Source organism: Pelobates fuscus, chromosome 1 (genome assembly GCF_036172605.1).
Source record: "Pelobates fuscus isolate aPelFus1 chromosome 1, aPelFus1.pri, whole genome shotgun sequence".
Taxonomy (NCBI): domain Eukaryota; kingdom Metazoa; phylum Chordata; class Amphibia; order Anura; family Pelobatidae; genus Pelobates; species Pelobates fuscus.
This window is the reverse complement of record NC_086317.1, coordinates 217732439-217876617: the sequence shown is the minus strand read 5'-3', so window position 1 is coordinate 217876617 and position 144179 is coordinate 217732439. Positions and strand designations below refer to the sequence as shown.

Here is a 144179-nt window from a genome sequence, read left to right as displayed (position 1 = left end):
ATAGCAGAATTGAGCAGTGAGACTCCATGAACATGATCTGCACACAAAAACTGCTTCATTAAGCTAAAGCAGTATTGGTGACTATAGTTTCCCTTTAAGTACAAATCCCTTGCTTGTGTATGTGATGTGTGTAATTTTATGGAAAGACAGGAGGCTTCATATTTGCTTATCTTTCTTTACTGAAACTCCTTCCCAGCAGCAAAGAAATAGTTAACAGTGTAAAAAAGTTTAACCAATCAGGCTCCTCCCAACTCCTCTTTCTTTGCTGCTTAGCCTCCCAGGAGAGTCTATTCCAATTACTCTTTATTGTTGTTCTTTTGTCATAATCAATATCCTATAATACAGAGTTTCTTGATATTTGTCATTATCTGGTCCACTTTTACCTAAAAAAAACTTAATGCTATTTGGTCTTATTTATTTATCTCTGTTTCATAAAACTGTGTAGATGGGCCAAATACTTTGTGCCTTTAACTAACACTACCAGCTTTTTCTCTCTTTTTTTTTTTCCTCGTGGCTCCCAGCTTCTTGCCGGACCGTTCACCCGCTCTGTTTTCCTGCGAACTGTTCGTACTACCTTATCACGTCTCCATAGAGACGCTTGCCGCCTTCTCTGTTCCCGGCCTTTTTCGTAACCCCTTTTCCGCGCTTTCGCCCCCTGTCATCTTGTCCTGCATACCTGGCGTGTAATGTCCACGGATCGTTTCGGCTCTTGACCGCGTTCATGACCCAGCTACTAGGTTTATTACGTCCAACGACGTAATAAAGGTTTTCTTTCTTTTTTATTTTTTTCTTTTTTTTTTTATAGCTCTTTTGCCTAACTTTTGAGCTGCTTATTCTGTATAGGTAAAACCTGCGACTGTGCGTTGAAATTTGGGAGCTGAGGTTTACTTTGGGCCCTTCTTCAGCTCACACAGATACGCAGGAATTTTCTCCTCTTCCTTGTTACAATAGTACATGGGGTTATGTCCCTTTCTTTTACCCATCTAGTCAATTTTTTGACTATCGGATCAATAGTTTTTTGACCCCTTAGTCATTTTTTCCTTTAACCCCCTACATTGATTACATAGGTCATACCTGTCATTGATTCTGGACATTCTGCTGTCCTTCTACATTGGGTAAACTCCAATGATAACAATTGTGGATGAACCCCACTTCTTAATTTTAGCATAATCCATTTATTCATTATTCTTTGAACTATATCCTATATAAGTCTACTGCCTCTTCTTTTGTACATAGTTAGTCTGCGTAATTATAAAAATATTTTTAAAAGTGTTTCTTTATAGTTATCCGTATGTTATCCGTTACTACCAATATGTCTGAAAAAACTTTGCCTGGGGGCGGAGCCTAGCATCCAGGCTGAGCAGCCGTGCAGAAACCAAGCTCTTGACCAAAACTGCTATCTGGAGGATAATAAGCGAGGAGGGGACACCCTGGGGAACCCTTTGACACCCGAATCCTGACTAACACAAACCGGGAACACTAAAAACCTGTTGAGGCCTACCAAGAATCGAAACGGGGAGAGGCGGCCGCTCTCCTCGCTAGAGAACAGGCACACAGACCCCTCACATCTCCTGACTCCTGACTCCTAGTCCCCCCCCCCCTTGGACCGGTGGGGTATATCACGGTCCGCACCGGGCGCCTGGAACTTAACCACAAAGCCACGAGGTCAGACCAAGAAAGCTAGGTGAGCCACCCTCAAGATGGCCGCCGCAGCGCAATCCCAGTAAGCCAGTCAGACCAGAGCTGGAGGGAATCATTTGAGGTTATTTGCCAAGCCTTCTGGGACCGAATTGCCAAGCGTGGACCCCTGCGGATACCTGTCCCTTTTCTGGGCCGGAAGCCCAACTGGAGAAACCTCCAGCCTCACGTCGGAGGGGGATCCACGGACAGAGGGCGCTAGCTCCCTTTACAGCCTGGAGCCGAAGAGACAGGGACTTGTCAAGCTGCATACAGCGCCTGCACCACAAGCAGTACAACCCACAGGCCCGCACATCGGAGAGGGGTACAGTTTAAACCGACCTGGAACCGGTCTCTCCACTGTGGTATGCACAAGGTATTGGCTGAGGACGGCTAATCACACAACCACCAGCCCATCTCCTGAAGTCTAACAACGGCCTGGACTATGACAACCATAATGTGGACACTGCTAACCTTAAGTAAATTATGGCATATACACACGCACCCACACTATGGATGGCGATAATAATCTCTCATTGGGGCTTTGGCTTTAGACCTACTCCTACTGTTTATGCTGACGCCCTAACCCGCTTGTTCTTAGAGTTTAAATATCATTACTTTACTATACACATAACTACTCGGCATACAGCGTGAATAATCTTACATAATTACCACAAATTTGTGCATGCATCATCACACCCCTCACTGTTATAAATGTCTTTACCATAGCATGAGGATTGCTGTTGGGGCACCCCATGCATGTTGTATTGTCAAGTGCACAGCAAAAAAAAAAAAAACTTTGCCTGACCATGACGAAACCCCTCTCAAATGCCCTTGGGAATGTGATAGCGCTACCGCCGGTAAAGGCAAAGGACCTGCCAAAACCCTGAGAGCTTCCCATTCTAAATCTAGGAAAGCTGTCTTCCAACATGATTTTGATCCACTTGAGGGTTCAAACTCTAACTATCATCTTCAAGTTGTAGATGAATACTGTGCAGGGTACTCGGATGAGGATCTCCCACCTCATAAAGCATCTTGAGATCTCTCTCCGTCTAAGTTTGCTAAAGAGTCCTTCCTCATGCCACAAGAGGAATTCCATTTTATTATTTTTATTATATACCACTAGCCGCCCTTTATTTTACCCTCGATGTATCAGGCACCCTAGATCTGCCGAATGAACACCTCCGGACCACATTGCCAAGTACTGCAGAATGTGGCTCCACTGACCTTTAGAGAAGGAGGTGAGCGCCAAATTAAGGGCAGAATGCCTCGTAAAGGTTTAAAACAAGGCCTGAAGGCCACTCAAGATAAACTTATGGATGTTGCAGGCCCGCTCATCCAGATTTTCATTATTGTAGACAAGGCTTTGACAGGTGGCACTTTTGACGCACATATTGTGTGAGAATGGGCACAAAGGGCTTTATGCCAATGTTGCCATCTCGACAGAATGGCAGAAGGCTGTCCTTTACAAAATGGATGCCAAGCTTGCCGAATTAGGCATTAAAGAACTTGGTACTGAGGCTCAAGGGATGTTATTTCGAGACAAGTTCATAAAAGAACTAAGTAAACATGTTTTCATATTTACTATGCTAATAAAGCGTTGTCCTCTCTTCGCAAGGTATTTTGCACACAACGTTTTTTTGGGGAGAGCTGGTCGCTACAGAGGCCAAACGACTGGTAGAGCCGCCTCCACAGGCTACAGGCCTTGACCATTGGACACTTGGAACTCGGGCAAAACCCGTTTCCACCACAGGCAGTTTTTCCCCTCTTGTGGAGCTATCCGAGGATGTGGATCTGCTTCCCTCCGTGGTCGCATTACTACAGGTAATGGACCCTCCTTATTCCCAACAGTGGTCTCAACTCACCCAGGATCCCTGGGTCCTTCAGAGGACCCTGAATGTCTCCGTAAAGCTAAATCACAGCCTCTCCAAGGACAGACCAGAAACAGGGGCTGTAGGTGCAAGTGCCACATGGGAACCTGTCAAGTGGTTAAACTGTTCTAAAACAGTATGACAAATGTAAGTAAGAGGACACCAGGTCAGTCCTGGTACCATGACTATTATAGTTGGCTGTAGTGGTCATGATGTTTGGAATGTTACTTTAACCCCTTAAGACCGCAAGGCGTTCTATGCCGTCCTTAATTGGCTGGCTCTAAACGCCGCAGGGCGGCATAGAACGCCCTGGGTGGTCTTGCCGCCGACATGGCCGGCGGCATTACACATTAAAATTCGCCAGATTCGTTATGTTTCCTTTGAAACCGTATGGTAGCCCAGGAATAAGAATTACCCCCATGATGGCATACCATTTGCAAAAGTAGACAACCCAAGGTATTGCAAATGGGGTATGTTCAGTCTTTAGTAGCTACTTAGTCACAAACACTGGCCAAAATTGGCCTTCAAATGAGTTTTTTGCATTTTTCACACACAAACAAATATTAACATTAGCTTTGGCTAGTGTTTGTGACCAAGTGGCTACTAAAAAAGACTGGACATAACCCATTTGCAATACCTTGGGTTGTCTACTTTTGCAAATGGTATGCCATCATGGGGGTAATTCTCATTCCTGGGCTACCATACAGTTTCAAAGGCAACGTAACCAATCTGGCGATTTTCAATGTGTAAAAACTGAAAAGTGTAACATGCTATATTTGACCCTGTAACTTCCCAAACCACAATAAAATCTGTACATAGGGGGTACTGTTTTACATGTGAGACATCGCTGAATACAAATATGTGTATTTTATTGCAGTAAAAGCAAACAGTATTATGACATTCACAGTAAAAATGTCACGTAGAACTAAGAAAATTAAAAAAAAAAATATTTTCTCCCATTTGTTTTTACATTTTAATCATATTAAATTATGTTCCATACCTAAATATTTGATGTTAAATGCAAGCCCTGTTTCCCCTGAATAAAATGATATATAATAAGTGTGGGTGCATTTAATATGAAAGAGGTGAATTACGTTGTTGTTTTGTTTTGATCACAATTTGTACATTTGGCTGCGGTCTTAAGGGGTTAATAAATAATCAATTTATATATAAAAAAAAAAAAATACAGAGAAAGAACTCCTGGGTGCACACCATAATGAAATACGCTGTGCACACCTGTCGATGTTACATAATTTGGTTTTCTGTGATAGGTGAACATAGCACTGGAGAAGCTACATTTCACATGAAGCTCAGCCAGTCTAAATACTTTTCGCTAGACTATGCAAGCAAAAATATTTGTTGACAAATTAACTGGTCTATCAGAAAATTTGCACAAAAAAAAAGAAAATGTTCTGTAATATCCCCTAATAAAGCATAGTATTTGCAGGATGCCAACAGACATGTCAACCATCAAAGTAACTTCTGACAAACCTACTATTCAATCATTTCCGTGGTACACATGTCCTTTGATGTATCGGCTGCTGTGGCTCTCTTCTGCTATACCACTGATACCACATAAAATACTGTGGACAGTATGTATTTGGACTAAGCTATTTGCTGTGAATGAATTCCAAAGCACAAATCATTCTTTGTTTGTTTTGTTTATTATTTTATATTTTTATTTAAACATTGTCATTTAGACAGAATAAAAAAATATAGCTTTTTTTTTTAGCCTTCATTTGTAAAATATTTTTTTAATTTTGTAGCATATCCATTGTAATCAATTGTATAATTTAGTACTAGTACATTAGTTTTAACTACACATACATGTGCTTTGCAGAAATCAAGCTGATTAATAGTAATGAACAACCCTGTCACTAATGATGCATACATTTTCTCTTTCCACCGATCTATGTAATTCAAGAAAAACATCATCGCCAAGCCTTTAAGTACAGCTACCCAGACTTTGGTAGCTTCCCTAGATATGTGCCGCAAACCACAAGCAGCTCCAAATTTTAAAAGGGAACACTATGTCCCACAATGTAAATAGGCAGACAGACTTCCTTGTAAATTTCTAGGATTCGGTGGAGCTCTGTGAGGTCTGTGGGTGAGAGGTAGAGATTTAGATGTTGGCAGGGCCGCCACCAGAAATTTTGAGGCCCCTAACTCAGCTCGGGGTCTGGGCCCCGCCTCCAAATACCGCCCACAGGAATACACACACAGACACAAACACACACACTGATACAAAAGGACACAGATACATACCAACAGACACACATACTGAATCAGACACACATGCATACAGGCATACATACTGACACACACATACTGAGACATACACACAGGCATACATAGTGACAGACAGACACATACTAACATACATACAGACACACATGCATGAGGACATAAAAAAAACATACATACATACAGACACCGACATACATAAACACACACACATACATTCATACATACATACTGATAGACATACAGACACTGACATCCATACACACATACATTCATAATGGCATACAGACATACATTCATAATGGCATACAGACATACATACAGACTGACATACATGCATATATACAGACATACTGACAGACATACATGCATACAGACATCCATACACACATACACACATTCATAATGATATGCAGACATACATTCATACTGACATACAGACATACATATATACATAGACATACATACAGACAGACATACATGCATGCAGACATACACAGACATACATACAGACAGACATACATCCATATACATGCATACAGACAGACATACATACATATACATGCATGCAGTCAGACAGACATACATACATAGACATACACACACATATATACACACATACATACAGACATGCATGCATCCAGACAGACATACATAGACATACATACACACATACATACATAGACATACATGCATACAGACATTCATACATACAGACATGCATACAGACATATACACACAGACAGACATACATGCATGCATACAGACAGACATACATAGACATACAGACAGACACACATAGACACACAGACATACATACACATACATACATAGACATACACAGACAGACATACATGAAAGGATTACTTATATCTCAGACCTGTATCTTCACCCACCCTTTCCTCTTTTCTATTACCCACTTTACATCTACCTCTATCACTGCCCCTTTATTCCTTACAGCAATATTTTAGTACTTATAGGTACAGCACTTATTTTTTTACTTATTTCACATTTTGTTTACTAATTTTCTTCTTATTTTTATCTTCATTCCTATTTTATTCCTATCCTTATTTTTATTTATTTATTATTCTCGACATTTTTAGGCATAGGCATAGTAATCACTCACATACATAGACAGACATACATACAGACAGACAGACAGACATACATACACATACATGCATACAGACACACACACACAGCTCATTTCCCAGCCACCCTCCTGTCTCTTACCTTTTCTTTGCAGGAGGGTGGCTGGGGTTGATGGGAGTCAGCGTGGCTCCCTCTTCACTGCCTGGCTCTCCCTCTTCATGGCTGGGCGCGCGCTCCTCCCGCGCGGAGTGAGCTGGGAGGAAGTGACCACTTCCTCCCAGCAGCACTTGCTGCGGCTGCTTTTTTTTTTTTTTTAAAGGGGCCCGGTCGCGCTATACCACGGCCACAGCGCTGACCGGGCCCCTGAAGGAGGGGGCCCATCGGGTGGCCCTAAGTGTGTGGGCCACCCGATGGGCCCCACACGTGGGGCCCGGGCGGCCGGGCCCCCCAGGGCCGCCGGGCCCGTGACAACCGTTATGGTTGTCACCCCCTGATGGCGGCCCTGGATGTTGGTGTCCTATCGTGTCATATCTATATTAGAGGGAAGTGATATAAAATAATGCACTTGGCAATGACAACAGTTTACATACTTTTGTCAATGTTATTAATTTTACTAAATGATTACTCCTGCTCGGGGTCAAGACACTCAAAAATTGTCTTTATTTTCAAAAAGTGATATATGAATTTCCTCTGGCCTAGACAATTTACCATCTGTTACTCCCTGATAACCTCCATGCCTGACTCACACTGGCCCATGCAGACACACAAGGGTACTCCCTGTCAGACATGAACTCTCAGGCACATATACAGGTAGATAATGCCAGACATACTCAGAAATACACACAGCCAGATACACACTGTGACTGTATGTCTGTGTTTACCAATGTCTGTGTCTCTGTGCACCAGTGTGTGACAGCATGTGCGTATATCAGAGTGTATAACAAAGAAAGAAAGAGGGCACCTATTGATTTAAATATGCAAAAGATACATACATTTGTCCTTTGATATTCTAATTAATCGTAACCTCAAAAAGAAATTAAGATAAAAAATAATAGTGCAATACAGTAAATTTTATCTTAAAAGTAAGTAGTTAGTAACTATGTACAGTCCACTCACATGGAGATGAGCTAAAACAGAGCTCTGCTCCTGATTACTATAGCGAGCGCCTATTACTTTTCTTTTTCCAACTAGTATATCAGAGTGTGTATATGTGTGCATGTATTAGTGTGTGTCTATGACTCCAATAGGGTGATTTGGTACGTGCAACGCAAAGGTAAAGTGGCAACATGTATAATATGTATATACATACATATAGAATACATTGGGAAACACATATAAAGAATACATATGATAATATATATGTAAAACAATTATAGAAAATTTGGGGGGGCTGAAATGTCTGACACTGTTTTCTTATCTGTAACTCTATTATTTGGTAAATTATGTTTTAAAAGCTTTTTTTGCCCAACCAGAATTTTTATTTTTGTTTGCAATAACCCCTTCACAGCAGCACCCTTTTATACATGTACAAAAAGAGAAGTCCTGCGCTCACTCCCATCACTCCTGGGCGGCAGCAATAACCACAGTACACATCAGCCCCAATATATAGTTAAAAACCAAAGAAAAAAAAAAAGTTACCACCTGCACTCTCTCCTTAATCCCTATGTATATTTAGACAAATGGAGGTCATTTAGTTACTCCAATGGCCATTGGAGGGAATGCCCGCCTGCCAACGTCAAGGCAGACACCCCTAAGCGGGTCCTACACTGACCCTTCACCTTGCTTCCTTGAGCTTCTGGCAAAGATATCTCCACTGAGACAGATAGGATTAAGGGATTAAGGAGAGAGCGCAGGTAATTTCTTTTCTTTGGTTTTAACTATATATTGGGGCTGATGTGTACTGTGGTCATTGCTGCTGCCCAGGAGTGATGGGAGTGAGCGCAGGACTTCTCTTTTTGTATCTGTATTCACTTTTTGTATCACACAGCTTTGATACAATGCAGCCGCCCATCCCATGTGTTCCCTATTAAGGGTTAATAAGTATATAGGGGTGTATATAAAAAATACCCCTCTCTGTCTCATTAGAGATATCTTTGCCAGAAGCTCAAGGAAGCAAGGTGAAGGGTCAGTGTAGGACCCGCTTAGGGGGGGTCTGCCTTGACCTTGGCAGGCGGGCATTTCCTCCAATGGCCATTGGAGTAACTAAATGACCTCCATTTGTCTAAATATACATAGGGATTAAGGAGAGAGCATAGGTAACTTTTTTTTCTTTGACTTATTTATACATGACTGTCAGGCTATACAAGTACACCCCGCAATCGTGTATAAACGATTAGCATACTTGCTAATTAAATTTGGTTATTGTAAATTAATTTAAATAGCAAATTATGCCATAACTACAGAGAGCTCACAACGCAGCAGCACAGGGAGACACAACACTGCAAGCCTCTGAACGATGAATACAGAGACTAGCTCTCTGAATCCAGCTCTACAAGCCCGCCATTTAGTATAACTATAGCTACTTATACATAGTGGCGTCGCTAGGGGGGCGGGGGGCAGGGGGGCCATGGCCCCCTACATCATGTAGTGCCCCCCCAATTGAAATTGAAGTCAGGAGCAGTGTCTCCCTTCACAAGATGCAGCTGCACTGTCAGATTTCTGTTCCACCCCTTTCCCACGTGTGGCCAGAGGGGGCACTGTGCTGGGAGGACTTCATCCAGAATCATAGAACACAGCGCAGCGGAGAGACCGGGAGAGGAAGCTCAGCTCTGGCATCCAGGCAGCTACTGGTAAGTGTGAGACAGTGTGTGTGTGGTTTAGTCTCTGTGTTGGGGGAAGGGGGTCAGTCTGTGTATGTGTCAGGCTGTGTGTGGGGGTGGGGGTTCAGTCTCTGGGGGAGGGGGGTCAGGGTGTGTGTGTGGGGGTCAGTCTGTGTGTATGGGTGTGGGGGGTCAGTATGTATGTGTGGGTCAGTCTGTGTGTGGAGGTGGGGTATTCAGTCTGTGTGTGTATGGCAGGGCTCGACAAATGCTGGGAGCTGGATTATGACGTCATTCCGGCCCCAGCATCACTGCAGACAGTGCGAGGGAGCAGAGAGGAGCTGCAGGGGTGGGTCAGTCTGCAGTGTGTGTGTGTGTGGGGGGGGGGGTCAGTCTATGTGTGGTTGTGTATGGGTCAGTCTGTGGGTTTGTATGGGTAGTCTGTGTTGGCGGGCAGTCTGTGTTTGTATGGGTCAGTCTGTGTGGGTGGGCAGTCTGTGGGTTTGGATGGGTTGGTCTGTGTTGGTGCCAGTCTGTGTTTGTATGGGTCAGGCAGGCAGGCAGTCTGTGGGTTTGTATGGGTCAGTCTGTGTAAGTGCTAGAGCTCCAAGAGACAGAACAACACAGAGTACACCTTTGCATACACACACAGTGCACCCCTCACACACATAATCTCTTCACCTACGTACACACTTCTTCCCTACACACACATGCATACATACATGCTTCACCCCATTACATACAGAACCTCATATATATATATATATATATGTATATATATATGTATATATATGTATATATATCTACAGCTCCTTGATAACCCCAATACACATACAACCCCAATACCCATACACTCACAATGCAGCCCCTAAATGCATATGCACACACATTACAGGCCCTCTCAGCACACACACAATCTCAAAAGTTCCTATACATGAGCATGTGCTCAAACTACAGCCCATAGTTACACATAATACACCATAAATAGACACACTTCACCACACTCCTAAATACCATGAAAAATGATCTTGCATCTCCTGAAAAGGTTTTCCAGTTTCCATGAAAAAGGTGTCTTGCCTGTAGTAAGGAAGGTGCAGCAGTGGAACTACAGGGAGTGCTGGTGCTGCAGTTACACCAGGGCCCATCAAGTGGGCCGTGCAATTAGGGCCACCCGATGGGCATGTGTCTTCAGAAGCCCAAAACAGTTTTTGCACCAGGGCCCACTCTACGTTAATTCCACCCAGTGGCGTACACATGACCCATGGGGCCCCGGTGCGAAAATTGATCCGTGGGCCCCCCCCCCTCGCGCTTACTCTGCGCGGGCCGGGGCAGCAACACATGGCGGCGGGCACCTGGTCGCAGGGGTTGTGACCGCGGTATGTACGCCACTGCATGCAGATGCACACACACTTAAAGGACCACTACAGACACCCAGATCACATCAGCTCAATGAAGTGGTCTGGGTGTCAGGTCCCTCTAGTTTTAACCCTGCAGCTGAAAGCATAGCAGTTTCAGAGAAACTGTTATGTTTCACTGAGGGTTAATCCAGCCTCTAGTGGCTGTCTCACTGACAGCCGCTAGAAGCGCTTCCGCCATTTTAAGACACTGAACGTCCATAGGAAAGCATTGAGTAATGCTTTCCTATGGGCGGTTTGAATGCGTGCGCGGCTCTTGCCGTGCATGCGCATTCGGAGCTGAGAGGCGGAGGGATCCCCAGCGCCATGGGAGTCCAGCGCTGGAGAAAGGTAAGTGCTGAAGACACACACACACACACTCTCACGAACAAATGCATACACACTAGCTAACAGACACACACATTTACTGACAAAGACACACTCAGCGGCAGACATACATACACTCTCACTGACAAACACACACTCACTAACAGACATCAAACAGACTCACTAACACACACACACACACACACAAACACACTCAGTAACAGACACACACAGTAACACACTCACTGACACTCACTAGCAGACACACACTCTAACACAAACACCAACACTCACACTAACACACACACTCACACTAACACACACACACACACTAACACACACACACACTAACGCTCACACACACACTAACGCTCACACACACACTAACGCTCACACACACTAACACTCACACACACACACACACACTAACACTCACTCACACACACACACACACACACTAACACTCACTCACACACTAACACACACACACACTAACACTCACACACACTCACACTCACACTCACACTCACACACACTAACACTCACACTCACACTCACACACACTAACACACTAACACACACACACACACTAACACTCACACACACTTACACATGTGTTTTTTTTTTTTATTTAATCCCCCCAGCCTCCTTACCTTTTGGAGTGCTGAGGGGATTCCCTGGGGTCCAGTGGTGCTGCTGGGCTCCTGGGGGGGCCGGTCACCCGGCGGGCTGGCTGGTCCTGCGGGCGCGCGAGGGAGCACTCTCCCCTGAGTGCTTCCTCTTCAGCTCCCTCGCGCGCCGCGTACTGATACCGGCGCCGGAAGATGACATCATCTTCCGGCTCCGGTATCAGTGCGGTGCGCGAGGGAGCTGAAGAGGAAGCACTCAGGGGAGAGTGCTCCCTCGCGCACCAGCCGGCCGCCGGGTGTAAGCAGGGCCAGCCTCGGGGGGCCCGGAGGTGGCCGGCTCCTGGGCCCCCCAGGAGAAGAGGCTGGCCCAGAGCGTACATACCGGGTCGCAGGGGCGGCCGGGCCCGGTCGCAGCTGCGACCCCTGCGACCCTGGTATGTACGCCACTGATTCCACCACTGTGCAGCAGCTTCCCCGGCACACAAGCTCTGCCCCTGCATGGAAGATCGCCTCCCCATACGCAAGCTCCGTCCTTAATCTCTGACTGAGACACACACTGACAGACATACACACATTCTGACAGACATACAGTGACAAGCACATACACTCTGACTGACATACAGTGACAAGCACACACACTCTGACTGAGACACACACTGAGACACATTCACACACACACACACACACACACACACATTTTCTAACAAATTGCTATTTTTATTTAAATCCACCCAGCCTCCCTACCTCTGGGAGAGCGGAGTGGATCTTTCCATGGTGTCCAGTGTGTCTCCTCTCAATCTTCCTGCAGTTTCTCTCTGCTCCCCTGCACTCTCTCTGTAGTGATGCCGAAGCCGGAGTAACGTCATGCCACTAAACAGCACACGAGGGAGCAGAAAGGAACCGCAGGAAGGTTACTGCTCCCTCGCGCGCCGCTTCCATGCTCCCTGTGGCAGCCGGCTTTAATGTGTATATATGTGTGTATGTGTGTGTATATATGTGTATATATATATATGTGTGTATATATATGTGTGTGTATATATATATATATATATATATGCGCACACACACACTATAACTGCCCCCCTACTTTTGTCCCTGGCCCCCCATGTGCCCCCCCTAAAGTATGAATCCTGGTCCTGGAGACGCCACTGCTTATACACATGCAATGCAATCCCAATTTTTTTCACTTTGGGTGTTGGTGGGAGCCTCATGATTTTGCTTAAGGCATTACAAAGTCTAGAGTCGACACTGGATTTGGGATAGTGTGCAAGGTACTTTTTTCTTTGGTTTTTATTGTATGTATTGAGGCTGATATAATAATTGCTGCTGCCCAGGAGTAGTGTGAGTATGAGGGAGTGGCTTAGTTTTGCTCCTGATAAAAGTTCTGATTTATATTTAACGTTGCTGATTTTATAACCCTGTTTACCCTTTATAACACTTTTACTCCCTTTGTTCGGCTGTCTATATACCCCCATTTGTTTACCGAACAAATTCTGTGTGGTCCCCTTGTTTGCACCTTTAAGTACTGACCACCCCTGGCTGTTAACCACAAATTGGTTATTAGTTCAAGTGCTTTCCCTGTGTGGCCGCTGTTCGTATAACCGAACACACATGTTCAAACAATTAGGGGGCATTTTGTCTCCCAAACGTGGGCTGTGGTACATGGTCGTCAACGGCGTGGAACTGTTCTCGGCTATGCAACCCGGCGAACACCCGGTAAACTGGTACCACTGTCCATTCAACTTCCCGAACAGTTATGAGAATGGCATTCGGGAGGCATAAACTACAGAACAGGGGAAGCATTCGTATCCTAACAGCAGGGCTGCCATCAGAAATTTTAGGGCCCCTGACACAGTTCAAAGTCTGGCCCCTGGACCCGCCCCCGAGTCTGCATCCTGGTGGTCTGGTAGAGGGAGCCAGGCGCTGTACAATGTAGATGGGGCCACTGGGCCAGCCAGCACCATCTTAACTTTCCAGCAGCTCCTGTGCCTGTAACTCTCGCGAGCTGGGTCTGCGTGCTGTACGAAGCATTGCCATGGTAACCCGTGACAACGCTCTAACGGCTGCAGAGCTCGCGAGAGTTACAGACACAGGAGCTGCTGGAGAGTTAAGATGGTGCTGGCTGGCCCCCGTCTACACTGTACAGGCAGCCAGGGCCCGCAGGTGCACATATAGATAGCAATAATCGCTATCTATATGTGCACATATGGAATGTGGGGCCCGGGACTCCCTGAGCAACCATTATGGTTGTCATGCCCTGATGGCGGCCCTGCCTAACAGCCAGGAGGAGCATTCGTCGGTGTTCGTGCGAGAACCCCCGAAAGATGACTGGTTGTTGCCTTGTTTTCTCTGGAACTGTTTTGGGGCCTCACCTCGTGGCCGACCGGTCAAAACTTCATTTGAATGGCGTTCCCGAACCACCAAAGGGATCTGAGAGATATTTTGGCAAAGTGTGCGCTCAGATCCAAGCTATTCGGTGATGGGACTTTGGTGGGGTTCTGAAGTTATTAAAATTTATTTTTGAGGTGTTTTAAAATATTGTAGATTTTTCTGTACCCGAGAGATAATTAATTTTTTTTCACGCAATTATCTCTCAGGCACAGAGAATCTGTATTTTTGTATAGGAGACCCTATGTAGGGGTCTGTGCATAAAAGCTGTGCGTGGCCAAAAAAAAGTCAATTGACTCCCAGAACTGTGTCTCGTCCAGTTACTGGGGGAATGGGGTATATCTACTAACCAGCTCTTCCCTTCCAGCTCCAGAGGATTACAGCGGAGATATTCAGTCTCCGCTTTGCAGCTCTGCTACAGCTGGAAATCCCCAAAGCTCCTCTAGAAGAAGCACTGGATTTAACAAAAGTTATCAGAATTTTTGTCATCATTGGAAAAGAGAGGGAGTTTTGCCAGCACTGGATAACAGGTATGTATGTTTAATGGCATATGTAACTTTGTTTTCACTATGCAATCAAGAAAAGTTGAAGGGATACTGTAGTGCCAGGAATACAAAGCTGTATTCCTGGCACTACCAATCCCTCTGCCTTCCCCATCCCTTGGCCCCCCCGGTAAATAAAAATCTGCACTGGGTCAAACCTGCGCCCTCTCCTCCGTCCCGCGACCAGCGGGGTCTAATGCACATGCGCGGCAAATGCTAATGCATTTAATGCTTTCCTATGGGGAGAAATCTGACACTAGAGGTCCTCATGCAGAGCGTGAGGATGTCCAGCGTCAGATAACGGACCAAAAGTTTGTTTGGATTCCGGAAGCGCCCCCAGTGGCTGTCTGGTAGACAGCCACAGAGGGCAGACTTAGTGCTGCAATGTAAACATTGCAGTTCTCTGGAACTGCAATGTTTAACATTGCAGCACTAGGTGCAAAAGGGACACAGCACCCAGACCACTTCAATGAGCTGAAGTGGTCTGGGTGCCTACAGTGTCCCTTTAGCAATAAATGTAAAATTGCATAAAGAATTAAACTAAAAAGAAAACTGATAACAAAAATTTAACAAGTAATAGGTGAAGAGGTCAAGGTAAATATTTTCAAAAAGAGAAGCAAATTGTATAAACACAAGTGAGAAGAAAAAGAAGAGAACAAAGGGGATCAAATAAGAAAAAAAAATGAGGTAGGGGAACAAAATATCACCATATCGCAGACCATACCAGTCCACCCATCCAAAGCCTATTACACAAGCATTAAAGGATTCATTCTAGATGGGAGAAATAAATCCATCCAGTGGGAGCAAACTGTTAGGAAATTATGAGAAGTGTCCTGGAAAGCTGATGTAAGTTTCCCCGTCCTAAGTAAATACCAAATATTTAGCATGATTTGGAGATATTTAACTTAAAGGACAATATAGTCATCCAAACCACTCCATCTTAATGAAATAGCTTGAGTACAGTGAGTTTTCCTGTAATTTTAGCCATGCAATGTTGGATTGGGCCATTGCCAGACCAGGCCATGCCTTCTTGATTATGTTAAGGGAGGTGAGCAAGTCTCAGCATTGGAATAATGTGAGTAAAAGTTTTCTTTTTTTTACATTTTATTTTATAATATTTTTGCTGAAAATGGAGGAGAGGGTTTGTATTCATATTACAATAGTTTAATTTGTTGTTGTTACATTAAAAGGTTTATTTTAAGATGCTTGTAGTTCATATTACCTATTAGTATATATTACTTCCCTATGGTTGTCAAACATATAAGGAAACCAAAAACAATGGCAGAGAACACCCCAGTCAGCTGACATTTAGAATTTGGATTCTTGGCTTGGAAAACATGAAGCATTATAGATAAAATAGTCTACCACAAGAACTATAAGGTTGCCCTGTGTGGTTTGGTATAATGCAAATCTATTTAACTCAATGTTTTTCTTTATAGCACCAAGGAAAGGAGCTAATCAGAGATTATGTATGTGTTGGTATAATATTGTAACTGTGGTAATCTGTTCAAAATTAACTTATTGTTCAGAAAATCAACAATCATTGTTTCAGAAGTATAGATTCCCTTACAGCAATGCTATCAAAGGGTTGTAGTCATTGTAGTATATTCGAAGCATGGTCTTGTTACCATCAGGGTACCTTGGGGATTCCCTTTAATATTTTTATTAGCGATATTGCAGAAGGTCTTGATGCTAAGGTATGTCTTTTTGATGATGATACTAAGATATGTAACAGGGTTGATGTTCCAGGAGGGATAAGCCAAATGGCAAATGATTTAGGCAAACTAGAAAAGTGGTCAGAACTATGGCAGCTGACATTTAATGTGGATAAGTGCAAGATAATGCACCTTGGATGTAAAGACCCAAGGGCAGAGTACAGAATATTTGATAGAGTCCTAACCTCAACATCTGAGGAAAGGGATTTAGGGGTGATTATTTCAGATGACTTAAAGGCAGGAAGACAATGAAATAGAGCTGCAGGAAATGCTAGCAGAATGCTTAGGTATTAGCAGTAGAAAGAGGGAAGTACCTTAATGCATAAACTGAGTTAATGCCTGGTAAAGCTTAGAATCAATCTCATGTCACTGCATGTTGTATTGTTTATTAGCCTGTATTCCACAAAGCCTGTTTAAAATATAAAAATGTGCCTGTTAAACATATGTCCCGCATGTTACGCGAGGAAAAGCCTGAGGACTGCTTTTGGGGCACCTCAGACATGCTTGTATCATCCGCTATGCACTGCAAAAATAAAAAAATGTAAAAAAATTAAAAGAGAGGGAAGTATGCACTTGAGGAAGACCAGCCACGGTCGAAACGCGTTGTGCTAATAGCTTTTACCCCTAAGTTTGTGTTTTTTTTTTACTTATTGTAATAAAGTATATTACTTATAAAATTAATGGTTCCTGAACTTCATCTGAGGAAAAATATCGCTGGGACCATCTACACAGCAATACTTAGAGTGGTTTTATCATACCAACTGCTGACCTGAAGGGCTCTTAAATATGTGAGTGTCCTTTATACTTGTTACATGGATACCACTTCTTACAGTCTGTGCTATGTTGCTTTTTTTGTTTTTATTAATAGGTTTTATCGTGCCTACTTCTGCCAGTGTGTAATACACTTACCATTAGTGCGCTATCACCTTATTTCTCATCAAGATTATATAAGTGTTTTTATGGCATAACACTTGGATGAATTTGTGCTCCACTGGTTATTGGGTATAATTGTGGCACCATTTATCTTTAAACTTTTTTGAGAAAGAGGGAAGTGCTCGTGCCATTGTACAGAACACTTGTGAGACCTCATTGTACAAAACACGAGTGTGTACTGGAGACCATATCTCCAGAAGGATATTGATACTTTGGAGAAAGTTCAGAGAAGGGCTACTAAACTGGTTAATGGATAACAGGATAAAACTTACAAGGAAAGGTTAAAGGATCTTAACATGTATAGCTTGGGGGAAAGACGAAACAGGGAGGAAATGATAAAACCATTTAAATACATAAAGGCAATCAACACAGTAAAGGAGGAGACTATACTTAAAAGAAGAAAAACTACCACAAAAGAGGACATTGTCTTAAATTAGAGGGGCAAAGGTTTAAAAATAATATCAGGAACTGAGAGGGTAGCGGATGCCTGGAATAGCCTTCCACCTCAAGTGGTAGAGGTTAACACAGTGAAGGAGTTTAAGCATGCGTGGGATAGGCATAAAGCTATCCTAGACTTAAGATAAGGCAAGGGACTAATGAAAGTATTTAGAAAATTGAGCAGACTAGATGGGCTGAATGGTTCTTATCTGCCATCACATTCTATGTTTCTATGTTACCCACTTTTGTGGTGTAAAATTACGTTAAATAAAGTTTCCTAAACTCCAGCGCCTGGGTTCCTCCACTGCATCCTCCAGTTCCTACTCTGGTGGCGTCAGCATCCAAGCGGACAAGACAATTGATCTCTACTAATTAATTGATTCTTATAGAAAAACAATGTTTTGGGACTAGGCATGCATTGCTAAATACTTAAAATAATAAGGTGCGCTGTGTCTTTAAGACCCAATTATACAAAGTGCAACAAGTGCAAACTATATAATAAAGTGCAAAGTGATACAAAGTGCACTTAAAGTGTGTAATATTAATATAAAATATTACACATACATATGTCCTCTCAAATGGAAATATACATAGAAAGAAAAAGACACAGAAAAAACCAATAGTGTAAAACCGCATTAAAAGATAAAATTAAGGGGGCGGAGCCAAGCAGCCGAGCAGCCTAGACGTGTCCAGCGCGAGCTCCCACATCTGGGCACTAAAAACGGGGTATCTCACCCAGCCATAGACACCCACAAGCCGCAGACCACGGTACCGGTACCCGGGAGAAGCTGCTGCTTCGTCCGGTGCCTCTCTCGAGCCTCTACGCAACTGCCCGGACCCACCGAGGCTTGCGGCCTACCTTAGATTCAGCCACGGAGAGACGGCCGCTCTCCAGGCACATCAGCAAAAACTAGGACCCCGGTGACACCTCCCCCCCCCCCCCCCCAGGACCGGCGGGGGTCATCCCGGCCCACTTATAGCTGCCTGACTCACCCTGCTGACAACGGGCTGCTGATACCGCACACGGCAGAGGAGCAACTACATCCCTCAAAATGGCGGACGCATTCTCCCCATGCGGCGAACGAGACGGGTGCGCAACGGTAGACCTCATGCTACAGCACCTGGACGAGTTCTTTGCCAAGCTATGGCAGAAGCTGGAGGTACGTGCTACTGGAAAGGAAGGGAGTCAGAGGGGCAAACGGAGGCACACACGAGAGGGGGTGCAAGAGGCCCAGCTGGACGTGATCACTCACCGAGCACTTAAGCCATACAAACTTAGCCTACCCAAGCAGCGTGCCGGCGGGGTCTTTCCCCCCAGGAAGTTCTGGTTGAAACTGCAGCACAGACTCTCCACCACCACCGTTACCAACAAGCAAGGGGAGAGGGAAGTCTGGCAACGAAGAGTGAAGGTGCCTGATGCCAGAATCACACAGAGGAGTACACCCACTCGCCCCCCGACACATACAACTATGAGACCTAGTGCACGACGCCTGCCCAAGCCGAGAGCGGCGGAAGATAAATATCGAAGGCTCCCCGACACGAAAGGTCGGATTGAGAGAGGAACACAATCACCTGCCCAGACCCCAGACAGCCACAGCTCGCCTCACCATCAGGAGATATTACCTCGGACCAAGCCTGCACCTTGCGAGGACCGGAACCTGCCGCAGCCCAGCAAGAGGGTACAAAGGGACACCGTACCTGGCCAAAGAATGGACTATCCGTTCCAGCAAGTCAGTGGCATTGGTTGAGGGTTTGCAGCAGCGAGGACTAAGATAACTGCAGCTGAGCTCAGTTTATATTCATTACAATCGTTTTCATTTATTGATCAGTTTATCCCTATCGATATGCTTTTCCCCATTTCTGTCCCAATACTGCAGTTTTCCAGTATACGCCTTACCAGTCTGTAGTCGGTGCACTGATTATTCGTTTTGTTGTTGCATCACTCATTATTTGATATTGGTATTTATCTAATTTCATCCTGCAGTGAACTCAAAAGCATACTGTATCACACTATAATGTCCTACTCATACTTTTGTATTAGATCAGCCTGTCAAAGCACTAAAAGCTCATTTACTCTAATGTACATCAACAAGTAACCCACATACATTATTATAAGCTTATGCATACCCAACTATGTTATTCAATTGCCTAACCAAGCATGTTCAATATAACTTCACGAGTTTGTTTCTTTCATGTCATTTAAAAAAAAAAAGTGCCGTTTACACTGCCACGGATTTGTACAACTATGGAAATGCCTGTAGTAACTGTCGTGGCTCTGCATGATTATTGTTATTTGACGCACAAATAAAATAAAGAATTTAAAAAAAAAAAAAAAAAAGATAAAATTAAATTATAAATGCCAAATATTGCACTCACAAAAGTAGAGCAGAATAAGCCTGCTCTTACTTAAACAGCTTCTTCAAATATAGGACTGCACAGACGAAGATAATCCAAAATATTTATTGCACAGCACAGATATGTCACCTTCCTCCACATTCAGTATTAGGTTTCAGAGTGTTCGGTTACATGCAGCATAAGGGTGTCGACTATTCCCTCTGTTTGTTCGCCGCCGTTATTACCGTCTGTATCCCAAAACTTCCGGGGGGAGGGACTGCCTCAGGTGCGTGACGTAACGTGCGTAACTTGCGTGATGACGCGTTTCGCCGTATTCACGGCTTCATCAGATCTGCCCATCCATGTCCTATACCTTCTTATATACCCATCCTAATGGGTGTGTTCAAATAGCTGTCATTCAAAGTCTATTATCCTATCGCTGGTATCAATCTAATCAATAAAATTTATAAATCACCTAAAATAATACTTTATTCAGAAATATCATAATTAAAAATATTACATTATTTTAAAACATATATGTATATATAAAAAAATATATTCAAACACATCGTTTCCCAAGGAAACTTATTTAAAGAGACATACTAAAAATAAAAAATATATTTAAAAAACATATGCAGACAACATATTAATTTAACAACTCCTTCTAGCAAAAATATAAAAAAATATAAAAATATATAAAAAATATATAAAAAGGGGAAACACTATATTATATAAAAGAATTGTATACCATATATCAGTATTAACTTAAGAAATTAAATAAATCAAATTCTATATTGAGACCCCTAGGTTCTAACGTTTTTAACCTATGGACCCATTGCATTTCTTTTTTGCCTATGTCAATAATATGATTTCCCCCTCTCCATGATTTCTTCACTATCTCTATTCCCAAGAATGCCAGGCCCCAAGGGTCTTTATTATGGTGTTTTTTAAAATGTGCCGAAACACTGTGATTATCATAGCCCTTAATAATATTATTTACATGCTCATATATTCTTTTATGTAGTGGGCGAATTGTCCGCCCCACATACTGTAATCCGCATGGGCATATTAATAAATAAATTACATTTTTACTAAAACACGTAATAAAATCTTTAATAAAAAACTCAGCATCTTTCATGTTATTTTTAAATTTACTAACGCCCTTCAGAGTAGCATTTTTACTGCACCTACATCCAGGGGTCAAGTCCTGGGGAAAAAAGTGTGGGAACTCACCCAAGATTCCCGCCCCTCCCCCTTAAAAAAATGTTTTTACACTCCTATGCATATAGTGCAGTGCAGGGTGTGTATAATGAATGTAGTGTGTTTGTAGTGAATGCAGAGTATGAATAATAAATGTAGTGTGTTTGTAGTGAGTGCTGTGTGTAATAAATGTAGTGTGTTTGTAGTGAGTGCAGAGTGTGTATAATGAATGCAGTGTGTTTGTAACGAGTGCAGAGTGTGGATAATGAATGCAGTGTGTGTATAATGAGTGCAGTGTGTGTGTATAATGAATGCAGTGTGTTTGTAGCGAGTGTAGAGTGTGGATAATGAATGCAGTGTGTTTGTAGTGAGTGCAGTGTGGATAGTGAATGCAGTGTGTTTGTAGTGAGTGCAGATTGTGTAACATAGAAACATAGAAACATAGAAACATAGAATGTGACGGCAGATAAGAACCATTCGGCCCATCTAGTCTGCCCAGTTTTCTAAATACTTTCATTAGTCCCTGGCCTTATCTTATAGTTAGGATAGCCTTATGCCTATCCCACGCATGCTTAAACTCCTTTACTGTGTTAACCTCTACCACTTCAGCTGGAAGGCTATTCCATGCATCCACTACCCTCTCAGTAAAGTAATACTTCCTGATATTATTTTTAAACCTTTGTCCCTCTAATTTAAGACTATGTCCTCTTGTTGTGGTAGTTTTTCTTCTTTTAAATATAGTCTCCTCCTTTACTGTGTTGATTCCCTTTATGTATTTAAATGTTTCTATCATATCCCCCCTGTCTCGTCTTTCCTCCATGCTATACATGTTAAGATCCTTTAACCTTTCCTGGTAAGTTTTATCCTGCAATCCATGAACCAGTTTAGTAGCCCTTCTTTGAACTCTCTCTAAGGTATCAATATCCTTCTGAAGATAGGGTCTCCAGTACTGTGTACAGTACTCCAAGTGAGGTCTCACCAGTGTTCTGTACAATGGCATGAGCACTTCCCTCTTTAATGAATGCAGTGTGTTTGTAGTGAGTGCAGATTGTGTATAATAAATGTAGTGTGTTTGTAGTGAGTGCAGAATGTGTATAATGAACGTAGTGTATTTGAAGTGAGTGCAGTGTTTTTGTAGTGAGTGCAGAATGTGTATAATGAATGTAGTGTGTGAGGTAAGTGCAGTGTGTATAATGAATGTAGTGTTTGTAGTGAGTGCAGAGTGTGTATAATGAATGTAGTGTGTTTGTAGTGAGTGCAGAGTGGGTATAATGAATGTAGTGTGTTTGTAGTGAGTGCAGAGTGTGTATAATGAATGCAGAGTGTGTATAGTGAATTCAGTGTGTGTAGTGAGTGCAGTGTGTATAGTGAATGTAGTGTGTTTGTAGTGAGTGCAGAGTGTGTATAATGAATGTAGTGTGTTTGTAGTGAGTGCAGAGTGTGTATAATGAATGTAGTGTGTTTGTTGTGAGTGCAGTGTGTTTGTAGTGAGTGCAGAGTGTGGATAATGAATGCAGTGTGTTTGTAGTGAGTGCATTGTGTATAATGAATGCAGTGTGTTTGTAGTGAGTGCAAAGTGTGTATAGTGAATTCAGTGTGTGTAGCGAGTGCAGTGTGTATAGTGAATGTAGTGTGTTTGTAGTGAGTGCAGAGTTTGTATAATGAATGCAATGTGTTTGTAGTGAGTGCAGAGTGTGTATAATGAATGCAGAGTGTGTATAGTGAATGTAGTGTGTTTGTAATGAGTGCAGATTGTGTATAATGAATGCAGTGTGTGAGTGCTGGATGAAGTGTGTGTGCTGGAGGAAGTGTGTGTGCTGGATGAAGTGTGTGTGCTGGATGAAGTGTGTGTGCTGGATGATGTGTGTGCTGGATGATGTGTGTGTGTGCTGGATGATGTGTGTGTGTGCTGGATGATGTGTGTGTGTGCTGGATGATGTGTGTGTGTGCTGGATGATGTGTGTGTGTGTGCTGGATGATGTGTGTGTGTGTGCTGGATGATGTGTGTGTGTGTGTGTGTGCTGGATGGTGTGTGTGTGTGTTGGATGATGTGTGTATGTGTGTGTGTTGGATGATGTGTGTATGTGTGTGTGTTGGATGATGTGTGTGCTGGATGATTTGTGTGTGTGTGCTGGATGATTTGTGTGTGTGTGTGCTGGATGATGTGTGTGTGTGTGCTGGATGATGTGTGTGCTGGATGATGTGTGTGTGTTGGATTATGTGTGTGGGCTGGATGGTGTGTGTGTGTGTGCTGGATGGTGTGTGCTGGATGGTGTGTGTGTGTGTTGGATGATGTGTGTGTGTTGGATGATGTGTGTGTGTTGGATGATTTGTGTGTGTGTGTGTTGGATGATGTGTGTGTGTGTGTGTGCTGGATGATTTGTGTGTGTGTGTGCTGGATGATTTGTGTGTGTGTGTGCTGGATGATTTGTGTGTGTGCTGGATGATTTGTGTGTGTGTGTGCTGGATGATTTGTGTGTGTGTGTGCTGGATGATTTGTGTGTGTGTGTGCTGGATGATTTGTGTGTGTGTGTGCTGGATGATTTGTGTGTGTGTGTGCTGGATGATTTGTGTGTGTGTGTGCTGGATGATTTGTGTGTGTGTGTGCTGGATGATTTGTGTGTGTGTGTGCTGGATGATTTGTGTGTGCTGGATGATGTGTGTGTGTGCTGGATGATGTGTGTGTGTGTGTGCTGGAGGATGTGTGTGCTGGATGGTGTGTGTGTGTGCTGGATGGATGTGTGTGTGTGTGTGCTGGATGGATGTGTGTGTGTGTGTGTGCTGGATGATTGTGTGTGTGTGTGTGTGTGTGTGTGTGCTGGATGATGTGTGTGCTGGATGGTGTGTGTGTGTGTGTGCTGGATGATTTGTGTGTGTGTGCTGGATGATTTGTGTGTGTGTGTGTGTGTGTGCTGGATGATAGGGAAGAAGCATTTTTTTTTAAAAACTTTGTGTCTACATTTTTTTTTTTTATTATTCCCCCCTCCCAGCTTCTTACCTTGTCAGGGAGGGGGGAGATCGCCTGGTGGTCCGGTGGGGGCAGCCAGCCGCTGCACACAGGGCCCATCACACACTGTGTTTCCTCTCCAGCTCTAACTCTCGTGAGACTCGCCTGTGCTCTGACAGCCGCGGGTCTCGCGAGAGTTAGAGCTGGAGAGGAAACACAGCGTGTGATGGGCCCTGTGTGCAGGTAGCAGGGCAGGTCCTGCAAGACTGGTAATGGGAACGGCGTTCCTGCTTTTGAAAAAGTGCAGGAACGCCGTTCCCATACGTTCCTGCAGGACTCGAGCCCTGCCTACATCCTGCACATTTATTACAAGAATAAAACCCTTTTTTATTATCTAAAAAAGTTTTGGGAATTTCCTTTTTAGGATGATTAAAAGTTGGAATACGTTTAAAATTTGGTGCTCCTCTAAACGTAATAAAAGGTTTCTCTGGAATAATTTTACTGAGTTCATTATCTTTCTTTAAAATGTGCCAATATTTATTTACTATTGATTTTATTTTGTTGCACTCTTGATTAAAATCAAAAACCAGGGGTAATATTATTTCACTTTCTTTATTTAAATTCCCTACACCCTTATAGTTACTCAATAACTGATTAGGTTCTAAGTTTATTGTTTCATTATATGCTTTTTCTAAAATTTGTTTTGGATACTTTTTTTGCTTAAATCTATCTATAATTGTCTTGGCTTGTTCTTCAAATTTATCCTTATCAGTGCAATTCCTCCTAATTCTTTGTAATTGGCCCTTAGGAATATTGTTAAGCCAATGAGTATAATGGGCACTATTATACAAAACATAATTATTAGCATCCACTTTTTAAAAAAATTCTTTGTTTTAATTTCGTCCCTTTCTATATATATTTCTAAATCTAAATAGTTAATATTTGACTTACTAAAAACACTAGTTAGAGCAATGCCCCAGTTATTACTATTTAATCTTTCTAAAAATACCTTAAGATCTTCTTCATATCCATCCCATATAAAAATCAAATCATCTATGTATCTGTAATATGAGACCAGGTTTGTCCCCCATTCTGGGCTATCATATATATACTTATCTTCCCAGCCTGACATATATAAATTTGCATAGCTGGGGTCAAACCTGGTCCCCATAGCAGTTCCCTGGCATTGTAGGTAAAAATGAGAATTAAATAAAAAATAATTATTATTTTAAATCCAATTAATACTTCTAATTAAAAACTCTACATGTTCGTTTGAAAATGTCTTAGATTTATTTAAGCAATCTTCTATTACTTGACAACCCTGTACATGGGGAATAGAGGTGTATAACGAGGATACATCACATGTTACCAATATATATGAACTTTTCCATTTGATGTTTTAAAAAAAATTGATAACATCTAATGTATCTTTTAGGTAAGAAGGTATAACTTTAACTAAATCTTGCAACCATGTATCTACATATTTAGAAAGATTAGCTGAAATCGAATGTATCCCTGAGACTATGGGTCTCCCGGGAGGGTTCATTTTATCCTTATGAACCTTGGGCAGGGTATAGAAGACTGGCATTCTCGGAAAGTCATTATGTAGAAATTTATATTCATCCTCGTTCAGAATACCATCCTCTTTTCCCTTGTCCAATAGTTCATACAGAGATTTTTTTATTTCCTCTATAGGATCTTTTTCTAAAATTTTATAAACATTTTTATCTTGGAGCTGTCTATAACATTCCTTTATATACATCTCAGAATCTTGCACCACTATACTTCCCCCCTTTATCCGCTGGTTTTATAATAATAGTTTTATTGCTTCTTAATTGTTGTAAAGCTTCTCTTTCTTATTTATTTAAATTATTCCTTCTCTTTTTAATATTATGAAATATAAACACACAAGAAAATATCCAAAGAAAAAGGCTAAATAGCTATGGGACATACAAAAAGACTACATGGAGAACCCCGGAATTTAAGACACAAGGGGAATGGACTAGGGTAAAAGCAAAAAATTGTTCAAATTATAGAGAACATAGGAACTATAGCCTGGAGAAGAGACATAATGTAAGAGACATTAAGACAAAGAATCGTTTTGAAGTTTTATCAGAAAAAACACTTCAAAATCCACGTAATGATTTTTTAGAGAAAAGAAAAGAGAGGGTTGTTTTTTCACCGTTAAAAAGAAGGAGGAGTAAAGACAGAGAGGATGTAGAGGAGGAGTCAAATTACAGATTCGGAAAGAAAGGAAAAATAGGAAATCGGATGGAATAATAAATTTGTCCAAACATCAACTCTCTCAATATGAATATAGAGTATTAGACAAAGGGCTTAAATTTGCCCCCAGTCGTAAGTTTGACTCTTTCTCTGCATATGTAGACATGTTGAAATTTTCGAGAGGATTAACATTAAAGAGGTTTTTCTATCTAAACAAATGTAAAGAAAAGGTTACAGATAATATTCATACCACTCTGAAAAATAAATCTAGTTTCTATCCTAGGAACTATAGAACTAGTGCTATTGATATCTTTGAAAAATCAGTAACAGAGGATTTTGAGAAACTAGAGAATAATATTAAAAAGAGAAGGAATAATTTAAATAAAGAAGAAAGAGAAGCTTTACAACAATTAAGAAGCAATAAAACTATTATTATAAAATCAGCGGATAAAGGGGGAAGTATAGTGGTGCAAGATTCTGAGATGTATATAAAGGAATGTTATAGACAGCTCCAAGATAAAAAATTTATAAAATTTTAGAAAATGATCCTATGGAGGAAATAAAAAAAGTCTCTGTATGAACTATTGGACAAGGGAAAAGAGGATGGTATTCTGAACGAGGATGAATATAAATTTCTACATAATGACTTTCCGAGAATGCCAGTCTTCTATACCCTGCCCAAGGTTCATAAGGATAAAATGAACCCTCCCGGGAGACCCATAGTCTCAGGGATACATTCGATTTCAGCTAATCTTTCTAAATATGTAGATACATGGTTGCAAGATTTAGTTAAAGTTATACCTTCTTACCTAAAAGATACATTAGATGTTATCAATTTTTTTTAAAACATCAAATGGAAAAGTTCATATATATTGGTAACATGTGATGTATCCTCGTTATACACCTCTATTCCCCATGTACAGGGTTGTCAAGTAATAGAAGATTGCTTAAATAAATCTAAGACATTTTCAAACGAACATGTAGAGTTTTTAATTAGAAGTATTAATTGGATTTAAAATAATAATTATTTTTTATTTAATTCTCATTTTTACCTACAATGCCAGGGAACTGCTATGGGGACCAGGTTTGACCCCAGCTATGCAAATTTATATATGTCAGGCTGGGAAGATAAGTATATATATGATAGCCCAGAATGGGGGACAAACCTGGTCTCATATTACAGATACATAGATGATTTGATTTTTATATGGGATGGATATGAAGAAGATCTTAAGGTATTTTTAGAAAGATTAAATAGTAATAACTGGGGCATTGCTCTAACTAGTGGTTTTTAGTAAGTCAAATATTAACTATTTAGATTTAGAAATATATATAGAAAGGGACGAAATTAAAACAAAGAATTTCTTTTAAAAAGTGGATGCTAATAATTATGTTTTGTATAATAGTGGCCATTATACTCCTTGGCTTAACAATATTCCTAAGGGCCAATTACAACGAATTAGGAGGAATTGCACTGATGAGGGTAAATTTGAAGAACAAGCCAAGACAATTATAGATAGATTTAAGCAAAAAAAGTATCCAAAACAAATTTTAGAAAAAGCATATAATGAAACAATAAACTTAGAACCTAATCAGTTATTGAGTAACTATAAGGGTGTAGGGAATTTAAATAAAGAAAGTGAAATAATATTACCCCTGGTTTTTAATCAAGAGTGCAACAAAATAAAATCAATAGTAAATAAACATTGGCACATTTTAAAGAAAGATAATGAACTCAGTAAAATTATTCCAGAGAAACCTTTTATTACGTTTAGAGGAGCACCAAATTTTAAACGTATTCTAATTTTTTTTTTTTTTTTTTTTTAATTCTTTATTTTTTGTTGTGCCTTGATACATTTCAGATATTGCACATTTACAAGCTATGTAATAGAGAGTCCATAATATCCGTGGAACAATACAGTAATCTGCACAAATTTAAAATATAAGAAAACATGAGTAACTCAACACAATAAGATTGTAGCAACATGTAAAATAAGAAGAGCAGAACATTTGCATTGAGAGTATATTCTACAGGAGTTAGGTATGTAACAAGCTTTGATAGTAAGTGCTTCATAGTATGGTACCACTGGGTATCGGAATCATGAAAGATATGCAATACAGTAAAGCCATGTGTACCCAACGGCTAGAGTAGCACACATGAACATATGCTCAGAGAGTTAGCAAAGATGCGAACTTAAGGCTTCACTCAGGGGCACTTAATAATGAGGTATCTGCTCATCTCCCTTCTAGGTAAAGTAAAAATCTAGGCAACGGTTTAAAGGCAACATGGGGACAATACGGTTAGACTATGCATTTAAGGGGGCACACATGTGTGTGATATTCATAGTTACGATTACGGATTGTAATCCCCCCCACTTAGGAAGGATCACTGAGCTCCTGTCCCATTGCTGTGAAATTAAAGAAAATAATGTCACCTGTACCAAATTTAAATGAAAATAAAATGGAGGTAGGAAAAAGCATAGTTATAAATGTGAGATGAGGAACCACATGCTTATTATTAGAGAAGGGGCTTAGCCTATGCCCACCAAGCAAAACAGTATACCCGGCACGGTGTTATTGTTCAAGTCCCAGATAGCCGTGCTCCACCAGCCCCCGGCTCTTGTACAGTCCGGCGCAGCCTCCCAACCGCATCCTGCATGCCGGTCGCGTTCTTGGGATCGTCCATCAGCTGGCTTCATTCTGCACCGAACATCCTCCTGTCTAGGGGTGACCTGTGCGTGTGAAGTTGACCCTGGTCGTTCTGAAGTCTAGGTAAGTTGCGACTGCCAGCAGTACGGAGCCTCCGGGATTGAGGTGCCCGACGCTTATTCTTTCTCCTCCTTCTTGTTTTCGGTGCCAAAGTACGGCCATGGAAAGCAGGCTGTGAGTGGAGGACACTACCAGGGATTGTCAGTGTGGAGCTTGCCATAACTTCCCTCCCTGCTCTTTGGCTTATTGTAGCCCAGAATTGTGTCCAAAGTTGCTCGAAGGCTTGCTCTATCCGTGCCTCGTGGAAGGCCCAGTTTGTTGCGGTGGCCATCTTGAAAGGCTTTTCACAGCTATTAGGCCTCACTGATTATTTGCTCTCTGAAGCTGTTTTCCACTGTCGCAGATCGTTCCACCAGTGGGGACCGGGATATCCCCCACCGGTCCAAAGGGGGGGGGAACAGGGCACTGAAACAAGCTGGAACTGTGCGAGGTGGAGGAGCGGCCGTCTCCACCACCCCAGTTCTGCAGGCCTCTTACGCTGGCAGTTCTGATATTTCACAGCCCGTTTTCTCAAACACATTAACCCTGCTCACCTTGCGTGGGTAAGCGGATATAGCAGGAGTGCTGTTGAAAATTGGGTTTAATATCCTTTAATTGCGGTCAGTTTCAAGTTTGTCATTCAGGAGCTCTAGCTACACACGTCTGCCTCGGTCGGCTGTCAGGCCCCGCCCCCCCGTATTCTAACTTTTAATCATCCTAAAAAGGAAATTCCCAAAACTTTTTTAGATAATAAAAAAGGGTTTTATTCTTGTAATAAATGTGCAGGATGTAGGTGCAGTAAAAATGCTACTCTGAAGGGCATAGTAAATTAAAAAATAACATGAAAGATGCTGAGTTTTTTATTAAAGATTTTATTACGTGTTTTAGTAAAAATTTAATTTATTTATTAATATGCCCAGGCGGATTACAGTATGTGGGGCGGACAATTCGCCCACTACATAAAAGAATATATGAGCATGTAAATAATATTATTAAGGGCTATGATAATCACAGTGTTTCGGCACATTTAAAAAAAACACCATAATAAAGACCCTAGGGGCCTGGCATTCTTGGGAATAGAGATAGTGAAGAAATCATGGAGAGGGGGAAATCATATTATTGACATAGGCAAAAAAGAAATGCAATGGGTCCATAGGTTAAAAACGTTAGAACCTAGGGGGCTCAATATAGAATTTGATTTATTTAATTTCTTAAGTTAATACTGATATATGGTATATACAAGATAGGGAATTTTTGGGATCTTGCTGATGTGCCTAAAAATAAAGGACAAAAAACATAGTGCAATATAGTTTGGAACCAATTATTAAACAAAGAATTCCATTACACTCACAGATTCCAAAGAATAAAAGCGTGTTAGATGTGCCTCCCCACGATGTGAAAGGGGGGTTAGATGAGAATCCACCTTCAATAATGACCGCAGGGTGCCCCAGTTGCTAGGATTATTCAATGATCCAGCCACACCAAAAACAGCTCCCATAAATCGGTTTAATTGATAAATCAAAAAATGAAGGGTTATATAAAAACATTAAATTATAAAAGTCCACAGGTCCTACGCGTTTCGTTCTGAATGAACTTCCTCAGGGACCAAATTGATAAAAAACAATAATCAGAAAAAACAATCTAACATTTCGCTTCAAATAAAACACTTAAATAGGGCTAATCCCTTACAATCCATTGGTGGTAAACTGTGGGCGTCTCTCCTTCGGAACTTTCCCATTCGTTCTCAAGTTTTCTCCCATCTGTTAAACGTTACCGGCTTGATGAACGTTCCGGTCTTCTCCTTTAGCCGCACTTCCGTGTTGATACACGTGTTCCGCTTGCGTTTCAGCTAAAATGGCCGTGTGTTCCAAATGAAAAAACTGTGTAAGGGCTTATCCGCTCCCCCTCTGGTCGCCAGAGGAATTCCTCACCAAATTTATCTAAACGAGAAGCCTATTAATATCCAATATCCAATTGCTTACATTAAACGTCCTTTTAAATTTATATACATAAAAAGTTCAATCATTTTAAAAAACAAGGTGGGGCTCCCTATCTGAGTATCCCACCTGTTGATACAAAAAAATAATAGTAAACAAAATAATATATATTTTACTTAATCTATTTTCTTGTGAAAAAGTGATGAAGTGCCAATAAATGTGAACCAATTACAGTGTGTATATTAACCTTATTATTTCTGTTAACTCTCTAATTGTCAAAATTATTATTTAACAGATTAGTGCTCACTAATTTATTAATACAATAAATAAATAAAAATTAATATATTCATAAAACAATGTACAGTAAATACCATACTACATATCCATATTGTGCTGAGGCGTTAACTATATTTTCAATATATATAATCTTCATCTATCAAAAATAATACTCAAGTGCTTTGTTAACCATTTAATGAATATCGATCATATCGAACCCCATATTTGATCCTAAAGTGCTTTATTGTCATTTGATGTTTATTAATCATGTAAAGCCTAATATTGGTGAATCTAGATAACTAATCTTCCTAAAGCATATGGAAAAGAATGAATAAGATAAGTACAGGAAAAAAGAGGAACTAGTATGATAAAACCATTATTAAGTGGAGGATTATTCTAAATAACACACTAGATCCACGTCTACATTTAAACCTCTTGGGGATAATGTTCCCAATTCGTGGATCCAGTATGTTTCCCTCTGCGCCAGTCTTTTTTCCCGATTTTCCCCCCCCTCCAATGGGGTAAAACGCGTTCTATACCTATACATCGTAGTTGTTTTAAAGAAAAAAGAGGACAACTATTGCAATGAAGAGGAACCGAATGGGTTTCCAATTTCTTTTTAATATTATTTATATGTTCCAATAATCTTACTTTTAAACATCTCTTTGTGCGGCCCACATATTGGCTGCCACATGGACATCGGAGTAAATATACCACAAAATCTGACCGGCAGCCAATACTTGTCCGCACAGGGTATGAATGATCATGACAAGAGCCAAAAAAAAGTAGTGGTTCGGCTAGTATCAACTTGAGAGCATGCTTTACATGATTGACATCCCTTAAAACCCTTTATCTGCGTTTCTGAGTTTATGCTAGTACTTCTTTTTAAAGCATAGCTGGGGGCTAGAAAGTTTTTTAGATTTTTCCTCCTTTTGTATACAATTTTTGGCTTGGCAGGTAAAAAGCTGCCTAACAAGGGGTCCTCCAAAAGTATGGACCAGAACTTTTGTAGACTTCTTCTAATTTTTGGGTGATCATTATTAAATTGGGTAAGAAAGGCCTGTTGGAAAAACCCTCTTTCATTACCCCTTTTCTTAGGGTTCTCTATTAAGAGTTCATTTCTATCTGTTTTAGATACATTATATATCTCCCTTTTTTAATTTTTTTATGGTTATAGCCCTTTTGAACAAGTTTCCCAGCTATATGTTCCGGCTGTGTGTGAAAATCATTTTTATGGGAACAGTTACATCGAACTCTCATCAGCTGTCCTCTGGCTATACCCTTCAGCCAGGGTTGGTAGTGGCAACTTTGTTGGTGGACGTAACTGTTCCCATCAGTGGGTTTGAAAAAACATTTGGTCTTTATTTCACTTCCTTCCCCCAAAAGGGTTAAATCCAAAAAGTTTATCTCTTTACGATCCCATATTGGGGAGAGTTTCAAATTATAATCATTCTGATTGAGATAATGAACAAAAGACCTAAATTCAATCTCCGACCCCCTCCAAACAATTATTACATCGTCGATGTAACGCCGCCATAGGACCAGGTTCTCCACCCAGTCATGCCTCGACCATACGCATAGATCTTCCCACCTGCGCATGTAAATATTGGCATAACTGGGGGCGAACCTGGTACCCATGGCATTGCCCACCAACTGCAAATAAAAAGAATCATCAAAAAAGAAATAATTATGCTCCAAAATTAATTTTACTCCTGAGATAATAAAAGACCCAAAGTCTTGAGTGATAGTTCTATCCTGGTTCAAAAAGAAAGTTATTGCTTCTAGACCCAAATCATGACTAATTACTGTTTAAAGCGAGGCCACATCTAGTGTGGCCCAACTGTAATTGTCACACCATTCTAAATTCTCAATCTCTTGTAAAAAAGATTTTGTATCTTTTGTATATGATAACGCCTGTTGTGCATATTTCTGCAAATGAAAATCCAAAAAAGCCGACAAATTTGCAGTAATTGAATCTATACCGCTAATTATAGGTCGACCTGGTGGGGCCTTCATATTTTTATGTATCTTTGGGATAAAATAAAATATCGGAATTACAGGATGCTGGTTGAACAAAAATTCGAAATTCTTATTTGTAATTATATTTTTAATTTTTGCCTCATTCAATAGATCTTTAAGATCTTCATTAAACAGCAAGGTCGGGTCTTTTTTTATTTTTTATACGTTGTTCCATCAGATAAAATATTAGAGGCTTCTTGTCGGTAATATTGTGAGGACATAATGACAATAGCCCCCCCTTATCTGCCTCTTTGATAACTATGTCCTCCCTTGCAGTAAGATCTTTTAAGGCCAGTTTCTCACCTTTTGTTAAATTTGATGTTTTACCTCTATTTTTGGTGTTCTATTTGTTTGGTTTAATCCATCTCTCAAAATCCTTTTCCACCAAACTTTCAAAGGTCTCCAAATAAGACCCTTTACTCTGAACCGGAAAAAATTTAAATTTTGGTTTAAAATGATCTTTTATAAAATTTTGCTTTTCTGGATCATCTCCTTCCACTGGATTGGGGAATCTTAAAAAATGCCTTTTAACTGTCATAGATCTCACAAATTTCTTAAGATCAACATATAACTGGAAATCATCTGCCCCTTCACTTGGAGCAAACTTCATACCTTTTTCCAATAGATTTAATTCTTGTATATTTAATCCTATTCCTGATATATTAAAAATACCCCTTATGATTTCCTCTTCATATAGTATTAAACCCTTCTCGGGTTCCTGTCTTGTTCCTCGGTTCTCATTCTCTTCTGAGGGGATTCTGTGTATAGGGGAGAGAAGCGATTTGGATGTTCCCATCGCTCATCTCGGGGTCTGAAATAACTGGTAATATTTTTCTCTTTGGGGACTCTTGATCTCCCTTGAAAATTTTCCTCTTCCTCCCTGTTTGAGGTGTGACTCTTCCTCATATCTGCCTTAATTTAAGTGCATGTGCATACGAGTCAAAAGGATCCGTTCTCCTATGTGAAATCATTTCCTTAGGACTAGAACTCCTACTACGTTTACTCGCCTCTTGAGTTTTTTTAAGAGGTTGTATATTATCCCTTTCTGAGAATTTTCTACCAAAATTTCTATTTTCCCTTTCGGGAGATTTTCTTCTAGAGTCATTAAAGGGGGTTCTTCCTACTCGTCTTTTGTTATAGTTATTTTTAGGTAAAACCACTTTTCTACGTGTAATTTTATTTTTAGTAGAAAAGTTGTTATGAGTTTTATCATCCTTATCTCTCCGATATTTAGAATTTTTTGTATCTGAGATTTTCTCATCTAGATTTTTTAACCTTTTATGCATCATTTCCTCCTTCTCCTTAAATTCTAGATCATCCCTATTTCTTATTGTTATCTCCTCCAGGGTTTTTAGATCTTCCTCTGCTTGGACCTTACTTGCCCTGGAGAAGTCTAACAGTAATTCCATCAATTGTCTTGAACATTTGAACAAAATTTCATCCCATTTATCCAAAAAATCATTATCTAAACCAAATGCTGGCATTTTATCTATCCGAAGTCCTCTTGGTATGAGGCCCTCTTTTAAATAATTCTCTAAAAATGCTATTTCCCACCATTTTTTGGTTTCCAAATTTAGCAGTTTTTCTTTTTGTCTAAAGAACTCATCTAGTCCTTCCACATGATTAGGTTTTTCTATATTTTTAAACATAGACTCAAATTTCTGTTGTCTAGCTCTTTGAATTCTCTGTAAATAGCTGTTACTATCAGCCATACTATCTATTTCCAGCACAATATAGAGATGTGTACAAAACTGGGATAACACAAAATAGCTTTAAATAGCAAAAATGCAAACCACCAGTGTTAAAGTGATCAGTGCAAAAACAAATATTTTCAACAACTTAACTTATAGGTACATAGCATCCCACGGTTGCTTCCCAGTTAGCAGCCACATAAAACAGATATATACAAGATAGGGAATTTTTGGGATCTTGCTGATGTGCCTAAAAATAAAGGCCAAAAAACATAGTGCAATATAGTTTGGAACCAATTATTAAACAAAGAATTCCATTACACTCACAGATTCCAAAGAATAAAAGCGTGTTAGATGTGCCTCCCCACGATGTGAAAGGGGGGTTAGATGAGAATCCACCTTCAATAATGACCGCAGGGTGCCCCGGTTGCTAGGATTATTCAATGATCCAGCCACACCAAAAACAGCTCCCATGAATCGGTTTAATTGATAAATCAAAAAATGAAGGGTTATATAAAAACATTAAATTATAAAAGTCCACAGGTCCTACGCGTTTCGTTCTGAATGAACTTCCTCAGGGACCAAATTGATAAAAAACAATAATCAGAAAAAACAATCTAACATTTCGCTTCAAATAAAACACTTCAATAGGGCTAATCCCTTACAATCCATTGGTGGTAAACTGTGGGCGTCTCTCCTTCGGAACTTTCCCATTCGTTCTCAAGTTTTCTCCCATCTGTTAAACGTTACCGGCTTGATGAACGTTCCGGTCTTCTCCTTTAGCCGCACTTCCGTGTTGATACACGTGTTCCGCTTGCGTTTCAGCTAAAATGGCCGTGTGTTCCAAATGAAAAAACTGTGTAAGGGCTTATCCGCTCCCCCTCTGGTCGCCAGAGGAATTCCTCACCAAATTTATCTAAACGAGAAGCCTATTAATATCCCATATCCAATTGCTTACATTAAGCGTCCTTTTAAATTTATATACATAAAAAGTTCAATCATTTTAAAAAACAAGGTGGGGCTCCCTATCTGAGTATCCCACCTGTTGATACAAAAAAAATAATAGTAAACAAAATAATATATATTTTACTTAATCTATTTTCTTGTGAAAAAGTGATGAAGTGCCAATAAATGTGAACCAATTACAGTGTGTATATTAACCTTATTATTTATCTGTTAACTCTCTTATTGTCAAAATTATTATTTAACAGATTAGTGCTCACTAATTTATTAATACAATAAATAAATAATTAATATATTCATAAAACAATGTACAGTAAATACCATACTACATATCCATATTGTGCTGAGGCGTTAACTATATTTTCAATATATATAATCTTCATCTATCATATGGTATACATTTTTTTTTATATAATATAGTGTTTTTTTTTTGTAAATTCTTTATTGTGATGTTCAAGTGAGTACTGTAACATATGCTTATCCCACTACATCATATATGCGTTGTAAAACAAGTTGAACAATGGCATCAATAGTGTAAACAGTAGGCATTATCGTTTTTGAGCAATCTCACATGTGTCAAGCATCGTAAAAGCTGTCAATCAATAGACTATAAACAAGTGTAACAAGTTTAGACGGGTGCTTGTCTCATAGCTAGAGCAGTTTCAATAACAGTAACAATAACTGGTTAGATGCAAAAAAAAAAAAAAAAAGAGCCGTTTCCGAACCCTATTCTAAGGGTCTTCTGGAGAGTTGTGCTTATAAATCGGACAGTTTAAATGAAGGATGTAGCTTCAGTATCGAAATTATGTGACAGGTGGAGCAGGAGAGTGTTCTCGACCATCATTAGAGACCCCTGTCCTACGGGTTATGAGGTTGAGTGTATGAAGGGAAATTGGTCGCTTGGTAGGTTGGATCGTTATATGGTCAAGAATTCGGGTACAGAGTTGTTCCACGGGTCACGTGTGTGACAGATAGAAGCTTGGTTGTGTCTGCCTAATAGTGTAACCCGCTGGTCAGGTGTGTGTTGTGTCGCCCCATGATGTCACGTATCTGGTGCTACATCCCCTTCCTCCCGTCGGTCGAGGGAGTCATATTTTGGAGACTATTTTCTCCATATGTTCAGTTCCTTATTACCTCCGTCGGTCGACAGTTTATTAGGTCAATGATTCAAGCCAGTAAGCATCACTTCGTGTCATGGCGGTATATCGTACTTCAGCATGATCGGGTCCTCCCCGCCCCGACCTCCTCAGGCGCAGGTCAGGCCGCCCCAGCGATGCCCTTCAGAGAAGTCATATGGGCTTGAGTAAACATAATGGATGTAGGTAGGTAGAAGAGATGGAGTAAGTGGGGAAGAGGAAGGGGGGGAGGGTGGGGAGGGTAGAGGGGGGGGGGAAGAGTGTGGAGAGCGACATGTGTCAGAGTGCGCCCAGGCACCCCCCAATCCCCAGGAGTTGTGGCGTGCGCTAAGACCCTCCATGTCTTGGTCGTGATAGGTAGACATACCAAGGGGTCCAAATTTCGACGTGTTTGGTGCTCCTCCCTAGTAGGTCCGCGTACCGCGCCTCGGCTGTGTGTATTTCTTCCACTCTCTGTAGCCATTCTGCAGTTGTCGGTGGTTGGGTTTGTTTCCATCTAACCGGTATAGACACTTTCGCCGCGTTCAGCAGGTGCCTCAATATTGATCGTTTGTATTGGGCTATCGAGCTTTCCGTGCAGTGAAGGAGGGCCAATTCTATGCTAAAGTCCGGTAGGTCTCCCAGGATAGCCGTTATTTCCCTTCGTACGTCCTCCCAGTATGGCCTAATCCTTGCACAGTCCCACCAGATGTGCCTAAGGGTACCAGTATGTGACTCACACCTCCAGCAGACATCTGTGGTATCCCTAAATATTCTGTGCAGTAGCGACGGGGTCCTGTACCAATGGGAGAGTAGCTTAAAGTTGACCTCCTGATACTTGGTGCTTATGGAACTTTTGTGTTGTAAGATCAGTATCTGTTCCCATTGTGCTTCGGTGTACGTTCTAGCCGTCAACTCCTCCCATTGCCTCTTAAACGCAGTGTTCCGTGTGTGATCACCTGTGATCAGTTGTTGGTAGATAGTTGAAACTCTACCCTCTACCCCAGAGTCGGCTATGCAGAGGTGTTCGAACCACGTCTGTTCTCTGTGGATTGCTACTCGGTTTGGGAGGTTGTAATAGAAATGACGTAGTTGCGCATAATGAAATCTGTGCATCAGCGTCAGTTGTGGTACCTCACTCCATTCCCGTATGGTTTTCATTCCAGTATTGCTAAGGACCTCGGATATCGGGACATAACAGTCCCCATCTCCCTCGATTGGCCAGGCCGATCTGCGTAGTCCCCCACCTATTCCAGTATTGTGTGTTATCGGGATCAAGGGGCTTGGTTGAGGAGAGATGAGTTGGTTCCGCCTTAAGTGAGACCATGTCTTTAGTGTTTGAGTAATGGGTGATTCATTGCCCAATTTCGATGTCGCGTCTGCCGAGCCTTGCCATGTGAATCTGTGAAGGGCATTGTTTGTGCTTACCCTATCTAGTGCGACCCACAATTTGTTGTTGGATGCCGCATGCCAGTCCCTGATCCGCTGTAACACCGCGGCTTGGAAGTATTTGCGTATATCCGGTAATGCTAGGCCACCCCAATTCCTAGGCAGGCACAGCTTGTCATAGCTAAGTCGTGCTCTTTCTCCCTTCCAGACATATTTTATTACTGCTGACTTAAGGGTTGCAAAGAATTCTGGTGGGATGTGCCAGGGGATGGTGTGAAAGTGGTAAAGCAGTCTTGGGAGGATGTTCATCTTAATCACTGCTATGCGTCCCTGCCAGGAGATGTGGTCGTAGTTCCAGTTTTTAAGGTCGAGTAGTATTGTGCGTAATAGGGGAGCATAGTTCCTAGTGTACAGTTCTTTTGGGTTGCTGGGTATCCAAATTCCCAGGTATCGCATCTGATTCTGGCACCAATGGAAGGGATACTCGCGTTTGATCCGCTCTCGTACATCTGTGGGGGTCGAAACGTTCAACAATTCGCATTTAGTCAAATTAAGCTTCAGCCCTGATAACTGGCCATATGCGTCGAATTCCCTCATCAGGGTTGGCATAGAGTCAGCGGGGTTGCTCACAAAGAAGAGCATATCGTCCGCATATGCGGCCACCTTATGTTCCTGGTTTCCGTGGTTATACCCCCGAATCTCCGGGTTCCGCCTAACCCTGTCCAGAAATGGTTCTAGGGTAAGGGCGAACAGGAGTGGCGACAGTGGACAGCCCTGCCGAGTGCCGTTATGGATAGTGAAGGTGTCCGTGAGTGCGCCGTTCACCCTCACTCGAGCGCTGGGGTCGGTATAGAGTGCCTCTATCCAGGTCATCATACCCCTCCCCATGCCAACTTTACGCAGTGTTGCCAGCATGAAGCTCCAAGTAACCCTATCAAATGCCTTTTCGGCATCCGTCGAGAGCAGAAGCAATCCCGTTTTTTCTTTTAGCGCCAAGGCTTGTATGGAAAATGCTCGAAGTGTGCAGTCTCTGGCTTCCCTACCTGGTATAAAGCCCGTTTGGTCTGGGTGAATGAAGCGTGGCACAAATGTTTGGAGTCTAGTGGCGATGATTTTAGTGAAGAGTTTCACATCAGTGTTAAGGAGCGAAATAGGCCTGTAACTGCTGCAGTTTTCGGGGTTCTTGCCCGGCTTAGGCAGCACTGTGATTGTGGCTGCTAAAGTTTCTTGGTGGAATTTGTCGCCCTGTTGGAGTCGGTTGAGGGCAGCCATGAGGTGGGGAGACAGGATGTCTTTAAACAACTTGTAGTATCCTGTTGAGAGTCCATCTGGTCCCGGTGCTTTCCCTTTTTTCGCTGCCTTAATTGCTGCTAGTACTTCCGTGGTAATTGGGGCTTCCAGGTGGTCTGCTTCCTCAGGTGTTAGGGCGTCTGGACTGAATCTTTGTAGGTATCGCGTTGTTGCGTTCTGCAGCTCTACTCGATGGGCATCAGAGGACGTCGGTGATATATTATACAGTTGTTGGTAATAGTTACGGAATTCAGTGGCTATTGCTTCCGGGAATTGTGTGAGGGTGCCATCAGTCTTCCGTATTTCGTGTACTTGCGCCCTGGCTTGTTGGGGTCGGATCGTGCGGGCTAGGAGTCTCCCACTCTTGTTGGCGTGAATGTAGAAGAACGCCTTGGACCGCTGTGTCGCTCTGTGGTGCTTGCGGGCCACGAGTTCCGCTAACTGTCGGCGGGCATCCAGTAGTGAGCGATACTGCTCCTCAAGCTGCGATCGCTTGTGTTGTGCTTCCAGTTTGGATATCCGTTCGGTGAGTTCCAGCGTATGTTGCTGCGATTCTTTCTTTTTTCGCGAGGCAATTCGTATGAGATGTCCCCGGAGCACGCTCTTGTGCGCTTCCCATTGCGTTACCTTCGACACATCCGCCGTATCGTTCTCCGCGAAGTAGTTGTTTAAATGGTCTGTCAGAAGCGCTTTCACTTCCGGGTCTGACAGGAGCGATTCATTCAGTCTCCATGCCTTTTTAGTTGGTCTGAATAGCGGGGAATCCATATTTATGGATACTGCACTGTGGTCCGACCACGGCGTCGGTGTGATTTCAGCCGACTGCAAACGTTGCAGTCCTTCCTGTTGTATGAGAACACAGTCAATACGCGAATATCTCCTGTGGATGGCCGAGTAGTGTGTATAATCTCGGACCGTCGGGTGTAGGGTTCGCCACGCATCCACCAATCTCAGGTCTCGCAGAGTCTTCCTTATTGCCCTTATCGCGGTTTGTGGTATGCTACTGTGTCCTGTCGATGAGTCAACTAGTGGGTCAAGCGGTGCGTTGAAGTCCCCCCCTATGACAAGCGTTCCTTCTGTAAATATTGCCAGTTGGCGAATCGTTTTGCTCAGAAACGTTGCTTGTTTTGCGTTTGGCGCATAGACGGAGGCGAAAGTGTATCCTCTTCCCGAAATCGTGCCTTTGATAAAAAGGAATCTGCCGTTAGGGTCAGCTAGTTGGTCCGTCAGGGTGAATTTGATATCAGCCGCTACCATTATAGCTACGCCTACTTTTCGGGTATCTGTGTGGGTGCTGTGGTAGTTGGTTGGATATCTGCTGTTTTTCAGCCTGTGGGTGTCTGATGCTTTAAGGTGTGTTTCCTGCAGCATCGCTACTGAAACCCGTTTGCGGTGAAGTTCTCGCAGGAGGTGTGATCGCTTCTCGGGCGTGTTGAGGCCTCGGCAGTTCTGCGTTAGGACGCAAAGGGGTGCAGCCGTGTACGCCATTGTGATAGTGTGGGTACGAGCGCAGCCCCCACCGTGGTCAAGTTCTGGGATCCTAGGTCTAGATGCCCGTGCGCACCCCAACTGCCAAGGGATGGGAGATGGAGGGGTAGGAGAAAGGTAGTTGAGGTGGGGGGGGAAGGGAGGAGGGGAAGGCGAGATTATAGAGTGTGCAGTTACAGGTAAGGAAGAGGAGGGTCGTAGCCCCCAGGTGTTAGGACTCCTAAAAAATAAGTTGCGGCCCGATCCGCGCCCGGTTCGGCCCGGCCCGAGAGGTCCCTGGTGAGGGGTCACAGTAGTTTTCCCTCAGAAGTTAAACGTTCCCCCAATATGGGGGGGTCCTGTGTAGCTGGGTGGATTACAAGACCGCACCGTCTCCTAGCAGGCTAGTGCAGCCGCGGAATTGGGTCCCCCAGTAGGTCGGTCTACGCAGGTCTAGTCTGGGGTAGTGGCGAGACCTGCTGAGTCCAACGTCTCTGCCTGCAATATTGCAGGAGCTCAAAGGTTAGGAACTTAAAAGTGTGTGTGGCTCGCTCAGTGAGATGTCCGTTTCCCACATGTTTCCAGTCATATGTCTGTAGCTAAGTCTCTTAGGGAAGCGATCTGTACGGTCACGTCATAGTGGGGCATGGGTTAGTGTCCAGTAGGCTGGTGCGGTATGAGCGGCTATTGGCCTTATCTTATGCTTGTGTGGTCAGCGCAGTGTATCGTTGAGCTATCGCCCGCTTTGGGTCGTGGTGTGTAGGGTTGAGGATGGGGGGGGGTGCATTATGTGGTCCCGTGTCCCTCCATAAAGGTCCTTGGGTAGTGTCCCCTGCGTCAAGAGTATGGGGTCTAGTTACCTGTCCGCGGTGTAAAAGTTCCTGCGTGTGTGCGTATATCTGGTTGCGGAATATGTGTGCGTCTACGCGCGCGGTGATCGCGCTGTGTTGTGGGATCACATGCTCTCACGAGATACATTACATCAAGTATACTGTGTTACTCATCTGTACTGTCCGGGAACCCATTTATGCCCTCTCTCTGCCAGGCTTGTCTTCAATATTCCACTACTAAAACAGTGTATAGCCCAGAGTGACATAGTTTCAGTCCCGATTTGTCCCCCCCCCCCCTTGTCCCACTTCCTTCTAAGTCATAGATACACTAATCACTACCTTGTTCCCACCCGCAGGACCACCTCATCTAATAAAGCCCGATAAAACATTTTCAACAAAATAATGTAATATAATACAATTCAATACAATACAATGACCCATGGTTAGGTTTCTCTAGGCACCTCCCACCCCCCCGACCATCCCACTGGCAAATCTTCAGGTAGTCTCTAGAGTGCCAACTTGGTACGACAGGAACGCTTTCGTAGTACCAGAAGTGTTACCCTGTAGCTTGAGCCCAAGTGTCCCGGAATCTGTCAACAGTCCCGTGGAGTGCCGCAGCTTGCAGGACATGTGCACATTCGGGTCTGTCCCACCATGGGCCGCAGCCTGTGAGTTTGGTGTGCCATGTGCCCCTCCCCCAACAGGCCCCCCCACCCCAGTTAACTCAGGGTAGCCTCCCGGTCCAAGGGGTGTGCTATTATTGTGCTGCCATGCCTGGTCTAGGGGACCATGTGAATACCCCTTGCTTGTGTATGCGTGCAAACAGTACTTATCTGTCTTCTGTGGTGCTCGGGACGACGCTGGCGTCCGAAGGTATCTGCCTGCTCTGGTAGGGTGCACGTGTCGTGGTCGGCCATTCGTGCCTGGTGGGAGTGGGAGGGGTGCCTAGCCTCACTCCTCAGGGTCCGTGGGGATTAGTTGTCTGCGGGCTTGCGGGCGCTGTGGTGTGTTGTCTCTTCTTCTGCGCTGCTGGCCTGGGGTTCGGATCCCTTGCCTCTGTTCTGTTGGCCCCAGGATCCAGTCGGTGACCTCTGTGGGTGGAAGGTTAAGGCGCTGCAGGAATCGTGGAACTTCCTCTGGCCATCTTAACGGGAACCATTCTTCATGGTGTCTGGCTAAGAGCATAAAGGGGAAACCCCATTTATATGGGATCCCTCTATCCCTGAGCAGCGTAGTGATAGGTCTCAGGGCCCTACGTGCCTCTAGCGTAAGGGGAGACAGGTCCTGGTAGAGGGCCACCTCAGCGCCACTGAATTGCCAGGTGGGCCTCGAACGGGCTCTGTGCATTATCTTCTCCTTTAGTTTGTAGGAATGCATACAGCATATAATGTCTCTTGGCGAATTATCGGTTGCGCGGGCTCTATTAGCCCTGTGTGCCCTGTCGAACACCATGGATTCCGGCGCTTCCGGTCCCAATATGTTTCGGAATAGCGTCTGTAATTTGGCCTCGACGTCCTCTGTCCCTTCTGGTTCAGGTAGGCCACGGACCCTTATGTTTGATCGCCGACCCCTGTTGTCAAGATCTTCCGTTTGGCGTCTTAAATGTAAAAGCATATTACCTTGCCTGTGGATTGCAAGGTTTGAAGCTTCCACTCTCTCCCCTATAGCTTGCACAGAGTGTTCAGTAGCCTGCACCCTGGTGGCCTGTGCTGTAAGTTCAGCCCTGAGCGTGGTTACCTCTGTGCGGATCGCCGCATGCAGGGTGTCAGATAGAGCTTTCATGTCCTCCTTGGTAACCATGGTTGCCATGGTTGCTGTCAGGGCTCTTATATTGGCGCTGATGTCAGCCAGCGAGAGTTCAGCCGGCTCAGAGGCATGTGTGCTGACCGGGGAGTCGGCCATGTTTGCGCCCGCTGCCACGTGGCGTCCGGTCTGCGACGGTGCCAGGTACCCGTCCATAGGACCAGCTTGGGGATTGCTCGGGTGAGTCCTGGGGGTTTGTGAGCCGTCTGGGCGTTTTGTGCGCCCCATTATCGTGCCGTGCTGCGGTGTTAGCTTTGCTGTTAAGGCTGTGTGGGACGGAGCTCTTCCCCTAAGCAGCCATTCTCGCTTGCGGCCAAACCACACCTATAATATAGTGTTTCCCCTTTATATATTTTTTTATATTTTTGCTAGAAGGAGTTGTTAAATTAATATGTTGTCTGCATATGTTTTTTAAATATATTTTTTATTTTAGTATGTCTCTTTAAATAAGTTTCCTTGGGAAACGATGTGTTTGAATATTTTTTTTTATATATACATATGTTTTAAAATAATGTAATATTTTTAATTATGATGTTTCTGAATAAAGTATTATTTTAGGTGATTTATAAATGTAATTGATTAGATTGATACCAGCGATAGGATAATAGACTTTGAATGATCGCTATTTGAACACACCCATTAGGATGGGTATATAAGAACGTATAGGACATGGATGGGCAGATCTGATGAAGCCGTGAATACGGCGAAACGCGTCTCCACGCAAGTTACGCAAGTTACGCACCTGAGGCAGTCCCTCCCCCCGGAAGTTTTGGGATACAGACGGTAATAACGGCGGCGAACAAACAGAGGGAATAGTCGACACCCTTAAGCTGCATGTAACTGAACACTCTGAAACCTAATACTGAATGTGGAGGAAGGTGACATATCTGTGCTGTGCAATAAATATTTTGGATTATCTTCGTCTGTGCAGTCCTATATTTGAAGAAGCTGTTTAAGTTAGAGCAGGCTTATTCTGCTCTACTTTTGTGAGTGCAATATTTGGCATTTATAATTTAATTTTATTTTTTAATACGGTTTTACACTATTGGTTTTTTCTGTGTCTTTTTTTTCTATGTATATTTCTATTTGAGAGGACATATGTATCAAAGTAAAAAAAAAAAAAATTAGGCAGGTAAATTGTTTTAAATCATTGTCTAGATGATCTCTTTAAAAATTCTGTTCTCCAAAAAAAAAAAGAAGCTAATATTTAAGACCCTGAGGTGTTTTAATTTCAGTTCTCTAAATAATGGGTTTAGAAAGGATAAGGCTCTTCTCATAATAAAAAGGGAGTCCGACTTAGATGCCCACTTTCCTTGGGAAGTATGGCTGACAGGTATTTAATGCTTCACTCAAAATATCTACTGTATTTCAATATTGGAACTTTACTACACAATCATCTACAGATGGTACAAGACTCAAAAAGTTCACAAGTTACTTTTCTGATATTTGCTGTAGATTTCAAACAGAGAAAGGAAAATTATAGCATATTTAGTGGGAATCAGTTAGTCGAGATCCAATTAAATCTCAAATAAAATCATGTTTTATCAACCTCTTTTCCTATACGAAACTTATTCCATACATTTTGATTGTGGAACATTGATTTCCCAAATTGTAAAAAAAAGAATACTTGTTGATGCATATTCTTCAACATTAGTAATGGGAAGATTTAGTGGAGAAATTTGAGGAATGGTGGTACCCTTGAAAGAAATATTTGGACCATTTAAAGTCGACAATTTATTAAATGCTTTGTGGTGGAATCTCGGTAAAAATAAATTTAGTAAGCCGAGATTGCCACGTGGTATGTGCACGTGCATATGCTGATGTGTCGGTCGGTTGGTTCAACGTGGCAACGATACAATCAGTAGTGTACGGAGCATGTGCAGGAATACGGGATATACGAGTATTCCCCTCCTCCATTGTGCTGGGCAAGCCATGTGGTCAAACAGGAATTTAGTCTTTATTCTGTTGATTGGGTAAGAGTACGTGTAGGTGGAACTGATTATAGGAGGACCTATATGTCTATATAAGGTGCCTACACTGGATGATCAGGGCTCAGATTTTAGCTGTTTTTGGTGACATTAGTCCCTCTGAGTCCCGGTCGGTGAATCGAATAAAGATCTCTTCCTTCCTGAAGAAACCTGTGTCCATCTCTCTGTGCTTGGCTTCCGTCAGTTTCTCCGGTATCAGCTTCAATGCTGACTTATTAACTACCATCTTAACTTTTTAAACTCCAACAATTAATCTTATTCTCTGAATGGCTAACAACTTAATATTGAAATATAAGATCCCTGTCTATATCATGATAGTACATCATGATATCCTTCTGGAATGACATGACACCGAAACCTATTCAGGAAGTTACTTTCCCAAATTAACCCGTACTCAAGTGATCCCATGCACAAGTGATCTCACTGAGGAACCATGTTGTCATGTCCCCAGTGTCAGGATTACAGTATGATCCAGCACGTAGAATTGTGTAACACAGAGGACTGATAGGTAACGTATACCAGACCTTAGAATGGCCGGACTAATGTACTAAAGAATAGTCAGGAATAGCCGAGGTCGAGATATACAGAAAGAGACACAACGATAAGGAAAAGCCAGGAGTCAGGGAAACCAGAAAACAGGGAAGTCAAAAACAATGCCAAAGTCAAATAACCAGAAATACCAGAATAAATAACGCGCTCTCGGACAACCACAAGGGAAACCACGACAGGGCACTGAGCAGGATGAGAACTGGGCCTAAATACCCCTCCTCTAGATCTGATAGGCTGTAACTGGCCTTTGACCCCAAAGTCAGTTACTAGGTTTCTATTTGCATAATTGCTGCTCAGCATTAACCCTTCTGTGGATTAGGTTGCTGCTCGGCATAACTTTTCCTGTGTGGACAGTAAATGTCATTAACCACATTTTTATAAGCGGATGAATACGTGACACCCAGCTCAACAGCATGTATATCATTATAGTACGGAACTTTGGTTTGAATGCAACCTGAATATATGGTGTAACTCTTTTTTTTCCTACATTGATTGATGTATACCTTTTACGACTACATACCTTATGCCTGTTTTGTACCTATTCTTTTTAAAAACTAAAATAAAGAATTAAAATAAATATATATATATATTTTTTATTTTATCTTATTTTTTTCATAATTTGCGTTGTGTTAAACGTACATAAGGAATATAATTTAAAAACAACATATAGTATGTATGGATTGGATGCATTTAAGAGGGAAAGCGTTAAATTATGGAGGAACAAACAAACAATGAAAGTGTCAAAATTGCCTTGGTCACAAATGAACTGAATCTCAGAAAACACTTGGGCATGAATGGGTTAAGAAACATTTGATTTTATGGATCAGTTTTTCAATGTATAATGTATTAGCTATGACCATTGTTCCCTGCAAGAGGGTCACTGTGGAGCAACAATAAATGGCTAGCTGGTCTCCTGCTGTGAGATTTGTACATAACGAGGAACTGAGCAGCTTCAAACAGGCTTGGAAGATAGAAACTTGCCCCATCCTCCATTGGTTTCTTGCAGCGGCCCGTAAATTGGTTTTACATATTTATTAAACAAGTTTGAATACCTAATAGAGAGATATTAGGTGCATGAATCCATGTTCCCAGTTTAAACATAAAACAAAATCCCACTCTTGTTATCAGAGATATTAATCTAATTGTAAAACAACAACAAACAAACAAAACTATAGTTTGCCATAGAAAGTCCCTCAAAATATTTAGAGTCCTGCAGAATATTTTTAAGTAATCTGAATAATTAAGAAACTGTATCATACATTCATTTTCATATAGCAGTATTTGGAAGAAAAGGTCTTCTTTAAAGGAACACTATAGTCACCTAAATGACTTTAGCTAAATAAAGCAGTTTTAGTGTATAGATCATTCCCCTGCAATTTCACTGCTCAATTCACTGTCATTTAGGAGTTAAATCACTATGTTTCTGTTTATGCAGCCTTAGCCACACCTCCCCTGGCTATGATTGACAGAGCCTGCATGAAAAAAAAAAAAACTGGTTTCACTTTCAAACAGATGTAATTTACATTAAATAATTGTATCTCAATCTCTAAATTGAACTTTAACCCCTTAAGGACACATGACATGTGTGACATGTCATGATTCCCTTTTATTCCAGAAGTTTGGTCCTTAAGGGGTTAATCACATACAGGAGGCTCTTGCAGGGTCTACCAAGCTATTAACATAGCAGGGGATAAGAAAATCTTAATTAAACAGATTTTGCAATAAAGCAAGCCTAAAAAAGGCTCTCTTTACAGGAAGTGTTTATGGAAGGCTGTGCAAGTCACATGCAGGAAGGTGTGACTAGGGTTTATAAACAAAGGGATTTAACTCCTTAATGTCAGAGGATTGAGCAGTGAGGCTGCAGGGGCATGTTCTATACACCAAAACTGCTTAATTAAGCTAAAGTTGTTCAGGTGACTATAGTGTCCCTTTAAACCAAATTATAAATTTAAGGAATATTCCAACCTACAGCACAAAGTAGTGATTATATGCTGAAGGGTGAAGATGCTTGGAACTCTCCCCCCCCCCTCCCACCTTCATTGACTGAGACACTTTTGCCTCTACAGATACACATAATAAAGCTTTGTTTGTATAATTTGAAGTACGGTTGTTATTTGTTAGTGTGGCTTGTGGATAAGGTAATTGTCCAATAAATCTCTGCTGGACAAGATTTTATGGAATAACATTAGATTCCATGTACCAGAACAGGTGTCAAAGTGTAGTGTTGGAAAGGCTGGTGGGGGAGATCAATGATTGCCTTCACTGGTGCATTGCACCCACTGTAGGAGTAATGGGGGAACCCAAAAAGATTCTGACCCCAGACAGGTGCAGACCTAATGTTTTGCGCCCTTAAACTACAAGTAGTTCAGAGTTTTCCCGTAGATTACCACGCTCCGATACTGTCAGTCCAGAACTTGTGAGAGAGTACTATCTCACCCCATTCACAATACAGCCACTTTCCTACTTAAATGATATCACGTGCAAATACACTATATCCTCTATACACAGACTCTCTCTACACCCCCTAACAACACATACTATGCGATAAAAAGAACTATCTACACATCCACACTACAGGAAGTGTTTATGGAAGGCTGTGCAAGTCACATGCAGGGAAGTGTGACTAGGGTTCATAAACAAAGGGATTTAACTCCTAAATGGCAGAGGATTGAGCAGTGAGGCTGCAGGGGCATGTTCTATACACCAAAACTGCTTCATTAAGCTAAAGTTGTTCATGTGACTATAGTGTCACTTTTAGAAAGAGATGGTCAGGGTTAATACCATAATTATAGTCCACAAAAAACAGCTCAAACCAATGTAAATGAAGAAAACCTAGTGCTCCAACGCTATGCAACTCACAGTATGGTGTGGCATGAATAAGTCTGAAGAATTTCTAAAACAATAACCTTTGTATTAGTATATAGTGCTTCTATGTAAATGCAGTCTAAGCACCCTTTGTTGGGAGTTAACATGCATCATACTCTGTGTAGCTAAATATCCTTAAACCAGCCCTGGCCAGCATGATGATAAGTTCCTTAATGTTAGAGCAGCTGCCTGGAGGGGTTAGTCTGCATGAAGGTGCAAGCAGTTTATCTACATTTTATCTGAGTATTGTGATGTTTTTATTTTGTTTAGCTTTTTTTTTTTTCAGTTCTGGATTAATTATATTAATAGTACGGTTTGTGCTAATAGTGTGGTTTACATTGCAGCATTACTTATGCTAGTGTGTTTTCCACAGGTTAATACAAGAGAAGAGATTAGTGTGATGTTTGGGTCTTAAAGGCACAGTAAATAGATTTGCTGATGATTAGTGTAAGGAAACCAAGTTTAACCAAACCGAGTTCGGTAGTTTCCTCCCGGACGGTCAGAGCCTAAGGTAGCGAGAGTCCGGTTCGGTAGTCCCAGGAACGAAATCCCTACGGAATATAACAGCTGCATAAGATAATTCCCTTGTTACAGCATACGAATTCCAAAATAACAGTCAGAGTCCAGATTCAGGATACAAGCAGAACTAACGTTTATTCACACACATGGCTTTTTATGCAGGTCCCCATGCAAGGGGACATCCCACAGGGAGGAGTAATATTTATCCAATCCTGGACAGTAAAAATATAAAACACACCTAATACAAACAGGCAGTTCCCTCCCCTAGTCCTGGAGATAATCAGGTCTGATATAGTGCCAACCTAATTATCTCCAGGCTGAAAATTCACCATTTTCCCCGACTTCTGGAACACCCCTTTATACCTGGGGTATCCCCACAAATACTATATCCCCTGATAGCCCCGATCCGGGTGACCAACATATCCAAATTTCACCCGGATCGGTTCAGGGGTTCGCAAAAAGTATGGAAGTCCTTTGTGACCGGTCCACTGGGGGCGGACTGCCCAAAATAGTTCCAGAGGTTCGTGTGGTTTTGCCGGTCACTTCAGAAAAAGGGAAGAAATGCATAAAAGTACCGAATGAATTCCCCTGGCTCCTAGCAGCGATTGTTCCCCTCATTCGTGTGCATATTTGTACCGAATAGCGCTCTCCTAGCTAATCGGTATCACTAGTTCCAGCGTTCGCATGATGGAGACCGGTGTTTGGGAAGTCGAGTGTCCGATTTTAGTTCCAGACACTCGACGACCAAGTCCCGCTGCCTTTGTTTGGCGAAAAAAAAGATGGCCGTGGTTTTCTCTGCCACGTGGCGTTCGACAGTACGAACGCTGACCGCACACATAGAGGGTGAAAGTGATGCCGGCTTTGAAGTTAAGTGAGCCAGGGGTGGTCTCGGTTCGGCAGTCCCATCTGCCGAATGAAAAGTACACAAAAAACAAGAACTATGCAACAAAATATCGAATAATATAGTCATTTCTTCACAATTAGGCAAGCCTAGATAACCTTCTACATTTATGCAAGCTGGTCGGTTAGATGCATGCCTGCTGAGTGTATTAAAACATGAAAACGGTATGGTTCAGTGTAACAAATATGTGGCCCTAGGCTTAAGGTTGCTAGGTCTGGATAAACAAATGATAACAAATTATATGAGTGAAAGTTTTTGCCCCATGGGATTGGGTTGTCCGCCGATGCCTCTGACGGATATACCAGTACCAGTCTCGGATCAGCCGACCCCGCACATGGGCCATTTGGGGTAGACAGTCTCTGCAACTGGGGAGGGCCAGGGTTCCTCTTTGGCTTGATCGTGTGCGGCAGTGAACTGTACCGTGGCTCGATAGGTTGCTGTATTCCACGATTGCAGAGTGGAGGCTTGCTGGTCTAAGGTGCTATGTCTAGGTGCTTTGCCGGGGCTTTGTGGCTGCCTGGCTGTTTCGCTCTTACTTGCGTGTGAATGGTGGCCTGCACCCAGTGTGCTCCGAACCTTTGTCCGCCGCCATTGTTGCCGGTGCGTTTTGGTCTGCTTGTCCCCTCCGAAGGCCCGCAGTGGAGCTCCGTAGTGGCGTCGGCGGGTGTCAGGACGGATCCATGAGGAGACCATTTTAGCCGCTTGAAGGTACAGCACCCCTCTGTCGCATAGCATCCTGTAGAACTTTGAGCAAAGTCGGTCCAGTGCTTCTAGATGCTGCGAGTGTGGGTAGCTGTCTGCTTGTTCCCGCTCTGGCTCTTGCTGGGCGGCCATTTTAGGTGTGCTCAGGCACCCTCTGTCTCAATCGACTATTTAGCCTTGTTTCTCCGCTGCAAATTGTGTCCGCTTTTCTGATATGGACCGAGATGACCCCCACCGGTCCAGAGGGGTGGGGGGGGGGTAGGAGACCGGTATTTATTCTGGGGGTTCCGGCATCGAGGAGAGCGGCCGCCTCTCCCCGGCATCCACTCCCGCAGGCCGCAATTCGTGTGTCGGGCCACCGGCTCCGACAGGCTCAGGAGAGGGCTCCTCCGGTGCTATGGTGCACCCCCGTTTCGGGTGGCACACCCTGATGGGTGTAGGAGCTCTGTGGCCGCCGGTATCGGCTTTTTTGCTGTTCGCCCGGCGGGAGCTCTTTCCCCGAATGTCCGTGCTGCTTGGCGGTCAGACTCCGCCCCCCCTTTGTTTAGCTTTTTTAAAATGTATTATCTATAAAATGAATCTCTATAATCGCTCATTTTCACCTCATGCTTCCCTTTAAAAATGTAAATTTTTAAATTTAAATTCACTTTGAATTTCACATAATTTACCCTTTAAGGTTTATTAAAAAAATCCAAGATTTTGAACTTTAAAGGGATACTAGAAGTGCCAGGAATACAAAACCGTATTCCTGGTACTATTGCTCCCTCTGCCTCCTACCTCCCTCGCACACCCCTGCTGCATTAAATAATGCACGGCAAATCCCATGTGCGCATTAAACCTCCCCATAGGAAAGCATTAAATCAATGCTTTACTATGGGGAAATAGCTGACACTAGATGTCCTCATGCTGTCCAGCATCAGTTACTGGACCAAAGGTCTGTTAGGATCCAGGAAGCGCCTCCAGTGGCTGTCGGATAGACAGTCCATGGAGGCAGACTTGGTGCTGCAATGTGAACACTGCACTTAGACCACTTCAATGAGTTGAATTGGTCTGGGTGACTATAATGTCCCTTTAATAAAAAAAAACTATAGAAAAAAAGTTAAAATTTCTGGGGAAATTGTGTGGTGGTCTTGCCTCCACCAGTATTCTACACCTGGAGTGGGTGGAGTGGCTTGAGTAACTGTTGTGTGGTTGGAGTGGCTGGAGTAACTGTGGAAAGGTTGGACTGGGCAGAGTAACTTTATGAAACACTGATTAGCTGTATTGTTGTAACATTGTATGCTACTGTTTTTCTGTTACAGGTATAACGAATTGACTAACATGGAAATATATTAAATGTCATAGTGCTCACATTTGTGTTAGCAAAACTGTAGGAGTGACAGCAGTTTAGAGAATGTGTTTCATCTAGCAGCCTCTGTGTTCCGGAACACTCTACTGGCTGCTCCCACACCTGGGTTCCTATGGCAACTCACTCTACAGCAAGGGCAGAGCAGTGGCGGATCCGGGGGGGGGGGGGGGGGGCGCGCAACAGGGCAATTGCCCCCCCCCCCCCGAGATTCCTCCCTGCCGGCTAATGCAGGGCTGGCATTGACCAAGCGCCAGCCCTGCAATGTGCCTGCAGACCGGGGAGATCAGAGCTCTCCCTCCCCGGTCTGCAGGCACTGTGCTGACAGCCGGCAGGGGAGGGAGGGACAGAGAGAGGACCCGGGAGCTTTTACCTGCAGCTCCACGGCAATGCTCCAAATCTCGCGAGAGTGAACTCTAGCCCTGGAGTGAGGGATAGAGTTCACTGTAACCACTGGGACCACCACTGAATCCCCCACCGGACCGCCAGGGAAATGTCCCCCCTCCTCCCTCAGTAAAGGTAAGAAGGGGGGGGGACATAATTAATATTGATTTTAATTAAATTGAAAAAAAAAAAGCCTCCCTACCCTCCTTACCCCCATACAAACAATACCCCCACACACTATACACACTGCCCCCACACACACTACACCCCACACACTACACACACACTGCCCACACACACACTACAAACACTGCCCCATACACACACTACCCCCACTACCCCATACACACACTGCCCCACAAACACTGCTCCCATACACACATTGCCCCACAAACACTGCTCCCATACACACACTGCCCCACAAACATTGCTCCCATACACACACTGCCCCACAAACACTGCCCCCATACACACACTACCCCACAAACACACACTACACACACTGCAACTCTCACACACACTGCCACCCTCACATACACACTGCACCGCTCACACATCACTGCTCCTATGCCCTATATCCCAGCAGACCCCAGGTAAGTTGTCAAACTGTTCTTAAACGGTTTGACTACTTACTCTATGGATGGGATCCTGGCACTACTGGCGCCATAAGTACTACACTGAGCTGTAGTGGTTATTGTGCCTGGATTATTTCTTTAAATAATCTACAAGTGCCCCTCCCGAGACCAGGCTCTGGATCCGCCCCTGGGGCAGAGAAGAGCGGTTAAAAACAAACTGCTCACTTCACTGGCGGTTGCCATCTTCAAACGATCGTAGTTTTAAAAACTATAAATCCTACAGCGAAGAGCTTTATATTGTGAGAATCACAAGACCCAGACCTACATTTTGATGCATAGTATGTCTCTGAAATATTAAAAATGTAGGCACAGTCGAAGTTTAGAAATTGCCCTTAAAATTTGAGGTAGCTAGAGTGGAGTTTCAATGAATGTCAATGGACGGTGTGAGTTGCAAACAAATGGTCATATTGTGAAAACTATCAGGACTATGGCTTAGCCGTGGACATTTTTAGTGGCAGCAGGGATAGCTGATGTAGGTTGGCTTGAAAATGAGGGAGTGGTGGCAGTTTAGAAATCATGTCCTGATTTTTCAGCTCACACACTAGCTTTTGTCAGCTCCCCCTCTAGTTTCGAACATTTCGCCATTCATTCCTATGGGACCAATTTCGCCTCAAAAATTATATTTCGTGAACCATTCGGCGAAACGTTCCACAAAGTAATAGCACACCAATCGGGAACAATCCACACGTTTCGGTATATTACTGTCTATGTACTGTAAAAACTGTTGGAGGAGTTAGGGCGGTAAATTTGGCTATAATAATTTGGCTATGCAAGAACACTTAATAATATATATGTGAGTTAATAGTAAGGGGTACTGAGGGTGGGGGGGGACCTAGAGATCCTATAGAGCCAGGAAAAGAGTATGTTTTCGTGGCACTATAATGGTCCTTTAATAAAACATACAATGAAAAAATGTGCTGCTACCCCATTGAGGGGAAAAGAAAACCTTATGAAGAAAACTATTAGTATGGATGTATATGTAACAAATTACTGGATGTGACCAAAATTCTCTGTGCTGGCAGCATAGTTCTACCAATTCTGAAAAATGCAACAAAGTGGCGATACTGCATGCAGAGAAACTTGGTGAAAAAAGATTGCCTGTAAAACAAATTTCCTTACAATGCATATTTATTCAGGTGGTTAAAACATGGCATGGCCACAAGGTAGTAGCAGTAAGAAAACCGTATCAAACAAATTCTTGCACCGGGTAAAAAAGAAAAAAAAAAAAAAAGGGTGGGGAGAAACAAAAAAATATTAAATTGGGAACCTGACACTTTCTCAACATGTTGAGAAAGGGTCTAGTAGTGGCGCAAAACGTGTTAAGTTCCCGGTTTAATTTAGTGAACATGTTGAGAAAAAGTGTCTAGTTAATTTAGTGCGTCCAGTTCCATTTAATGAACCTGTTGAGAAAGCATCCAGTCATGATGTGAAATGCGTCCAGTCCCAATTAATGAACCTGTTGAGAAAGTGTCCAGTCCCAATTAATGAACCTGTTGAGAAAGTGTCCAGTTCTGAGTTTCATTTAATGAATCTATTGAGAAAGCATCTAGTAGTGATTCAAAATGTGTCCAGTTCAATTTAATGAACGTTTTGAGAAAGCGTCCAGTAGTGATGCCAAATGCATCCAGTTCCATTTAATGAACCTGTTGAGAAAGCATCCAGTAGTGATTTGAAATTCATCCAGTTCCATTTAATGAACCTGTTGAGAAAGCATCCAGTAGTGATGTGAAATGCGTCCAGTCCCAATTAATGAACCTGTTGAGAAAGTGTCCAGTCCCAATTAATGAACCTGTTGAGAAAGCATCCAGTAGTGATTTGAAATTCGTCCAGTTCCATTTAATGACCCTGTTGAGAAAGCATCCAGTAGTGATTTGAAATTCGTCCAGTTCCATTTAATGAACCTGTTGAGAAAGCATCCAGTAGTGATTTGAAATTCGTCCAGTTCCATTTAATGAACCTGTTGAGAAAGCATCCAGTAGTGATTTGAAATTCGTCCAGTTCCATTTAATGACCCTGTTGAGAAAGCATCCAGTAGTGATTTGAAATTCGTCCAGTTCCATTTAATGAACCTGTTGAGAAAGCGTCCAGTTTCTATTTAATGAACCTGTTGAGAAAGTGTTCAGTAGTGATGCGAAATGCATCCAGTCTAAATGAATGAACCTGTTGAGAAAGCATCAAGTTCCGAGTTTCATTTAAGGAACCTGTTGAGAAAGCATCCAGTAGTGATTCGAAATGCGTCTAGTTCCATTTAATGTACCTGCTGAGAAATGGTCCAGTAGTGATTCGAAATGCGTCTAGTTCCATTTAATGTACCTGCTGAGAAATGGTCCAGTAGTGATTCGAAATGCGTCTAGTTCCATTTAATGTACCTGCTGAGAAATGGTCCAGTAGTGATTCGAAATGCGTCTAGTTCCATTTAATGTACCTGCTGAGAAATGGTCCAGTAGTGATTCGAAATGCGTCTAGTTCCATTTAATGTACCTGCTGAGAAATGGTCCAGTAGTGATTCGAAATGCGTCCAGTTCCATTTCATGAACCTGGAGAGTGTTCAGTAGTGATGAAAAATGCATCAAGTTCCATTTAATGAACCTGTTGCGAAAGCGTCCAGTAGTGATTTGAAATTCGTCCAGTTCCATTTAATGAACCTGTTGAGAAAGCATCCAGTAGTGATTTGAAATTCGTCCAGTTCCATTTAATGAACCTGTTGAGAAAGCATCCAGTAGTGATTTGAAATTCGTCCAGTTCCATTTAATGAACCTGTTGAGAAAGCATCCAGTAGTGATTTGAAATTCGTCCAGTTCCATTTAACGAACCTGTTGAGAAAGCATCCAGTAGTGATTTGAAATTCGTCCAGTTCCATTTAATGAACCTGTTGAGAAAGCATCCAGTAGTGATTTGAAATTCGTCCAGTTCCATTTAATGAACCTGTTGAGAAAGCGTCCAGTTTCTATTTAATTAACCTGTTGAGAAAGTGTTCAGTAGTGATGCGAAATGCATCCAGTCTAAATGAATGAACCTGTTGAGAAAGTGTCCAGTTCTGGGTTTCATTTAAGGAACCTGTTGAGAAAGCATCCAGTAGTGATTCGAAATGCGTCCAGTTCCATTTCATGAACCTGGAGAGTGTTCAGTAGTGATGAAAAATGCATCAAGTTCCATTTAATGAACCTGTTGCGAAAGCGTCCAGTAGTGATTTGAAATTCGTCCAGTTCCATTTAATGAACCTGTTGAGAAAGCATCCAGTAGTGATTTGAAATTCGTCCAGTTCCATTTAATGAACCTGTTGAGAAAGCATCCAGTAGTGATTTGAAATTCGTCCAGTTCCATTTAATGAACCTGTTGAGAAAGCATCAAGTTCCGAGTTTCATTTAAGGAACCTGTTGAGAAAGCATCCAGTAGTGATTCGAAATGCATCCAGTTCCATTAATGTACCTGCTGAGAAATGGTCCAGTAGTGATTTGAAATGCGCCCAGTTCCATTAATGTACCTGCTGAGAAATGGTCCAGTAGTGATTCGAAATGCGTCCAGTTCCATTAATGTACCTGCTGAGAAATGGTCCAGTAGTGATTCGAAATGCGTCCAGTTCTATTTCATGAACCTGGAGAGTGTTCAGTAGTGATGCAAAATGCATCAAGTTCCATTTAATGAACCTGTTGCGAAAGCGTCCAGTAGTGATTTGAAATTCGTCCAGTTCCATTTAATGAACCTGTTGAGAAAGCATCCAGTAGTGATTTGAAATTCGTCCAGTTCCATTTAATGAACCTGTTGAGAAAGCATCCAGTAGTGATTTGAAATTCGTCCAGTTCCATTTAATGAACCTGTTGAGAAAGCATCCAGTAGTGATTTGAAATTCGTCCAGTTCCATTTAATGAACCTGTTGAGAAAGCATCCAGTAGTGATTTGAAATTCGTCCAGTTCCATTTAATGAACCTGTTGAGAAAGTGTTCAGTAGTGATGCGAAATGCATCCAGTCTAAATGAATGAACCTGTTGAGAAAGTGTCCAGTTCTGGGTTCCATTTAATGAACCTGTTGAGAAAGCGTCCATAGTGAAGCAAAATGCGTCCAGTTTCTACTTAATGAATCTGTTGAGAAAGTGTCCAGTAGTGATGTGAAATGTGTCCAGTTCTATTTAATGAATCTGTTGAGAAAGCGTTCAGTAGTGATGCAAAATGCGTCCAGTCCCAATGAATGAACTTGTTGAGAAAGTGTCCAGTTCTGAGTTTCATTTAAGGAAACTATTGAGAAAGCATCCAGTAGTGATTCGAAATGCATCCAGTTCCATTAATGTACCTGCTGAGAAATGGTCCAGTAGTGATTCGAAATGCGTCCAGTTCTATTTCATGAACCTGGAGAGTGTTCAGTAGTGATGCAAAATGCATCAAGTTCCATTTAATGAACCTGTTGTGAAAGCGTCCAGTAGTGAAGCAAAATGTGTCCAGTTTCTACTTAATGAATCTGTTGAGAAAGTGTCCAGTAGTGATGTGAAATGTGTCCAGTTCTATTTAATGAATCTGTTGAGAAAGCGTTCAGTAGTGATGCAAAATGCGTCCAGTCCCAATGAATGAACTTGTTGAGAAAGTGTCCAGTTCTGAGTTTCATTTAAGGAAACTATTGAGAAAGCATCCAGTAGTGATTCGAAATGCATCCAGTTCCATTAATGTACCTGCTGAGAAATGGTCCAGTAGTGATTCGAAATGCGTCCAGTTCTATTTCATGAACCTGGAGAGTGTTCAGTAGTGATGCAAAATGCATCAAGTTCCATTTAATGAACCTGTTGTGAAAGCGTCCAGTAGTGAAGCAAAATGTGTCCAGTTTCTACTTAATGAATCTGTTGAGAAAGTGTCCAGTAGTGATGTGAAATGTGTCCAGTTCTATTTAATGAATCTGTTGAGAAAGCGTTCAGTAGTGATGCAAAATGCGTCCAGTCCCAATGAATGAACTTGTTGAGAAAGTGTCCAGTTCTGAGTTTCATTTAAGGAAACTATTGAGAAAGCATCCAGTAGTGATTCGAAATGCATCCAGTTCCATTAATGTACCTGCTGAGAAATGGTCCAGTAGTGATTCGAAATGCGTCCAGTTCTATTTCATGAACCTGGAGAGTGTTCAGTAGTGATGCAAAATGCATCAAGTTCCATTTAATGAACCTGTTGCGAAAGCGTCCAGTAGTGAAGCAAAATGCGTCCAGTTTCTACTTAATGAATCTGTTGAGAAAGTGTCCAGTAGTGATATGAAATGTGTCCAGTTCTATTTAATGTACCTGTTGTTACGATTGCCTCCAGGCTAGCAGGAGGTTTGATCGCTTGGATGTCCTGGTTCCCGGGCTTGAAGAGTCGAATGGAGCGATACTCGGTAGAGACCTGTAAGTGTAGAATCTCCCCCTAGCTATGGTGCAGCTAGGATACCCTTTCCCCACACAAAACGAGTCGAGGCTGCGAATTGAGGGTCAAAATAAGAACTGAGGACTGGGGTACCCAGCCTGCTTTTTATTGTAAATACACACAAAGGGGACACTCCCAAGGGGAGGCATAAAATACCCAATCACATATTGGGTTCAACCCACATGTCCCCTCCCCTCAGATAACCAAGTAACCCAATTATGTTACACATACTTTTGTCCATATTCTGGATGTACCCTAAAACCAGGGGGTACACCCCTACATCCTGCATCGCTAGATAGATCTTGTTCGGGAGGCCAACATATCCAAAAACTGGCCCGTTCGGATGAGCGGTTCGGGAGTTAGGAGCTTCTACAGTTTGGACCGACCGCACGGACTTTCCAGCCGAAAATAGTTCCATATGGCCATGGGCAAACACCGCTGATTGTAGGTAAGATGGCCGCGAACACGTGCAAAGTCCCGAAATGGCGGCCACCTATAGGCTTACATAGCGGGTTCGTGCTGGACCATACGAGGACTGTAAATCAGTCAGAACAGTGTCCAAAGTACCAAAAGTATGCGACAAAATAGGGCTTTCATAACAGGGGACAACAGTGATGTAACACCTGTTAAGACAGCGTCCAGTTCCATGTAATGAACCTGCTAAGAAAGGGTCCAGTAGTGATGTGAAATGTGTCCAGTTCTATTTAATGAACCTGTTGAGAAAGTGTTCAGTAGTGATGCGAAATTCGTCCAGTCCCAATGAATGAACCTGTTGAGAAAGTGTCCAGTTCTGAGTTTCATTTAAGGAACCTATTGAGAAAGCATCCAGTAGTGATTTGAAATGCGTCCAGTTCCATTTAATGTACCTGTTGAGACAGCGTCCAGTTCCATGTAATAAACCTGCTAAGAAAGGGTCCAGTAGTGATGTGAAATGGGTGCAGTTCCATTTCATGAACCTGGAGAGTGTTCAGTAGTGATGCAAAATGCATCAAGTTCCATTTAATGAACCTGTTGCGAAAGCGTCCAGTAGTGAAGCAAAATGCGTCCAGTTTCTACTTAATGAATCTGTTGAGAAAGTGTCCAGTAGTGATATGAAATGTGTCCAGTCCCAATGAATGAACCTGTTGAGAAAGTGTCCAGTTCTGAGTTTCATTTAAGGAACCTATTGAGAGAGGGTCCAGTAGTGATGCGAAATGCGTCCAGTTCACAGTTTTCTTTTTTCTGTCCCCCCTTTTTCTTGATGCCTGGTGCAGGGATTATTTTGTTACAGCTACTCACGTTATGGCCATGCATTATTCTAATTACATGAATAAATCTGCACAATAAGGCCATTTGTTTAACAGACAATCTCTTTTCACCAGGTTTCTCTGAGTGCAGTATCGCTACTTTGTTGGATTTCTAAGTGAAATATAATAACTCAGTGTATACTATTCAAGCTGTGACTGCCGTTCGAGTTGTGTTGATGAATAGCCCCTCCCGATCCATGGCTAGTGACACTCGGTGACCGACCAGCTCGTCACATACACCAAGTTGGCGGCTCCTGCATTCTGAATATTTTCCCCTATGATTTATTGACCAATCCCGCTGGCTGCATCCCGCCGGTAAATTCATTATTAATGAGGCCGGAGCGGAAGTAGAGAAATGCCGGAAGTGACGCATTATCCTATGTTACCGGTGGGAGACTCCTGGCATTGGAGCGGCGGTTGTTGACGTCACGTCCGGCGGGAAGGGAAGGGGTGGAGGGGAAAGAGCAGCCTCAAATTCCTCCTCACTAGTAAGGGAAGCTGGCGGGCTGAGCGGCCGCAGACACAGTGTTATTCCCGCGGTGAGTGGAGGGGGCAGTGCGTATACGCTGGACTTTATATCGCTCGTTTCGAGGCCGGTCTATCAGTGTCCTTCTGGGCAGCCAATCAGATCACAGCTCGCGGTACCCCGCTAAGGTGTGGGAGCCGGCCAGCCAGTAGCAGCGCCCGCCTCCCTCGGATGTGTACGTTGTCGAGGGCTCTCGTACGGAAAGACGGAGCGGCCAATAGGGAGCGCGGACGGGAACCCGGGGGTGCACGAGGAGCTGGGCTGGCAAGAGCGGGAATACGAGCTAACCAATCAGCGCTCGGAGAGCTGGCACTGACCGGGGCGGCCGGACAATGACTCTCACTAGGTGACTCAGCCAGTCAGCACGGCCGGGGGCTCCCATCACCGACCACCTCACATCCCTTCCACGGACTGCCCTCCACAGCCAGGCCCGGGGGCCACTACACCGCAATACAGAACCAAGGAGGGGGCTCGGAGCCGAGACCGGCATCCCTTCACTAACAGCACTGGGAGCCACAGATCCGGGTCAGCCGGACACCGACCTCCATGAATGGAAATCGGAGGAGCCCCAGGTAAACACGGCGGGGATATAGCTGCTATTATTATTATTACAGCCAGTGTATCCAGTGTGGGACTCCAGCTACTACTTCATGTGTCAGTGTGATATTGCTAGCTGGTATATGGCCAGCCTGGCTGGGACTCAATCTTGTAACTCTGATTTTAAAGTATGATGAAATTCCCAATTACTAACTTAATTGTGCCCACGTTGCTCTGATAATCGCGGTTTTTGATTTAGCTAATGAACCCACTCTTCCAGAACTAAAGATATAGATGTATGTATATAATTACTTAGTTTGTACTTTATAGTTCCGGGAGGAAAGTATCTGCTCATAGAATAGATTGGAAGAGATACATTTCGGTTACCATGGTTTCCAGACTCTCCCCAAACCACAACTCGTCTAGATCAAGGCCTAACCTTGATTTCCAAACCTTGACTTTGACCCTTTTAAGATAACTTCAATTCCTCATCTAAACTATAAACTCATAACATTAGTTCAAACGTAACTTGAACTTTAAAGTGCTAACATATTGTGTTCAATGTGTGCACAGTGCTAAGGTATCATTAACAATGAATCAAAATCGCTTCAGTAAAAATAGCATTGATTGCATGCAAACACTGCTTTACTGGCATCTTTTGCTTATTTCACTAAGCCAGCAGTTTTTGTTAGATTTGTCAACATTTATTTTTTATAAATATATATATATATATATATATATATATATAATACTTGATGAAATGTATGTATGTATGTATGTATGTATATATATATATATATATATATATATATATATATATATATAAAATCGTTTTTAAGTGAATTCAGGAGCACTCTGGGAATTTTCAATTGTGTACAGTATTCAGTTACCTCAATGTTTTGACTCTCCTGGACGTTTCGACCCTACAGCGTCTTTTTTCAAGCATTCGGTCTCTGGCTCCCTATAGTTTGGGGAGTCAAAAGCTTTTAGGCACAAAAAAAACAAAATGGCTTTTAATATATTTTGTTTTGTGTCCATCTTATCTATGTATTGGTAAACGTCTATGATGGCAGCTGCTAAATAATTTAAATGAAATGGCTGTGTTGGCTATAGCTGGTAAGACTAGATACCAATTTGCATGGAGTTTTGAGGCCACTGGACAGCAAGGCTCAACTTATTTGCTAAAACTAGTCACCAATTAATTCAGAAAAAAAGACTGCGTCAAATAATAAATACTAGATAATCATGTATAGATAAATGTACGATATTATATATAAAAATATTGAGATATTAAAGAGACCAGCAAAAAAAGTTTAAAACAATAAATCAACGTTTGAAGATCTGTCTGTTATCCTTCTTGGTGTTTAAGTAGACAACACTCTAGTGCAGATGAGTGTTGTTGGTGTCCCATATTATTAGGGCATCCAAATAACAGACTCTATTCTGCTGTCTTTGGAGTTGGCACTGTATATCCCCTTCTTTTTCTTGTACCATTTATCAATTATTTGAGATGGTGGGTAGGGTGACTTTTTGTGTCACACATTGGTGTGACTAGTTTGTTCACTCAAAATAAACGTAAAGTTTAAGTAACTAACATTTTTATTAGTTTGTGGAATTATTTGTAACAGTTATCGTGTGTGTGTTCATTTTCTGTAATTGTTTTAAAATGTTGCTGCTTATAAAGGCTCTCTGACTGGCAAGAAGTAAATGCCCTGTTATACCAAGCCCTAAGTGTACAAGTGGTTTATTATTATTAGCATATATATAGTGCCAACATACTCTGCAGCAATTTCAGATTTATAGAATAGGGATATTTAATAACAAACTGCAAAAAAAAAAAAGATGAAAAAGCTCATGCTGAGGAGGAATTGATGGATAAGATGACCATACAAAATAGTTAAAGGTTGTGTATAAAAGCAGTGAGCTGGACTATGGAAGCAAGAGTACTAAGAAAAGCAATTGTAATTAGGTAAATGTCACCCAGGAGGATAGTAGGCTTTCTTACTGAGGTTTGTGTTCAGTGACTTCTTAAAGCACAGGAGGCTTGGGCAGACTCTGGCACCAGGGTGGGAAATCCATAGGAATGTACCAGCCCATGAAAAATCCTGCAGATAAGAGTTAGCCGTACAGGAACTTTGGCATAGTACAGGAAGACCTTATTTCCATTGGTATTGTGCAAATTTATGAACTTTAAAGGATTATGCCAATCACCATGACAACTTCTGTTTTCAAGATGTGATCACATACAGAGTAGTCTGCACTTTTATGCCAGAGTCTAGTTACAACCTCCTTTGTATTAAAATAAAAATATTAATTTTAAATAAATTTCACCCTGGTGTTAGTCGTCTGAATTGGGTCATGAAGGGTACTGGACGCTAATGTAATGAAAGAAAAATGAGTGAGGTGCGGATGTAATGGTCCGTAAAGAAGATGAGCTTGGCTGCAACATTAATCAGACTGAAGTGGGGGCAATACTGGTATTTGGAAGGCTGCCGAAGAGTGAGTCGCAATAGTCGGGTAGTGAGAGCATGAACAAGCGCCGTATTTAATTCTTCTGTTAAAAGATGCAGAAATTGACTATATGAAGGGGGACATTAATGAGTTCAGTTTTAGAAAGCATCCAGTTAGGAATGGGAGAGAGGCTGTTTGTGACGCTTTACAGGAGGGCAGATGAGAGGTGAGGAAAGGTAAAGGTCCAAGTACAGAGCCTTGGAGAACACCACTCAAGATGGGCATTGAGTAGGTGGTGGCTCCAGTGAAGACACTAAATGACTGCTCAGAAAGATAGGATGAAAACCAGAATACTAGTGTCAAAATCCAAGTTTGTGATAAACAAAATGATGGGGGTCACCCACTATTATTGAAGCAGCTGATAATGGAGATTACCCACAATATAGGAAAAACTATGGTGATGATGAGTGGGGGTCACCCACAGAGACAACAAGGTGGGGGTCACCCACAATACGGAAAACTGATAAATGTATATATAATGTAAAGTGGGGGTCACCCACAGAGTAATAAGGTGGTGTCAGCCACACAGTAAAATTATAATATAAATGGTATATTAAAACCAATTGTTTATTAATAAAAACAGGGAAGGGGTCACCCAAACAGTCTGAGCAGGTTTGGTCTTGAAGCAAGGTACCTGCAAATGTAGAAAAAAAGAAAGATCAGACTTCTGATCTAAAAGGCACAAAGGTAACAAAAGCCTTAATGAAAGGATTAATTTTATTTGGGGAAGACTTACCTTCCGAAATTAAACAGATGTTTACAGAAGAATTTCCTGTCAGGAGCCGCGGGGTCCGCCGAAAAAGCGAAACCGCGATCAAAGATGGCCGCAGCGAGTGAAAGGTAGGCGTTGCCGGCCGCAAGGGCGGGAAGAGAAAAGGGCGTGAAGGCTGTAATGAAGGTAACGGACTCCTGGGAGATGGAGTCCGTTACTGAAGAGATTCCCCTGACAAAAGGGGAAAGGAATAACCCGACAGGCCGTTCCTGTAGTTGAAAAAGAGAACGGCTCGGCGGGAATTAAATATTGGAAACAAATTAAAGGTGTAAAACCTTTAAATAAGGGATTAAATCATACGGCAAAAAACACACAGCATAGGTATATAAACATAAAAAAGGTTCTAGTGAAGAATGAAATGCTTCAAAGCAACAAGTATAGCAAGAATTTATTAAAAAATAGTAAGACATATTCATGTAAAAATTAAAAAACAATGACAAGATAATAAAATAATTAATGAGACTAGGCAACGTAATTAGAATAGACTCACCTGGGAGGCAAGCAGCAAAGGAAGTGGGAGGAGTCTGATAGCACTATATTGTTGTATGATGTGTTATGATTGGTTGAATTTTTACAACTTGTTAACTATTTTTTTGCTGCTGGGAGTTACAGTAAAGAAATAAGCAAATATTCGCCTCCTGTCTTTAATAAAATTTAGATTATTCGTCCACTGTAAGAATAATCCCTAATTTGTGGAGGATTTGAAGAAGTGGGCAACTGATAAACAGCAGAGAGTTGAAGGGATAACAACTAAGAGCAAGTTGTAGTTTTAGTAGAAAGGTGGAAGTGGAGGCCAGATTATAGAGGGTAAAGTAGGGCGTTGGTATTGTGAAAGTTAGGTAGACTGGTATAAACAAGCCGCTCAAAAAGCTTAGAAGTGAAGGGGGAGTAGTGTTAATACATGGTGGTAGTTGAAGCATGGGTCAAGAGGATGGAAGTTAGGGATCTCTAGTTCAGAGAAGGGGGTGTCTGTTAAGATGGTAGAAGGAACAGAATGGAAGTCGAGTATTGGAGAGGAGGAAGAAAGAGCGTAAATTGCATGTCCAATTTGGATTATCTTGTCAGTTAATTGGCATGCAAACTTGCTAGGTGTGAGGTTCGTTAATGGTGACTTTGCAGTGAGGTGGAGAAGGGACTTAAAGGTATGAAAGGGGTGTTCGGGATAATGAGAATAGATGCAGATGAGAGGTAAAATGTACTTGCTTTGCAATTGAGAGTGTAGGAATGTAGAATGAAGTCAGGTGTGCAGCAATACCTTCTTTAACCCCTTAAGGACCAAACTTCTGGAATAAAAGGGAATCATGACATGTCACACATGTCGTGTCCTTAAGGGGTTAAAAGTGACTATTACTAAGTGTCAGACCATAGTCTATATACTAACTAGAATGCATCATATTCTGATGTATGAACTATTGTGTACCAACCAAGTGCAATATTTGCCATGTAACCAACATTTATCTGCTGATGCTGATTTTTTTATTTTTTAGGACAAAGGAGAAATAGATCTTTGTCATTGTTTAAATTGTTATTCCAAGAACCATGACCACTTCAGTGTTTTGAAGTAGCCCTGGTGCTTGATGTATATATGTGTAAAGTTTCAGTATGAAGTTGTATTTTATGGTTTGAATAGGACCATTTAGGTTAGATACTCACTCATACAAAATGTGTAGTGTAAACTGTATTGTAGATGAACAAGGTTATGTATGCTATATTTATTAGTTTTTTATCAAGCGCCATTGAAAACTGCATGGCTGTGATATGGGGGGGAGAAGGACAGTGCAATATATACAGACCCATACACAATGTAAAGAGGGCCCTGCCAGTGTAAGGAGATCTAGCCCTTGAAGATCTTTTATACTGAATACTTTGCTAGATAGCCCTTGAGCTGAAAATCTAAAGGTTAAATTGAGGAGACGAGACAAGAGGTAGAAACAGGAATTTGGAGGTAATGGCAGAGAGAACTCAAAGTATAACTGTAGTAACTGGTAACAAGTAAAGGGAATGAGGAGGTGATCGACTGTGATGTCAAACAGCTGGAAGAGCATGCTATAAAATTTGTCTGACGCCCGGATTAGTTTCAGGCGAGTAGTATTTCTATTTTTTTAGCCCTGCCATCGGGGGAATTTGGTGTGGTGGAATGACTGTCCTCCATAGCCTAGACCAGTGATGACTAACCTTGACACCACTACATTTCCCATGATGCTCCACTAGCTTTTACACTCTAAAAGCAAACTGAACATCATGGGAAAATTAGCCTAGAAACAATTTATGGTGTCAAGGTTAGCAATCACTGGTCTAGACCCTGCTGGGGCCCCAGTGTACCACCAAGTATTCTTGTGATGCATAGAGCTTATTGCAGCTGGGATACAGCGTGACCTCATACTGCTGGACCATGAAGGCTGTTGATAATGTGTTGTTACTCCTGTGTATGTCTCCCTCCAAGTCAACGGTGCTTCCATCAGCTCCACCACGCAGGCTCGCTGCCTAGGTGTTCTCTTTGACTCCGACCTCTCCTTCAAGCCTCATGTTCAATCTATCGCCAAATCCTGTAATTTCCATCTCAAAAAGATTGCGCGCATCCGCCCCTACTTAACGCTAGATGCGACTAAGGTGTTGGTCCATTCCACTGTCCTTTCTCTCCTTGACTACTATAATCCGCTTCTCAGTGGTCTTACATGCTCTCAACTTGCGCCGTTACAGTCCATAATGAATGCGGTGGCAAGGCTCATCTTCCTGTCTGCCCGCTCCTCCCATGCCTCACCCTTCTGTCAGTCCCTACATTGGCTTCCTATAAAATATAGAGCTCAATTTAAAATTCTGGTTCTTGCTTTCAAATATCTACATAATGCTGCTCCCACCTATCTATCCTCCCTTATACACAAGTATGTCCCGTCTAGGCCCTTACGATCTGCTGAAGACTTACGTCTATCTTCTGTCCGTACTCCCACCTCTGATGCTCGCCTTCAAGATTTCTCGAGCATCCGTTAGATGCTCACCCAGTCTCCACTCCTTCAAAAAATCGTTAAAAACCCACTTCTTCATAAAAGCGTATCAATTAAACTGTTAATAGCTCCCAACTGGTTCCTCTTCTGCAACTGTCACTAGTCTAATACTATCCTTACCTTTTTGTGTCATTTTACCTCACTCCCTCTAGCAGGTAAGCTCATTGAGCAGGGCCCTCAACCCCTCTGTTCCTGTGTGTCCAACATGTCTGGTTACAACTACATGTCTGTTCGTCCACCCATTGTCAAGTGCTGCGGAATTTGACGGCGCTCTATAAATAATAATATAATAATAATAATTAAATGGGGCAGTGTTGAGTGTGTGTGTGTGTGTTAGTTTGTAAGTATGGAGTGTGTATGCTTGTGGGTGATGCCGTGTGATTGTGTGTTGCAAATCCAATTATTTATACTTACATTTTTGAGAGTATTATACTTATGCACATGTATATTAATATACTTGTATTATATTAATTTTTACTTGTGTAAATTGTAGAGAATGGAAAATCATTTAAAGGGACACTATAGTCAACAGACCAACTACAGTTTATTGTACTTGTTCTGTTGAGTATAATAGTTCCCTTCAGGCTTTTTTCATGCAAACACTGCCTTTTCATTGCCCCTAGGATCACCTCTAAGTGGCCACTCCTTAGATGGCCGCTGGAGCGGCTTGTGAAATTCTTAAAAGGACTCTAGTCACCAGGACCACTACAGATTAAGTGTGTGTGTGTGTGTGTGTGTGTGTGTGTGTGTGTGTGTGTGTGTGTCTCTCAGAATGGGAGTATGAGGGTGTCTGTTTAGGTATCTACCCGTCGATCACATAAGAACTGATTTTACTCACTTTTTCTCCCATGCCTTGCTTGTTTTGCTATGGCTGGTCCCAGCTCCATAGCTGAGATTATCAATCTTTATGACCTCAGCTAAGCCAATGCATTGGGAAGATATTGCGCATGTTGTCTATGGCTAACATTCAGCGCCTCCATGCAGAGCATGGATATGCTGAACATAGGTTCCTACACACTGCACAAAAGGTGCCTACTCTGCTTTCGTGTTGGGAGGACCTGGAGGCAGGGGGAGGGATCTTTGAAGAAGCTCTCCTGTCTTCCAGCGAGCAGGCTGTGATCGACGGGTAGATGCCTAAACAGACACCCTCATACTCCCATTCTGAGAGACACACACACACACACACACTTAATCTGTAGTGGTCCTGGTGACTAGAGTCCTTTTAAGAATTTCACAAGCCGCTCCAGCGGCCATCTAAGGAGTGGCCACTTAGAGGTGATCCTAGGGGCAATGAAAAGGCAGTGTTTGCATGAAAAAAGCCTGAAGGGAACTATTATACTCACCAGAACAAGTACAATAAACTGTAGTTGGTCTGTTGACTATAGTGTCCCTTTAAATGATTTTCCATTCTCTACAATTTACACAAGTAAAAATTAATATAATACAAGTATATTGCATATACTAAGTTGCTGTTTTCTCTCCTCCCCACCCCCCCCAGGATTGCCTTTGAATTCCAGGGAAATACCAGAGCTTTTTAGAGAATATTCAGGATTTCTTTCTTTATTAATTTTCAATTTGGTTTAATTTTGTTTGTTATTGCAAATTGGCATTTTGTATGAATGTCTCCCTCTCATTCGTAAAAAATCCTCATTTTTATTATCACAAGAAATACTCACACATTTTAAATTAAAATTTAGTTTAAGGGAAAGCACACTTTTTTTTTTAATGGTGATTTATAAAGAGTCCGTGCAACATTTTATTTTATAGTCCAGGGGTCAGCAACCTATGGCACTCGAGGTGATTTGCACGGCAGTCAATGCTGCCATAGCCGGCACTGGCCTATCAAGAGTCACGATAGGACATGAGCTATTTGCTTTTTCAACCTGAATTGTAAATACAGGTGGTTTGGGACAATCTTCAATTTACACATTGCAGCACTTGGAATGGGAATTCGCACCGGAGTAGAGTAGCCCGCAGCATCTATCGCAGCTCTTGTCCTTGACCCGTTTTTGGCCAGTCTGGTCTACACATAACCATCTACATACATGTACAAAGAGCTGCAGGCGAAGCCTCTCCCTCATACAAATACAAACAGACCACACACAGTCCACACAAATACACAACCCCTCAAGCAGCGCCACACACCACCAAACACGCAAAGTGACATATATCATTCACACACTATTACACAGGCAGCCCACATTCATAGGTATTATACAGTATATCCTCACAAACCCTTGAACATGTACAATAGAACAACCCACATAAGCACAAATTCAATGTTACAAAGCATCTGCAGCTACCATAAATAACACTAGCACAATATGGGTAACAAACACCCCTCCATTTCAAACATTAGGTTTGGCACGCCAAGGGACTTAAAGATCTTGTTTTGTCACCGTACTGCTAATATGTTGCCTAACCTTGCTGTTGTATAGTCTATATCTATAGCCGTTTCCCCTCTATGTTGGAAAGATCACTTCAAGATGCTGTAAGTGAATTAATACTCAATAAAAAATATCTCTCAATTTTCACCTGTTTATTTTACTGCGCTCTTTCTATATTGCTGTTTTACTAAAAAGTGCTGGGTGCCATTCATTTTTTTTTTTTGTGTGTTTCCTTCCTGCTTTCTTTAATTATATATCACTTACAATATGTGTGACAAGACCAATCTAGCCACATTGCATTGGAGGAGCCTGGTTGCCCGCCTGTTGCCTCTGGGCTATGGCCCTGGGAGATTAGGCCCTTTAAAAACAGTATTCGGCCATACCGGAGTGTATGTCACTCATTCTGGCCCTTTAAATACTGTGGGGAAAGATTGGCACTTCGGATGCAGCCGAAGTCGTCGAAGTGGCCGCCATTCGACAAAGGAACACATGGCAGCTGCAATTTTAATTTAGTCAAACGCGGTCAGCGGTGTATGCTAAAGAATCTATGGAACTAAAATCAGCTACGCAAATACACGAACACCACTGACCCTTACCGTCGCCTCCACTTTGATACTTCGGTAAAAGTCGAAGTACGTTCGACAATTCGAACACCATGTTACAATGTGCTATTTGCACGAACGGACCCGTTCGTGCATTCGAAGGGGACTTAGCCGTTTTTCTGCAGGAAATTGACCAACCGCACAGCTCAAATCTATGGAACTGTTTTGGGCAGGAAAATGTGCTTGCGGTCGGTCATAAAGGACTTCCGTCTATCTTTTTATCCACTGGAGGGATTGGTATGATTTTTGAGAGTGTTTATGTTTAAAGTATGCTGAGTTAAAATATGTAATTTTGGAGATTGGATGTATGGTTTTAAAGTTACATGTGTAAAAACTGTATTTTTACGGTCTGTGATAATTATGTTAACCCATTGTGTAACATAATTATATCACAGGCAGAGGGGAGGATTTTGTGTGTAATTACTGGGAGTGTTTTCTGTAATGTACGTGTATGATTGGTTGATTTGTAACACCCTGTGGGTGGGCCTATCTAAGGGAAACCGTCATAAAAGAAGGTTGTTTTGGCCAATAAACAGACCACTGCTTGACCTTCAACACGGAGCTCTGTCTTGTCTTTGGGGGGATTTACTGTATGCTGTTAGAGACTGATTGCCAGGAGTGTAAGCTGATTGTATGCTTTTCCTGTTCGTTTGCTAGCAGCTATTCGTGAGGTTCCAGTTTGGGAGTTGGAGTGCTATTTTGTATCCAGTTCGGGAGTTTGGTGTTCTGCAGTAACTGTGCCTGTGTCTCTGGAAGGGGAAGATCTTCTAAACTGCGGTTTAACCCTTTTATGCCTGGGGGTGCCGTTACAATGTTTTTTCTATTTGATAACCTGGATCTGTTAAATTGACCCAAATGAAATATTTGTCCTATCAAAAGCCCGTATTAAAGGGACACTGTAGGCACCCAGACCACTTCAGCTAATTGAAGTAGTCTGGGTGCTGTGACCGTTTTGCACTTAGTGCTGCAATGTGAAACATTGCAGTTCCTGAGAACTACGTTTATATTGCAGCTCTAAGTCTGCCCTTTGTGGCTGTCTACCAGACCGCCACTAGAGGGCTTCTGAAATCCAAACAGACTTTTGCTTCATTATCTGACGCTGGACGTCCTCATGGACCTCCAGCGTTAGATTTTCCCCATAGGAAAGCATTAAATAATTATTTCCTATGCGGAGGTCTAATGCGTGCGCGACCATTGGCGGTTGACGTCAGCGGGGGAAGAGCCTGACCCAGCGCTGAGGGACATCGGCACTGTTTTCCTGGCACTATAGGTTCCTGGGCTGTCCTCCTCCTGCAGGGCTGAAGGGGTTAAAACTCCTTCAGCCACTTACCTGAATCCAGTGCCACTATAGTGCCACTTCAGCCACTTACCTGAATCCAGTGCCCAGGAGCCTATAGTGCCAGGAAACCAGGGTTGTTTTCCTGGCACTATAGGATCCCTTTAAATTCATATTGGATGGAGCAGAATTGGTAGAGAAATCTCACCCACCATTTCCTGTGGTTGGTGCCTTTTAATTTTTTTTAAGTTTATATTTTATTTTCTTAATGTATTATATCCATACTATGTTTATTTGGAAAAAAAATGGTCTGGCTGATGTTAGGTTACTTTGGCCTAAAATGTGCATTTCCTTTGTCAAGTCTCCGCAGTTCCTGGTTCAGTGAATAAACTCAGTTGTTTTTATGGAGCTCAGTTGTGACAAGCACTAATTAAGCAAGTGCTAATTGCTCTTTCGGGATTGCACCCATAAATGTACATATCTCATACTATTTCACAGGTCTTAAAGGTGAAATTTGTGCAAGCTAGCAATGTCCAATTAAACTCAATTAAGAATTACAACTAAGAACATCAGCATGAATTAGGTTCTCTACTCTGTCAGTTTGTCACCAGTTTCAAGGTATTCCTGTCACCATAACCACTACAGTGTGCCACCCAGGATAGGTTTATCAGATGGGTAGTTTATCCCTAGTGCAGCGTTTCCTGACTAATGTTCCAAGAACAAATCTGGTCTAACACCATGATTTGCCCATCGGGTGGCCCAAGGGGTTGATATGTATTTGTTCTGCTGCAGTTTTAAACTTTCTAATGAACTGCACCAATGCATAGTATGGATTTTATTTTTAAAGGATAAATTGAACCTTTTTGAAACCCTGAACTTAAATAAGATATTAAATATGGATGCAATATTTAAAAGTACAGATGCTTCTTAAAGGTACACCTAAGTGCAAGAAAACCACTACATTACTTTGTAGTGGCTTTGATAAAGACCTTGTTCCTGCATTCTGACAAATGTAAACATTGATAAACAGCAGTATTTACCTTTGTCAGAATGCATACGTACATACACTATTGTCTATGATGCCATTTAGTGGTTATGTCACATTTTGACTTTAGATTCACACTTTACACAAACCGGACTTTACATAGGACACGAGGCCATGCGTTTAGACTGGAAGAAAGAAGATTTCGTCTAAGGCAAAGGAAAGGTTTTTTTACTGTAAGAACAATCAGGATGTGGAATTCTCTGCCTGAAGAAGTGGTTTTATCAGAGTCCATACAGATGTTCAAACAGCTACTAGATGCATACTTGCAAAGACAGAATATTCAAGGATATAATCTTTCAATGTAGGGTAATAACTGCTTGATTCAAGGATAAATCTGACTGCCATTCTGGGGTCAAGAAGGAATTTTTTGTCCTAGCTTGTTGCAAAATTGTGCTTCAAACTGGGTTTTTTTTTTGTTTTTTTTCTTTTTTTTTTTTTTTTTTTTCTTTTTTCTTTTCTTTTGGATCAACAGCAAAAAACAGGTGTGAGGAAGGCTGAACTTGATGGACGCAAGTCTCTTTTCAGCTATCTAACTATGTAACTATGTAACTTAACATTTTGTAGTTGATACAATTAACATTTCTATTTTTGAAAGCATTCTTATCTTATTTTTTTTAAATTCAGACACTAAAACAGTTTTTGAGATATATATATATATATATATATATATATATATCTGCCTAAAACTTCTGGTGTGTGTGTGTGTGTGTGTGTGTGTCTCTCTGTCTGTCTGTCTGTCTGTCTCCAAACTTACCTTTCCTCAATCTCTTCCTCTTCTCCCCCTCTCTCAGGATCTGTTATTCTTTTCTGACCTACTGTTGTCCCCCCCCTGAGCGGCGGGTGGGTGCCCTAAATAAAAATTCACCCCCCCCAATCAAGGTGACTAGGGGTCCCAAGCCCCTAGTCACCCCCCACCCAAATAAAACTATCCCCTACCTACCCCCCTCACCATAAAAATAGTGAGGGGGGAATAAAATAACTAACCTGTAAACAAAAATTAAACTTACCATTTGATGTCTTCTTTTTTCTAAAATCTTCATTCTTCAGCCCCCAAAAAAGGCCAAGTAAATAAAAAGCCATCATACCCGTCGAACTTAAAATAAAAAAATCCAGACGAAAAAGAAAAACCCGGCGCTATAAAAATTAATCCATCTTCACCCATGGCGGGCTCTGCGCAGACTGAGCTCTGCAGGGCGGGGGAAGGCTTATAAAGCCTTGCCCCGCCCTGCAATTAGGCTAAGAACACTCTGGTTGGTTTAAGCCAATCAGAGTGCTCTTTGTCATTTTACACAGCGTGGGAAAATTCAAAAGAACAGCACTATCTAGTGTGGGCAGTTGACGTGTCCCACAGGGACTTCCTCTACCCACACAAAGATGGCGGCGCCCTGAATATAGATCGGGGCAGAAAATAAAGAATAAAAAATATGTAATATGGGGGGCTTAGGGGCATTTGGGGGTGACTAGGGGGTCAGTTAGATATAGTGGAGGCGGCAGGGGGGTTAAAAAAAAAAAAAACCCCCACAAAAAAACCGGGATTCGGTCATGACAGTGCCGCTTTAAATGTATACTCTGGGCACAATAACTTAATCTCAATGAAATTATGGTGCCAGCTTATTCTTACTTTAAGGGATTAAAACCGTTATGAACGAACTTTCGAAAACTGCACCCGTTTGTTCTGCCCAGCAGCTTCATCCATTGATCCAAGATTTCCTTATTAAAGGCCCTAATGTCAGGTTAGAGGGACAAGAAAAACAGCTTAACCCCTTAAGGACACATGACATGTGTGACGTCATGATTCCCTTTTATTCCAGAAGTTTGGTCCTTTAGGGGTTAATGTAGTTCTTCTGGTGAGTTTAATAGTTCTCCATGCTTTTTTTCATGCATTGCCTCTAGGGACACCTCAAAGTGGCCACTCCTTAGATGGCCACTGGAGGTGCTTCCGAAAAAGCAGCCCCTAACGTTCAGCATCCCCACACTCTGCATGGAGATGCTGAATTTTCCTCATCGAGATGCATTGATTCAAAACGGCATTTGGCACCGTGACGATTTTTAGGCAATCCAATGCTTTCCCTATAGCGGACCCATGCAGCGCTGGAAATGAGGTGAATTTAAAACCTTTTTTTTGGGGGGGGGGGGGGGGGCTAGGAGGGGGCAAGCCACCTAAATGGTGGGTTAAACACTATAGGGTCTGGAATCCATGTTTGTGTTCCTGACCCTTTAGTGTTCCTTTAAAACTGTCAGCTGACACTAGCTAGTAGCTACCTAGTCATAAAAATAAGAGTTGTGGGAGGAGGGACATCTCTTTGCTCCGCTCACCTTTTCATAGCCATCAGGTCTTCTATTTATTTTTGATCCAATAAGATGTGTATTTAGCCTTTTACTCATCTTTTTCTTATTGCTTTAGAAAACCCTGAAAATGTAAGTTATAACTTGCTTGGACTCCTGCATCTGGTGAGGATCTGCTACTCTGAGTCACTGATTTCCTGTATGTGGTCCGAGCAATTGCTTCTCATTGTGAAGTATTCGATTGGACCTTTTCACTAAGCCTTGGTAGGGTGGACAGAGGGAGGGAATAGGAGGGAAAAAAAATGACCAATATGAACTAATGTCTTGCATGTAAAAATCCATGGAAATTGGTTGGAAAAAATGCTCCATCTGTTTTCTCAAATTTTACAGCTTTGTCACTCAAAGCATGGATTTGCATAGCAAGATCCATGCATTTTGTGACTGAAAATCTACCTGTATGATTGTAAAATAGTTACTGTATACAATTTCCTAAGAATGCATTGCTGATATGCATATATTTTTTTGAGAGAGATTTAAGCAGAAAGAATTGACATTTTAAAGGTGTTGAATGGCAGTTGCAAGTTGTTGACTTACAAAGTTTATTCCTGTTGTGCTGCTGTAAAAGTGGTATCTGAATACAGTGCTTGTGATGCATGGTACACAGAGCACTTGGTTCATTCTGGTTCACCAACTTCCTATTCTGTACAGAAGGCATTTGAGGCCAGGATCAGGGAAAGTTCAGTGTGCTTATGAAAAGGATCAGGGGAAATGTTGGGAGTGGGAGGAGGGGGTGAAATAGGAGATTTTCTTTAGGGTTACTTATAGCATCTAGTGCCAAAACCCCCTTCAACTAGAAAATAATGCGTTACCTCCACTAAGGAAAAAAACATCTGTTTGCATGTGGGCCTCTTGTATGTCTTTTAAAAAAATATATGTTCATGTATGTATATTTGTTTTGTGTGTGACTGTTCATACACACACATTACCTCTGCAAGCTAGATATGTTTAAAAACAAAAAACAAACAAAAAATTATTTTACATGTCTAGATTACAGAGGTAATAATGTGTTGTGTATTTATATCTATCCATCTATCTATATGTATATACATGTATTTAAAAAATAAATCTTATTTTATAAGCTTTTTACCCATTTCATTTTCAATATCTTAAACTTTCCCTGTGTTAAACAATGGTGGCTCAAAGTCTGTTCTATTTTGCAAATGTGAAGTTTATTATAATAGCCAAGGTGGCCTTTTCTAAATGTCATCTTATTACATTGAACATTTTACACTTGTTAGTTTTCGTTTAAGTCTGAAAGACTTGTTACCGTAAAGGATGTCATGCCAGTCTGAAAGTTACAGGGTATTTGTGCTTTGAAACCTAACCTAGAACATAATTTTAAATCCTCTAGTCCCCTGTGGGTGTTTACAATCAATGACAAGTGTTGTATGTTATGATCTGTGCATTTCCTAAACAAGTGAGTGGGGTGGGGGAAACACCATAAAATGCTTTTAAAAGAATGTTTATATATTAAAAAAAAAAAAAAAAAAAAAAAAAAAACACCTTCAATCATTGTGTTCTAAGACCTGGATCTCTACTATGTACACACAAACCTGGGGGCCCAGTTGAGGGAATTAGTCTTCTGTGGGGCAGTCCCACAAAATATATGTAGAGTCTCCTTGATTAAGAGAAATTACATCACCTTTCCTGGAAAAGAGAAATGAAATCATCCTTCTAGGAAAAAGAAAAAAAAGTCTTGTGTAAAAGTCGTTTTTTTTTTTCCCTTTTGAAATGTATTTTTTTTATTTTATTTTTTTTTATGAACAGACCTGATCTGTCCTTCCTTCACAATCCGAATGATCACCATTATGACACATCTTTTAATAAAACTGCAGATTTGTGTAGTTTGCAATCTAAAACTGTAACTTGTTTCTTACAACTACGGAATAATGTATTCAAGTAAGTTTTAATGGAACGCTCCTAGCACCATAAATACAGAGTTCTATTGTAGTTATAGTGCCAGGAGTGTCTTGGCATCCCTAATTGTAGGGAGTGGCGCTTTTTTACCTGGGGTATATGCTGGGTGTTGCTCCTATCTTACTCTAAGTTCAGTGAGAGCCTAGACCACCACCTCGGGAGCTCTATTGATTTAAATTACTTTAGCTAAATAAAGCAGTTTTAGTGTATAGATCAGTGGTAGTCAACCTTTTTTTACCTACCGCCCACTAATGCAACTTTTTGGTTGAAAAAATTTCCTTACCGCCCACCAGTTTTCGCGCAAATGCAGAATATTTTTTAGAAAGGAGGGTGTTTTACAAAAAATAAATGTACGTACATTTATCTTTTTATTTCTACTTAATGCAGGTTTATAAGGTTTTTAACTTTATAAAGTTTAATGAGAAAACAATAAAGTAAATTGAAATTACCTTTACTAGTGATTAATGAGATCCTTGAGGTTGATGCTGCGAGACTAAATATTTGATATCTGGTTCGATTTTCGTAAGGAACAAACGAAGGTCTCTTTCAGTGATATTCAGACGACTTCTCTGTTTGCGCATAATATGATTTCTCATATTATCTCTCTATGATTTTTCTTGTGCGTCAGCTCATCTCCTCTCCCTCCTCAATTCCCCTCCCCACCTTTTTTTCCCCTTTTTTCTATTTTTTAACCTTCCTTGTAGCAATGCCCAGTAGGAAGGCTGAGCTAGGTAGCCCACTTACTATATAGTCCACTATAACAGACAGACACACGTACAAGACACACGTACAAGACACACGTACAGACACACGTACAGACACACGTACAGACACACGTACAGACACACGTACAGACACACGTACAGACACACGTACAGACACACGTACAGACACACGTACAGACACACGTACAGACACACGTACAGACACACGTACAGACACACGTACAGACACACGTACAGACACACGTACAGACACACGTACAGACACACGTACAGACACACGTACAGACACACGTACAGACACACGTACAGACACACGTACAGACACACGTACAGACACACGTACAGACACACGTACAGACACACGTACAGACACACGTACAGACACACGTACAGACACACGTACAGACACACGTACAGACACACGTACAGACACACGTACAGACACACGTACAGACACACGTACAGACACACGTACAGACACACGTACAGACACACGTACAGACACACGTACAGACACACGTACAGACACACGTACAGACACACGTACAGACACACGTACAGACACACGTACAGACACACGTACAGACACACGTACAGACACACGTACAGACACACGTACAGACACACGTACAGACACACGTACAGACACACGTACAGACACACGTACAGACACATACACACACACGACAAATACGACACACACACATACATACACACACACGACACATACATACACACACACGACACATACATACACACACACGACACATACATACACACACACAACACATACATACACACACACAACACATACATACACACACAACACATACACACACACGACATACATACACACACACGACACATACATACACACACACGACACATACATACACACACACGACACATACATACACAACACATACAGACACACACGACACATACAGACACACACGACACACGCACACGACACACATACATACATACACACACGACACATACATACATACATGACACATACAGACACACATGACACATACAGACACACACAACACATACAGATACACACGACACACATACATACACACACATACATACATACAGACACAAATACAGACACACAGACATACACACACATACATACATACACAAGACACACAAGACACACACAAGACACACATACCAACAGACAGTCACACATACACACACACACAAGACACACATATATACAGACACACACACACAAGACATACATACAAAGACACACACACACACACATTATATTTAAGTCACCCTCCTGTTTCCTACCTTTTAGATTCAGGAGGGCGACTTTCCCTGGGGTCCAGTGGTGGCTCAGGTGGATGGGAGTCAGAGTTCCCACTCTGACTCCCTGGTCTTCCTCCCGCGCGGCTCTCAGGGTTAGCTGGGAGGAGTGATGTGCAGTCACTTCCTCCCAGCTCTGCGATGTCATCACAGGGGGCCCGGTCGCGCTGTTAAAGCGCCCAGCGCTGACCGGGCCCCCTCACAATCCACATCCATCGGGTGGCCCTGACAGCATGGGCCACCCGATGGACCCCTCCATATGCAGCCCCGGCGGTTTGCCGCGCGGGCCGGAGCCGCAATTTGTCACGGCGGTACCCAGTCGCAGGGGTACCGCCGGCTCGCACCCGTCCGCCCGGTCGTCAAAACCTGGAAATCCCTACCGCCCACCTGAAATCCTAAAACGCCCACTAGTGGGCGGTAGGGACCAGGTTGACGACCCATGGTATAGATCATTCCCCTGCAATTTCACTGCTCAATTCACTGTCATTTAGGAGTTAAATCACTTTGTTTCTGTTCATGCAGTCTTAGCCACACCTCCCCTGGCTATGATTGACAGAACCTGCTAAAAAAAAAAAAAAGGTTTCACTTTCAAACTGATGTAATTTACCTTAACCCCTTCAGGACGGAGTCAATAGTGCACGTTCTGATCAAAACAAAACGTAAACAAAAACTGGAATTTGCACTATATGTCTGTTCAACCGTAATTCACCGCTGTCACATTAAGTGCACCCACACTTATTATATATCATTTTGTTCAGGAGAAACAGGGCTTTAATTTATCATTAACTATTCATATATGGAACATAATTTATTATGAATAAAATTTAAAAAAATGTGAGAAAATAAGATTTTTTTTAAAAAAAATTGTATTTCCTTCTGCCACTTTAGCTGTGAATGTCATAATACCGTACTGCAAAAAAATGCACATATTTGTAATCAGCGATGTCTCACGAGTACAACAGTACCCCCCATTAACAGGTTTTATGGTGTTTTGGAAAGTTACGGGGTCAAATATAGAACGTTCCATTTTCAAATTGAAATTTGCCAGATTATTAATGTTACCTTTTGAGACGATGTGGTAGCCCAGGAATGAGAATTACCCCCATACTGGCATACCATTTGAAAAAGTAGACAAGCCAAGGTATTTAAAGTGGGGTATGTTTAGTCTTTTTTAGTAGCCACTTAGTCACAAACACTGGCCGAAGTTAGCGTTCATATTTGTTTTTGTGTGAAAAAAGCAAAAAACGAATATGTGGCTACTAAGAAAGACTGGACATACCCCACTTGCAATACTTTGGGTTGTCTACTTTTGCAAATGGTATGCCATCATGGGGGTAAGTCTCATTCCTGGGCTACCATACGCTCTCAAAGGCAAGATAACTAATCTGGCAAATTTCAATGTGAAAAAAATGAAATTCAAGCCTTATATGTGACTCTCCAACTTTCCAAAACACCATAAAACCTGTACATGGGGGGTACTGTTATTCTCGGGAGACTTCACTAAACCCAAATATTAGTGTTTTAAAACAGTAAAACATATTACAACAATAATATAGTCCATAAAAGTGCTGTTCGTTTGTAAAAAAAATGCAAAAAAAGTCACTTTTACTTAAAATATCATCGTTGTAATACAATTTACCAGTGAATGAAACACTAATATTTGAGTTCAGCGAAGTCTCCCGAGTAAAACAGTACCCCCTATGTACAGGTTTTAAGGTGTCTTGGAGAGTTAAAGGGTCAAATATAGTGCTTGCGAATTAAATTCTCTGCACTTTCTCCCTCTGTTGTCAGGCATGTCAATCAAATTTTAATTAATTAAATCACATAATTATGTTAAAAGATTACTTAAATATACATGTAGAATTGTAATATATATACATATATGTATTTAAATTCTACGTGTATACTAATGTAATCTTTTATGTAATTATATGTATTTATATATATATATTATTTTTTTTGCGGTTATTTGTATTTTATATATAGATTGTCATTCTAAGTGTATTTTGTTACATATATATATATATATATATATATATATATACACAAAATACAGTTAGAATGAAATTACATATGGATATATAATTTACCGTATTTATCGGAGTATAACACGCACCTCATTTTCAGAAGGAAATTCCAGGAAATTTCCACCCCCCCCATAGTATTCTCCCCCCCCCTCCCATAGTATTCTCCCCCCCCTCCCATAGTATTCTCCCCCCCCTCCCATAGTATTCTCCCCCCCCCTCCCATAGTATTCTCCCCCCCCTCCCATAGTATTCTCCCCCCTCCCCTAGTAATCTCCCCCCCTCCCATAGTATTCTCCCCCCCTCCCATAGTATTCTCCCCCCCTCCCATAGTATTCTCCCCCCTCCCATAGTATTCTCCCCCCCTCCCATAGTATTCTCCCCCCTCCCATAGTATTCTCCCCCCTCCCATAGTATTCTCCCCCCTCCCATAGTATTCTCCCCCCCTCCCATAGTATTCTCCCCCCCTCCCATAGTATTCTCCCCCCTCCCATAGTATTCTCCCCCCCATCCCATAGTATTCTCCCCCCCATCCCATAGTATTCTCCCCCCCATCCCATAGTATTCTCCCCCCCATCCCATAGTATTCTCCCCCCCATCCCATAGTATTCTCACCCCCATCTCATAGTATTCTCCCCCCCATCCCATAGTATTCTCCCCCCCATCCCATAGTATTCTCCCCCCCATCCCATAGTATTCTCCCCCCCATCCCATAGTATTCTCCCCCCCATCCCATAGTATTCTCCCCCCATCCCATAGTATTCTCCCCCCATCCCATAGTATTCTCCCCCCATCCATAGTATTCTCCCCCCATCCCATAGTATTCTCCCCCCATCCCATAGTATTCTCCCCCCATCCCATAGTATTCTTCCCCCCCCATCCCATAGTATTCTCCCCCCCCATCCCATAGTATTCTCCCCCCCCATCCCATAGTATTCTCCACCCCCCATAGTGTGTGTGTGTGTCCCTCCCATAGTGTCCCCTAGTGTACTTTCCCTCTTGTCTCATATTTACTTACCTGTCTAGAAGCGTGGGCCGGCTTCACAGCGCGCACCGCGGTACTGGAACTTAAATTTCAGGTTCCGGTTTCCGGCGGGACTGAAAGGAAGTGTGCACACTTCCTTTCAGTCCCGCCGGAAACCGGAACCTGAAATTTAAGTTCCAGTACCGCGGTGCGCGCTGTGAAGCCGGCCCACGCTTCAAGACAGGTAAGTAAATATGGGATATCGGCGTATAACACGCACCCATGATTTCCCCCCTATTTTCAGGGAGAAAAAGTGCGTGTTATACGCCGATAAATACGGTATATTACATTTTGTTTCAATATTTTATATTTTTATTTATTATTTTATTTATACGTGTGTGTGTGTGTGTGTGTAGATCTATTATATATATATATATATATACATAATATATGTAACGTCATTCTAAGTGTAAGTTTTCTAAGTTTTAATATTAAAATATATACTTATATTAGTATTAAAATACTCTTTGTATGACGTTACATATATATATATACTTTTAATTTATTTTTACACGTTTAATTTTTTTTTTATTATTCTTCCTACCAGCAGAGGGACTGTCTGACATTTCAGACAGTCCCCTGCTGGCAGATCCACAGCCAGCTATAGGGGGCCATGTGATCGCTCTTTGAGAGCGATTACATGGCCCCCGGGGGCCTCACTTGCCGGGGGAGGGCTGCCTGGGCTGTCAGGCACCCTCCAGAAGAGGATCGCGGCAGAGGTGAGTAGCTCCTGGGGCTGCAAGCCGTTACGGCGTTCCATGCCGCCGCAATGGCTTTAAAGCCCATTTAAAGCGCGACGGCATGGAACGCCGTAACGGTGTTAAGGGGTTAAATAATTGTATCTCAATCTCTAAATTGAACTTTAATCACATACAGGAGGCTCTTGCAGGGTCTAGCAAGCTATTAACATAGCAGGGGGATAAGAAAATCTTAATTAAACAGAACGTGCAATAAATAAAGCCTAAATAGGGCTCTCTTTACAGGAAGTGTTTATGGAAGGCTGTGCAAGTCACATGCAGGGAGGTGTGACTAGGGTTCATAAACAAAGGGATTTAACTAATAAATGTCAGAGGATTGAGCAGTGAGGCTGCAGGGGCATGTTCTATACACCAAAACTGCTTCATTAAGCTAAAGTTGTTCATGTGACTATAATGTCCCTTTAAGCCCTGTAGTGTAAGGCTACTGCATTAGCTGAGTGTGTCAGCTGGTCACTCTCAGCCTAAGAGCCAAGCTTTGTACTGCTGGGTTTATCTCCGATTCTCATTGAGCAGTAGTGGTGGCAGGGAGCGTCTGGTCCTATGTAAGAAATCAAGCAGTTTAAAATGGCTTGGTGTGGAAAGGGGCACAATAGAGTACCCTTGCACCGTAACCACTACAGTTTGCAGTGATTATGGTGCTTTTGTATACCTTGGTTGACCATTGAGCAAGTTGCTTTTTAATATTTTTTTTTTTTAAATTCTCACTTCGTTAATTTCCTCAAACAATGTATTTACCAAAGATACCAAATAAAGCTTGCAGTGACCATATAGTTTTGGTGCCTACATAAGAGTGGACCATAATGATGTCCCAAGGCAATGTCATTAGCTGCACCTGTGCTTTGATTTAAAAAAAACAAAAAACTTGCTTGAGTTAAAGGGACACTAGAGTCACCAGAACAACTTAAGCTGAATGTAGTTGTTCTGGTGTCTATAGCCTGTCCCAGAGAAAAGGCAGTTTTTCATTGGTGCCCATCATGTATTTTTTTTTTTGTTTTTAACACGATACATTTTGTACTCCTTTCTTGTGTATTTATCCTATTCCTGACAAATGTGGGAAAAGGGTTGAGCTTAAGGCAAGCTCCCACTTCCTTTGTCAAGTTAACAAAGGGTGAAGCTTACCGTAAGCTCCACACCATGTCAAGATTACCAAGCATAGGAAAAATACAGAAAACCGAATAGTCCCTACTTCGTCTTTTGTTTTAAAGGGAAATTGATTAGCAAGTAAGGAAAGAAGAGCAGATTGTGAAAGAGAGAACAAAGGAAACAATAGGATAAAGCCAAGTGTGAGGTGACACTTTAAGTGATTTAATTGTATAACATTGATTCAACAGTCCGATTAACCTCTTTGGACACTTGTGTATATACAGGAATGGTCACATTAATTCATGTGATCACATACTTTGCTCTGGTGAACACCATGCTATATCTACACTGCTCCAAAAAATAAAGGGAACACTTAAAAACAACACAATGTAACTCCAAGTCAATCACACTTCTGTGAAATCAAACTGTCCACTTAGGAAGCAACACTGAGTGACAATCAATTTCACATGCTGTTGTGCAAATGGGATAGACAACAGGTGGAAATTAAGCAAGACACCCCCAATAAAGGAGTGGTTCCACTCAAACGGTCAGAAACAGACTCTATGAGGGCACGACGTCCACAGGTGGGGGTTGTGCTTACAGCCCAACACCGTGCAGGACGTTTGGCATTTGTCAGAGAACACCTAGATTGGCAAATTCGCCACTGGCGCCCTGTGCTCTTCACAGATGAAAGCAGGTTCACACTGAGCACATGTGACAGAGTCTGGAGACGCCGTGGAGAACGTGCTGCTGCCTGCAACATCCTCCAGCATGACCGGTTTGGCAGTGGGTCAGTAATGGTGTGGGGTGGCATTTCTTTGGGGGCCGCACAGCCCTTCATGTGCTCGCCAGAGGTAGCCGGACTGCCATTAGGTACTGGGATGAGATCCTCAGACCCCTTGTGAGACCATACGCTGGTGCAGTTGGCCCTGGGTTCCTCCTAATGCAAAACAATGCTAGACCTCATGTGGCTGGAGTGTGTCAGCAGTTCCTGCAAGACGAAGGCATTGATGCTATGGACTGGCCCGCCCGTTCCCCAGACCTGAATCCAATTGATCACATCTGGGACATCATGTCTTGCTCCATCCACCAATGTCACATTGCAGCACAGACTGTCCAGGAGTTGGCAGATGCTTTAGTCCAGGTCTGGGAGGATATCCCTCAGGAGACCACCTGCCACCTCATCAGGAGCATGCACAGGCATTGTAGGGAGGTCATACAGGCACGTGGAGGCCACACACACTACTGAGCCTCATTTTGACTTGTTTTAAGGACATTACATCAAAGTTGGATCAGCCTGTAGTGTGTTTTTCCACTTTCATTTTGAGTGTGACTCCAAATCCAGACCTCCATGGGTTGAAAAATTTGATTTTCATTTTTTAATTTTTGTGTGATTTTGTTGTCAGCACATTCAATTATGTAAAGAACAAAGTATTTCAGAAGAATATTTAATTCATTCAGATCTAGGATGTGTTATTTTTGTGTTCCCTTTATTTTTTTTTGAGCAGTGTATATCTTAAGCAAATGTTTTAAAATGTTTGAATGCATATGCCATGGGGAAAGGAGCAAAACTTACATGCACTTAATATTGTGTGTTGTCTCTCTTTTAGGACCCGTGGCGGCTCAGCCCTTTTTTGTGGTGCCAAGGCGGCCTGGCTATGGCACCATGGGGAAGCCTATCAAGCTGCTGGCCAATTGCTTTCAGGTGGAAATCCCAAAGATGGACGTCTTCCTCTATGAGGTGGATATTAAGCCAGATAAATGTCCTCGCCGAGTCAACAGGTAATAGAAGCTGACTTCTGTGGTACCAAATGAATGCCCATTGTTGAGTAATTTACAAACCACCATACAAAGGAATAGCATTTGAAAACTCACCACGGTCTTTTTCAAGGTTTGCCTTTTCAGATATACCAGTGGGGAAAGTGATTGTGAAAGGGTTTATAAAACCATGTTTCTAACCAGCTCGCTTCTAATAAAGCACAAGCAAACTCCTGTTTAAGCTTGGATGCATGTACAAATGCGCACACACATAAATCATTTGGGGACACACAAATAAATTGGACAGACACAGCACATTTTTCTCAGGTGTTTGCAGACAATATTACAATCCAAAATATTAGTGGCAGTAAGCTGTATCTTGGAAATTGGACAAATATTTGATTTTCAGTGTTGTATTGATGATGGGTGTAAAAATGCTAATATGCTACTCTGGAGTATAACTAACTAATAATTTCCTTTTCTCTAGGGAGGTTGTTGATTCCATGGTCCAGCATTTCAGAGTCTCCATATTTGGGGACCGCCGGCCAGTTTACGATGGCAAAAGGAGCCTTTACACCGCCAAATCTCTTCCTCTCGCAAATGCTGGGGTAAGCGTGTGAAGAGTTTAAGTTTGGCAGTTAAAGCTTCATTACTACTACAGCCTGATGTAGTGATCCCTGGTTTTGGAGCTCTTTGACAAAAAGTGGGATTTTCTTCCACTCCACCTGGATAATGCATTATTAAACTTCAGTGATACGCTGCTAGTAATCATTGCTTGCTCCATAATTGCAGAGTGTTAAATTGACTCTTTAATCTTCATAACCACTGCAGAATGTTGTGGTTATAGTGCTATATCCATGCATATGTTGGTCCTATCCCTCACAAAAAACAAGTAAAAAGTAGGCGCTCGTAATATACTAGTCTCCAATAGATGTTATATACCTTTAAATGAAGCTGCACCGAGAAATAAGTGTAAAAACTTCTCAAAACACTTGTGAATATAATAAAATGATAAGGTGCGCTGTGTCTATCCCTCACAGCTGATCATTGAAGTTCACATATAGTTAAATAATATGTATGGTCATTCTTGACCGTATAACCATTCCAGCTTTTTGAAGTGAATATGGTGCTTGGGCCCCATCTGTCACCTTAACACATGTCTACAAAGTAGGACTTTGAAGAGAAGCTCACAGATCTGCTTTAAATCCCCGTTAATCAGAGGGCTGGGAGTTGCACCTCCTGTCTCTCAACACACATAGTATAGTCTTTCTATGTCCAAAGACTACCTTTAGTTCTTGGATTAGTAGTATCTAGCAAGATCTCGAGCATCACTAACTGTGTTTCTTTCGATTTGCAAGAGTTCACTCTGGGGAGAAGTGTCTGTACTTCTTTAGTGTCAATGCTAACTTTTAGGGAAAGGAATACAAAGCTGTATTGCTGTCACTATAGTTATGAAAACACTATGTAGGCTGCCGGCCCCTCTAAGCAATTTAAAAGGGGAGTTTACTCCTCTTTATTCCAGTGCTGTGCAAGTCCAATGTGTCTGGCCCTGCGCCCTTGGCTGAGTTATCAAAATTTGGAGGCTATTGCGCATGCACTGCAAAATGCCACGCTGCACCAATCCGCATCTCCTCATAGATGCATCTAGTCAGTTCATGTCTAAGGAACGTTCTGTGCACCCATCAGTGCCCCTCCCCCCCTCCCCCCATGCAGAGCTTGGTGACGCTGTACGTCAGTGCTGCACTGACCCAGGAAGCACATCTTGTGGCGGCCACTAGAGGTGTTACTGGGCAGCAATGTTTCTTTGAAGAGGCAGTGTTTACTTTAAAAAGGTCTACAGGGACAAACTATACACACCAGAGCAGCTACATTAAAGGATTACTATAGGGTCAGGAACACAAACATGTATTCCTGACCCTATAGTGTTAAAACCACAATCTAGCCCCCCACGACCCCTCATGCCTCCATAAATATAGCACAATCTTACTGTATTCAAGCCTGAAGCTGTAGATCTGCATGCTGTTTGCCCTTTAGAAAAACAAGCAGTCTGACATAATCCGAAGTGGTAGCCTGATCCAATCACAATGCTTCCCCATAGGATTGTCTGAGATTGACAAAGAGGCAGAGCCAGCATGATTCAAACACAGCCCTGGCCAGTCAGCATCTCCTCATAGAGATGAATTGAATCAATGAATCTCTATGAGGAAAGTTCAGTGTCTGCATGCAGAGGGAGGAGATACTGAAGGTTTGGATGCATTTTAGGCAGCCATGACCCAGGAAAGATCTCTAACAGCCATCTGAGGAGTGACCAGTGGAGATATCCCTAGGCTGTAATGTAAACACTGCATTTTCTCTGATAAAACTGAAAGTAATGATTCTACTTACCAGAACAAATTCAATAAACTGTAGTTGTTCTGGTGACTATAGTGTCACTTTAAGCTATTTTTGTTCTGGAGACTATAGTGTCCTTTTAACTTATTGATTTTTCCCTTTTATTAAAACATTGTTTCTAGTAGTCGATTAGTGCACGGGGATCATTTCCACCCCAATAAGTCTAATCAAACTAAGAATGTTATCCCAGACTTCAGTTTAGGGCATGTCCACAGTGTGTGGCACAGGGAACCCACCTGACCACACTCCCTCTAACACTTGTTGGTAGATGACAATTTGTAGATTATGTTAACGTAGTGTACGTATAATCTTAATTTTAATAATGACAGGAGGCTTCCTATTTTGCATAACTTTCTTTACTTATGCCTCCAGCAGCACAAGTCAATCAATCAAAAACTTTTAACCAATCCTAGGCCAACATAGCCTGTATATAAGTGTTTGGTGGGCGTGTCTATTCCTCTTTCTTTGATGTGTGAAATCCTGTAACGTCAGGTTGTGGAGTGTCCTTTAAACTGGAACTCTGTCACTTTAAACGAACGTAGCTTGGACTGAAGCTTGAGAGGTGTTGTCGCCCAGTTCCCGAATCATCTCATGCTGGAAAAAAACGGAAATAGGTGAAAGGTGTGGAAATGGACTATTGTCCGCATGCAAACCTATATATCCGATTTAGTTAATTAATATATCTAAAATCTAGGTATTACATTGACAAGTCTATTGAGTTGTTAGCTACAGTTATATCTATACTGAAACTGTGTATGTGAGATTTCATACAGTATGAAGATATCAGTCTGTAAGGTCGTCATAACTGTCTGTTAAATGCTGAATGGCGAGTATTTGGGTGGGAATAATACCAATGTCTACGGGGGGGAAAATACTCGCCTCCTGTCATTATTAAAATTAAGATTATACGTACACTACGTTAACATAATCTACAAATTTTATTACATGACAGGAGGCTTCCTATTTTGCATTTTTAACGCTGTGGTAACAACGAAAAAGATGCGTGAGATGTCTGTCGAAAGTAGAAAACTCTGAAGGTGTTTTCTCTAGTCCAGTCTGCCGAGCGCAAGATGTCCGTAAATGATGCTCCCGCCGAATATGCACGCGAAGCCGCCGCCCCGCGTACCGAGTGGGCCCCGAAATTCGGTTCAACCCCTGCCAGGGATAAGAGCCATCGAACCCATCTAGCCAACGTAGTGGTAGTTACGGGTTTGTATGGTTTAGTGTAAGATACCAGTAGTTGACCCGATCGGTAAAAACGGAGCGATTCGGTAACCTCTACGTACCGAAGTAGGGTGTTCACAACGCATAGCCGCGGAACCGTCGAAAAAAAAAGGGTAAGATACGGATGTGGAGTCCGTCTTAGTCCTGCGAGACACCGTGAAGGTAACCCCTTCTGGTGTTACAGTGAAACCGTTTATGTCAAAAGCCCTAACGTCCGCGACTCTGCGAAAAGAAACTAAACATAGGAGAGTCAATTTGGCTGATAGTTGTCTCAGAGACAGGGTCTCATTGTCCAGCCAGTTCCTCAGGAATCGGATAACTACATCTACATCCCAAAGAGTGTTATATTTCGGGGCCGGAGGTCTGGCTAGTCTGATGCCCCGAAGTAGACGGTATATTAGGGTGTTTTGACCCACTGGTGTACCGTCTATTGGGGTGTGGGCCGCCGAAATGGTGGATCTGGTGATATTAATTGAGCGGTATGCTCGTCCTTCTGAGAAAAGGTTTGACAGGAAATTTAGAATGCAGGGAATAGGTGCTGTAAAGGGATCAAGGTCCCTTTCCATGCACCAGCGATTCCACGTGTTCCATGCGGATAGGTAGCTGCGCCTAGTGCCAGGTGCCCAGGAGTCCCATAATAGGTTTCTAGTCGTTTGCGATAGGCCTGAGACATTCCAGGATCCCCGGAAAGATTCCAGGCCACCAGTTCCAATCGGTCTTGTGTAATCAACGGATGAGGTTCCCCGTCCGGGTTCACTAGGAGGAATGGGAACACTGGTAGGAGTAGCGGATGGTCTTGAGACAGAGCTAGAAGGTCCGGGAACCATGCTTCTCGCTGGAAGTTGGATCTCGAGGTTGGGAAGAATGCTTGAGATGATTGGTGTCTGGGGCCTGTAGGCCAGAATCGGCTGGTGGCTCGGCCCCTTTGGCGACCAGCCCTGGCAAAAACTCCCCTGCGTGGTGTGGTGTTACGAAATATTTGCTTGATGGAGGTCTGAGCCTTATTCAGAGTGGTGAAGATGCTCACATGTTTTTTGAGCTCAGTTATGAATGAGTCACCAAATAGCTGACCGTCCGCTAACGGTCCCATCTCTTTCTTACCCAGCTCCATCAGTTTCGGGTCCATTTTCAATAATGCAGTTCTGCGGCGTTCTGCGCACATTGCTGCATTGGTGTTGCCCAGCATACAAATGGCCCGTTGTGCCTATTCGCGTATAGTGTGGGCGTCCAGTGTAGTGCCTTGGGAAAGGGCTAGGTCAGCCAGGTATAGAATTTTCGCTAGAGGACCCAGGATGTCAAGGAGCTTGTCTTGGGATTCCCTAAGGCCTTTTTCTATTCCTTTCCGCGGGTCTCGGCCCGCACGGGACATGAACAGGGATACAGTAGAATCAAATTCTGGGGTCACTGCGATTTTATCTGGTAGAGTTGGTCTTGGGCATTCTGCCCGAAGCCTTGCCCTGACTTCTTTGTCCATTGGCTTTCTCAGCCAGAAATGGATGAACTGAGCCAGGTGATCTGGTAACCCCCATTCCGTCGATCTTGGGTGTCGGATCGTGCGGGGGTCAAACATGGCCGTCTCCTGGGGGTCTATGAAGGTGCCCTCTTCTTGATCAAGGTATGTGTCTTGATCGTATTCCTTGTCTTCTCCCTGGACGTCTAGCCAGTCTTCGTCTTCCGAGCGTGAAGCCCCCGCCTTCCATTCGTCCATGATGTCAAGCGATGGAGGGGGACTGCGATCGTCGTCCTCTGAGGACGGAGAGTATGGAGGGGAAGGTCTTTTTCTCTCTACCTGGCGGCTCTTTTTCACTGGAGTTTTGCCTCTTTGTCTCTGGGTGTCTGATACGGTGCCCTTCCGTTGCCGTTTTATGGCGTGGAGGTCTCCGGGGAGGACATCTTCCATTACTTCCGTGGATTGATCAGTAGCTGTATCGGGTTTTGGGTTCTGCATGAGCAGTCTGCCAATAGCTTTTTCCACGGAGGCGGCTACCGCCGAGTTAATAATTGTCTGCCAATCTGATGGTGGTAACTGTGGTGAGTCACTCATCTTGTGTTGTATGTTGGGTCTGTCTGTGGAAGACAGAAGAGTGTTAGGTTCCGAAATATGTGAAATGCCGTAGATACAGCTTTCACTACTATTGTGGTGTCATGTATAGAGTCACGTATATAATGGTATAGCAGGGGATGAGCCTGCTAGTATTGAGTCACTTAGCTTTTAAAGCAGGGGTAAGACTGTTTGTACTAAGACACTTAATTTATAGCAGGGGATGAGCCTGCTAGCAGTGAGTCACTTGCATACGTACAACACTTATATATTAGCAGGGAAGAACCTGTTGGCACTGTATCGCTTGATTTATAGCAGGGTATGAGCCTGCTGGCACTGGCACTTATATTATAGCAGAGGATGAGTCTGCTAGTATAGTGACTCTTTGTGTGTAGCAGGGGATGAGCCTGCTTGCACTAGTGACTCTAGATGGAAAGCAAGGGATGAGCCTGCTTGTATTGTGACTTTGATAAGTACAGTAGGGGATGAGCCTGACTGTACTGTGCCTTTAAGATGTACAGCAGGGGATGAGCCTGTGTGAACTGTGCCTTTAAGAAGTTCAGCAGGGGATGAGCCTGCATGAACTGTGCCTTTAAAATGTGCAGCAGGGGATGAGCCTGCAAGCACTGTGCCCTTAATAGGAGTGTATGAACTGTGTCTTTAAGAAAAAATATATATATGCAGCAGGAAGGAATCGAATGTACTTGACAAAGGTTATATATATACACCGTATGGGTAGAGGGAAAAAACGAGTATCAGAAACTATGAGGATGGGTCGTTTGAATAACGACCGTTGGGAATGCTAATGGCCGTCGTGGGTCTCGCGAGAGCGAGATCCAAGATGGCCGCCGTTCGCGCCAAAACGCTAATGCGGTCCGCGATATGATCGCGGTCCGCCGTCAGGTTACAAAGGTCGCCCTGAAAACGGTATTGTCCCTCCAACCCCACACCCACCTCCCGAAATGTCCCTATGTTTCCTCCCTAACACGAAAACGAACGCGGTCGCGTTAAAACGCTGCGGAAAGATGACGGAGAAAGGGAGACAGTGCAGGGTGAGGATAGGTAGGGCAAGAGGGAACAGTACAGAAAAATAAATAAATAAAACTATATTACTGACAGTATTAAATAATAGAAGAAACAAATTAATTTCTAACAGTATAAAAGTCAATATGGAATAAATAATCTCTGAAGTGGTACTCTGACCTGTGCCTTCTGGAAGCAGCAAAGAAAGAGGAATAGACACGCCCACCAAAGACTTATATACAGGCTATGTTGGCCTAGGATTGGTTAAAAGTTTTTGATTGATTGACTTGTGCTGCTGGAGGCATAAGTAAAGAAAGTTATGCAAAATAGGAAGCCTCCTGTCATGTAATAAAATTGAAGATTATGCTAGCGCTAGTGTACCTATAATCTTAATTTTAATAATGACAGGAGGCGAGTATTTTGCATTAACTCTCTTTACTAACTCCAAATAGCAGTAAAGAAAAGGAGTGAAAACATTAACCAATCAAAAAATAGTAGGAGGTATAGTATTCACAGTGATGAGGCTCCTCCCCCTCTTTCCAAGCGACATCAAAGACACATAAAATGTTCAAAGAAACGGAGAAAAGTCTTGAAACATGCACCAACGGGTGACTTTCCAAAGTGCGAAGTCCTAGAAGTTAGAGGATGGTCCAAACATGTAACAACGGGTGACATTCCCAAATACGAATTCCTGGCAGTTGAAGGAAGGTCCAAACATGTCCATCCTGAACGTAAGCTGTAACGTCTTGAAGTTATGCTGGAAAAGAGCGTGAAGAAGGTTAGGAACCGGTCTGGTAACTGGTTGCAGTGATGTAATAAACCCAACACAGATTCCACTAACAATTTTTTAAAACTAGTCTAAGTGTGACGGTGATTAGAAAACAAAGCTGTATCTAAACAAGGTACAAATCTGATTAAGATAGCTGAGTAAGAAGACAGAGCAAAAGGAAGGAATATACAGAGTATAGGTATACTTACATGAGATCTCATCCTTCAGAGTATAGGTATACTTACATAGGATCTCCTTCCTCGAGGGTGTGGAGGGTGGGAAAATACTCGCCTCCTGTCATTATTAAAATTAAGATTATAGGTACACTAGCGCTAGCATAATCTTCAATTTTACCACATGACAGGAGGCTTCATATTTTGCATTTTTAACGCTGAAACAGGAGAGACGTGGTTGCCCCCGGGTTCGGGCGGAAATAGAAGGTCCGAAAGGTAGATTCTCGTGACCAATCTGCGGCTCGTAGGATGTCTGCCAGGGACGCGCCTGCGGTGAAGGCTGATGAGGCCGCCGCACCCCGGACGGAGTGGGCTCCGAAGGTCTCCTCTATGCCCGCCAGAGATAGAATCCATCTTACCCACCTGGCCAAGGTGGTGGTAGAGACTGGTACGTGAGGTCTAACGTAGGATACCAAGAGTTGGCCCGAAGGTGAGACCCGCAATCGGGATGTGACTTCCACGTATCGATGCAGGGTGGACACCACGCAGAGAAGCGGCTCTGTAGGGAAAAAAGGGTAGAAGACCGATGTGGAATCGGATTTCGTACGGCGTGAAATTTGGAAGGTAACTCCCTCTGGGGAGACCGAAAAGGCATCGATGTCGAATGCTCGTACGTCCGAGACTCTGCGGAATGAGACCAAACAAAGTAGAAGTGTCAGTTTAGCTGATAGCTGTCGGAGCGAAAGTCTGTTGTTGTCCGGCCAGTCCCTAATGAATTGTAGAACAATCTCGACGTCCCATAGTCGGGAGTATTTAGGTTTTGGAGGCCTCTGTAGTCTGATGCCTCTGAGAAGACGGCATACCAGTGGGTCTTTTCCAACGGGGATCCCCTGGGTCGGAACGTGGGCTGCCGAAATAGCGGATCGTATGACGTTGAGGGATCGATAAGATCGGCCCGTGGAGAAGAGGTGCGAGAGGAAATTCAAAATGGCTGTTATAGGTGCCGTAAAGGGATCGAAATTCCGTTCACTGCACCAAGTAGACCAGGAGTTCCATGCTGATAGGTAACATCGTCTGGTTCCTGGTGCCCATGAGTCCCAGAGGAGGTCTCGAGACGTTTGCGATAAGTCTTCGGTTTGCCAGGCTCCCCTGAAAGTGTCCAAGCCATCAGCGTGAGACGGCCTTCCAGGATGAGCGGGTGTTGGTTCCCTTTGGGATCCGTAAGGAGTGTCGGGTAGGACGGTATGAGGAGAGGATCCTTGTAGGCTGCTGCCAGAAGATCCGGAAACCATGGTTGGCCCGGCCATAGGGGTGAGATGAGGATCAGGGACCCGCGTTGGGTCTTCAGGTATTGCATCGTCCTCGCCACCATGGCGAATGGGGGAAAGGCATACGCCCCCGTGGGTGGCCAGGGTTGTAGAAACGCATCTACTGCCTTGCTCTCTGGATCTGGGAGCCAGCTGAAGTACTCGTCTGTCTGCCTGTTGTTGCGTGAAGCAAAGAGGTCTAGGTGGAGGGGACCCCTCCTGGCCGAAAGACGTTGGAAGATCGCTGGGTCCAGTCTCCAGTCGCTGTTGTCCCGCCAGTGGCGTGAGAACCAGTCCGCTGTCAGGTTCGTGTCTCCCGGGAGGTATTCTGCCACCAGGGAGATTCTCCGGGGTAGGCAAAATTCGAAGATGTCCTTCGTGATTTTTGATAGGAGCCTGGATCGTGCTCCTCCCAGGCGATTGATGTAGCGGACCGCTGAGACGTTGTCCATCCGGAGGAGGATGCAGCAGTCCGTGCGGTCTTTTGCCAAGCTGCGGATCGCAAACGACCCAGCCAGGAGTTCTAAGCAGTTTATGTGGAGGTTGGTTTCTCGTGAAGTCCAAGTGCCTCCTGTCGATCCGCCCTCGCCTGTGGCGCCCCAGCCCCAAAGGCTGGCGTCTGATTCCAGAATGATGTCGGGAGAATTCCCGAAGATGGCTCGGCCGTTCCAAGCCTCCATGCTGTCCAACCACCATCCGAGTTCTTCCTTGATTTCTTCCGTTACCGGAATGTTCTGGTCGTAGGAAGGGTTCTGGCGAAGAAAGGAGGCTTTGAGATGTTGCATCGCCCTGTAGTGTAGTGGGCCTGGGAAGATCGCCTGAATCGAAGCGGACAGTAGGCCCACTATCCGAGCTAGGGTGCGGAGGGGGATGGTGTGGCAGCGGATGACCCTGCGTAGTTCCTTCTTGATGGCTGTGATCTTCGAGCCTGGGAGTCGTAAGGTGCTGGTCCTGGAGTCTATCTCGAAGCCCAGGAATTGAATCGTCTGAGTTGGGGATAGTTCAGATTTTTGGTAATTTACCACGAAGCCTAGGGACGTCAGGAGTTGAATGGTATATCGTGTGTGTTGCCTTAGACTGTACCTGTCTGAGGAGAACAGTAGCAGGTCGTCCAGGTATATAATGCACCGAATTCCTTGCGTTCGTAGTCGTGATACAACTGGTTTGAGAAGCTTTGTGAAGCACCACGGTGCTGAGCTGAGGCCGAAAGGGAGGCATGTGAACTGCCAGGGTTGGTTTTGCCATAGGAATCTGAGGAATTGACGGCAAGATGTGTGGACGGCGTCCTTGAGGTCTAGCCTCGTAAACCAGTCCCTGTCTTGTAGAAGATCTCTCAGAAGATGGATGCCCTCCATCTTGAAGTGCCTGTACATCACGAAAGCGTTGAGTCCCTTCAAATTTATAACCGGACGGAACTCCCCAGATTTCTTCTTTACTAGGAAAATGTTGCTGAAGAAACCCTGTCCGTCGTGAGCCGGTTCTATCGCCCCTTTCGTTTGGAGCTCTCGTAGTTCGTCGTCGATCAGACGGCGGTCCTCCTGGGAGCATTGAATGGGGTGCGGAGGAGTGAGTTGGTAGGGGGGTTCTACGAAGTCGATGACGTAGCCCCGAACTGTCTGGAGGATCCATGCGTCTGTGGAGATGGTTATCCATTCCTGAAAAGACAGAGCAATACGGCCTGCAGTATAAGGGGAAAGTGAAACAAGAGGCATGATGTTGCTTACCTGTGGGGAAGCGTGCTCTGCCACGGCTACGAGGTCCTCTGCCTCGGTCTGCTCCTCGGGTATAGGAGAATGGAGGTCTGGAGCCCACTTCTGGGTAGAAGGGCTGTGGTCTGTATGACCGGGGGCCAGAAGGCCAGAATCGGCTGGCTGCGCGGCCCCTGTAGCGGCCAGCCCGTCCAAAAACACCCCGACTGGGGTAACCTCTGAAGACTCGCTTCATGGATGTCTGAGCCTTATTCAGGGACGTAAAAATATTGACATGCTTGTTCAGCTCTTTTAAGAAGGGTTCCCCAAATAGTTTGCCCTGTGCCAACGGTCCCAGTTCTTTGGTGCCCAATTCCACCAGTTTTCCGTCAATACGGAGTAAAGCTGCCTTGCGCCTCTCAGAGGAGAGTGCTACGTTGGTATTGCCAACGAAACAGAAGCACCTTTGTGCCCATTCTCTGATGTCATGTGCCCATTCTTTGACCATGCTAGAGTCAAATTGATCGGCCCTAGTGAAAGCATCGTCTGCTAGGTATAGTATGCGGGAGAGCGGGCCGATGGCGTCCAGCAGTTTGTCTTGGACCCCGTGGAATCCCTTCTCCACGCCCCGTCGGGGGTCTCGGCCACCTCGGGACATAAAGGTGTTCATCACCTGGTCAAACTCCGGGGTTTGAGTAACATGGTCGGGAAGTGAGGGACGTGGGCATTCCGAGCGTAGACGGTTGCGCACCGTTTTATCCAGTGGTTTGCGAAGCCAGCGGTGCATAAATTGGGAGAGGTGGTCGGGGGGTGTCCAGTCCCCGGAGCGTGGGTGGCGGATATTGCGAGGGTCAAAAAGACGTTGCCCTGTGGGGTCTAGGATGGCCTCGTCTTCCTGGGTAGGAGCGAGGTCGTCTGGTAGCTGACTGTGATCTAGGAAGGTGCCTCGTAAGAGGCCCGTATGGGAGCCGGAGTCCGAGTCCCAATTGTCATCTTGCGGATCAGAGTCCGCGGCCTGCCACTCGTCTAGTACGGCCATAGAATGTGAGTGTTCTTCCCCCTCATCCGAGGAGTAGTGGGCAGGTGTGGGTGGGGTTGGTCTATGGCGTTTGGGTGCTTTACCCTTAGCTGGAGTATCGCCCGCTTTCTCACCTTTCCAGTGGCGTTTGGCGGGGCGAGGGTCTGCCAGTACGTGTGACTCTGAGGCCTCAGAGTCCTCGTCTTGAGGTAGCGTGAGCGTGGCCTTTTTGGGTTTGTCGGTAGATGCCGACATGACTCTGGACAGTGCTTTCTCCATAGAGGTGGAGATGGCTTCTGCAATCATGGACTGGAAGTCCGCAGGTGTTTGAGATGCTTCCATAGTGGTTATGGTGTTGGCACAGGGTAGATGGGCTAGGGGTCAGTAGATATAATATGCACTCAAAAGAGTAATAAGATCGGTAGTAACACCCCAGCAGGGTGTGATGTAGTGTAGGTACAAGTACCAATACTCGAAACCCCAGCAGGGTAAATTGGGTTTTCTTGCTGGGCCGCACCCAGAAATATATGTATAATAACTGAGAGGATGGCACGAAATCCACCTTAAAATTACATCAATATGGGGTTGGGATGCCCCTGTAGCATATACATATATGTAGGTGGCACGAAATCCACCTGATGGCAGCAGTGCATTAAGGGCTTCACCCTGTTGTAATAGATGGTGGCACAAAATCCACCCGGTCAGTGAGTAGGAATAGGAATAATAATAGCAGTGGACTCACCACTGAGGAAGCGCCAGCAGCCTCTTTATCCTACAGAAAACGTCTGTGACCCCTGCCTGAACAACAAAGGAGAGCTGAATATCGACGACTGGATGAGCTCTGCAGGCCGACACTGCGGAGATCGAGGAACTCCCAAAATGGCGGCCGTGAATCTCGCGAGACGCGAGATCCAAGATGGCCACCGGAACAAAAACCGGGAGAGAAGTTTCCCGGCGTGTCGGCGAACAGAATGCGGCTGGTGAGCCGCGAGGGAGTGCTAGGGAACAGGGTGAGCGTTACCCTGAGGGAGAAACAAGCTGGGGAGACAGCGAAAAACGAGGAACGAAAACGGAGGTATCCTGAGGGGAAAGTCTAACACATATACACATATAAACGTAAATAACGTAAAATAAACTTAAAATGAAAGGGGAAAAACCCCCCAGGATAGAAGGGAGAAGATTCCCAGAAGAAAACAGAATAAGGAAATCGAAAATTAGCATATAACATAGAGAATACAATCTAAATAAAAGGGAAGAGCCTGAAACTCTGACCTGTCTGCTGATGGAGCAGTAAAGAAAGAGGGGGAGGAGCCTCATCACTGTGAATACTATACCTCCTACTATTTTTTGATTGGTTAATGTTTTCACTCCTTTTCTTTACTGCTATTTGGAGTTAGTAAAGAGAGTTAATGCAAAATATGAAGCCTCCTGTCATGTGGTAAAATTGTAGCTTCTAAAGCCTGGAGGGAGTGTAATACCATCTGTATAGAATCTAGTAGTGTGATTCCATGTATGACACATACTGTGTAATGCCCCTTAAAGCTGGTGTTAAATCCAACCATACATTTAGCTCGTATTCCTTATCTAATTCACTTTCTGATTTAGTCATCGATTCAATCTTTTGTGTAGGCATTCCAGCCAATAGACCATAGCATATAAAAAAATTGCTCTTTTCAAGCAGGGTTCGAGAAATACTTTAAATGAGAGACATTTCTAGTTTATAAACACTCTCTCGCCCTGTCTGGAAAGGCCACACCTATCAATCACAGAGTCAATCATTTTCTCATGCATTAATTCGTCTGAACTGTCAAAATCATACTTGGTTTTATTTACTTCTTGTTGGTATTTTTTGATATGCTTTTTACTAGAGAGAAAAAACGTGATTTTTTTTTTTGCTGAAATTTTTTGAGAATGTAATAAGTAAAGGCTGAGTTTAATTTCCAAATAAAGTATGCTGTCATGGATGCTTTGTACTTGAAAGATTTGAGTAAATCACCATTGATATCCATAACAGCCCCTTTAATGCTTACTATCTGCGCTCTTGCAGACACTTATGAAAATAGCTGCCGACATGTACATGCATTTTAAACCATAACCAAGTCAGTAATGTGGACAAGTCATATAGATAACTTGTGAGAAAAAAATAAAGCAAAAATGCAACTCATGTTTAATCAAATATTCAAGAAGTTTGCTACTGGATGCAAATTGCGGGTAAGCTTCTCAAGCATTTAACTACAATTTGTAAACTACAGGCCGATATATGTGTAAAAAATTCAAAAACACGCAAAAAGGAACTTGCTCACTATTTACTACAGAGTGTAAATAGGGCTGTCTGTCAGCTATGTTTCCAGTTCAGCTACTTTGGCCTTAAATGTGAAATTCCCATTGAATTCCCACTTTAGTGAATAACAAATGTATGTGTGCCTGAACTACTATTGAATGTGGTCTGCAGCATTAGCAAACTTTTTAAATATATATATTTTTGGGGCAGGTGGATCTAGACGTCACATTACCAGGAGAAGGAGGAAGAGATCGTCCTTTCAAAGTTACTATTAAATTTGTCTCCAGGGTAAGCTGGCATTTGCTGCATGACGTCTTAACAGGGCGATCCCTGCCTGAACCCCTGGAACTGGACAAGCCAATTAGCACTAACCCAGTCCATGCAGTTGATGTGGTGCTACGACATCTGCCCTCCATGAGGTAAGCATCATTTCTAGTTTGGAAGGTAGAAAAAAATACAGTTGAAAAGCAAACTTTAATACTGTTTATTGTACGATCTTGATTCCGATAGTTGCCATATATCAAGGTAGTACTAATTTTAATTTTATATATATGATACACTTGATTTTTTTTTTTTTTGGGCTTACTTATAAACGCCTGGTGTTGAATTCTGTTTTGTATTCAATTCGATTTGAATGTTATATGATTGCATGTTTATTGTGAATGTTTCTTCTTCTTTGGATCACAGTATGACTAAAAATCTGGATTTTATATATTTCTCTGTACTTGTTCAGTTGTACTCTGTTACCTAGGAAGTCCATATGCAAGCACATTATTTCACATTCTTGTGGCATAATGGCAAAGTTCCACCATGTAATGATTACCAGACACCTTTGTTTTTCTGCTAATTCCCTATAAAGGCAGGTTTTGGTCATTACGTTTGCACCACAAATCTAGTGAATATACCCAGACTGCAGTAAGTTTTGTGTAATTACACCTTCATGGACTCTGGATTTCAGTTTGCCAGGGCTTGTATTTTAGTCCTGTGCATGGATATGTTAGCCACAATGCAATGGTTTTATTTTGAAAATTATTTTACTAAAGGGACATTGTAGGCACCAAAAGAGCAGTTTTGGTGTATAGATGGCGCCCCTGCAGTCTTACTGCTTCATTCTCTGACATTTAAGCAGTTTAATCACTTTGTTTATATAGCCCTAGTCACTGCTCTTTATGGAGTTACACCGCATTCCTAAACACTTCCTGTAAAGAGACATCTGATGTTTACACTTCCTTTATTGTAAATTCTGTTTAACTTACAATTTCTTATTACCTGCTCTGTTAATAGGCTTCTAGACCCTGCAGGAGCCTGTGTTTGTGATTAGTTACATTTACAGAGCAGGAGATTTAAAAAAAAAAAAAAAAAAAAAAAAAGTCTAAAGCAAGTTGGCATCTGATTAAAAATTAAACCATGTTTTCCTTGCAGGCTGTGTCGGTCACAGCCAGGGAAGATGTGGCAAGGGCTACGTAAATAGAAACTAAAGTGATTTAACTGAAATGGCAGATAGTTGAGCAGGGATATATGACCTTTACATTCAAATAACTTTAATGAGCCAAAGTTGCTTTGATGCCTATAGTATCCCTTTAGGTCCCTAAACTTCTACCACTTATGAAATCTTCATGTGGCACCTGTCCATTTTACTCTTTGTATTGTAAATGTATTACAATAAAGTGTTTTAAGTACACAAAGATACATACAAGATCCAGCTCTTTTAAACCGCAATTTTAAAGCACACAGAATGTAGCAGTTCTTCTAATTCTTTTTTTTTTCTTCTTCTTTTTTTTTTATATAAATAAAACCAATGGTCGTGTATGTGATCATACATTGCATAAACCTTCCACAACGTCAATGTACCTTATTCTTGGGTAGCTCCTACTCTCTCAACCTAATGCCTGCTCTTATGAGATTTTTAATCCACTTACTTGGGAAATGCTTCCTCCTGGTACTCTGTGCAGTGCAATGTTAAATAGGGCCCTGGAATAATGCACCTGTGACAGGGAGTTGGCCTGGGTTTGGACCTGGATATCCATCCAAGAAGGCAGCATTCACCTGAACATTGACATGCTATAAGAGTGCTGCTGGATTCATTTCATAAAACATTCAAGATTGAGCGCACTCATTCGCTAAACAACAATTTTTCTCTTTTCAGGTACACACCTGTGGGACGTTCTTTCTTCTCTGCTCCTGAAGGCTATGATCATCCTCTGGGAGGTGGGAGAGAAGTATGGTTTGGTTTTCATCAATCTGTTCGTCCTGCCATGTGGAAAATGATGCTAAACATTGACGGTGAGTTTTTTTTTTGGGGGGGTTGGTTAAGCTCTTAAACTTCTGATCATCTATTCTAAAGTTGAAATGAATATAAACCGTTTTGGAAAATTGAGTCAAAATTATTTACACAATTTTATACTTTATTATTTTTTTAAGGTGGTAAAGCTAATTTGCCAACATGTATCTGTAGGGTCTATGAATTGAATGTTTGTGTTTCAAAGGAAATGCAATGCTGAAAAAACACGTAATCTTAACTGAGTTGTTTTGGTGCATAGATGCTGTGTCCCTCTCCCTCTGTTGGACAAAGTTCTTCCTCTTTGTGATGCTGAATGTGAAGACTTTGGTTTTTAAAGGTCTTTACACACAGCATGGTGATGGCCCAACGCTTTGGATTCAATGCTTCACTGTGAGAAGCATTTAAAGACGCTCAACAATTGTTGTGCGTCCGACTACTGTCCCCAACTCTTCTAGCTTCTCTAGGACTGTTCAAAAGTTATCATAACTGATTTAAGTTGGTGTCTGGGAGTGTTTTAAACTAATTGAAATATGTGAACATTTAAAATAAATTCAGTTCTGGATAGTAGTGATGGCCAGGGTTGCAGATCATTGCTAATGCGGAAATTAACTTCTGGATTATCAGTGGATGTAGAGGCGACAGTTTAGTTTCTTTTTGTTTTGTTTTTACCCCTGGTTAATATAATTCAGCATTTTTGGAAAAATAAATAATAGAAGTACATTTCAGGAGGACTTCACCGAAGGACTGCTTGGTGCTATTGTGCAAAGGGTGCCCCCCCCCCCAGATCCCCTCCATCATTTATAAAGGAATAATTGGTAACACTTCAAGTCCCACACAAGGTACTTTTAGTGTCTGACTCACTCCTTCCTGACTCAACCCCCATCATAAAAACGTGAATAAGTAGTTTCCAATTAAATCAAATTCCCTACATACCTAGGTCTGTAGTCAAAGCTTCTGCATTTTGTGCAGCCAATTGATACAGTCAACAAGCATCTCTGCCTTTTTCTTTGTATATCAAAGCTCTGGAATAGATCATCACAGTACTTTGTTATAGTTGTCCAAGCTGGAGAACATTAATTCATAATGAGATCTGAACTAAAACATTAAAGGAATGCTTTAAAATTATACATATATTATGTGATCAGATATATTACTTGTTAGGTTTAGATTAGTGGCTGCTCCCCTTTTATTTATAAAAAAAAACAAGTAAACTTGCCTTTAATCCAGCGCTAAGACAGTCTTTTCACAGCAATCTGATCTGCCTAATATGAGATCCTTAATCATAACCTTTGCAGCAGATGCTGCACATAGAAAAAACATTGAGGTGCTTGTGTGGCAATCACTGTGATCTGCCAATCTAATGCTTCTCTGTAAAGCACAAACTCCAGTGCATTCAGTGGTCTCTCGTTATATCATACTGTTCTTGAATGGTTTTCTGTTAAATTTGTGGGATGGAACCTGGGGAGCTATAAATGATTGGGTTGCATATTTTGCAATAAGTTTTCAGACCAGAAAGTTACTCACTTAAAAGGGGCACTTGAAGCAAAGAATGGGAGCTTATAATGGGATTCTATAACTTTGATTGAGAGTGCTTTTAAGTATGCAGTAGTCAGACTGTATTGTAAACGGCTAAATGTTGTGGAAGGACATTTCACTTCGAATGTAGAACCCAATATTAAACGTATATAAAAATAGCACAAGTGCAATGTAATTAGGCCTCTGGATCGTCCTCTTGTGTTTTCACATGCTCATTCATCCATGCTGGCTAATGTCAGATTCCTGATGCTTGTTATGTGGAAATTTTAGTAATGACCACAGTTGTTTTTAACATAAAATAACATGTGGAATTATATCATTTGAAAATAGCTAATGGGTGTTGGCACAGAGTGCTTATGTATAGCATGCCACAATATTTCACAACACAGGTTTTAAAGGGTTACTCCATACCCTTTCTGACACTAAACTGCCTTTTGATGAACAAGGCAAAAAAAAAAAAAAAGCTTTAAACCTAATCTGTTATCCCTGCACTTGTGTGATCTTATCATAGGCTTCTGGTGCTCCTGAATGTGCAGTGTTTAATGCACAAATGCTGCACATTCAGACTTCCTCCACCATGACCACTTCAAATCTCAATGGTGGTTGGAGTAACACTTTAGAGATGGTTAACAAACAAAGGAGAATGTGGTTTAAGAGATGACTGTGTCCCTGCTCAAATGAGTTTACAATGCAAAGGGAAGTTTGCTATTTATTTGTATCAGTTAGATTTACGAGTCTAAGTTAGGAGCACGTTATCCCATGCAGCAGTCATATTAATTTAAGGAAGACCATTTCTGTGCGAGAAAGTTGGGTAATGGGAGGTGGGTGGCGTTAAGGGGAAAACAATTGTGCTTTAAGGTATGACGGCACTACTTCTTTGATAAACTGATTTATCCCCACCTGAATGGGTGAACCTTTTTTTTATTTTTTTATTCTTTATTTTGGTTGTGCACAGGATGAACAAACAGCCGGCTTGTGCCACAACAGCGACATCCGGTAGAATAGGTGAACATTGGTATTACATGTTATGGCATTTGATATACAGGCACATTTTTATAGTATTTATATGATCTCTAGAACAGTAGTTTAGATTCACGTTTGGTTTTGAATATGGTAGCATAATGCACATGTCATGGAGAAATAGGTAAATAAGAGACATAGGAGGAGAGCATGGCTTGTGCATAAGAATGTACATATAAGGTTAAGTAATAATAAAATAAAATTAACAGGATAACAGTACTCATTACTAGCGTGTATGTGTTAGTGAGTTGCATGCTGTAGTCTAGGAGTGTGTAACACATAATGATTATTAGGTTAGGCACATCTGAAGTTTACATGCTATGTTCGTCTGGGGTTATGATTGCAGGCACAACTATGTATATTAGTTCAAAGTAATGTTCCAAGGCACAGTTTTCTGGCATTTATATAGCATAGGATAGTCCGGTGTGATGGCTACGGGTTTGGAAACCCAGGTCAACCTATGCCAGTCACCAACATAGCCGAGCCTCGCCATGGGAGGTATAGTGGTGGACCCGAAAGTGCAGCAGTAGCCATATAGCGTGTGGGGGTTTCCCCCGGTACCTCCAGCGCTTTAAACAGGGTTGCTGCACCGCTGTTGCGTGTTCGGCGTCCTTTGAGTGTCGAGTGCTTGCTGGATTCGGGTCCCACGCCGAAGGTCTGTTTCAGCTGAGTAGAGCTTCGTCGTCCTGGGGGTGGGAATCCTCCCTTGCCCCGGAGCCGTGAGAGAGTTGGTGCTCGTAGGCCACGAGCCTGGGAGCCTGTGCGGCCCAGGGTCGCCCCTTGCAGGGTGGTGTGGGGCGCGTTAGTCGGTCGCTTGCGATGTCGGTGTGCTTCTCTCCACCATTGTGGCCGGCACCTCTGGGGCATGCCCCCATTTGCTCTTGGCCCGGAAGGGGTCTGGACTTGAGAATTCGGAGCTTGGGTCTTGGAGTTGCCCTAGTGAGTATTCCCAGTCCTCCGTCCGCTTCCGGCTCTGACCCCCGTGGGGGTTTTCCGACGTGGTGCTTCAGACGGCATGAGAGCCTCTAATTTGGCCCAGAAGCAGTCGATAATGATTGTAATAGTCTTTGGTGTGGTCATCGGCTTCTGTTATGGTATGGTGAGTACGTTGCTTGTCCGACACTCTTGTGTCGGGATGATCCGCCATCTTTGGGGGCCCCCTTCTCCGCTTTGTTTTGGGAGGTCGTCGTGCCTGATGCTTGGCGCGGAGTCTGGAACACTCTGTCTGGCGGGGACCGAGATATCCCCCATCGGTCCATGGGGGGGGGGGGGGTGAGTGCGTTTCTCTCGCTTGATGTGGTCGGCATCTGGCGGGAAGGTGGCCGTCCGTCCCCTGTGCTGCTGCTAGGCCTCATGTTGCTGCTGCGGTTCCCTGTCGAGTTAGTTGCCATGGGTAATATCGGCATATCCACGGCTGCTTCCTCCGTACAATCTTTATTTTTATTTGGAAGTGTGTAGGTATAAACACCTGCTTCTGTCTAACAGTACAACAAATATATTTCAGAAGTACAGGCATGTTGAAGTATATACAGAGAATACTGTCTGACAACTTGGTTCACATTTGGCCCATCAATTATCATATTTTTTTTTTTTCAGTTTCTGCGACTGCCTTTTATAAAGCACAACCTGTTATCCAGTTTATGTGTGAAGTTCTGGACATCCATAACATCGACGAACAACCACGAGCTCTGACAGATTCTCATCGGGTAAAATTTACAAAAGAAATTAAGGGTAAGTGAAAGATTGTTTGCAGGTGACTTTATGTGCTCAATTACTATTTTCCTTCAAGGTGGAATCGTAACTGTCACATGACAGGATTGTTGATCTTATGCCTATTTTCAACAAAATTATGGATTTGTGGTGTGTGATAAACAAAATGTAAATGAATTTCTAGATCATGCCACTGCAGTCTCACTGCTCAAGTCTCTGCCATTTAGGAGTTAAATAACTTTGTTTATACTGTCCTAGTCACACCTACCCTGCATATGACCTACAGTGACACATTTCCTGTAAAGAGAGATTTAATGTTTAAGCTGTCTTTATTACACAGTCAGTTTAATATAGAATTTATCTGCTTTTAAATATCCTGAAGGAGCCTGCTTTGTGTGACTCAGGGTTTTGACATTTTAAAATAAGCACAGTGCGGTCACATGTAAATTATTTTTATTTATTTATTTGTTTTTTTTCTTGTTGGCAATGTGAGTCAGCCAGGGCAGGTGTGGTTAGTGCTGCATAAACAGAAACAAAAGTAACTGAATTCCTAAATGGCGGAAAGGGGACCTGATCTATACTCTAAAATTGATTCATTAAACTTAAGTTATTTTGGGGATTAGTTTCCCATTAATGTTAAAGGGGATACTATAGTCATCAAATCAACTTTAGCTTAATGAAGCAGTTCTGGTATATTGATGATGCCTCTGCTGTCTCACTGCTCCATTCTCTGCCATTTAGGAGTTAAGTCACTCTGTTTAGGCAGCACCGCCATGCATGTGACTTACCCAGGCTTCCTAAACACAGTAAAATGCATTTATTGCAAGTTCTGTTTAATTTCGAATGTATCTCCTGCTCTGTTAATAGCTTGCTAGACCTTGCATGAGCCTCCAGTGTGTGTTTAAAGTTCAATTTATAGAGCAGGAGATAAAAACTTAGTAAGAAAGTTAACATTTGATTGTTTTCATGCAGGTTGTGTCTGTCGCAGTCAGGGGAGGTGTGGCTAAGACTGCATAAACAGAAACAAAAGTGATTTAACTCCTAATTGGTAGAGATTGAACAGTGCAACTTCAGAGGCATGATCTATAAAAAAAAAAACTGCTTGATTAGGCTACGGTTGTTTTGGCGATTAGTGTACCTTTAAGTGTGTGTGCCTGTAATACATGCTAAATGTTTATATACTGTTATTTTGGTGAATGGAAAATTGAGTTACACATTTAAGCATTCTTCTGATAAACACTTGTTGAATATTTTAGCTCTTTCTATTCACTTTACTTAAAGGAACACTAAAAAAATGAACTACTAAATTAACCCTCCTCCACCTGTATGTAGTAGCCTTTTGCTATTGACTCATTGGCTGAGAACAATCAACTGATACCACCAGCCTATAAGCAGGAAGGGTCTATGCAAGCTTCTGGCTCTCAAAAGAAGTGACTGGCAGGCTCTTGGTTAGAATTTAAAATGCTGGCAAACAATTTGACTATTTATATTGTTGCTCCAGGGTGCTTCTGGCACCATAACCACAATGGTCCACTGTAGTTATTGTGGTGTTTGGAGTGTTCCTTAAGTAAAACGCACAGGTTTTCATAATCCCAGACTGGCAAAACATGGAGAGCGCAAGAGAGAAACATGCATACACCCCCCCCCCCCCCCCCCATTAGAAATGGAACAGTCCAGTACAACTTTAGATACCTACCAGTCTTCTAATTTTTTATTTTCTCTCCTTTTGCTAGCAGTGACCTCTCTCCCCATCTTCTTCTTTTAAAGCTCATTTGTCATCCCAATCAGTTTGTGACCCTTGGTTTGTCATTTATTCTGGACCCCTAATTTCTCTACCTAAGTTTGACTGCTATCACACTTTCATGTCCTGCATCCCTAGTTTCAGAATTTCTCTAACCATTTAATCCACCCTGGTTTGTGTCCCCTGTCTTGCATGATGCCTATTGTATCCTTTTTAGTTTGCACAGGCAAATCTGTTCTGGAAGCATACTGAAGAACTCAATACGCAGTGACGTCAGTGCGCAGGCCACCTATGTTTGTACAGTGGGCTTTTTATAGGCAACTATAGTTGGGAATGGATATATTGCAGAGCTTGACTAACAGGGGCCTATCCTGGGTCTCTGTTTCCAATACTGGCTGTACCATCCTTGGGTGATCCAGCATTAGACATGCATTACTTTTGTGCCTCAGAACTGAGGTGGTCGGTGGTAGTTTTGCAGTCTGTCAGATGACAACCTTTTGCTTTGCCACAACAAATATGCTTTCATTGACCAAAGTAACGGGACATATTTTATGGTATGGTATTCAATGTACTTTCTTTTCTTCACTTTATTTTAGATAAAAAAAATTCTCTCTTTTTAAATAAAATTTGAACTATATAATCTTTAGTACTTACTTTGTAAACCAATTTAACTATACTGCCTCTACTCTTGATCAACATTCACAATGTCTACTTACTTGGTGTATGAGCAGTAGGTTTACATCCTCTGTAATTCGGTAATGCAGCTGAATTAAGTGCTTTTTATTTTCTGACGGTGTGACCTTTTGTATGCTTGGCACAGGACTGAAGGTCGAAGTTACTCATTGTGGAACAATGAGAAGAAAGTACCGTGTCTGCAATGTGACCAGGAGAGCCACCAGCCATCAAACGTAAGGCCCATCCTATTCCGTTCCCTGCTTATTATGATAATAAAGATACCAGTATCTGATAAGTCAAAACATAGAATAGTAGATATTTAGATTTTTAGATGATTAGGTACTTTAAAGGGACTCTCTAGACACTATAGGCATTCATTGAAGTGGTCTGGGTGCAGTGTCTCTGTTCCCTTTACCCTGCAATGTAAAGCATTGCAGTTTCAGACAAAGGTGATTTTAACAATTTATTCACCGGTGGGGGAACACTGCGGAAGGAGGACACAAGTGATAAAAACATTTGAGAATTTTTTTTAAATGGAAAGCCAATAAACATACTGTGGCACTGTGATAAATGTTGAAATTTGCTCCCCTTCCTCTCCTTTCCCTTTGCGACAGATTTTACAATGATGCCAACGGTTATAGATTCATGAAGAGACACATCTGTACAAATGCACATGCAGGAGCTGGCATCTACAGTGCAGACAAACATTTGTGCATTTAATGTGTACAGCTGCTTGAATACCTATTAGGTTTTCTTGTGAAAGTACTACGGTCAGGGTTGTGTAGCATGTGGTCATCTGGTTTAGGTGTTCCGAAAAGCCTCCCATATTTAGATCCAGTTACTCCCTTTGTATTTGAAATGTGTTCTTTCTCTACAGCTTCCCTTTACAGTTAGAGAACGGACAGACGGCAGAAAGGACAGTTGTTCAGTACTTTAAGGAAAAGTATGGCCTACAGCTAAAGTACCCTCATCTGCCCTGTTTACAAGTTGGACAGGAGCAGAAACACACATACCTGCCTCTAGAAGTAAGTAATACAATATTGACTTAAAGCTTAGTGGTTGAGTAATGTATGAGCTACATCCAGGCACTGTGCCATTCAGAGACCGGATCACACATCATTTTACCACATTATTACTGTTCAGCATTGAGTGTAATTTGTATTTTGAAAAGTGTTTTAAAATCATATTCATGATGGTGAAAATATGCATCATCTTAAATCCTCTCCTAAAGGACTACACAATATTCTTCAACCCAGAAATCAACCATACCGACTTGGTAAGCTAATTTAATCACTTCATTACACACAACACTATTTAAAAATTATATTACACACAAATATATGCATGCAATATTTATTTAATTAACACACAACTCCGAATGTAACCCCAAATAAAGATAAGTGGAGCAGTATTATTTAGTGGAAATTCCCCACACCAAAAAAAGGTTATCCTTGTATGTCTATAAGCGGCACCTTCAATCACTCAGCCAACTCAGTGATACATATATTGAAAAAAATTGGATAATTTCAATGGTAGTAAAATGCCCACACTGAATGAAATCTTGAATAGAATTTTCCGGATACATATATTCAAACCCATATCTGCAAACATTGCAGTTATTTATCGGCCCCCTGGTTCTCCTCGTCTCTCTTCCTTGACCATATTGCTGCCTGGCCTCCTTCCTTTCAAGGGTTATCACATCCCTAAGTCTCAGTGATTTCAACATTCCCATTAACCCACCCTTGTCCTCAAAACGTATTTGAATCCCCTCCTTCTTTGGGCTATCGCAATGGGCTATTCTCCCACACATGTAGCTGGCAGTACCCTAGATCTTATTATTTCAAATGCATGCTCAGTCTTCAATCTCTGTAATACTCAATTTTCTCTATCAGACCACCACCTCCTATCATTTGTTCTTGAGTGCCCGCACACCCAATATCCTAAACCTAACTCCACTCATGAATTCTCTTGACCTCCAGCAGCTCTCGACTGATATCCATTCTGAACTCTCATCCATCCCTACCCTCTCCTGTCTCTCTCTGGCGATCTCATATAATGCTACCCTCACCCCTGCGCTAGACGCTGCAGCCCCGCTCCAAGCACACACTTCAAGGAGGACGAGCCTCCAGCCGTGGCACAGTAAGTCAACCCGCTACCCGCAGAGATGCTCCCGTTCATCTGAATGCTGCTGGAGGAAGTCTCGCACTGTGTCAGACTTTCAACACTATAAATTAATCTTTCATTCATACAGCGCAGCCCTCACCCTTGCTAAACAGTCCTACTTTTCTTCTCTCATTAGTCCATGCTCCCGCAATCCTTGGCATCACTCTCTTCTTCGCCCTGCTGTGGCCACCCCGCAAACTAATCTTTCAGCTGATAGCTTTGCATGTTACTTTACTGACCAGATTAAACAGTTAAGGAATTAATTATTTCCCGCCTTCTCCCCTCTCTATCTTAACCTCAGTTGGACTATACCATCCCTACCCTCCACGCCTTCTCTCCATTTACTGAACATGAGGTGGCTGCACTTCTGCTTTCCTCTTGTCCCACCACGTGTCCGCTCCATCCCATCCCGTCCCACCTCATCAAATCTCTCGCCCCTTGTCTGGTGCAGTCATTAACGCACATCTTCGACTGCTCTTTCTTCTGGTGTTGTCCCAGCTCCCCTTAAACATGCTACTACTGTACCTGTCCTCAAAAAGCCATCTCTTGACCTTACTTCCCCTTCCAACTATTGTCCCATATCCCTGCTCCCTTTCTCCTCAAAGCTTTTGGAAAGACTTGTCTTTACCTGTGTCTTGTTTCCTCAACTCCAACTCTCTTCTTGACGGTCTTCAGTCTGGATTCCGCCCCCTCCACTCCAGAGACTGCTCTGACTAGAGTTACAAATTATCTAATTGCAGCTAAATCCAAAGGCCACTACTCCATACTACCGTATATACTCGAGTATAAGCCGACCTGAATATAAGCCGAGGCCCCTAATTTTACCCCCAAAAATTGGGAAAACGTATTGACTCGAGTATAAGACTAGGGTGGGAAATGAAGCAGCTACTGGTAAATTTCTAAATAAAATTAGATCCTAAAAAAATTATATTAACTGAATATTTATTTACAGCGTGTGTATGTAATGAATGCAGTGTGTATATGAATGCAGTGTGTGTGTATGCAGTGTGTATGAGTGCAGTGTGTATATAATGAATGGAGTGCAGTGTGTGTATATGAGTGCAGTGTGTGTATATGAGTGCAGTGTGTGTATATGAGTGCAGTGTGTGTGTATATGAGTGCAGTGTGTGTGCAGTGCAGTGTGTATAATGAATGCAGTGCAGTGTGTGTGTATGAGTGCAGTGTGTGTGTATATGAGTGCAGTGGGTGTGTATATGAGTGCAGTGTGTATATAATGAATGATGAGTGCAGTCAGTGTGTATGCAGTGTGTGTATAATGAATGTGTGTGTGTGTGTGTGCGCAGAGCATTGGTGGGGGTTGGGCATTTTATTAATTATTATTTAATTATTATCTTACATTTTTTTGTTTTTTTTAGGTAATTTTTTTTATTTTATTATTAATTGTATTATTTTTTTTTGTTATTATTTTAATATTTTTTTTTCTTATTTGTTTTATTAATATTTTTATTTTTTCGTCCCCCCTCCCTGCCTGTTAGCTGGCCAGGGAGGGGGGCTCTCACTCCCTGGTGGTCCAGTGGATGGGCTGTAGGAGGGGGGCTGGCAGGAAGCTGTAACTTACCTTCACCGCAGCTCCTGTCAGCTCCCTTCTCTCTCCTCCGTCCGTGCAGCTCCCAGGTCGGCTTCCTCTGCAACTCTCGCGGCCGCGCGGAGCGTTGCCACGGTAACCCGTGGCAACGCTCTGACCCCGCGGCTCTCGCGAGAGTTGCAGAGGAAGCCAACCTGGGAGCTGCACGGACGGAGGAGAGAGAAGGGAGCTGACAGGAGCTGCTGTGAAGGTAAGTTACAGCTCTGCCAGCCCCCCTCTCCCCCCAGTCTGTATTATGGCAATGAAAATTGCCATAATACAGACACTCACTCGAGTATAAGACGAGTGGGAGTTTTTCAGCACAAAAAATGTGTCTTATACTCGAGTATATACGGTAATTCTTCTTGATCTCTCTGCTGCCTTTGACACTTTTGATCATGGCCTCCTTCTCCTAACTCTTCAATATCTTGGTTTCTGTAACACAGCCCTCTCATGGTTCTCCTACTATCTCTCCCAACGCTCCTTCAGTGTCTTTTTCCAACACCTCTCCTCGTCCTGTCTCAGTTGCTGACGACACCCAGATATACCTCTCTTCCCTGCTGACATACGTGTCACCAATTGCCTTTCTTCTATCCCTGAGTGGATGTCCTTATGCTTTCTAAAAACTCAATCTCTAAAACTGAGCTTCTTTTCCCCCCCCTCATAATCCTGATCCTCCTCCTTTGCTTTCCCTGCAAGTTGATGGTACTTGCATCAGTCCACCGGTCACCGGTCTGCTCAGCTGTCCTTACAGCACTAGATTACTCCTGATGATTTTGCCGGTTCCTTCTGTGTTACTCCGTCCACCGCCTTGCGTCTATGCATTTTGCCGGTTACTTCTGGCTTCCTCAGGACATAATGCTGCTTTCTCCTTCTTGGAGAAGGGCCTTTAAGAGCGCAAATGGTAATGATCCGATTCCCTTCCTTGGTGCGTTTGCCAATCCTTCAGTTACATATTGCCATATGACTGCGTTTTTTTAGTCCATGTTCACAAATAATACATCAGTGGTGAATCACCACAAGTTAGCAGGGTGAATTAGTCATAATTCGTTCGTACTTGAGAACAGAAATATTTAGTTTATTATTGCACATACACATATATTGCACATCATTGTTTAACTTGATAAAAGAAAGTCTCCGCTTAGGTTTATATAGTAACAAAAATTTACCCAGCTCAATAAAAATACCATATGTATGTCCATACATAATCTGTTTTAAAAATATTTAAAAAAAATTTACTTTGAACAAAGAAAAAAAATATCAGCAATTCCATAAAAATTATTGAAGATGAAATCATTTAATTTAAATATAGATGGAAATAAAATATTTTAATTCAAAATCTTTATTTAGTACAAAGCTTTTGATTAAAATCACCCCCTCCCGCCTCCCTTTAATCCTTAGAATACCTATAAAATCTAACAATGTAAAATCCACATTATGATCATCCCTAAAGTGCAGTGATACTTGATTCTGTGATCTTGATCCTAGTGCGCATTAACCTAGTGGTATGCCCTATATAGTTGAGCCCACATGGACACGTAAGCATGTATGCAACATTTTGAGAATTAAAAGTTATTCCATCTCTAATAGTATACATATTAGCAGTAAATTCTCTAAAGCCTTTTTTTCCCCTTTGTATTTTGCGTTCTAACTACCACATTAAAAAAAATAATAATAAAAATTCATATGAATCCAAAGTTTTTTGTTGGTTTTTTTTTTTTTTTTATATATTGTCCAGAGGTTTCTCTATAATATTATCTGTTAAATGTTTTCATTTGGCTACCTCCCTGTATTATCCTTGGTTTTGGTGGTAAAATTTCCTTCAGGATCGGGTCTCTTGGTAATAAATGCCAGTAATTGTTATATTTCTTACTTTGTTGTGACCTTCGGAGAATTGACAAATAAAAGGAATTCCATTGCTAAACTTCTCTTTTATTTTTATAATCTAGTAACTTTCTTTGATCCATTGTTTGTATGTCTTTGGTAGCTGTAATTAAAATATTTTAACTCTAACCTCTATCTTTAAAATCCTGAATCACTCTCCTACGTTTGTGTGCATACATTGATAAGCTACTAAATTAAAACCTGCCCAACAACATGTAGGTCCCCCTTGTGCTGCCAAAACAGCCCTGATGCATCACGGCATGGTTCCACAAGACCTCTGAAATTGTCCTGTGTTATCTGGCACCAAGACATAAATAAAATTATTTAACTCCTAAATGAGAGTACTGAGACATCAAGAGCACACCAAATCAAACTGTTGGTTGTCACTCAGTACACAGAAATGGAGCGAAGAAAGTTTTACAAACATACCAGGTACCTGTGATTTCAGTAAAATTCACACTTGGTTTTTGATTACTTTATCTATGTATATGATGTTTGGAATGGCTTTCTAACACTGCCATTGCAGGTGGACATAAAACCCACAAACAACTTTTAGTTTCATTGTGTTTCTGATGTCTGCTGTTATAGTGCATTGCTATTCTGTAAATGTATAATATTTTGTATAGTTTCCTTTTTTTCTTCTATGATTTAAGTTATGCCTTTAGATATTATTTTTCACTTTCAATTTCTATATTTTCAGGTCTGTAACATTGTGGCTGGCCAGCGATGCATCAAGAAGCTGACTGACAATCAGACATCCACCATGATCAAGGCTACAGCCAGGTCTGCTCCAGACAGGCAGGAGGAGATCAGCCGGCTGGTGAGTGTTGCGTCTCAGTACCTTTTTATTTAAAATAATTGTAAGTTACCTTAAACTTGTAGGCAACAATCAAATAGAAATGCTTTGAGGTAGGATTTGATTTTAAATAGTGGTTTTAAATCACTAGTCAATGAGATTCAATTTAAACGATGATATTCGAATCTTGGTTGTTATCTTTAGTATTTTCAATCAGCTAAAATAATTCATGCTTAGAATAATAACCTTTCTGATTATATATCAGAACTGATTTTGTTCTATACCATTTTAAATACATAGATGCTGTTATTATTGCAAGGAGAACCATGTCCTTTTATATTTAGTGAACTACTTAAATTGTGTTATTTAGCTAAAACAATAGTTGTATTTCGTTAAACTTTAGTGTTCACTGAAGATATTACCCAATATGTTGGGACGGGGTGTGGGGGGGGGGGGGGGGGGGGTGTGGGGGGCTTCTGAATAGCTGCAGAAAACTGCCAATCTCACTCTCAGTGAATAACTTTTTGTGCAAAGAATATGCATATTATTTGACCTTAGAAAGACTGGATCTCTGCCTCTCTGTATCTGCAGTTTCATATTGAAAAACTGCACACAGACTCCAAGCACCATGGTCACTTATAATCACTAAAGTCATTTGAGAGGGAAACCAATTCAGTGGCTGTTTAATATAAAGTTACTTCCTAATAGGAACTACTTTGAGCTGCTCCTTCACTGTCTCTGCTAATTCTCTTTTCAGGTTCGAAGTGCAAATTATGATGCTGATCCTTTTGTACAAGAGTTTCAGTTTCGAGTCAGAGATGAGATGGCCCACGTGACGGGGAGAGTACTTCCTGCCCCCATGTTACAGTATGGAGGAAGAGTATGTGAAATTTTGGTATTTTACCTTTTCTGCTACTAAAGAGATGCATCTCATTGTGATAACCATGATATTTTTTTGTGTTAATAGAGTAACAAATGTAATGTAAATTAAATCTATGTGGGAACCTTTATGCGCATATGTACCAAGAAGCTTACTTAAACAGTACTTCATTAAAATTAGTTTATGCCAGCGTAGTGAATTTATCATGATGATATTGTCTATGAAATAGAGGCCGTGCTGTGAACATGGGACCCTATTAAAAGGGTAGGGTGCATACATGTCGATCTGGTTGAGACTGGAATTGTTTGGCGTTTTTCTGAAACATTATGCAATACCCTGGGGTTATGGAATTTTTTATTCAAAATGATTTTAGTTGGTCTTTACTATGGGGCTAGACATGGGGGGAGAATTTGCTTTGATGCTAGGAGTTGGAGGTTTTGATTGGGTAAGTTGGCAAATAGCTAATTGCTAACCAAGACAGTTATTAGCTATATATATGAACTTCTCCTATCTAACTCCTCTCTGTTTAGTAGATTAGTAAACTGTGTTTCTATACATGCAAAGTCGAGGTTTCAATTGTGATTGGGTATGCTTGCCTACAAATGTATACTTCTGGTGACAGTTGTGTGAAAATAGTTATATTTGCCCAATGGGAGGCACAGTACACTAGAAGGATACAATATTCCACTTTGTGATTTAGCTGTACATCTCCCATCTGGTCTCCAGGGACACCTTTGCTACCCTTGATTTCTTTCTACCCTCTATTGGCTTCTCATTACACACTATGCTTACTTATTTTCATTTAGTTAGTCTTGCCTATGCTAGTGAACCCTCTAATGTGCCTATATTATCTACATACGTATTGCTTCAAGAAAAATAGCCTTCTTTATACCCACCCATCCCTCAACTATACAGATAGTTAAATTGATCTAACCTTTGGAACTCTGGAAAGTATATTGTAGTCAATATCTGAAGTGGTGCTATGTGGCAACTCATTTAATAAAACAATTTCTTGACACCTTTATGTGTTTTCTTCCTCTCTTTATCTTTAATATACCCATCTCTATACTTTCAAAGAGAGGAATTTTAGTATTACTCGGTACTTTGTAAATACATTTTATTTTGAGTTCATCTTGATTTTGTCCTACTGTTTCTGATATACTCCTCATTCATTAAGAATTAGTGTTTTAGTTGCTGGATACTCCCTTATTGATGTTTCAACATGATTTAATGTTTAGCTTATCTGTATATTAATTTTTGCCAAACCCAAATTAGAGGGGGGAAATGTCATGGAGGAACACTTTTGTTTTTTTCAGCTTAAATAAATCAATTTTTTTCATTTCGAAAAGTTACATTTACTTTACTAGAGAATATGGCATGTTTATCTAATGTCATTTTCCTGTCACACAGTGGCAGTAGTACAGTGGGTTCTGTGTTTCTTAGCGAGACAAGCAAATTGCAAAAAAAATATATTTCAATAATCCCTCCTCCTTGACTTATAAATGCGGGCTCCCTCAGTATTTTCTTGTCCCAGCACTGGGACGGACGAGTGGACTGCAAGAAGGAAGGCAGGCAGGTGAGGCGCACAAGCTGCTGTCATGGGGGATACAGTCTTAATAGCTCTCCGGGTTGTGAGCTAAAAGACACTGCTCAAGTAACTTGGGCCGCATTTGTGCTGTGGAGCTTCCCGGCGATTGGAGGCGTTGATGGGCCGTTCACTTATTGCGAGGCAGGCTTTGCGCTTGCGCACAGGGTTCTACTGCATGCCTGGGAGGACGTGCGTTTCACAGAGGTTCTGAATGTGCTACTGTGTATGAGCAGTTTCAAATCTCTGTTTTCGGTGCAAAATTTAAATTTTTAAGCTGTTCGAGCCATTATGTCCGCAGGGTGCGTTTCAGTTTGGGTCATACGGTGTTTTTTTTGTTTTTTTTTGTCCATCTCTCTGTGCCCTGTCGTGGTTTCCATTGTGGTTATCCGAGAGCACGTTTCTGGTATTAATTTTAGTGTATTTGACTGTGGCTTTCCTTCTGACCATCCAACTATCTTTGGCTTGGCTCCTGCCTATTCTGACTTCTATATTCCTTGACCCTTGGCTTGTTAATTGTTTCCATGGTTTCTGCGTTCTTGTCAATATCCTGTCGTGTTTTTTTTTTCTTCTTTCTTTTATACGTTGAGTCTGGCCATTCTAAGGCCCGGTAACACGTTTTAGGGTTTTCTTAAATTTTTACTTAAATTCTGCGCGTTGGGCATCAGCTATTCCTGACACCAATTAATTTTTTTTATACCTGTCTGTGGACATCTCAAAAGCCTTCAGCTTATATGATGGGTCTAACCTCTGTAGCAAGAAGAGCTCTGTGGCTGAGGTCATGGACGATGGACACTGCATCCAAAGCTGCTTTGTGTGAATTACCACTGGAAAGTAATAGGTTATTTGGGTCTCCATTGGACAAAGTGATAACAGATGCCAGACACCAAAAAAGCTCTGCCACAGGATAGTAGATACTCTTCTGGAAGTAGAAGAGGTCATCCAGATATGAGGATGGATTCTTTAATTTTTGCAAGCAACCTTGGGACAAATGGTTTAATGAAAATAATTCCAATAAACAGGACCAAAGGAAGAGATTCTGACACGGTAAAAATAGGAGGGAGACTCCCACGGCTTAACCAAGAATTGGAGAAGACTACTAAAAATCCCTGGATCCAGAACAAGATAAAGTTCACAGTAAAGCCAAGACCACAATTCCTGATTTCATCATACCCTTCTCGTGCCAGAACAGAATCTCTCCTGGCAGAGGCCATGTGATTTAAAAAAAATAAAATAAAAATATGATCGAGAAAGTAGAAAGAAAAGTAGAAGGCTAAAAAGTTTACTCAAGATTTTTGGTTCCTCGGCAAGATCATTTGGTTCGTCCTGTGTTAATATTGTTTCCATACAAAAATTTTCAGACAAAATTAACTTGTTAATGTTTTTTAGACCTAACTGTGACTCATTCTCCTGAAAAGATACTTCATGATGGCTTTAGATTTGAAAGACACATACCTCCATGTCCCTATGCCAATAGACACAAGAAGGTTTTTAAGATTTGCAATTTCCTCTGGAAAAAAGTGTAGGATTTTATCTGTTCAAAGCACTCCCTTTAAGGCTAGCTTCTGCCCTGAGGAGATTTATAAAGCTATAGCCATAGTACCCTATTTAGACGATTGGTTTCTCATAGCAAAATCACAACATAGTCTACAGGAGAATATTCAAATTACACTCTCTACCAAGGGATCATGGTTGGATTATCAACCAAGAAAAAATATCCGCTTCAACCCTCATCAGTTATTCAGTTCCTGGGTTTTATCGTAGATTCAAACACCCTAACTCATAATCTACCCCCTCTGAAGAGAAGGAAAATCCGAAAAGAAGTCTTGTTTCTTCAAAAGGAACTAACTTGCTCAGTAAGGAAAGCTATGAGCATTCTTTGCATTCTGACTCCATTAATCCCAGCTGTCAAGTGGGTAAAAGCAGCCGCAAGAGGCCTTCAATTGGAGATCCTTGAGCATTGGTCCAGAAGGAAAGAAGATTTAGACGTAATGTTCAGCCTTTCCACGCAAGTTCGAAAGCAGTTAACGTGGTGGGAAAAAAAAATCAAGATTCTTTTCTTTAGGTACCCTTTCCATCAGAGAGAAAGGATTGTCATGACAACGGACGCCTCAAATTTCGGATGGGAGGCTCACCTTTATTCTCACTTCTGCCAAGGGGTTTGGTCCCTGGAAGAGGCACGCAAGTCGTCAAATTACAAAGAACTAAAAGCACTGTTCTACGCTGTTTAGGAGTGCGAGCCTTGGATAACAAGAAAGGCCATAATGATGCAATCAGACCACATCACAGGGGTATCCTATTTGATTAAACAAGGGGCACCTGTTATGTGCAACCATTATAAATTAGGCACAAGAAGAATTAAAGTCTTTCGGCACTCCTATAAAAGGGTCAGAAAATATTATTGCGGACGACCTCAGCAGGGCTCATTGGTCACAGACTGGGCTTTTGAAAAACTTTTAAAGTCTCATAGGAAGTTTTTGTACACCAGAAGTGGATCTCGTGGTAAGACGATAAAATAGGAAAGTGTCAGTCTTCGCTTCCCAGTTGAGACAAGACGACCCTCAATTCCTGGCTGGGATGTAAATTCCATGGGATTTCAAACTGGTTTACCTATTTCCTCTGATGACTTTAATTCCATGAGTCCTTCAGAAAATCAGAGTAAACAAGGCAAGACTAATGGCGATCATTCCTTATTGGTCAAACAGGGCTTGGTTCTCGAATTAATGGCCTTGACCTACATGGAGCTGCAAGTGTCAACACAACTTCTAGAAAACAATCTAATCCCTATAGTCATTCCAGATGTTTCGATTAATGGCTTGGCTGCTGCAAGGATAATTCTACATGAACATGGCGTTCATGAAAACGTGTGTGTGTGTGTGTGTGTGTGTGTTTAACCTACTGCTAAACTACACAAGAAAGTCTACATAAAGGATTTACTTGAGAATTTGGAATATATACATTACATTGGTTGAATGGGTTAGGCAGTGGCTGAGTGACAGGCAAGAGGGTTGTAGTCAATAGAGTATATCCGAAGCAAGGTCTACAAGAGGACATAGTCTTAAATTAGAGGGGCAAAGGTTTAAAAATAATTTCAGGAAGTATTAATTTACAGAGAAGGTAGTGCATGCATAGAATAGCCTTCCAGCTGAAGTGGTAGAGGTTAACACAGTAAAGGAGTTTAAGTATGCATGGAATACGCATAAGGCTACCCTAACCTTAAGATAAGGCCAGGGACTAATTAAAGTATTACTAAAATTGGGCAGACTCGTTTGACCAAATGGTACTTATCTGCCGTTACATTCTATGTTTCCATGTTGTTGTTATTAATATTATTATTATTATTGGTATTTATATAGCACCAGCTAATTCCACAGCGCTTTACAATTTTTACAATAGATGAGGCAATTACACAGTGACACAGGAACAATAGGTAGATGAGGGCTCTGCTCAAACGAGCTTACAGTCTAGATGATGTTGGTGTAGAGATCATAACTGTCATCAAAGTTCTGTTAATACAATTGTCAAGTTTCTACAGTTAGGTTTTCTGTCCAGTCTTGGTGTCTCCACCCTGAAAGTTAAAGTGTCGTCTCTTAAACATTTTCTGGTCCAGGATTTTGCTTCACACTTGCTGTTTAGATTCCTTTAAAATCTGTTCATCTAAGGAGTCCTTGAAAAATCCTTTCACACCTTGGATTTACCAGTGGTGCTGAAAGCCTTATATGAGGCCCCCTTTGAACCACTGTAAGAAGTTTCTTTGAATCTACTATCTCTGAAGACAATCTTTCTGGTGGCTAGAACAACCGCCTTAATGAAACGCTGTGAACTCTGCTTATGCAGATAAAGCTTTAATTTCTCCAGTCCGTTTTGCCAAGTGGTTCTCAAGCCGAAGTCGTCTTTTTTTTTTTTTGCCCAACATTTTATGAAAGAGTCTGCCTACTGTTTACCTTGTTTCTGTGTTTCTGCATCTTCCGATCAGCGAAAAAATAGTATCTTCTAGATGTAAGAACTGCATAACAAATTTACATATACTGTATTTTCGCTGATTTCATGATATCAGATCATCTGTTAATTTTCAAGGAATAAATAGTCTCAAAGCCTTATGTTGCTTGATAGATTACCAATTACCATTAAATTGGCATACGTAAGGTGTTGGCTAACTTTACCATTTCCAGTAAAAGCCCATTCCACCAGGGCAATTGCTACTTCCGGGACGGTCAGATCCAATGCTTCACCAAAGGATATCTGCAAAGCTGCAACTTGATCGTCATTCAGCACGTTCATCAAACACTGCAGGCTAGACATCTTCTCCTCCGCAGAGGATGCTTTCGGGCCTAAGCTGCTCCAAGCTGTCGTTTTAGAAGACCCACCCTTTTGTCGACATTGTTTTGGGATCTTGCTATATTCCAGCTGTACTCTTGCCACTATATAACAGGAAAAACAGAAATTTTACTTTTCATAATTTCTTTTTTCCTTAATATAGTGGCAGTACAATTTCCCTCCCTTCATTTTGATAATAAATTTATGTTTGCATTTATGCTGGTCTCTGTATATGTTTTGCATTTACGCTGGTTTCTTGATATTTACTGAGGGAGTAAGGAAGAATTCCGCATTTATAAGGCAAGGAGGAGGGATTGTTTACATTTATTTTATTTTTATTTTGCAGTCTGCTTGTCCCTCTAAGAAATACAGATCCCACTGTACTACCGGTATGTTAAGGAAAAAAGAATTTATGGTAAGTAAAATGTCTGGGTTTTGAGAGCAGCAAGCATTATTTTTTTCTGTTTTCTGTTGAAAGCGATTTTGTATTGGTACTAGTTTAACAATCCCATTCATTTTTCTGTCATGTGAATATCTCCTTCCTTCCTTGAAGAATCGTACTGTAGCAACTCCGAGCCATGGGGTTTGGGACATGCGGGGAAAACAGTTCCACACTGGTGTGGAAATAAAGATGTGGGCCATTGCATGTTTTGCCACACAGAGGCAATGCCGAGAGGAAATTTTGAAGTAAGAAATTGTATTTATTTATTTATATATATATATTTTTTAAGGTTTGTGAATTGTTCTGTTCTGTTTAATTTCATAGGTTGATTCAACAAAGTAAAGAACAAATGTTAACTTATGTTATTTACCAAAGAACATATTCTGGATTAGATTTAGATTACATTTCAAAAAAGGAAATGTAAACATTAAATGACCCTTTACAGATATTGTTTAGGAAGGCTGTGTAAGTCACATGCAGGGAGATGTTACTAGGCCTGCATAAACAAAGAAATTTAACTCCCAAATTGCAGAGAATTGCGCAGTGTGACTGCAAGGGCATGATCTATACACCCAAACTGCTTTGTTAAGCTTAAGCTGTTTTTGTTGCCTTTAGGATCCCTTTAAGCCATCGCCCCTCCAACAACCCCCTACTAACGCACCTCTTTTGTACAGTAGCAAAACCTCTTTCAAATTATGTATCAATAAAGGTTAGTGCTTTATAGGGATTTATACTTGTGATCTTAACATACTAAACAAACATAGTGTTTGGATGACAGGGAAAGATTCAAGTATCCCTTCAGAATGAAAGTGAGACACAGTTTGTGCATAGTGAACAAACATGAGCACGTGACTCAGAACAATTGCATCCTCTTAAATGCCAGTTAGTGTAAGTTTACTGTTCCAATCTTAGCAGTGCTTGCCTTGGTAAAATAACACAGATTTATTAGCCTTTAATTTACCCTCCACATGCTAGAATTGTCAATTTCAATCATGATCACTTTGGTTACAAATGTTTTCTATAAGGTAAATATATATATGCATGGTTATAAACAAAACTTTATGCACTATAGATTGTGTTTTGTTTTAAAACCAGAGCTGGTATTAAATGTTAAACCTGTGCAGTTACGGTAAATGTTAACATCATCTCATCCGTTAAGTGACCTGGGTTCTGTAAGGGTTGTGAAATAAATGCAATGTCTTAACTTGTTGCCTGTCTTCTTTGGACAGTGTGGAATTGTTTACACGTGGTAGAGGTAAATGCTAAGTTGTCTCCCCACCCTGCTTCCTTTTCATTAAATAGGGCATTCACAGACCAGCTTCGTAAGATTTCCAAGGATGCAGGGATGCCCATCCAAGGCCAGCCATGCTTCTGTAAATATGCTCAGGGGGCTGATAGTGTGGAACCCATGTTCAGACACCTCAAAAATACTTACTCTGGGCTCCAGCTCATTATTGTCATCCTGCCAGGAAAAACCCCTGTATATGGTAAGTAAATCCATTGCTAAAATAATCTACTTTTCAAACAGGTGTACATTGAAGTGAGGTTCATACTCTGTTTTTGTTTAAAATAAATAAAATAAAAATAGCTTGAGTTAAAGGGACTCTCCAGTGCCAGGAAAACAAACCGTTTTCCTTGCACTGCAGTTCTCCTCTCCCTCCCACCCCCCCATCCCAAGTTGCTGAAAGGGTTAAAACCCCTTCCGTGACTTACCTGTATCCAGCGCCGATGTCCCCTGGCACTGGGTCAGGCTCCGTTTACGCTCCAGCTGACGTCGGCGGGGGACACCCATTGTGCATGCGATGCCGGCGGTGGGGGGAGACCGCACGCGCATAAGACCTCACCATAGGGAAGCATTGAATAATGCTTTCCTATGGGGATTTCAGCGATGCTGGAGGTCCTCACATAGCGTGAGGACGTCTAGCGTCTTTATAACACACTTTTCATGTTCTATGTTCGACAGCCACTAGAGGAGGACTTAAACCTTTAAGGTAAATATTGCCGTTTACAAAAACTGCAATAATTACACTTGCAGGGTTAAGGGTAGTGGGAGTTGGCACCCAGACCACTCCAATGGGCAGAAGTGGTCTGGGTGCCTGGAGTATCCCATTAAAGGCCAAATGACTGACTAAACCATTCATATGACCTGAAAGGACGCAACAATTTTCATTACATTAAAATACAATATCCTGTGAAAATATAAAGTATAGTTAGATTTATGTTTGTTCTTAGTCTGTCCTTTTAATTTCAACAGACTGAACAAACTATCTAGGCAAATTATATTTCATAGAAGGAAAATCCCTCCTCTTCCTTTATTAAAAACAAACGTGTTTTTTTTCTTTCTTTAAGCTGGATGATCATTTAATTCACTTGTTTGTGCCATACAGTGTGCTGCATTGTAAGTGAGGTAGTCTTTTCATTGTATAATTTTCCCTTTTTGATTAACAGCAGAGGTAAAGCGCGTTGGGGACACATTGCTAGGAATGGCCACTCAGTGTGTTCAAGTGAAGAATGTAATAAAAACATCTCCTCAAACTCTCTCAAACCTGTGCCTAAAAATTAATGTCAAACTCGGAGGGATTAACAATATTTTAGTCCCACATCAACGGTAAGTTATGTTTGTAGTTGTTATGGTCATTGAAGACTTGTATAGGAAGATAAAGCTTTATCTTGGCCTTTTACGATAGCTCCATATGATTTTGCTTATTCATATCTGATTAATTCAAAATCACTGAGAAATGTTTATTCTTTGCATCATGTGGTTTGAATTGTATTACAGTATCTTGGAAACTATGATCTTATAAAGTGCGTGCGTGTGTGCGTGCGTGCGTGTGTGCTTAGTAAATATCTGTGAGACTGCAGTACTCTGAGGATTAGAGCCTCTGCCAGTAATAGTCCCCATAGAAATGCATTGATTGGCGTTTTGCTACACATGCGCACTAACCTCCAATGCTTTTCTATGGGATAGAACTGGATTGGCTGAGATTGAGATTGATTCTCAACCATAGAGGCAGAGCCAGACTCCAGTGCGAACCACAGTGAAACCAGTGCGGTGATGGAGAAAAACTACCTATGAACTCTATTCTGAGAGGGGTTGGTAACTTAAAACATATAGTCCAGCACTATAGTATTATAAATAAGTTTGTATTCGTAACACTATAGTGTTAATTTAAATGTAAAAACAAAACACAATAAAAGGAATCACCAGTCCAAATTTATATTATGTGTGAAACCTGTTTCTTGTACCTACCAAAGCATCCCCATAAGTCTGGAAATTTCAGTAAAAGGGGTGAAAAATCTTTGGTAAGCATAAAAATAAGTGCTGATAATCCAAACAAAAAATGTTCAATAAACTTTCCCATGATGCTCCAGATGGTAGTTGTAAAGTAGCTTGAAAGTCGTCTTAAAGGACCACTCTAGGCACCCAGACCACTTCAGCTTAATGAAGTGGTCTGGGTGCCAGGTCCAGCTAGGATTAAACCTTTTTTCTATATTTATAATAAGGTTATATATTTATAATAAGGTATAATAATGTTTATAATAAGGTTAATCCAGCCTCTAGTGGCTGTCTCATTGACAGCCGCTAGAGGCGCTTGCGTGCTTCTCACTGTGAAAATCAGTGAGAAGACGCCAGCGTCCATAGGAAAGCATTATAAATGCTTTCCTATGAGACTGGCTGAATGCGCGCGCCGCTCTTGCCGCGCATGCGCATTCAGCCGAGGAGGAGGAGGAGGAGGAGAGTTCCCCGCCCGGCGCTGGAGAAAGAGGTAAGTTTAACCCCTTCCTCCCCCTAGAGCCCAGCGGGAGGGGGTCCCTGAGGGTGGGGGCACTATAGTGCCAGGAAAATGAGTATGTTTTCCTGGCACTATAGTGGTCCTATAATTAGGGCCTGTCCACCGTGAAACGCAAGATAAGTGTATCATGTCACAGGGTAAAGAGAAACTGAATGTGACAATGTTTATGATCCTCTGCTTTTCACTATTGCTCACCAGATATCCTTGCTTTACTTAAGGGACACTATAGTCACTAAAACAACTTTCTTAATGAAGCAGTTTTGGTAAATTATTTTGTTTATGCAGCCCTTGTCACACTTTCCTACATGTGACTTACACTGCCTTCATAAACACTACCTGTAAAAGTGATCTAATGTTTACTCTTCCTTTATTCCAAATTTAGTTTAATTTAGATTTTTTTTTTTTTTTTTTAATATCTCCTGCTCTCTAAATGGCCTGCTGCACCTTACAGGAGCCTCCTGTATGTAATTAAAGGTAAATTTACAGAGCAGAAATCTTTTTATAGGGACACTATAGTCACCAGAACAACTACAGCTTATTGTAATTTTTCTGGTGAGTAGTGGTGAATAATTTCCTTCTGGCTTTTTGCCTCAAACACTGCCTTTTTAGAGAATATGCAGTGTTTACATTACAACCAAAGGATACCTCCACTGGCCACTCCTCAGATTGCTACTAGAGGTGCTTCCTTGAGCAGTGTTGTACACTGAATGGCAGTACTGCACAGACTCTGAACTTTTCTCATAGAGATGCATTGATTCAATTCATCTATATGAGGAGATGCTGATTGTCCAGGACTGTGTTTGGCTTGGGCTGGCTCTGCCCCTAATCTGCCTCCTTGACAGTCTCAGCCAATCCTATGGGGAAGCAGTCTCAGACCACCACTTCTGATTATGTCATCAGGCAGATCAGGGGCAGAGCCAGCAGCTGCAGACTTGAATACAATTAAGATTTTACTATATTTAGGGAGTAATGGGGAGATAAGGGCGGCTAGATGGTGGTTTTAACACTATAGGGTCAGGAATAGAGGTTTGTGTTCCTAACCCTATAGTGTTTCTTTAAGGAAAGTTGCATCTGATTGAAAGTGACAGTCTGCATGACAAAAAAAAAAACCTGGTTTCAGTCACAGCCAGGGGATGTGATGCAACGTGCTTCATAAACAAAACCAAAGTAATTTAACTCCTAAATGGTAAAGAATTGAACAGTGAGACTGCAGGGGCATGATCAATACACCAAAACTGCCAAAAGTTACGTACACATCCTGTTTACTAAAAAAAAGAAAAATGTGCAACTGACTCGTGTCATGATGATAATGTTTGCGTTAATATGCCTGTACCTGCTATTGTGGCATAGAAGGCTTGTCTGCATACCGTATAGCACGAAAATAAAGAATTAAAAAAATAAAATAAAATAAAAAATACACTAAAACTGCTTCATTAAGCTAAAGCTGTTTTGGTGATTATATTGTTAATTTTAATGTCATTTGTTTTATTTTGCTATGTATTTGATTGTTTTTATTGGGCGAAATGTTCTTACAGCAATATAAAAAATTACAAGAAAAACCAAATGGTCAAAAACATAGTTTATTGCAAAGAGCTTGGTGGGTTTTTCTGGGAATTTTATTTATATACTTTTTTAAGAAAAATAAAAATGTGGGCACAAGAATGTAAATACAGTGTTTTAATGTTTGTATAATGCCTCTCCCTGTTAGAACAAAGTGTGACCTACAACGTTTGCTGTTAAATATGGGGAAAAGTTTGATTGATTTCAAGATTTTACAATTCTTCTGCTGTGATTAGAAAGGATGGAATAGAGCTTTTGCACATTTTATCTACACTCATTGGCTAAGCTTAAAGAAATGGAGGTCTTTGTTTTGTTAGTATTGTTTCATTAAGAGCAATGCATTTGTCTTTTAGGCCATCTGTTTTCCAACAACCTGTGATCTTCTTGGGAGCGGATGTCACGCACCCTCCTGCTGGGGATGGCAAGAAACCCTCAATTGCTGCTGTAAGTAGTCTTCGTCCTAGGTTTGCATAATCTGTTCTCGGGTACTTAACAAGATTTTCAGCATTGGTGAAAATTTCACACACTTTGAAATGCAGTTGTCTTAATATATGAAGAATGATTGAGCTAAGAGAGAGACCCTTTTTATCTATCCAATTAAGCTAGCACTTTAAGTCAGAGAATTCATTAAATTGCCATGTGAATTCCGAATTTTTGCCATCTAGCATAAGGTGCATTGTAGTTCTTTTCATCCTCCATCTTAAACTTGCTTGGTCTGGTTTGTCTTTTTTCTGTTTTTTTTTTTCAGTTTAAAAGCCATTGTAAAATTTAATACAGCTGCAGAAAATGTTGTCTTAGTAATACATTTAGTTGAATAATGTCTCCAAATCCTCAAATGTGCTTTTTGGTTTTAGGTTGTAGGCAGTATGGATGCACACCCTAGCCGCTACTGCGCTACAGTCAGAGTACAGCGTCCTCGACAGGAAATCATACATGATTTGGCATCAATGGTGAGGGAGCTGTTGATACAGTTCTATAAATCCACACGTTTCAAACCTACCCGGATCATCTTTTACCGAGATGGTGTTTCTGAGGGTCAGTTCAGACAGGTTAGTGTTTTTTTTATTTTATTTTTATATTAAGAATTTTTAATTGTATTATATCAATGATGAGAGAGCATATACTCCCACATTTTAAGTGCAACATGTAAAACATTGACAATAGGTGCACAAGTAAGAAACTGGAACATCAGATCACCATAGGAACAACAGAACACTATAGTCTCTGTCTTAAGAATAGTGTCAGCTGTGAGTTTAAGGAAAGTCAAGCTAGGTCAAATGGTTTAAATAACTAAACTGTGGTGCCGCTGGATACCATTAATATTAAGAAAAGAACAGAAATCCCTGCAATGCTAAAAGAGTAATTGCTATGGATTTGCAGAATTTCCGACAGCCTTTAGTCATCTTATGTCACAGGTAGGCAACTATAGACAGTCTTTTTCCATGCAGGACACAGTTTCACTTCTCGCTCCACAAAATACTGCACGGGCTTAATGCAAGTGATCCGGATTTTGTCTGCAGTACCATTACGCCTCACGTACTTGAGTCCAGGCATTAAAGGAAGCCTATGTCCAAGGATCCCCCCACTCAAAGTGGCAGGATCGTGCTCCCGTGGGAGCCCTGGGGCATGGAGAACCCATGGAGAGCCCAGAGGGAGAACAATAAGATAAAGCGGCATCTTGGGATTTTAGTATATTAAGTGAGGTAGGGATATAATTCTGAAAGCTGATGCGGTGCCATAGCGCCTGGCAGAGCTCCTCAAATTTTGCATTGAAACATTCCCTTCATCTCTGGCTCTCTGTTGTGGAAGCATTTGCCATGGCACCATCTTAGAATCATCACACAGTCTCGGGAACAGCAGGAATTGATTCTGATATGCAGAGATGCAAGCCTGACACTCAAGATTGATGGAAGTGTATCTTAGTAAATCCAGTAAATTTGAGCTACAATTAAGCAAAATCTCACTGCATACAAAAAGAGAAGTCCTGCGCTCACTCACATCACTACTGGGCCGGCAGCAATGACTACAGTACACATCAGCCGTAATATATAGTAAAAAAACAAAGAAAATAAAGTTACCTGCACTCTCTCCTTAATCCCTATGTATATTTAGACAAATGGAGGTCATTTAGTTGCTCCAATGGCCATTGGAGGGAATGCCCGCCTGCCAACGTCAAGGCACCCCCCTAAGCGACACTGACCCTTCAGCCTGCTTCCTTGAGCTTCTGGCAAAGATATCTCTAATGAGACAGAGAGGGGTATTTTTTTTTATATACACCCCTATTTACTTATTAACCCTTAATAGGGAACACATGGGATGGGCAGCAGCATTGTAACAAGGCTGTGTGATACAAAGTAAATACAAAAAGAGAAGTCCTGCGCTCACTCCCAACACTACTGGGCCGGCAGCAATGACTACAGTACACATCAGCACCAATATATAGTAAAAACCAAAAAAAATAAAGTTACCTGCGCTCTCTCCTTAATCCCTATGTATATATAGACAAATGGAGATCATTTAGTTGCTCCAATGGCCTCCAAAATCTCACTGCATGCTGCCCTGCGTGAACAGCAGAACAAAACTTCAGCTTGAGGGAACTCAATAAGCCTGAATCACATCACACAGCCAAATACTTACACCGTCCAGTTTCTTCTGCCTAGTGAGACCGCCGATCTGATTTATGGTGTGCTTCATTTTCCTGAATCCCCATTACCCCACCTGAACCGGTCCCCGATGGGGAACCTATTTCTTCAGCCTTCTAAAATGTAAAATAAATAATCTTAAACATTCAAGCAAGGCATAGTGTGTGATGCTTGCAAGCTTGCCCTGTCTGTCATTGAATAACATCGGAAAGGAGAAGTAAATTAATTCCTCATTTACGCCTAAGCATCTGAACTTTTTATATGGTTTAACATGTGCACTAAAATTATCTTCCTGATATCGACAAACCATTAGTTACACGCACTGCACATGTTACGTCAACACTGATTTCTATTAGTTTGCTGTAACTTTTGTGGCATCCATTTCATAAAAGCCATTTCTTTAAGAACATTTTTAAAGGACCACTCTAGGCACCCAGACCACTTCAGCTTAATGAGGTGGTCTGGGTGCCAGGTCCCTCTAGGATTAACCCTTTTTTTTTATAAACATAGCAGTTTCAGAGAAACTGCTATGTTTATACTGAGGGTTAATCCAGCCTCCAAAACCTCTAGTGGCTGTCTCATTGACAGCCGCTAGAGGCGCTTGCGTGCTTCTCACTGTGAAAATCACAGTGAGAGCACGCAAGCGTCCATAGGAAAGCATTGTAAATGCTTTCCTATTACGACCGGCTGAATGCGAGTGCGGCTCCTGCCGCGCATGCGCATTCAGCCGATGACGTCGCAAGGAAGAAGGAGAGGAGGAGGAAAGCTCCCCGCCCGGCGCTGGAGAAAGAGGTAAGTTTAACCCCTTCCTCCCCCCAGAGCCCGGCGGGAGTGGGTCCCTGAGGGTGGGGGCACCCTCAGGGCACTCTAGTGCCAGGAAAACGAGTATGTTTTCCTGGCACTAGAGTGGTCCTTTAATGCACCTACAGAGTACAGGTTTTTTTTTTTTGTTTTTTGCCTGTACATATTTTATTGGGAGTAACTTTAAGGTAGTAGCATTTATTTATTTTTGTGAAGGGGATAAAAATCTGTTTCAAATAAATTCCTTTAATGTATTTGTGTGTTTTCAAGCAGGTGTTATATTACGAGCTGCTAGCGATCAGAGAAGCATGTATTAGTCTTGAAAAGGACTACCAGCCAGGAATTACATACATTGTGGTGCAAAAACGTCATCACACAAGGCTTTTCTGTGCAGACCGAACTGAAAGAGTAAGTATTGTTTTTAAATATTATATTACCATCTCCTTCCATAAGAATAAAGAAAAAAAAATACCCAACGTATCCTAAAGTATTTCCGAAACATACAAGCATACTTCTCCTGTTTGGGATTATTTGCATATGTCTTGGAGTACAAGGACATAATCTTTTAGCTATTTGAGTAAATATCTCTTCTGTCCACTGTAATGATCAGGGACCTTGTCATATGCGTAACTTCATTAGTAGTTTGAGTTTTAAGATTTCAGTGTATTGTATAATTTTTTGTTGAATCACCCTACATCTTTCTAGAGGATCTTCTTGCACACTTGCTAATATCTCAGCAACAAACAAAAATGTAATTTTTAATGGTGCAAAAGTTCCAGTTATTTGCAAAGGCAAGCATATGGTTACTTTTCTGCAGTTTGATGCAAACATTCAGTTTTTAACAGTCTATAGTATCGACATGCTCAAAACTCCCACTTGCAGCTAACATATATAGTTTAATATTATGAGGTTGTAATCCACAGGCAAACCAAAGCCTCTATTGCCGCTCGTGCTTTCTCTTGCCTTAGGGATCCTAATATTTGAAGTGTTGGCAAATATAATTAAACGTACTGTTGGACCGGAAGTTCTTCTTCATGAAGATATTGACAACATCTGATTCTTTCTTACATTGGTGCTGGTTTTAACATTACTGCAAAACATTATCTACTGTTCAAAATCTGACCCATACTTTGATTTTTCAAGGCTGATGGTCAAGTGCTACTGCTAGTACTACACCTATTGTCAAACTATTCATGGGTGTCTTCATATGCAACACTTTTGAGGATTCTGTCTGTTTACCTTTTCTGAATTTTTTTTGTATTCTCTGGAGTTATGTATAAAAATTATAATTTGCACCAATATTGTGCAATACTGCACAAATTTCCCCTGGTTTTATCTTAAGGATAAAACTGTTACTCTACCTTCATACGTTGAAGACATTTTTTCTGCAGATTACATTCACAAATTAGACAAATTATTATTACTGGAAAAAAGAAGCATTTACAATGTGTTTTTGTTTAATTAAAAAAAAAAAAAAGGAAGACTGGCTGGGTTGGGATATGGGGGAGGGGGAAATGGGATATTTTAGTGCAGCTGGAGAGAGAAACAATATGGAACAGGATTTTTTTTAGGGATTAGATTGGAGCAAATAGGAAAAGTTAAATAAAAATGTAAAAAAAAAAGTGTTGCATTTATTTTTTTTATAATTATTAACCCCTGTGTACTGTAAACATTGTTTCTTGGCTCTGATGCACAGCATGGCTGTGTCTTATATGAATGTGTCTTATAGGAATGCTGCTTGTTCATAGTCAATCTCTTTATCTGTATATCAGGTTGGGAGAAGTGGAAACATCCCAGCTGGTACAACGGTGGACACGGATATCACACATCCATACGAGTTTGACTTTTACCTCTGCAGCCATGCTGGAATACAGGTGTGTTTTAGTACATTGCATACATTGATATATTCCATAGCTTGTTTAGTAGAACTATAATTTAGACATAAGGTGATACTCACTAAATTTATACTAAATTTAAGACTGTTTGGCATCTGTCACATTTGTATTTCATTCTACTAATTCCAGCAGAAAACTGTCAAATGAGTTAAATCATGCTATGACTCACATCCTCCCTACTCACCACCTGAAAATACACCGGATAAGCGCTAGTGTCAACGGAGTATAGATATAATGGCAAACACTTAAATAAGGGTTACCCTCAACCCCTTACTGAAACAATATGCACAAAATCTAGGTTGTGCCGATATGAAGTCCAATTAGTCCACAATTGCTGGAGTCAAGACTTCAAATGGTGGAAGTATGTGGAATAAAAGCTGGAAATAACCAATGATGGTGCAGAGCGTATGGAACTAGGTGCAGGACATACAACAATAATATATATGGTATATCGCTCTCATTTGAGAAAGTGATAAGACCAGCTCTGAGTTGAATAGCCTGCAGCGGTACAAACCCCCCTGATGGATATGTAGGGGGCTGGTCACTCAATGTATAGTTTAATATATAAAAGATAACAGCAAACAAATAGTGCTCACTGTAAGCAATGTAATAATTATTGTAAAAGTAAGAATATTCTACTCAGTAGTAGTGGAGCAGTAGATCCTGCTCAGATGGTAGCGCTTGGGTGGTATAATCCCCACCAGGTTTATAATTTTGCATAGATCCTTCAAGCAGTAGTATTCAAAGTTTCCTTATTAGGTAAGTATTTTAGTACCAGGAACAGAAGAAAATAAAATAATAATTAAAGCATCTAAAAGCCTAAAAAGTGTAATAAATGGACAAGCACAACTAGTAGTGAATGCCAACTATACTTTGATTAAAACACACCGTTTTTTTGCCAACTGGGAGGCTTTCTCAAGGGTAGATCTACATTTTACCTTCGGTTCTGTTGTTTGCTTCAACAGCATTGTGTGTAATTACATTTAAGTGAACAGGAGATAAGAACTTCTAAAGAAAACCGTTTCCTGTAAGATACGATTGAAAATTAAAACTTTAATTGATGCTGTGAGCGTTACTGGCAGGGAAGGTGTGACAGGGGCTGTATAAAGGGATTTAACTCCGAAATGGCAGATAATTGAGCAGTGAGACTGAAGGGTCATGGTCTATACACCAAAACCGCACTAGAGTACAGTTGTTTTTCACTCAGTCTTGTTAGGTTGGAATTGCTGATGTATTCTGCTGGAGAAATAGGAAAAAAAAACAAATCTCTTATTTTAGAATGTAAGACTGTATTATTTTCTTTTCTTTACTCCTATCTGATGGCATTTGTTTTAACATAATTGTTTTTAAACACTAGCAGCTACATACAGCATTTAACCAATTATACATGTTTTGTTGATATTCTGTCTCAACGCAGGGTACCAGCAGGCCCTCTCACTATCATGTTTTATGGGATGATAACTGCTTTACAGCGGATGAACTCCAGTTGTTGACCTACCAGCTGTGCCACACATACGTGCGCTGCACGCGCTCAGTCTCCATACCTGCACCTGCCTACTATGCCCATCTTGTGGCATTTAGGGCACGGTACCACCTGGTTGACAAGGAGCATGACAGGTAACTTGGCTATTGATTAGTCAGCAATGAGTTCATTGGGGTGCCATAATACAATGCAAGGTCAGCTCATATTGACATCTATAAGACCATAGTAATACATGTAATCTAGACCATGGTTTCTTAATCCATTATGCATGTGTTCCATGGTAGATTATGCAGTATGCAGGTATTTGAGAGACCTTGTTGATCTTGGATGTACTAGAGAAAAAAATATTAAAGTTAGAAAACTTGCACTTTCTACGTGGCTGAGGACGATTCCAGTTTTGTAATTTGAACGCTACTGAAAGGTCGGTTTGTACAAATGCCTTTTTGGTTAGTGGTGGCATGAAGGCATTTAAAGCCAATCTTTTGATACATGGGATCATTTGTTTTGAAAGACAAATACACTACATGCAAAAGTAGTTATGGTTCTGATTGATTTGGCTTTCTCCACTACAAGTGTTTAGCGGTGTTAGAGATGAACTAGACAGCCATGCAGTCTCTTTAGAATGAGATATTGATCCTTTTGATCTTGAGATATTTTTACTGCAAACTTCGTTATGGAGGCCACTAGGAAAAAAATAATAATTGGGATATGTTTTAGCCTTAGTATAGTGGCTTAAGCATTCTTTAACTATGTTTTACAGCTGAAAACCTACATCTTTCACAAGCCTGTGTTGATTTCTTCTGCAAATAGTAATCTAAAACTCAAAGCTTTCTAGTTTAAAGGAGTGTTACCTCCCAAAGATCACACTGTTTTTTTGTTTTTTTCTTGTAGTTTAAGTTATTTATTTTTTTGTTTGTTTTTTACTTTTGGGAGCAACATAGATAGATTTAACATTTTTCTAGGTCATGTTTATAGGTATAAAATCAAACAAAAATGTTCTGTATAGTTGCATGTCATATGAATTTCACCTGTTGGTAAAGGGGAAAATTTTAATACAAGACCATGATTTCCTGTAAGCATGTGTTAAGTTGTTTTCTTTAGGATGTTGCTATTCCACTTTTTTTTTTTTTTTTTTTTAAAGCTTAATTTCATAAAAAAAAAAGTTTGTAAGCTATATGGTTGAATTTTTATTTTTTTCAGTGCCGAAGGAAGCCACGTATCTGGACAAAGCAATGGACGGGACCCACAAGCCCTAGCCAAGGCTGTGCAGATTCACCAGGACACCTTACGCACCATGTACTTCGCATGAAAGCGACCTTACCCCCAAAACACGCACAGGTTTGACTTACTGCAAGCAATCCGAAGGATCTGCCACGTGGGTTCCAGGGCTTAAGAGGGTGGTTCCCTATCAAGGGCATTGCCCTTTCTAACTCTCCCCAGTGCTCCCTTCTAGCTTGCACTGAAGCCCAGGAGCAGTTGATTGAAGGGAGGGTTAGTCCTCGGCATAGAAGATCATGATGAACAGCACTATTATGCAATATAAAACCAGCCAACTGCTAGATCGTTGTAATGGAGCCTCCACTTGGATGCACTGCTTTTGTTTTGTCTTTGTTACTTTCCATTATTTTAACCCTTTTATGCCTTTACCTCAATTTGCTCTGCAGCCCTAGCTGTCTTTGCAAGGAAACAAAAAAAATGTAACTAGAAAATAGTAAGGGTGTATGTGGTACGCTTGGATGGAGATTTTATATATTTCTCCTCATACACTGCTGTATTTGACTGGTGGGGGAAGTAGCACCATTTTACTTATAGCAGTGTAATGTAATCCTGATGTCCTTAAATGTATTTAATGTATTGCTTATTTTTCAGAGACAAGTGATGCTAAAGTGTGAGAATGTAAAGTATACATGGCCATGAACTTTTACCACCTTTGGTGGCATAGGGAATGACTTGCAGTAGCACAGGAAAATTAAAATATACAAGCAGCCCTTCTTGTGTGAATGTCAAGGTATGCGAGTGTTGTATAAATGTGGCGTATGAGTAAATCTAGCTAATTATAAAAGAGGATGAAGAATGTTGTTTAAAAGCGTAGGTCTGCTTCCCCCCCCCCCCCCCCCATTTACCCTCACACCTTTTTAATAGGTGTCTTCAGTACTGCTGTTGTATGTGTACTACTTCCCAACCCCAGTGCGTCTGTCGGTCTATTCAAACTATAGTTTGCTGGTAGATATCATGACTACATGTGCACAATGCTAAGGCTCTCCATCTGACCATATCACCTCTAACCTACCACCGAAGTTGCAAGTTAAGCCAGGTAAAGAGTGCTTAGTATTGATCTACACATGTCTTTCTTGTGCTGCATCTACACCTTTCCACCTCACTACTAGAAACTTACTGTAACAATTGGAACATGGATGCCTACTTATTCAGGACATTACTGTTTGAGCTAGTGAGGGCTGCACAGCATTGTGACCACCCTGCATATATAAATATAAAATTACAGTTGTGTTTTTAAACTCTACTGCATTCTTTCAGGAAATGCTTCAATGCACGCTGCTAGTTATAGCAACATCTAGTGTAGAAAGGTGAAGATGCAGCATTTTCTACTGTTTCTTTAAACAGTAGACTTCCTTTCTTCTTCTTGTCAATTTTATTTTTGCTCCTATATACTTTCAGTTACATGTTGTAATGTAAAACTTTTCCAGTCATTTTTTAAAAATATTTATTAGAGTAATAACACTTAATTTAATTATTTCAGAACGTATTATTGGCAAACCATTTTCCTTATATTTTTTATTTTTTTTGCTTGTTAGGGAACTGTAATGTTGTAAATGACGCTTTTCGTTTTATTTAGCTGATTATAGTGCAATAAGCAGAAATTAATTTTAATTCCCACACTGCCAATGGGATCTGCAGAGCATTGCATAAAAGCCTTAATTATGAAAGGGAAGTGTCAAAGTAGCCTTGGTGGTATTATTTTAATAATCTATATAACACTGACATTTTCTTGAAAGTGTTGTCTACACTTTAATTGTGAAATATTACAAGAAACCGGTTTCCAACAGTGTGAATTGTGCAATGTTTGGTACTTTTGCTTTAAATACCAAGTAGTTTTTTATTTTTTTCCCCTACGGACCAATATATAAATATATATATATGAATTCTTGATTGTAGTTTGTACACGGATACAGGAGTGCATATTGTATGTGCATAATGAAGTTCATTTTACTGGGTGAAAGTAAAGTGAGATCATTGAATTTAATTTACCCAATGTCCTAATGAAGAAACCTCATTTCAGTCAATGAAAGTCCAACACTCTCCATGGACCAATGCAGCTACTAGATTAGAATTTTGCAATCACACGTGACTGATCTTCTGTCTATTTTAACACCACCAGATTTTGTATTTATATGCATTGCAGTTTACTTCTAAAGGCAGCTGTATTTGGTAGCAAATATACATGGAATTTGTGGAGGGAAAACGGTTCAATAAATTGGAAATGATTGGTTAGCATGTGTGTCTGCTTTTCCTTTCATCATTACAGAAACAGTCTCTTGTTTGCTCAGCACTTTAGAACTCTCCTGGTTAAATATGTTAAGAATTTTTTAGACTTGGTTATGTTGGGCCAAATTCAGATTGAATACATAGATGATTTCCAATGTAATATGACTAATCATGCCAGTTTAACAAAAGCTCTTTAAAAATGGAAGGGGTGGTATAGTTGCCTTGCATGCTTTCTTTCTGGTTAAATCTGTTTAACTAGCAATTATACCAAACTATTTTTTCAGGGGGACTGGTGTATTTCTCTTATATTTACACACATTATCTAATGCCAAATAACAGCAGTTTTTTTTTTTTGTTTTTTTTTATCTTAATTATTTTCCTTCTCGACATAAAAGAGAGAACGCATGTTGGTGTAGGAACAGTTATGTACAACCGTGTCACCCCAGATCTTTTAGAAATAATAAATCACAGCTACACTGCTGTAAAATAGAACACTTACCAACAGAACAAGTTTTCCCAGAGCATGATACACAACTTAAAATACATTTAAAGGGACACTCCAGACCCCTAAGGAACATTTTTGCTGAAAAGCTTTGTGGGAAGAGTGTCATTTCAAGCAGACAACCGATCCTGTTTGGTTAGCTCAGTGGAGCTGTACTCAAGAGGCAGCAATTGCCAAGTGTAACGTCATTACAAAGACTTCTCATTGAACGGCATTGGGAAGTCTGTGGATGGAAAGCCACAGAAAGTCTTGGCGAGGTTAAAAGGGGAGTGTTTGAAAAACCTGCAGTTCTTGTCTGCTGCCTTTGCAACCTAGTTTTATATATACCAGCAATGAAAAAATGCATAATTAAAGGCATGCAAGTTTTTTATTGAGGTATAACTATTAAACCGTGTATTAGGGCAGTGGAGTGTCCCCTTAACTACATTTCACAAATTTAAATTGGGCTCTGCTCACAAATTTTGCAGTCTGGGGATACATTTTTGTAGCAGTCCCTCATGACTTAAATTTTTAATATTTACTTTATACAAAAAGTTCCCAAGGGGAAGGCAGGGCTGTGCACCCCTAAATATTGTGTTCAGATTTTTGTCTTATATATTGAAAAACTTTATAGATATTCTACCTCTGTAAGCGCCACTGTCGTGTTTTGGGGAGTGGGTAAGGATTCCTTTGCCACTTGTACATTTAATGTTCTGTGCCCTCCAATGCCACTTGCCTTTATTCATAGTTATTATCTTTAATGCCTTGCACGTTTACCTGGGAGCTGGGATTTTGTTCTCCTCTGTCCATGAGGTCTGCAGTATGTCTTGTTTAAGATTCTTTTGACTGCTGGATTAAGGGTAAATTGCCATGGCAACTGAAATGGACAGTAAACTCTGCCTGTTGCCAAAGATAATGCTCTACATAAGAAAAAGTAGTCTCTAATTTTTATGATGTGATTCATAATCTAAAGTGAATTTTAAATAGAGGGGCAGAAAAGTATTAATGTAAAAACACAACCTGCAATGTGACAGTGTTGCTTAAAAACAAAAACATAGTAATGGCCAAGCTATGAACATTTTTTTTTTTTAATACATTTTTGGGGGTGGGAGAGAGGAGAGAGGAGGAGGAGGGGGGGGGGGGAGGGAGGTGATAAATCAATTATGCAAACCACCATTCAGTGGGGGTTTAACAATGTCACTTACACAAAGGACTGTCCTATTTTATATGAACAGTTTTAAAAAGATTTTAGTTTTGAGTAAACCATTAGTTCAGGTAAAAGAGTGACATCTGGTCTCAAGTGCTTTCTAGAGACGGGTGCAATCGAAAGTTAAAATATATTTCTAACTTTAGCACTATACAAAACACTCTTGAACTCAAACTAACAAGCTATATATTTAACTTTCCAATTAAAGTTGTAGCACTTTCAGTTCAAATAATTCTCCTTTCAATGAATCTTGATAATTAGTGTGTACATCGACTCTACTTATACCCTTCATTGGATATTTACAGTAGCATTCCACTAAAAATAAAATTTTAAGCTCCACATATCTCTCTCATGTTTATTATGGCTCATGTATTCTGTTTAAAGGGACACTATAATCGCCAAAACTACAGCTTACTGTATTTGTTCTGGTGAGTAGAATCATTCCCTTTCAGCCTTTTTGCAGTTAACACGGTCTTTTCAGAGAAAATGTAGTGTTCACATTACAGCCTAGTGATAACTCCACCGGCCACTCAGCAGTTGGCTACTAGAGGTGCTTCCTGGGACACTGCTGCACACTGAAGTACTGCCATTCAGTGTCTCCACCCTCTGCATGCAGACCCTGAACTTTCGTCATAGAGATACATATAGTTATACAAGATACAATTCATCTCTATGAGAATATGTTAAGGGCCAGAACTGTGTTTGACTTGTCTCCACCCTCTGCATGCAGACCCTGAACTTTCGTCATAGAGATACATATAGTTATACAAGATACAATTCATCTCTATGAGAATATGTTAAGGGCCAGAACTGTGTTTGACTTGTTCTGGCTCTGCCCATGATCTGCCTTCTCGGACGTCTCAGCCAATCCTATGGGAAAGCATTGTGATTGGCTCACAGATTCACTTCTGATGACCTCCAAGCAGGAAGATCAGGGGCAGAGGCTTCAGACTTGAATACAACTAAGATGTTACAATATTTAGGGAGGCAATGTGGGGTGGGGGGAGGGGGGAGTGAGGGGGAGAGTGGCTAGATGGTGGTTTTAACACTATAGTGTTCCATTAAGATTCCTTACTAGGGAAATATGTAAGCAGAAGGATGCAGGATTAAATCCCACTTTCGTTTGACTTATGCTAAACCATATTTGATGTGAAATTCCTTACAGGTGGCAAGATAAAAAAGTTAGTTAATTCATGCGTAGCTTCTTTATCTCTTAAAATAGGAATGTTCTTTCCCATGTGGACACTGACTTTCAAGCTGTACTTTCTAAGATGTCTGTACTGGAATAGCTTTTGTTTCAGACTTCTGAACACTGGAAATAAGATCAGCCTTACCATGTTAACCTCTGCTGATTGTTACCACTGTCCCACCCTTCTTATTAAGGATTTCTATTTTGAATAGAGTATGACATGCTAGTTTTCAGCTGAAAGAGTTGCTGTATGTTCTCTAAAACTAGTAATATAAATATGCTGCAGTGTAAAGCAATAGTGAGGGAAATGTGAAGGCAACCAGAGGGAAGCAATAAATCCAATATGAGCACTTTATCAAACTCTGGATGTGTAGAGAGTTTCTGGTGCTTTGAGTCCAGAAGTGACCATGTCCTTTTTTTCTTTTCTTTTTTTTTTTTTTAATACAATTTAAAACGGTTTCTGTTGCATCAGTCTTGACTATCAATCTTAAAAAAATTATGGAAAAAACACATTCACATAGAAATGACTCATAATTTTTAGGATATGTTTTTTTTGTTATGAACGTGAAATACTAGGGATTCTTTGGTCTCCAAATATAGGTGCCAAAGTATGTGTAATTGAGCTTAAACATCATGGTTGTTAGAACCTTTTGCACCTTAAGCAGTCCTACAGATATTCTCTTGAATATCAAATAACTAAGTGGGACATAAAGATGTATTTCAGAAATGCTGTTGCAGGGATTTATTGGTAATACATTCTCCTGTAGGTCTTCTTTGAAAGCGTTTACAGCAAGTAGTAGTGAATGTTTAAGCTTATGGGCTCACTACTTACTGTATTCGTATTTACACCATTAGGAGTACCAGTTTGGATAGCAAGTTTAAGCAATTTCTTGGTTCATACAAGCATTGCTAAAACAAAAAAAGCAGGTCCTTAGGGGTTTATAAAGGTTTTGTATTCTTTATCTATTGAGTGCAGGAAATCAACTTCTGAGTTTCCAGTTAAGGTGACTTAAACTCTGATGTTTCCTCCAAATCAAAATAAAAGATCAAAACTTTAAAGAAGTCTTGTAGAGTTCTATGTTTTAGTATCAAAATAAAGCAGTGTATATTATTTTTTTAATACATTAAAAGTGCAGGGTGGTGTTATGCACATGTCAAAAATCCCCCGTGTATGTGTCTATATATAGAACTATCATTTTGGATAATCTGAAATGCTATCACGTGCATTAGTTTCTTGCTCACGACTACAATACCCCTCTATATGCATTGCGCAATTATTTAAGACACTAAACTTTCTATAGTATTATTTGACATTTTTCTTTTTTGCTTACTCTAACTTGGATTCATGTACTAAATGGATATACAAAGTTTATATGAACTCCGTTTCACATATCGTAGTTTTCCAAAAGAGTAACTATACCGAAAAACTGCATTATGTTTCATGGCATCCCTCTAGTGATCCATAAATATATTTGTAAGTTCTAGCTTCACAGAACATCAGAAACTACCTCTAGTCATATTCCAATTACATTGTAAGAACTACATTATTTAGTGCCCGCTCCATTCCATTTCACGCCTTGCCTTTCTCACTGGACTCTGCTGAATAAGTTCTTTATACCAAAGGTTTATATGTTGGAGGTGACGTGGCTCACTTCACCCCTTTTTTCCATACAGCTTTACATTCAACCACACTATACTTTTATATGTGGTAATTCTCCAACCTGATTACTTACCCGACAAAGTAAAAGCACCTTGCACTTTTAATAATCATTGATTTCCTCATAGTCTTCAACACACTCAGTTTAAAATGGATTTATTACAGAGTCATGATGTTTAGCAACTTATTTAATCTCTGATGTAGCGGAGAACAATAGGTGCCAGTGACGTTCTTAAGGAAAAATACCTTTTGTTCATAAGACAGAGGTTTGGCAAAAGACTATGGCTTTTACTTATTTCAGTACAATTTAAAAAAAAAAAAAAAAAAAAAATTGAGGTGTTCTCGTATTTTAAGACCAGATCTAAAAAAAAAAATACATTTTCTGATTTTCAGGCTCCTCCTCCTTTTTGAGTAGACCTCTGACAGAAAAGCAATGTCTATGAGGAACATTGGATTTAATTATGCTGGATGAGGCAGAGAGGTGAGCAGCACCGAGGGAGCCTTGGCACTGGAAAATATCAGTGAACTACACACAGTGTGGCATTATAGCTTTGTACAGGTTTATATTCCTAATGCTATGGTGTTAATTTTAGGTTCCAGTTTCTGCTCATGTGTATCATGGAATTTGTAGCTATAGAAATTGTATTGTAAAAGGCACTTGCAAAGGGAAATTTTTCTGCATATAAAGGAGTTTAAAAAAATCCATAGCTATAAAAAGGCTTAATTCTCTTATAAATGGTCATACTTGTAAGAGTGATTTGTCTCATACTACTAGAGGCAATGACAAGCAAAATAAAATATATATCTTAAATGAATGGGAATGTTTTGTTATATATATATATATATATATATATAATGTATTGCGTTAAGAGCTTAAAGTGGCTCTTTCACAGGCTGTGACTATTTAATTCCCCCCCCCCCCCCCCACCCCACCATTTGGTGTTGATTCCAGTCACAGCCGTCTTCTAATGTATGCCAGTGACGTTGCATCTGCATTCATTTGCCCTTCACTGTGCATGCTCGTTAAGT

At 41.6% G+C, this 144179-nt stretch overlaps 1 protein-coding gene across 1 annotated transcript; it reads left to right on the top strand.

The window, feature by feature from the left end:
- Positions 1-61778: 61778 nt before the first annotated feature.
- AGO3 (argonaute RISC catalytic component 3) lies at positions 61779-138622 on the top strand. Its single transcript, XM_063454724.1, has 19 exons — positions 61779-61889; positions 86260-86431; positions 86895-87015; positions 100533-100741; positions 102469-102605; positions 106756-106890; positions 109431-109518; positions 110163-110310; positions 115618-115737; positions 116471-116593; positions 123049-123182; positions 124240-124424; positions 125386-125545; positions 128645-128735; positions 129146-129340; positions 132005-132142; positions 133507-133608; positions 135047-135246; positions 136313-138622. The coding sequence occupies exons 1-19, from the start codon at positions 61868-61870 to the stop codon at positions 136419-136421; spliced, it is 2589 nt and encodes an 862-aa protein (XP_063310794.1). The 5' UTR covers positions 61779-61867; the 3' UTR covers positions 136422-138622.
- The last annotated feature ends 5557 nt before the right edge of the window (positions 138623-144179 follow it).

Excerpts from the sequence above, each read along its gene's own strand:
- AGO3 (XM_063454724.1), top strand. The coding sequence starts at position 61,868 with ATGGAAATCGGAGGAGCCCCAG. Across the intron at positions 110,311-115,617 it reads ACACATACCTGCCTCTAGAA|GTCTGTAACATTGTGGCTGG; the intron begins GTAAGTAATACA and ends CTATATTTTCAG. Across the intron at positions 123,183-124,239 it reads TGCCGAGAGGAAATTTTGAA|GGCATTCACAGACCAGCTTC; the intron begins GTAAGAAATTGT and ends TTCATTAAATAG.